We start from the raw sequence: 144,179 nt of genomic DNA on the forward strand, positions 1-144,179 counted from the left end.
AATAAGCTCATCAGTAGATCAGATACAGCTGAGAATCAGTGACCTTAAAGCTATATCAGTAGAAAATTTGCAAACTGAAAATTAAAGAGAAAAAAAGAATGAAATCAAGAAAACAAAATACAAACTGAGGAACAATTACAAGAGGAGTAGCATATGTATAATAGAAATATCAGAAGGAGGAGAAAGAAAAAAAATGTAGGAAATATTTGAATTAATAATGGCTGAAAATCATCCAAGAGCAATGACAGGCATTACACCACAGATCTAGGAAATTTAGAGAGCACCAAGCAGGATTTACACCTGGAAATATCATCTTCAAACTTTCAAAAAATCAAGGACAAAAAGAAAATCTTAAATGAATCTAGGGGGGGGATAATTCCAAACTCTAAAGAAACAAAGATGAGAATTACATTAGACTTCATTCAGAAACCATGCAAGCAAGAGGAGACAGAAGTTAAATATTCAAGGTGTTGGAAATATTCAAGGTGTTGGAAAATTCAAGGTGTTGGAACACAACTCTTGAGTTGTGTCTTCAAAAATATTATCCTTCAAAAATGAAAGAAAAATAAAGACTTTCACAAACAAACAAAAATAGAAGAAATTTGCCACCAGTAGAGCCAACTTGCAAGAAAAGTTAAAGTTCTTCATAGAGAAGGAAAATTATAAGGGTCAGAAACTTAGATATACATATATACAGAAAGAGAATTAGAGAAGGATTAAATGAAGGCTTCTATTTTTCTTGGCTTTGATTAATCTAACAAGTGTAGTGATTTGTTCAAAATAATAATAATAGCAACAATGTATCAAGTGATTACAGCTTATAGATGAATGAAATGAATGACACAATTGTCATACAGGATAGGAGACAGCAATTGAGAAGACTCAGCAATAAAGTACTTGCCCTAACTGTGAAGTGGTATATTGTTATTTGAAAGTGGATTTAGTTGTAAATGTATATAGCCCACTCTAGACAACCACTAACAATTTAAAAAAAGAACTATACTTGAAATGCAAAGAGAACAGAGAAAATGGAGTCAAATAAAATGCTCATTTAAAAATCAGACAGGGCAGGAAAACAGTGTAAGACAGAAGAAAAGAAGCAATTCTTTGAAAGACAAAATATACCAAATGAATCCAAGGGAAAATAAATCATCTAAAGAGGCCTGTATCTGTTAAAGAAATTAAATCAATAATTAATAACAACAAATGCCAGGCCAAGATGGGTTCACTGATGAATTCTAGGAAACATTAAGGAAAGAAAACGATATCAATCTGTTGCCCATAATTAGAGAGAGAAATCTTCCTAACTCATTCTATGTGACCATCATTATCCTCATACCAAAACCAGCCAAAGAAGTTACAAGAAAGGAAAACTACAGATCATGAACATGGATGCAAAAATCCTCAATGAAGCATGAGAAATGAAGCATGAGAAAATTGAAGTCAACAATGTATAAAACCAATTATGCCCCATAAATATAATTTATTCCAGGTATGGAAGCTGGCTTGGCATTTAAAAATCAATTAATGTAATCTATCATATAAATACATTAAAAGAGAAAAAACATAATTATACAAATAGAAAAACATTTGACAAAATCCAGCACACATTTATGATAAAAACCCTCAGCAAACCAGGAATAAAAGTGAATTTTCACAACTTGACAAGGTATATCAATGAAAAGTGTACTGGTAGCAATTTAGTGGTGATAAACTTTCTCCCAAAGATCAAGACTAAGGCAACGATATCCCCTTCTACCACTTCTTATTGAAAGTCCTAGCTAATGCAATCAGATAAGAAAAGAAAAAAATATATAAATTGAGAAGAATTAAGCTTTGTTCAGAGATAACATGATTGTTTTTGTAGAAAATCCCCGAGAACCACCACCAACAAAAAAATTCTTGGAACGAATGAGTTAGTATAGTGAAATTTCAGGATATAAAGTTAATATACAAAAGTCAATTGCTCATATACAAACAATAAATGATTGGAATTTAAAATTAAAAACACTTTGTCTCCTCGTGGCTGCAGGGCAGCTGGAGAAGGTCTGAGCATCTCATCTTCATATGGCAACATCCGAGGCCTGGGGAAAGAATGGTCCTTATTTGCATCACTTTTTAATAAAGAAGAAAACCTTTTTAGAGATGAGAACCCCTCCCTCCTCCACATCCCACTACCACAATGATGAATTCTGTTCAAACCTTTGACCCATTTTTTAATTGGATTCTCTGTTGTCTTATTATTGAATTTTTAAAGGTTTTTGAATATTTTAGATACCAATCCTTTATCAGATATGTTTTTGCAGAGACTTCTTCTTAGGTAGTGGATAACTTTATATTCTCTTTGCAGTATCTTTCTTTTCATGTTTCTTTATTTATTTTGAGAGGAAGGGGGCAGAGAGGAGCAGAGAGAGAGAGAGAGAAAGAGAAATCTCAAGCAGTCTCTGTGCTGTCGGTACAGAGCCTGATGTGGGGCTTGATCTCACGAACTGTGAGATCATAACCTGAGCCGAAATCAAGAGTTGGACATTTAACTGACTAAGCCTCCCAGGGACCCCTCTCTGCAGTATCTTTCACAGAGCTAAAGGTTTTCATTTTAATGTAGTCCAACTCATTTTTTTTTCTTTCGTAGATCATGCTTTTTTGGTGTTGTATGTACAAAGTAGATTATCAAACCCAAAGCCATCTAGAATTTTTGCAGTGTTATCCTTGAGAAATTTTATGATTTTGCATTTTAAAATTACTGTTATTCCATTCCTCTTACAAGTGATTGTTGTAGCAATAGGCAGAAACACATTTGCATTCTTACAGCAATCTGTGCTAAGAGGAATAGAATAACCATAATTGGTTTTGACTATTGGTTTTCAATCTTTTTCCACCATTGGAATCACCTGTATTTGTCACACCAGGATTCTCCAAAGAAACAAAATCAATAAGGGGTGTGTGTGTGTGTGTGTGTGTGTGTGTAATAAGGAATCGGGTCACACATTTATGGAGATAGGTGAGTGCAAAATCTGCAGTATGGGTCAGCAGGCTGGAGACCCAAGGTGGTACAGTTCCAGTCAAAAGGTCTTCTGATGGAGAATTTCCCCTTGCTTGGAGAGGCAGTTCTTTTTGTCTATTCAGGCCTTCAGCTGATTGGATGAGGCTCATCCACATTATGGGGAGCAATCTGCTTATCCAAAGTTCACTGATTTAAAAGTTAATCTCATCCAAAACACCCTCCAAGTTGACACATAAAATTAACCAACACAAGCTAACCCCCTGTCAATTTGGTTCTCCTTATACCATTGTTAGTCTCCAAAGAGAGACACTAACAAGGTCGTACTTCCACTTGACTTTCCTGCAACAACCAAAAACTCACTAAATTCTTTCCCCAGAGAGGACACAAAGTTCTTGAGTGATGTTTACTCTTCTCTCTGATATGCTATAACTTAAATACTATGATACGAAGTTAATAATACTTCAATAACATGATATAAAATCAATATAACGTGGTTATATAATAAAGGAGTAAGAGAAGCAAGAAAACAAAGGTACTTGTTGGACACACACACAAACACACATTTATAACAAAATAAGAAGTAAGAAACTCATGACAATTACATCTCTCCTTTCTGTAACTGGTCACATGGTCTTAGTTGGTATTTATAATTACCATCTTACTACTCATTCGGTATTCTCTTTACCTTCATCAAGAACTTCAGCCAGTTGTGGTTCTTTACATGGTGGGATGACCCAAACTTTTATCCTTGAAGAGTCTGGGCCATTATTAGTCCTGCCTGAATTGTGTTGTTGTAGTTGTCCATAACTTTAATTGCAGAGCACGGTGATACTTAGAGACGCCTAAAGGACCTCCTATATTCCAGACATATTCTTCCTTACCTTGATTGTGGCATAGCAGTCCAATTTCCCAAACACACTCAGTCACCACAGCCAGCTCCCTTATTTCCCTGTTAATTCAGAGGTATGAGGGTTTCCAAATGGCTAGGTAGCAGTCTTAACTTCTAGTTCAGTGTAATCATTACTGTGTCTCCTGGAGGAAACATTCCTTCCTTTAGAAAGAAGTTCTCTAGGCCAGCAGAACATAAGATCCCAGGGATAGGAGGCAAATAAGTTGTTAGTGGGTCAATAAAAGTAACAGTGAGTGATACTGCTCCCATTTCCACCCCTTGATTCCTGGATCCAGGAAGCCTGGCTATGGAAGAAACAACACCATCTATTAGATGCTGATTTAGAACATACATAGCTTCTGAGAGAACCTCGTCCTAGCTTTGCAAGGAATTTCCACCTAGCTGATGCTGTAAACAAATTTTCAAAAGGCCATTCCACCATTCCATCTATCCAGCTGTTTCAGGATGGTGAGAAGCATGGTAAGACCAGTGAATTTCATGAGCATGGGACCATCACCACACTTCATTTGCTGTGCAATGATGTTCTTGATCAGAAGTGATGCCATGTGGAAAAGCATGATGATGGATAGGGTATTCTGTAAGTCCACAGATAATAGTTTTGGCAGAAGCACTGCACATGGGAAAGAAAAATCCATACCCAGAGTAAATGTCAGTTCTAGTAAGAACAATGTGCTGCCCCTTCCATGATGGAAGTAGTCCAATGTAATCAGGTAGTTGGCTAGTCACTCTGGGAAATGTCGCCATATCTGGGACTCAGGACTGGTCTCTGCTGCTGGCAGACAGGGCACTGGGCAGTGGCCATAGCCAGGTTGGACTTGGTGAACGGAAGTCCATGTTGCTGATCCCATTTATAACCTCCACTCTACTACCATGGCCACTTTGTTCATGTGTCCATTGAGCAATAACAGGGGTAGCTGGGGAAAGGGGCTGAATATTAGCCACAGAATGGGTCATCCTGTCCATCCCATTATTAACATCCTTGTCTGTTGAAGTCACCTTTTGGTGAGCATTCTTATGTAACACAAATATTGTCATTTTTTTTCCCCATTCAGAGAGGTCTATCCATATACTTCATCCCCAAATTTCTTTGTAATCAATGTTTAAATCATGTTCCTTTTAAGTCCCTGACCATCAGTCAAACCATTGGCCACAGCCCATGCATCAGTATATAATCACATGCCCGGCCATTTCTTCCAAGCACAGTGAACCACCAGGTGCACTGCTCAAAGTTCTGCACACTGAAAGGATTTTCCTTCACCACTGTCCTATTGGGAGACCCCAGAAAGGGGCTGAAGTAGCTGTCCATTTTTAAACAGTGCCTGTATATCAGGCAGAGCCACTCATAAACCAGGTCTGAGTAATCTTGTCTTTGTTAACTGATCATAAGGAACTCCCCATGAGATCATAGACACAGGCTGGGAAAGAGAAGGCAGTGTGTGTGGAAAGGCAAGAGTGGGTGTCATGGGCATTTGGGCCACTTCTTCATGTAACTTACTTGGGCCTTAGGACCTACTTGGGCTTGATCATGTATATACCACGTCTGTTTGATGATGGAGTGCTGCCGTGCCCACTCAACGTTATAGTTTTGTGGTTCAGGTAACACTCACTTCCTATTGAGCAGCTCAGGCCACATGGTACCTTGGGGACCCGGGGTTAAGCGTTCAGTCTCTGCTAAGGCCCAGCAGCAGGCCAAGAGCTTTTTTCTCAAAAGAAAAGTAATTATGTGCAGAAAGTGACAGGACTTTGCCCCTAGATCCTAACGGGCCACTCTTCAATTCACCTGTAGTGACTGCCAAAGACTCCAAATGTACCCTTTTCTGCCACTGACACATCCAGCACCAGTGGATCGGCTGGATCAGATGGCCCAAGGGGCAGAGCAACTGGAAGTTAACCTCAACCGATTGCGGAGCCTTCTCTTGCTCTAGACTCCAGGTGAAAGCAAACACTTCTGGTGGTCTCCAAGGACAGGTATGGAGAAAAAAGCATCAGCATGGTCAATAGCTGCATACCAGGTACCAGGCGATGCGTTAATTTGCTCAAGCAAGGAGATCACATCTGATACGGTAGCTGCAATTACAGGTAATACTTGGTTTCCTCCTTGTTTATATGTGGCCATTTCAATTTATATTCACATTAATTAAGAATAAATAAAAAGCTTGGTTCTGTAATCACAGCAGCCATTGTCCAAATATTCAGCAGCCAACAATGTTTGGTATCTACTGTAGCAGGCAGCATAGATAAAGGGTATTTCCATCTTCACGGAGAGTTCTGTTGGGCAGCACTTACCTAGAATAACAAACTTAGCAAACTTAGTTGAGCTCTCCGTGTGCAGAAACTAAAACAGAGATTATTAAGGCACAATCCTGCCCTCAAAAAATGTACTTTGAAGCTGGAGAAGCATTTACATGAATATAGGATTATAATAAAATGTTATATTAACAATCATAACCTATTCATTGCACAAATATTTCAGAGTAAAAGGTATCATGAGCCACTGAATTTTTTTAATAATCCTTTTTAAGAAATATTTCAGGCCCATTTCTCTTTTTAGGTTATTAAAACAGTATTTTCATATACTTCTTTTGAAAAAGAAACATTTATAAGCATAGGAAAGAGGGATATTGGGTAAAATAGACACCTTTTAAGATACTTTCCCACCCCACAAAAAGTTATCCCCCTACTGTCAGTGTTACCAGGTATAGGAGTTGACCCGGAGCAGCTGTGTCTATAAAGTCTGACCCTAAACTCTTAGCCTTCTTTTATAGAACCAGGAAGGACTCAAATTAAATTGATCCTCAAGAATTGTAAATGGAAGGAGAGACATGCATGACTCCTGAAATCTGACAAGAACTGGGGTTGTTCGTTCTCCCTGGGAAAGCTCCCAAGTCATGAAAGTATGCAACCAGAAGGCCAGCTCTTACATTTACAGTCAAGCAGGCCAGAAAATGATTTCAGGCCTGCTGTTGAATTCTCTCCCAGTAGGCAAGCCACACGGGAGGCATGATCATCACAAGTTTGTTTGTGTGCATATCATCAGCATCAGTCCATTTGAGCATGAAGTGGTAGCAACCACGGGTGGCCTGAGATGTCTATGGTCATAAAAAAAGGAATTACTTGTCAGGCTGTCTAGACACACCAAGGAAACACATGGAAATGGGGAGAAGATCAATTTTGAAAGTTAGGTTTTGGATCAGCTATGGAAATTTTCTCTCTTTCTCTGGAAGTACCCCCTTTCCACTAGAATCCCTCACTGAGAACTATTTTCAGAAATTGTGGGAACGCCATGCTTTCCCCTGCTCAGCATTCTTGCTCACTCCATACCCCCATACAGAGGTTGAGAGAGGGCAGCACACATGACCCTGGCCTTGCTAATCAGAGTCCTTCCTCCTCACTGGTTTCTAACTTTTGAGATAAAGGAGATGACTGAAAGTGAAATGGTTCAATTCTTCTTTTTCTTTACTGTTTATCTATTTGAAAGAGAGAGAGAGAGAGAGAGAGAGCACTAGCTGGGAGAGGCAGAGAGAGAGGGAGAGAGAGAATCCAAAACAGGCTTGGAGCTGTCAGAGCAGAGCCCTGCTGGAGGCTCGAACTCACAAACCATGAGATGATGACCTGAGCTGAAACCAAGAGTCAGACACTTAGCCAACTGAGCCACCTAGGCACCCCAGAAATGGTTCAATTCATGAAGCCCTATCACCTTATGGAGAATCCTTCTTGAACTAACAGAGAATGGCAGGCATTTGGAGACCTTTAGAGAGATTTTTAAACCTTTAAGTGGATTTGTAAACCTTTAAATAATTTTGTCTTCTCAAAGAGCTGAAATGCTAGAGAGAGAAAATATGAATAAAGAATGAAAAGGAATTTGCTTTTCTGAGACAGCCATAATTTTACTACAATTTTAATCCCATGAAAAACATATTTAAAAAAAAGATACTAGGGCACCTGTCTGGCTCAGTCAGTAGAACATGTGACTATTGATCTCGGGGTCCTGAGTTCAAGCCCCACATTGAGCATAGAGTTTACTTTCAAAGAAAAATAAGTAAAAAAATTTGAAAAAGAAATACTGTAATGGATTAAATAGTGGCCCCTAATAAAATAAAATATGACTTTATTTAAGAGAAAGGTCTCTGCAGATATAACTAAGTTAAGGATCTCCAGATAAGGTCATCCTGGCTTCTCTGGGTGAAATTTAAATCCAATTACCAGTGTGATAGAGGAGACATACAGGGGATCAGGCCATGTAAAGACAGAAGCAGAGGTTGGGGTGATGGAACCACAAATCATGAATGGCCTGGAGCCTCCAGAAGCCCAAAGAGGTGAGGAAGGATTCTCCCCTCGAGCCTTCAGGGGGAAGACAAACCTACCCAAACCTTGATTCTTGACTTCCAGTCTCCAAAACCATGAAAGAATACATTTCTTTTGTTGTAACCCACCGTGCTTATCTTCATCTATTACCTTAAGAAACTAATACAAACACTAAATAAAAGAATAGTTTGCTGAATCATCCAATCATTCAAAACTTTGGCTATATGAGGTGTATACCTAAAACCAATTTCTTGTTCATGTTAATTCTTGGTCTGACATTAAAAGAATATTAATGGGGGGGGTTGGGGTTTATCCAAAAAGATTTTCTTTCAACCGAAGCCAGATTTGGGGAAAGTCCTGGACTGATTTCACAGACTGGTTTTGAGTCCTATTTCTTAAGTCAAAAGCGCTGTCATTTTTGGCTGCCACTAGAGATGGCAGAGAAAGATCATTCGGAGGGAATCTTTATCTTCACTAAATTTCACATTTCTTACAGCGGGTGGGATATTTCTAACCATGTGAGTATTTTACAGGTACATTGAAGGCATTTAAAAGGGTTTTCATTGTTTGATTCCATATTCTTCCATTCTGAGCCTAGACAAAACATAAAGAATGGATAATATTTCTATTTAGCCTTTAGGAAATAAGACACATTGTCTCCATACATGTAAATTGGGGTCTTCACATTTTTACATTTTTCTAAGGCTTGATGCAACCAAGGCACAGAAGCAACACTTCCTTCTTATAGTGTCTTAGGGTCCCAGCAAGGAAAGCATCCTATGTGATTATAGGGAAAATGAAACAACTGTACATTCAATTGATTCATGCAATCAATTCTTACAATCTGCCTCAGTGAGACAGTTCAATATTATTTCTAATCCCTTGACAGGTGAAGAACCAAAGTACTAAATTACTTTCCCCCAAAGCATTGAGTGGCTCAGGAAATGACCGACCTCTTCCTCCCAGGCATCTGCATTACAACACTGGGCCTACTATTAATTTACTGGGTCACGGGGTTCACTTGCCGGATGGAACCTTTAGAGGGGCGCGCTCTGTCCTTAAGCTGAAACCAGAGGTGGACTGGATCCAGAAGAGCGGTAGGTGGCCACCCATTTGCAGTTGCTGTTGTATGTTATCAAAGCCTGAGAAGAGCGAGGCTGGCATTCCCTTCCCACTTTACAACAGGCAGCCTCTCTTAGAGGCTCAGAGGCCTGAACCTGCCCGCAAGAAGTTCACTCATTCCCCTGTTAGAATGTAGCTCCACCTGCAATGGTAGCACACTCAGTTTTTAGCCTCTCATCCTTGATTTGCCCAAAACCACCTTAGAGAGAGGAGACTCGGGGTTGTTGGTGAACACTGAGGATGGCTTTGGAGAAGGCTGGAATAGGGAAAGTTCTTTAAAAAGACAGTGAAGATGGGAGGGGGCGCCTGGGTGCCTGGGTCAGTTAAGCGACCAACTCTTGATTTCCACTCAAGTCATAATTTCATGCTTCAAGAGTTCGAGCCCTGCATGGGGCTTGTGCTGACAGAGCGGAGACTGTTTGGGATTCTCTCTCTCCTCTCTCTGCGCCCTCCCTGCTCATGTGCCTGCTCTCTCTCTCTTTCTCAAAATAAATAATCTTAAAAAAAAAGACAGTGAATATGGCAAAGCAAGACAGAGGGCAGATAAGCTCCCCCAGTGAACAGTGTTCCTGCAACCTATAAAGAAACAATCATGGAGGGACGGATCCAGCTAATGACCACATTTTTTTTTCATCCAGGTACCAAAATATGCTAGTAAAGCATTGCAGGTAGCTTCTAGTTAACTACTCGGTTAGTGTTGCTAATACTGTTGGTGCTCTTCCATTCTCCATCAGGCCTTGTCACAGTAGTGCACCAGGCTGACTTCCAGCTGCCATCATTTAAGCTCTGCGCTGGGGACTTTCTGTGACAGCTGGAATCCTCTTAGCCAGCATCAAAAAATGAACACCCCCTCGCACCCACCCCCACATTCCAGGCAGCCCTTGAGCAGAAACTTTCTTGGCTGCCTCCACTTACACTCCTTCTTTCCCGGCTCCTCCTCTTTTGCTGTTTCCTGGGAGCACCTTCAAACGAATGCTTACTTACCTCAAGGTTTGCTTCTGGGGAAACCAAACTAAAACAATTGGCAGGGTTAGCCGTAACCAGAACTTTCCTCTGCCTAAATGACTGCTGGCTTTGCATTCACAAAGGCCTTTCCTGCCAGGAGTGCTATCTTACCCTCTCAAAAGGAACCAGCCAGAACAGTTACCAGATCTAAATACGTAGTTTCCTTGTTGGCTTATGATTTGATTGTTGATGGAGAAATACTTTTAGATCTATCATTTTAAATATGTGAAGAAAAGAAAGTATGCCAGGGTGCCAAGGTGGTATCATCAGAGGCCTAGGGGGCAACTAAACCCCCACCCTACCCATGCAGCAATACAAAGGAGTCCCACCTGTCCCCATAGAGATCAAATGGAGAACTGAGACTTTTATGGCCACTCAGGAGTAACAAAGCTGCACCCCCTTTCCCCTACTGGAGTAGTGTCAGAAAGGCCCTTCCCAAACACAAGCTTTAAACAATATCTTGACTCTTATAATATCCAAATATCTGGATCTGAAAAATAAAATCATTTGTCATATAAAACATTAGGGATATCTTAAACTAAATGAGAGAATATAATCAACAAACATCAACACCAAGATGACACAGATCTTGGAATTATCTGACAAGGATTTAAAGCAGCCATCATAAAAATACTTCAGTGATCAAATACAGAAACTTGAAACACATCGAAGACATAGAAAATCTTGGCAAATATATGGAAGATATAAGAAGAACCAAAGAAAGGATTTAGAACTAAAAACAATAGACAAAATGAAAAGTTCAGTGATGGGATCGATAGTAAAGTGGAGAGGAAAGAAGAAAAAATAAGTGAACTTAAAGACAGAACGATAAAGATGATCAAATCTGCAACACAGAGAAAAAATAGAGCAAAAAAGAAAAAAAAAATTGAACAGAGTCCCAGAGCCACGTGGGATTATAACAAAAGATCAAACATTTATGTCATTAAAATCCCAGAAGGAGATCAGAAAGGGGATGGGAATGAAAAAATATTTGAAGAAATAATGACTGAAAACTTGCTAAACCTGACAAAAGCATAACCTACAAATCAAGAGGTGAGCAATCTCCAAACAGAATAAAACCAAAGAAATCCATGCTAAGATACATAGGCAAACTTTTGAAAACTAAAAACAGAGAAAAAAACAAACAAACAAACCTTAAAAGCAGTCAGAAAGAAATAACACATACCAACAGAGGAAAAACAATTCAAATGACAGAAATTTTTTTTTCCAATGACAGAATTTCTGATCAGAAACCATGAAGGTCAAAAGGACATAGCACAACAGTTTTCAAATGCTTAAAAAAAAAAAAGAACTGACAACCTATAATTCTATATCTAGGGAAACTACTTTTCAGGGATGAAAGGGAAATCCAGACATTCTCAGATAAAGGAAGGTTAAGAAAGTTTGTCACCAACATATTTTCCTTAAAATAGAGAAGGCTAACAGAAGTTCTTCAAATGCAAAGGAAATTATTATCTTGAACATCAGGACACAGAAGAAACTGGTAAAAGCAAACGTGTGTAATTACAAAAAAATTTCTCTCTTCTCTTGAGTTTTCTAAACTATGTTCAGTAGTGGAAGTAAAAATTGTGACACTGTCTAGTGTGGTTTGCAATGGATGTAGAGGAAATATTTAGACAATTATAAATGGGGGAAATATATGGATGCAAAGGGAAGTACAGTTTCTACACTTCACTTAAACTAATGAAATATGAATACCAGTAGAATTTGATAAGTATGTACCTGTAATATAATATCCAAAGCAACCACTAAAAAAGTTATAAATGAGACACACTCAAAAACTCTATACACAAAAGAGAATAGAATTCTAAAAAAAAAAATGTTGTTAGTTCACAGAAAGTAGGAAAAGAGAACCAGAATTGAAAAACAGAGATAATCAACAGAAAACAAAATATAAAACATCCGCTTAAGTTTTAGCGTATAATAATTACATTAAATGTAAAGGACTTTTAAAAGAGACTATCAGAGTGGATTAAAACATGACCCAAAAATATGTTTTCTTCAAGAAATTCACTTCAAGTATAATGACATACATAGTTTGAAAGTAAAAAGATGAAATAGCATATACCATGCAAATATTCATCAAAAGAAAGGAAGGATGGCTATATTAATATCAGATAAGGTAGCTTTCAGAGCAAAGTAATCTATCAGAGACACAGAGGGATACACAAAATAATAACAAGGTCAATCCATCAAGTAGATACAACAATCCTAAATGTGTGTGAACCAAAAAGAAACAAACACGAAAAACAAAAAACAAACAAACAACAACAACAACAACAACAAAACCCAGAGCTACAAAATGTGTGTGAGCATAACTGAAAGAAGAAACAGAGAAATCCACACAGTTGGAAACTTCAATACTCCTTTCTCTTGAATTAATAAAACAGCTAAAGAGAAAGTCAGCAAGGACACTGAAGAACCTGACTACTTCATCAACAAACAGAACCTGATTGATACTTAAGAACATTTTACCTAGCAATAGCAGAAAACATTATTTTCAAATACCCAAGGAACATATACCAACCTAGACCACATCCTGGAATAAAACCAACTGCAACAAACTTACAAGAATAAAAATCCTAAAGACCAGGTTCTATGACTGCAATGGGATCAAACCAGAAGCCAATAATGGAAAGATAAAAGAGATATCATCAAAACATAAAAACCAAACAGAACTTTTCTAAATAATCCATTAGTCAAAGAGAAAGTCTCAAGAGAAATAAAAAATATGTGGAACTGAATGAAAATGAATCCTCAGCATACCAAAATTTATGACATGCAGCTAATGCAGTGGCAAGAATGAGATTTACAGCCCTGAATATATACATTAGCACAGACAAGATCAACATCCAAAAATCTGTTATGTTTCTATATAGCAATGAACACATGGAAACTGATACTTAAAAAATAATTTTCTGACGAATAAATCTAACAAAACTTGTACTGAAAACTACAAAATGTTTATTAAAGAAATCAAAAGAAGATAAAAATAAATGGAGAGACATACCAGAGTCATATAGTCATGGAAGTCTCAACATATTAGAGAAGTCAATTCCTCCCAAACTGATGCGCAGATTTAACAAAATTCCCATCAAAATTTCAGAAATAATTTTCACGATATAAGCAAGATTATTCTAAAATTTATGTGGAAGGGTAAAGTAATGAGATTAACTAAAATAATTCTGAAAATGAAGAATGAACTTGGAGGAATCACTCAGCCCAAGTTCAAGACTTATTATATAATACAGTAAGCAAAATCAAGTGGTACTGGAGTTGATTTGGATACATAGGTCAATGGTTCAGCTTTGACAGCCCAGAAATAGCCCTATAATGAGGACCAACTAGTATTTGACAGAGATGGGAAAACAAATTGATAGAGGAAGGGGGTAGTCTTTTCAACAAATGGTGCTGGAGTGATTGGGTATATATAGACAAAAACGTAAACCTAGACCTGCCTCATACTTTATACAAAAATCAAAATAGATTTAAATGTAAAACATAAGATTATTAAACTTTTAGAAGAAATGTAGGCAGAAATCTTCAGGACCTAGGGCTCAATAAAGAGTTCTAATATGTGGCCCTAAAAATATGATCCACAAAAGAGAAAAATAATAAATTTAAATAAATCAAAACTTCAAATTTTTGCTCTGCAAAGGACCCTGTTAAGGTAATGGAAAGAAAAGGTAATATTTGCAAATCACATGCACGACGAAGGACTCATCTACACTATGCAAAAACTCTCAACAAACAACACTGAAAACACAAACAATCTGGGTAGAAAATGGCTAAAGACATGAAGGAAAATATGGGTGGCGAATAAGCACACAAAAAGATGTTCAGTATTATTAGCCACTAGGGAAATGCAAATTAAGACCAAGGTGTGATATCCCTACACACATATTTTTAGGGTAACGAATTATAAGTATTTATCAGAGCAACTGAAATTAAACATTAGAAAATGGTGACAATAGCGAATGCTGGAAAGGGTATAGAGAAACTGAATCACTCATATATTGCTGGTGGGAATGTAATATGGGAGAGCAACTCTCAAAAACCATATGTCCTTTTGTTTCTGAACCATTTCACTCAAGCCGGTGTGTTTGTGGAACTCAGCCACGTTGTCGCACGTAGCTACAGTTTGTTCAATTCCATTATTGTATAATACTTCATGATGAATATACCATAATTTATGTATGTTTTATGGTTGAAGGACTTTGGGATGCTTCCAGATTGGAGGAATAGAAATGACACTGCTACAAAAATTTTTTTTTCTTATTGGTATTGTCAGTTTTTTATTAATTTTAGTTTTTCTGTTGTAGAGAATAATTAAAGATTTAATCTGCATTTCTCTGATTACTGAGAAAGCTGAACACGTTTTCAGATTCATTGGCCATTTATATATCCTGTTTTATGAAGCACCTGTTCAGTTCTCTTATTTATTTTCTACAGGGTGTCTATCTGTCTCTTGCTAATTTATAAGTGTTGCAAGTGTCTTCTCCCATTTTGTGAATTTACCTTTCATTCTCTTAACAATATCTTTGGATGAACCTCTTTTCAGACAGTACAGAGAAATTTCCTATCCCAAGGTGACAGAGAGGCCAATATGCTTGCTGTTCCCATGACAATGGCACCATCTGGGAAGGAGGATGAAGTCTGTAAGATAAGTAAGGGTGCTTCTGTGGCGCAACTTTGGCACTGGCTGCTTGAGAGGTAGATAGTGCTCAGCGAGGGCTGAAACACAGAAAAGACTGATTTTTGAGCACCAGTCAGATCCTATTCCTTCCTCTCTCCATTCCTTCAAATCTAGGGAAACTGAAAATAAAATAGGAAAGACTGTGAGACAATTCACGGTGTCCAGCAACAGGGAACTAGATCTGCTGAAATTCTTTTTGTTACTGGTGGCAGAACCAGGACATTGTAGCCTGAGGGGGGCAGAGGGAAGTGGGCAAAGAATGAAATACTTTTCCAGATTTCAGAGTTTCCAATCTCATGACAGAGATGCATCTTTGTATTGTGATAAGTGGTACTATGGTACCACTTACCACTTGCGACATCAGCGCCAAAGAGAAAGTGGCCGATGTTAACTGAAGAGAGGGAGAAGGGGCCAGATAAGAGGGAAGCATCAGTGGGGGGCGCCTGGGTGGCTAAGTCGGTTGAGCGTCCGACTTCGGCTCAGGTCATAATCTCACACCTCGTGGGCTCGAGTCCTGAGTCAGGCTCTGTGCTGACAGCTCGGAGCCTGGAGCCTGCTTCGGATTCTGTGTCTCCCTCTCTCTCTCCGTCAAAAATAAATAAACATTTTTAAAAATTAAAAAAAAAAAAAAGAAGAAGAAGAAGAAGGAAGCACCAGGGGCACCTGGGTGGCTCAGTGGGTGGAGCATCAGACTCTTGATTTCAGCTCAGGTCATGATCCCAGGGTCATGGGATCAAGCCCTGCACCAGAACCTGCTTGAGAGTCTCTCTTTCTCTCCTTCTGCTCATCTCCCCTGAACGCACTTTCTCTCCCCCCAACCCCCTTCTCTCTCTCTTTCTCTTTCAGTTTCTTAAAAAAAAAAAAAAATTTAAAGGGTGGGGGCGGAGCACCAAGTTGGTTTAAGAAAGAAGACCAAATGTCAACGACTTGGGGAGGAGAAAAGAAAAGTAGAAACCAAAGGTTCTCAAACTTTGGTAGTTTACAGTGCCCTCAGTGTCTCAGAAAATTTTCAAGATGCCTCTAGGCCAGAAGGAACGTCTAATAGTTTTGATTCATGTATTAATTAATTAGGACGAACAACTTTAAAAGTATATGCAGTCTGACATCTTCACACAGCTGATCCTCACTATTCGTGGCGTCTATATATTTGCAAATTCACCTACTTGCTCCATGTATCACTCATCCCCAAATCAATACTCACGACACTTCCATGGTCATTTGCAGACACACACGGAGCACTGAAAATCTTGAGTCAAATTTTGAGAACATGTTTCCAGTTGAGTCAAACAAGATGACGCTCTGCCTTCTTGTTTCAGCTCTCTGTAAACAAGGTCCTTAAGTGTTTATTAAGTGCCATATTTCTCACATTTCTGTGCTTTTTCACTGGTGACGTTGCCGTTTAAAACACCCCAAGTATAGCACTGAAGTTCCTAAGGGCTGGAAGGTTCTGAGGTGCCCTACAGAGAAAATACGTGTGTTAAACTTCCTTCAGCAATGCGTTACTCCCAGGAGCTGTGAGTTCAATGAATGTTAAAGACTCAACAATGTATACTACATAAGATGCCTTTAAACAAAACCACTAATAAACACGCTTAAAAATTGATCAGTTGATGAAAATGTTGTGGTCAGGACCTCCCAGGAACCAACCCTGTATTTCCTCTCAGAGCAATGATTCAGTATTTGTGAATTCACTGTTTGTGGGAACATTCTGGAACATAACTACTACAAACAACCCAAATCCACTGTAGCTATTTGGAAAACAATTCATATAAATTGAAGAAACAACATGTTTTCTCTTCCTTCTTAAATATCCAAAATTATTCAATAATGTGTGTTTCAGTTGGGCACTGCACAACTTCTCACACATGAAATCAGATCGAACACTGCTGCTTTCATTTCTGGTTTCACTTTAGCTTGTACATGATACTTAATTCAATCACAACAACTGCTGGAAACACAACTTCAAAAAGATGAGATATCACCAGTAACAATGTAGCACAATCTAGCATTGAGATTGCCTGAACTGCATTATCCTACAGGTATCAGGTACCACTGTGTTTCCCTTGAGAATCTAAAATATTCCTGCAGCATCTCGCTTAGTTTGCTGTGGCACCAACAACCCCTCTGCACACATTTTGAGAACCATGGATCTAATTAAAGAAAAAAGAAAGACACACTGAAATTGAATATTCTTTTCAGGAATAACCAATTTGGTTATTTTTCCAATATGGAGAAAAATTGCATATTTATGAGAAAAATGGTAGAAAATGAGGCCAGAAGATGAGGTTTGAACTAGCAGAGAAAGACTCTGAACATCACTTTAAAAGTGCTTTTATTCTCAAAGCATTAGAGAGCCAAAGAAGATTTTAAAGGAGGAAGGGCAGACTGGCAAATCTGTATGTAGATATGTTTCAATAATATGTAGACATAGCTATCATAGAAATAGATGAATTCAGGTATGTATTATACTTAATATATCTGAAAAATATATATTATACATATAAGTAAATCTAAAATTACAGTTATAAAAATGTATATGATATAAATGAATGAATAAATATATCATATATGATTTTATATAATATATAAAATTATAAATATAAATGAGTAGATATATTTATATGTAATAAAATATGCATATGTACATGTAATATGTAAAAGATATATATTATGTATACTTATATGTAATTATATATATATATATATATATATATATATATATATTTATATGGGACACAATATGGTGGCTATGAAGGATGGATTGAATCAGGGAGAACTGGAGGTGGAAAGACCAGACTGTAAGCTAATTTCAGCACAAGATGCTAAGAATCTGACCCAAAGCAATGGAAAAGGAAAGGAACATTTTAAGAGGCAAATACAGGAGCTTAAGAAGCTAACTAGTTATTAAGGATAGAGAGGGAGGGGTGTTGTTTCACTTTCAGCTTCCAGGGTGGACGATGATGCCATTAACCAAGCTATCTTCAGACTCGAGTTTAGAATTCTCTTCACCGGTGTTAGATGAGAAGGATGAATTAAAGTTCAGTTTTACTCCAGATGCCAGTAACCTTTAGTACTTCTGCTGGTATCCCTCACTGGTTTATTTCTCTGTCAATGTTAAATGACACGGGTGGAGAGAAGGACCCACAGAGATTCCAGGAAGAGCCGGTTTCAGGACCAAGGGTGAATCCGTGCCTTAGGGCGGGGCTGAAGGGTGGACAGAAGAGAGTTGGACGCAGCTAGCCCTGTTGATTGCACCTAGCAGACATTCTCAGAGCACTGAATGCAAGAGATGCCATCCTTGTTTTTATTGATTCAAACAGGGAAATGGGATGCCACAGAAATTAGATACTTGTGCTTTAAAAATATATACCTCCTTATAATATTTAACAAATGAATAGCATCCATTATCATTGCTATTTGCTGTTCCCTCTTCTACTGTTCTGGGGCCCTCTCCAGGGAGGTTTGCTCCTTTGCCTTCTCTGTGAGGCTTTCCCTGATCAACCTTTTAAAAATAGCAATTCTCCCACTGATAGGACCCTGTATATTCCTTCCCTGTTTTATTAATCTCTAGAGCTCTTATTATCATCTGGCATACTATATAATTTATCTGTTTATTTGCTTATTGTCTGTTTCCTACCCACCCTGCACCAGAACATTAGCTCCACAAGGCCTGGGATTATTGTTATGTTTTTCACTCATGTTTCTCAGCCCCTAGAACAGGCCCCAGCATATAGAAGACACTCAAAAAATATTACTTGACAAGTATTTTGAACGTGAATATAGTTTTGTTACACGCAACAGAAGAAAAGTACCATGTGCCATGAATTGCATTTTATTTCTTTAATGTTTCTTTATTTTTGAGAGGGAGAGAGAGAGTGTGCACACACGTGAGCAGGGGAGGGGCAGAGAGAGAAGGAGACAGAGTATCCCAAGCAAGGCCTATGCTGAGAGCAGCAAGCCAATGTAGGGCTTGGGGCTTGAACTCACAAACCGTGAGATCATGACCTGAGCCAAAGTCCAACGTTTAGCCGACTGAGCCACCCAGGTGCCCCATGAAGTTATATCTGAAAAGTACTTAACATGGTCTGGGGGCATTTTTTTTTCAGGAAAAATTTAGATTGAAACTGAGATGTAAAGGTTAGGAAGTGAGCAAGCAAAGGCCCAGTGACCAGAAGACCCCTAAGTGGAGGGAGCCAAAGAAGTGCTGTGCTAGGAGGAGGGAAGCGGCAGGAGAACCAGTTCACACAAGGCCTGGGGGACAAGCCGAGTCCACTAATCCAGGACCTCACCACATTTCAGGACATTTTCATGATCAAATGTGCTCTAATGCTGTAGCTTAGTGGTTCTCAAACTTTATTGCATATTTACCAAAATTAAGCCAAAATATTTTTAATATTTAATTAATTTAAAAATAACAATAACTGATAAAAAAGCACAAGAAATAACAAGTGCTGGTGAGGGTGTGGATAAAAAGGAACGCTTGTGCACTGTTGAATGGAATGCAAACTGGTACAGCCACTGTGGAAAACGGTAAGGACGTTTCTCAAAAAGCTAAATATAGAACTACCCTACCATCTAGCAATTGTACTGCCAGGTATTCACCCAAAGAATATGAAAATACTGATGTGAAAAAGTATATGCACGCCTATGTTTATTGCAGCATTATTTACAATAGCCAAATTATCGAAGCAGCTCAAGTATCCATTGATAGAGGAATGGATATCATCTGGTATATATACACAATGGAATATTACTCAGCCATAAAAAAGAATGAAATCTTGCCATTTGCAACAACATGGATGGGTGTAGAGAGTATAATGCTAAGCAAAATAAGTCAATCAGAGAAAGACAAGTACCATGTGATTTCACTCATATGTGGAATTTAAGAACCAAAACAAACAAAGAGACAAACAACAACAACAACAAAACCAGACTCTTAACTATGGAAAACAAACTGATGGTTACCAGAGGGGAGGTGGGTGGGGGGATGGGAGAAATAGGTGATGGGGATGAAGGAGTGCACTTGTGATGATGAGTATGGGTGTTGTCTGGAAGTGTTGAATCGCTACATTGTACACCTGAAACTAATATAACACTGTGTGTTTATAATGGAATTTTTTTGAAAGTTAAAAAAGTAACAATAATATAAAGCTATTGTATGTTAACATAAATCACATGTTTTTGTGACAAAGTAACTAGTTTTCAAAACAAAGCAAAACAAAATCTAGGAAGAAGAACCACATTGCTCGACACTTTTGCAAACTGCTTTAATGTCTGATTGAAAATACAGGTGAATTCACAGCTGCTTCTGCCATCAATCTGCTGCAATATCACATGTCACATGTCACCCTGCATCTAGAAAACCAGTGCACGCTCATGACAGAATGAGAATGAAAAAGGAAAATAATATCCAGTATTATTAGGAAAATAGTTTTGACTTCAAGAGCTCTTTTGGGGAGGGTCTTGAGGCCCCCAAACCCTGGCCACACATAGAGGGGGCTGCTCTCTCGTTCAGGAAGATGCCTGTGGAATGCAACCCATCTTGGACTCTTCCTTCAAAAGCGTTCTTTTTTTTTTTTTAAGTTTATTTTATTTATTTATTTATTTTGAAAGACAGAGAAAGGGCATGTGCAAGCAAGGGGGAGGAAGACAGAAAGGGAGACAGAGAATCTCAAGCAGGCTCCACACTGTCAGCGCAGAACCCGATGCGCTCGAACCCATGAACTGTGACATCATGACTGAGAAAAAACCAAGAGTCAGACCCTTAACCAACTAAGCCACCCAGGTGTCCTTCAAGAGTGTTAAGTTATTCTCAAAAAAAAAAAAAAAAAAAGAGAGTAAAATCATGAATATGTGTATTTTTCTTTTACCATATCTCAATGATTCCATAGATAACAGCATCTTCCAGAATCCATGTAAACTAGGAAGAAGGGAAGGGAGGAAGGGAGGGATGGAGGGAAGGAGGAAGGAAGGAAGGTAGAAAGAAACAAAGAGAAAAAGAGGTAAGATTTTAAAAGTGCTAACATTTTCAGAAGAATAAATTATTCACTGTGTCATCAATACTTGCACCATAAGATCCAGCTGAACAAATAAGGCAACAGACTTTGATTGTGTCCTTCTAATATTTTTACATGCCATGAGGTAATTGGTTCCCCTTAGCCAAGTCAGTCAAAAATCTACAAATTATTTCCTGCCTGTAACAGGATACAGTTTGCTTTGGTGATTCTTTTTCACTTTGGTTGATTTTCGAATTGAGAGAAGTATAGCTGTCTAAAAGCGTGCTATTTAGGGGTGCCTGCATGGTTCAGTAGGTTAAGCGTCTGACTCTTGGTTTTGGCTCAGGTCACGATCTCACAGGTTTGGTGAGTTTAAGCCCTGCATGGGGCTCTTTGCTGACAATGTGGAACCTGCTTGGGATTCTCTCTCCGCCCCCTCTCTCTGCCCCTGCCCCGCTCATGCAGTCTCTTTCTCTCCCAGAAAAATAATAAATAAATAAACTTTAAAAATAAATGAATAAATAGATAGATAGATAAATAAATAAAAATTGTAGTATTTAATATATACCTTACAATCAACCCCAGTCATGCAAGAATTGATTTTAGACGGTGTTAGATGAGAAACACGTTGGGGAGAATAACTTGAACCGAACAAGAGAAATATCAAGACGACTTAGCACTTCTTTTAAAAAGCTAACAGGTTGGTAGGTTTTCTTTCTTCTTTTTTTTTTTTTAAAGAAAACTTTGGTGCAAAGTTTCTACTTTGTATTCATGCTTCTGGTGGCTCTTAAATTAGTGCCATTATTATCCATTAGTTTCTATAGCTAAAGCTATTTTGTACCATTTCTAGTATTGACTGAGAAAAGTGTAAATTGCTGTAGGATTTAGACACTGAAATGGAACGGTGTTTTCACCTCTGTTGTAATTATATGTCGGGATAGGCTGCTTCACCTTAAAATGATTAGTGTTTTGTGAGGGATGTATAACAAATTGCAAGACCAATCAATGGGAAAATTACCCAGTAGTTGAGGTAGGGTTTTAATTAATTATATTGCTAGTTTGTTAGAAGAGAGGCCTTTGAACAGGTAATCAAAGAATCAGCACATATGGGCTGTTTGTTCCTGAATCACTGTGTTTAGAAAGGAAGTTTCTTGACTAGCCTTGGTCTGCCTCCATAGCCTGCCAAGGATTGGGGGTGGGATTAGGTATTTTTCAGGTAATGCGCTGATGGGTCTTCCCCCTTCCTGTGTGGAAATAAATGAAGCCCACCTAAATGAGAACCGACAAAGGCTATTTGCTGGGAGCTGGCTCAAGGGAGGGAGTCAGCCACCATCATAGGCATTTGGCAAGGACTCAAAGGCAGGCTGAGGAGGGGGAAAGCCTTAAAATGGAAAAAAGAGGTGGCTTCAGGGGTGCCCTGAGTGACACTGTCAGCCAGAGGAAGCTGTAGGCGGTGTGCAATCCTGCTAGGGCCACCAGAATAAGATACCACAGAGGGGGTGGTTTAAACAACAGAAATCCATTATCTCCCAGTTCTGAGGGCGGGAAATCCCAGATTGAGGAGTGGCAGGGGTGCGTCCCTTGAGGCCTCTCTTCCTGGCCTGCAGATGGCCAGCTTCTGGCTGTGTCATATGGTCTTTCCTCCGTGAGAGGGAACCCTCATGTCTCTCTGTGTATCCTACCCTCTCCTTCTCATAGGGACCCCAGTCAGACTGGATTAGGAGCCCACTTAATGACTTTATTTTAATCAATCACCTCTTGAAAGGCCCTGTCTCCAAACTGAGTCATATTCTGAGGTACAGGGTGTTAGGGCTTCAACACATGAATTTTGGGGGGACGTAATCTATAACCATGGAGTAACTAGACATGGGGCATCCCATGTGATTGGTTAGAGGAGCATATTTGGCTTTCTACATAAGGTCTTAAATTGAAAGTGGGGACAAAAATTGGAGAAGCCGGCAGTTATGAAGCCCTGACTGTTTGGGGTGGATCACACAAAGGTCTGGCTTCCTGGTTTGGTTGCTGCAGATTGTGAGTCAGAGTTTCATCATCACATACGATCTGGCTGTTGTTGGTTCGTATATTTAGTCTCACCTGGGAAAAAGAGGCAGCGAGAGCAAGCGCATGTTGTGTCGTTGACTTCTACAGCCACAGCTCCTAGAACCGAACCTGGTAGACAGCTAGCACTCAAATAATAGTTGCTGAAGGAAAGATTTCAAGGTCACAATGTCCCTTGATAACAAGTCTTACACACTTCTCTTACCCTCTATAACCAGATTTCCTCTTCCACAAAATGGGCATATTCCCATCATCTTAATGACCATTACTATATGTTCAATAGGGGTAGACACTTCGGAGTCACTATCTCATTTAATTCTCCAAACAGCCTCAAAACATGGATTATTGTTTTAATTTTATAGATGAGGAAAGATGGGACACCTGGGTGGCATTAAGCATTGGCTCAGGTCATGATCTCACAGTTTTGTGAGTTCAAGCCTGGCATTGGGCTCTGTGCTGACAGCGTAGAGCCTGCTTGGGATTCCCTCTCTCCCTCTCTCTCTCTTCCCCTGCCCCACTCTGTCTCTCACAAAAATAAATAAACTGGGATGCCTGGGTGGCTCAGTCGGTTAAGTGTCTGACTTCGGCTCAGGTCATGATCTCAGAGTACACGGGTTCGAGCTCCGTATCAGGCTGTGTGGTGCTGACAGCTCGGAGCCTGGACCCTGTTTCAGATTCTCTCTCTCTCTGTCTCTCCCCTGCTCTCTCTCTCTCTCTCTCTCTCTCTCTCTCTCTCAAAAATAAACATTAAAAAAATGGTTTTAATTAAATAAATAAACTGAAAGAGAGAAATCAGAGGCACTACCTTGCCCAAGTGACAGTTAATAGATGTGTGATCCAGGACAATCCGCATCCCCTCTCTGTGACCCTTCATTTCATCGTCTTTAGAAAGAGGGCAACAAAAAATGCTCATATCAAAATCCTGCTATAAAATCAATAAATGGGGGAAAGGGACAGCTCTTTCTGTGGCAACATGCCAACAACTAAGTGTAAAGAAAAAAAGGTGCCACCATTGCTTGTAGGAGTCATGAGTGGAGATTAAAGCTAGTGAATACAAATTTGAAGGGAACAGAATATGTACATGCCCTCAAAGTATTTCCACACAAATTACTTTTTAATTATAAAGGAAGGAATAGTAACTTCACTGTGGAGCAAGGTGGCAGGCACCACCTTCGCCAAGAACAGAAGTTAAGCCCACTGCTATTGGAACAAAGGCACAGAAAGCCTAACTTTGAAACGATGCTCTGAGTGATACATAACACTTTGGTATTCCCGGCCAAAAAGGAAAAAAGCATAACCTGAAACTAATCTGAATTTAATCGTGAGGAAACAGCAGACAAGCCTAATTTGAGGGCATCTAATGATATAAATAGTCTGAACTCTGCAAAAGTGTTGAGGTTAAAGAAACTGTAAGAAAATGTTCCAGATTAAAGAAACCAAAAAGACACCAAGTATAACAGATGATCCTGGATTGGATTCTGGGCATTATTATTATTATTATTCCTTAATGACCTGTGTCAGGGAGCAAGAGTGCCTCACCCCCTTCACAGGGAGTAAGAATTTCCTGTCCCCTTCAAGGTCCTTCTAGCTGGACGAAGAATCAAATCAAGGAGAGACAGATTAAGAGGAGAAAATAAAATGTAATAGGTGTATGTATGGGGAATCACATACACAGAGAAATTCCAAAGACAGTGGGGTAAAATGATGGATCTATGTCATCCAGAACCAAGCAGAAGGAGGCAGGGGTCTGGGGTTTCAGGGGAAATAAAGGCACTTCACAAGTGATAAGACAGCAGATGTTTGGTAATTAGATGTTTGCCCTGCCATACAGATGGGTCACTCAGATAAAATGTATCTTTGTTAATAACCCTTATTCTGGTAAGATCCTCCAATTTAGATTCTTCTGGATACTTAAGGGAGGGGCAAAAGTTTCTCTTGAGCCCACCGGGTCTCAATTATCTTGAGCTCCAAATAATCCACATGCCAAAGGGGCACATTCTTGGGGGGGGGGCTGTCCTGAACCCCTTCACCTGATATAAAGGACATTAGTGGACAATTGACATGTGCATACAGTCAGAGATTAGACAACAGTATAACCAATTTTATTTTCCTAAGTATGATAGTTGCACTTTGGTTATGTAAGAAAACGTCCCTGTTTTCAGAAAACTAAAGCAAAGTGTTTAGGGGTAAAAGAGGCATGATGTATGCAATGCACGCTTCGACTGCTGGGGGGGGTGGGGAGGACAGGGACATGAAGAGAAGGTAAAGGAATGGGAAAGCAAACACAGCAAAGTGTCAATATGTGGGGAGTGGTGGGGGGAGGTATTACTTACCCCATTTTTCTCTAAGTCTGAGGTTATTTCAAAAGAAAAGGTTAAAGATGGAAAAGGAGTTTTAAAACCCTTACTGTAAGGATTGAGTGAGTTCATGCTTATAAAGGACTTAGAACACAGGCCCTAAAATTTTAGTGACTAGGTATTCTTATTACCACACAATTAAGAAGTGATGGGGCCACCTCACTCTGCCCCTGCATACCTTCACTTCCTCATTCAGAGTTGTGGAAAATCCAGGAAAACAATTCACAGGAAAGCCTTTACAGAAACTGTGTACCCTGGCAAATGTTTCTAAGCTTGCGACGTGAGGTCAGATTCTTGTAGATAACTGTGAAGTGGGTTAATCTGTAGTGTTGGTGAGGTCATTGAGGTACAGAAAATTCAAACAAATTCACTAAGTGTGACAAGGTCAGAAGCAAAGCCCAGAGCTCCTGGCTTTCCATCTAGTCCTTCAGATAGGAAGGAAAAGTTTAGGAAAAGAAAACATTCACACCTGACCTGTTCTCATCTTGCTCTGTATGAAAGGTAGGGATGGCCTATGGGAGGTCAGGTTGTGACCTCCTGACCCCACCTTGAGGCCAGCTCAGTGACCTTGCCTGGAGTCCAAGGGCAGGCTAGAAGGGGTGCAAACTGTGGACGGGGCAAGCCTAAGGGCAACCAATTGCATTTCTCTGTCCTCTCCTCCATATCACATGCTGAAAAGCTATCTTTCTTATGCTAGCAAAGATTTTTTTTTTCTCCACCTGCAAATATTGAAGGAATGGGGGAGGGAACTCCTGTATGGCCAGGATTCCAGCTTCTACACACATCCACACACTCAAGGCTATTTCTTCTTAATACTGGTCTGTTTCCTTATTAACATTTCTAAAGAGTAAATTAATTAATCTTATTTTTAAAAATCTATGGGTTGGCTGGAAAACAAATGTTTCTTCCTGATCTTTGCATTGTATATGGGATCCAAACAAATGAGTATCTGAAATTCATTTTTTACACCGACCACATACAGAATTGTTTCGCTGATGAAGTATGAACACATCTATAGGTGATTTCCCTCCCTGAGGTACTAAATGCATTTGTAGAACAGCAATCACAAGTAAATCAGAACCAGAAGATGTCATGCTTGGAGAAGTGGAAAAAAACAAAAAAAAAACAAAACAAAACTTGCCACCCTCAGTTTCCTCATCTGTAAAAGAATCCCTGGGTTTACTGTGACAGCAGAATGGCAAAATAAATAGGAGAGAAATATTTTCTATGAACAGTACTTTAAGTGAAAACAAACCCCCAGATTCAGCAATGGTACAGTTAGGAAATATTGACTCTTCAGTTCCTACCCAAGCTCAAATACTTCTCTGCTGAGAGATTCACCCAGCCTCCCGATTTGACTGCTTACCAATAACAAGTTTCTGAAAACGGAATGTTTCCTGTGAAACACAGCCCACCATCGGTCAAGAGTGGATGTGAAAAAAAGGTCAGGGGAGGAGCCTGGAGTTTAAAAACAGAAAAAGAAATTGAAGTTTTTATAAGTAAGTGGATACTAGCAAGCAGGCTTCTGATGCAGGAATTTTCTTATTTGCAGGAGTAAGTTTATTCTGGCTCTTTGTTGGGTTTTGTTTTGTTTGAGGAAAGGGATATTAAAGTGTCAGATGAGCCCTGGAATTTCTTACAAATCAGTAGACTAACACAAAAATTAAATCATTTGTTCCTACTTGGTGTACCTTCTAGGCAATGAAACTAAAAGATACCAAATATGTTATTTATCGTTACACTTTAACAGAAATAATCATCAGTTGATAGTTTTATGTACATCAACTGGCTTTCTGATTTCTTCAGGAAGCAACAGATTAAGTTAGTTTAGCATCATTTCATTTACTACCCCCAATCATAAATAATAAATACAATCCACTTAAAATTTTACAACAATGATTTGCATATTTGCCTTCAGGTGGTAATTTTTCTACAAGCATCAAGTTAATTGTTATTGGGCCACTCTTTTTTTTTTTTAGTTTATTTATTTATTTTGAGAGAGAGAGAGAGAGAGAGAGAGACAGAGAGCAGTGGAGGGGCAAAGAAAGGAGAGAGAGAATCCCAAGCAAGCTTCATGCTGTCAGCACAGAGCCCAAAGCAGCGGAAGCAAGCTCCTTCCCCTGAACAGTGAGATCATGACGGAGCTGAAATCAAGAGTCGGAGGCTTAACCACCTGAGCCACCCAGGAGCCCCCATGGCTACTCTTATTTAACTTCTCATTAAGACTTCTTTTTTTTAAAAAATTTTTTTTCAACGTTTATTTATTTTTGGGACAGAGAGAGACAGAGCACGAACGGGGGAGGGGCAGAGAGAGAGGGAGACACAGAATCGGAAACAGGCTCCAGGCTCTGAGCCATCAGCCCAGAGCCCAACGCGGGGCTCGAACTCACGGACCGCGAGATCGTGACCTGGCTGAAGTCGGACGCTTAACCGACTGCGCCACCCAGGCGCCCCTCATTAAGACTTCTTTAAGGTAGTCAACATCAACTTTTGCAGCAAGAATGCAAAGAAACGGAAGTGTATAAAATACAAATACAGCACAAGAAGTGTATAAAAATTATTCCTTTACTTCACCAAAGTATTTAACACTATTGTTTATGAATTACTACTATTAAGTATCAGATTCCAGGCACTAGGGGAGACACTTTCAACACGTAATCTCTACTTCTTACAACAAATCTTGAAGGTAGGCACTATTATATGTGTTAGACAAAGGAGAAAACAAGACAGTGACTGGCTCAAGGCCTCTCAGCTGATAAGGGGTAGATTTTTCTGCATTACTTCCTTCCCCCACCAGCCAATGGCCTCTATCATGTCTCTCTTGTTTTAAAAGTTACTTTTAGCCACACTATAATATTTCACATTTGTGAAACAGAGTCGTTGTTGTTGCTGTTAAATCCGTGTGACACATTACCCCTTCGTGCAGTTCTGCAGAATTCCAAGTGTCAGAAACCATTAATGTAACTGGGGAAATACTGAGTAAGCTTTTTCGGCCCACGCTTTTGATTGAGTGCAACGCATTTTGCCCAGTTTTAGTCGAACCCTCGTGATGTTTTACATTTCTGCAAGCCTTTTGAGGGTAGGAAAGAGATTTTATTCACCTTAACAGGTCTACTGTTGAACCCAGTCCCCAACCCACAGTCACTCGGTAACACTGACTGAATTGGGTATCCAGGTAATTGTTTTACTCTAAAAAGCCTCAGTTAAACGAACGTACACGCAAATTTTAAAATGGTATATTTAGTGACGGATTTGTGTCTCCAAAATGTGAGCCCCTGCAGGGCCCTAGGATGGAGAGGACAGTGGGCAACCTGTCCCTCTGAGGTGGATGGGCGCTATCTGGTAATATCATCCGACTCAACCTAACTCCAGCTGGAGGCTCCCCCACACCGGTACAGCTCACGGTCAGCGAGAGGACCCCCGGGGAAAGACGGAGGCCCAAAGCCACACGCACGCACGCTGCGAGCCACGTTGAAGTTCAAAGGAGCGTGTTTAACCAGCAAACAAAGGGCGGCGCGGTCTCCGGTCCCGGGACCAGCTGCGGCCTCCCGGGAGGGGCAGGAGGGCCGCGGTGACAAATGGACATTCCGCACGCGAGCAGACGGACACCTGATCTGCGGCTCCCGGCGGCCCCACCCACCGCCTCCAGCTGCCTGGCCCACAGTCGCCGCCCGCTTCCTCGGCGGGTTCTCCACGCGCCCAGCTAGCAGCCTCTGGCGCCACCGTCCCGAGAACTTTCCAATCCTCCCAGGGCTAGGGGCGGGCGGTGGGGAGGGGGCGGCTAGGTGGGGGCCTCGACGAAATTCCTTCCTGGGACTTGGCGGGCGGCCCTTCGCAAGTGGAAAGTGGCTCGTCCCCAAGTCCAACCCCGACCCCAGGGCGCCCCGGAGAAGCTCCCCGGAGCGAGGAGCCGGCGGCCGCGCGGGCGGAACAAAGGGAGTCAGCGGGCCGGGGAGGATGCTGCGCTCCCCCGCGCCCCACCCGGCCGGCTCTCGGGCGCTGCCTCCTGCGCAGGTAGCCCGGCCTGCGGCGAGGCGGGAGGGTGTGTTCAAGCGGGGAACACAAAGACTCACTTCCGCGGGGCCACTCGCAGCCTGTTCACATTCCTGCATCCCTGACGCCCGCGGGACCTGCGTGCCCGCCGGGCGCCCAGGGCGGTGCGGGTGCAGGTAACCCTCGGAGGAACTAGGGCTGGCTGCAGGCGGCGGCCAGGGAGAGGCATGCCTTTTTAGACAGCCGCGCCGCCCGCACCGCCCCACGCAGCCCAAGTCTGCAGTCGCTCCTCTGCCAGAGGCAGGGCTCGGCGCGCAGCCGGGGACCGTCCCGCCGTGCACCCCGCCTGGCGGGCCAGGGGCGCGGGGAGCGGACGGTGCAACTTCCCGGCGCCCGGCCGCTAGGTGAGCCGAGGCCGGGAAGGGGGAGGAGTGGGGGACGGGCGGAGGGAGCGGGAGTGGGGGGGGCCCTGGGCGGGCGGGGGGGACGCGCGGAGCTCGGGGGCGGGGCGCGGCGCAAGCTCAGCGCGGGGGCCGGGAGCCTCCGCCTAGCCCCGGGGCTCGGGGCCGCGGTCCCTCCCGCCGTCCGCGCCGCCGCCGCCGCCGCGCTGCCGGGAACAATGAGGCGCGCGGCGCGGGGCTAAGCGCAGCGCCGCGCCGGCCCGAGGCCGAGCACCCGCCGCGCCCGCAGCTGCCGCCCGCCGCCGAGCAGCTCTGGCCCGGGGGAGGTGATCCCGCAGGCCGCCCGGGACGCGAGCGCGGGTCGCTCGGGGCTCCCGAGGTGGCGCGGGGAGGCTGCGCGGCAGAGGCGGGGGTGGCCACCGGCAGCAGGATCTGAGCCGCGCGCTCGGCGTTCGCAGCCCCCAAGTTCCGCGGCGCGCGTCGGGCGCCCCCGGCCCCGGGTCCCGGCTCCCGCGGGCGGCCGTGTGAGTGTGGGAGCGCGTGGCGCGCGCGCCCGAGCGGCTGCCGGAGAATAAAATGTGACACGCACGTCTCCGACTCCAGCGCCGCGCGGACGGGGGAGCGCGGAGCACCGCGGGGTCGGCCGGTGCGAGGCGCGGCGTCCGGAGAAGGTTGGTAGGGGAGGGCGCGGGGCTCGGGCGGTGGGGCGACGTCTGCCTTCGGGTCGCCGCAGCCTGTGCGCTGCTCGGCACGGAGTTAGACTCGGTGGCCGGGAGCCAGACCTGTGTAGGGGGGTGAGGGGACGCTGAGGGTTTTGGGGGAGAAGCAGGACATTCTTCGAGAGGGTGAGTGAACCTGAGGGCTTGAGCTTTGGGGACGGGCAGACACAGTTGTGCTCCTGCGGTTCAATCAATAAAACGGCGATCCTTTATTTTATTTAATTTGGCTCTGGGAGGAAATCGAGATTTTTAATTGCCTTTCTTGACCCCACCCCCATGCAAGACTGCGCTTCTTAAGGCTTAAAGTGTGTTCTATTGGTTTCTAGTTTGCTGTAGGTATAATGTTTAGGGACAGAAGGGATCCTTAGAATCCCAAATACCCGGGTGTTAATTCTTACGCGCTTGCTGGGGGAAAACTCTTGCTTTTAAGTTGTTACACTTTTCACCGTGTAGGGAGAAGATATTTGATGAATTCTTTTGAGTAAGCAACCTTAACACCCGTCTCTTTCGGATGTGACGGTGCTGCTGGGGCGGGGAGTGAAGTTCAACTTGTGGCTCGCAGCGAGTGATGCCTTCCAAAGCGAGCTGAATAGCTGTGTTTGGAGAAGCCCCGCTTTCCAGGAATTTAAATGAGACTTTTTGTGGTTGCCTTCCAGGTCTCTCCTCCTAGTACCATATTTGTTTTGTCAGGCTGAACTTTCAAAGCTGTTTTATAATCCGAGAAGCACTTTGGGAGAAAAGTAATGCTTGGCTGGTTTTTTGTGAACTTATTTTTACAGGGTCATATTGAAAATTGGAGGAGACGCAAACCATATTTGGTAGCAATCTTTGTTTTCTGTACCGTTTGTGTTCTAACAGCGAAGGGGCTTGCTGATCTCCCACGGGGACTGGCTGCTTGGGTGAGGGTATTGTTGGAGCGCTTGCAACACATTGTGAGTGAAGTGCTTTGTACGTATTTAAAAAGCCTCGTGCGGGTTACTAGATATTTACAGTTTTTTTTTTCTTTTTGAAATTTTGCTCAACATATTTTTGCAATTTTGAAATAATTGTGACTAACGACGAATTTCAAAACCTGAAATGCTGTGTGTGATCCCGTTGTTGCAAACTTAGGGCTAACACTTCCTTTAAATGGCCTTGAACTTATTTTTACCCACTTTCCTCCTCCATTATTTTTCTGAACTTGACCGCCAGACTTTTGCAACACTCCGGGGTTTGCATTTCCTACTAAAGGTTTAGAAAAGCTGATGACAATGGTGAATGAATATTATGATGAAAATGGAGAACAACCTAAAATAGTAGGGCAGTCGCCTTGAATTTTGTAGCCACAGTGAAAAATGGGGGCACTCAAACATGTTGGAATTCTTGATCCAGTTTTTATTGTGATTGATATGAATTTTAGCATTTTACCTTTTTGTAAAATGCAGCTGCCGCTTAGTTTTGAGGTAAGTCTCTTGACGAACGTGTGGTAGGAGCCTCAGCTCTTTGTGGAATCCTGAGCCCCAGAGTTCAAACAGAAGGTAGAGACTGTTGGAGAGTGTTCAGAGCAGAGACCAGCATTTGGGGGGTTTCTTATGTTGTGCACGCCATCTAGGAAGTAAAGATAAAGTGAGGATATGCAGGCAGGAGGATTCAAGCCTGAGATAACTTAATGTTTGAAAATATGTGAACAGATTTATTAGGCAGGGAAGGGGAGTCAATCAACTAGACTCAGTTACTGATGAGGACATGTAAGAAGGGGGTGAACAATTAAGTTGGTGTCGGGAAGGATTTCTGGTCAGCCAGTGAGATAGGTTAAATAGCGAAGGGGTTGCTGAGAAATTCTTCTAGGTGCTTGTTTCTCTAGAGCTTTTTTCCCCCTGAGATTCTCTTTCTGAGATGATTTACCTGTGTGAGTCTCTTATCTATTGCTTATACTAACTGCAATTGTGTACTGTGGGTCCAGAATGTATCCAAGCATTTGCCAAGCACTTAAATCTTCCCTAAATTGACAAACTAATTCTCAGTTTCCTGCATCTGCTGCTTAGATAGATACACGATGGGTTGCATTCCAAAAAACTTAGAAATATTTGCCCTTTGAGAAACTTAATTGATTTTCAGATTTCATGCCTCATTCCTGATACTTTTGAATAAAAATATCTTATGTGTTGATAATAGGGACAGTCTGTTAAATATTCACCTTCTCTTTCATTGTAATGTGTTTTACCCTCCTGGGTCTTCTGTTATATGATCATAAATTTTAATTGCTTAGATTAAATGAAATACTTAATTTGACTTGTTTACATGTCTAAGCAAAAAATAGTGCCCTCGTGCTAGGTGTATGTAAAGTTTTAAGTTTTTGAGCCTCCTCAAAGAAGAACTATAGGATGAAGTTCACAACTGACTGTCAGAGAAATAATTACATAGAATCAGATGCTAATTTTGGAATCCAGAAAGTGCAGGTGTACATTTACATAGCAATTTTCAGTATTCTCAACAGGTTGAGGTCAAGGGCAAGAACTGAGTGTGCTCTAGAAGTTGCCCAGCTGCTTGGTGTTAGTGGATAAACTTCAGACTTTCTGTTTAGCATTTTCTGTCATTTTTCTGAAAGCGCTCCTTCCTACTTTGGAGAGATTTGTTTGGAAGCATTATTAAGTACACAGAGCACAGACAGAAGAATCGGGGGGGTGGGGGGGAAGAAGCATCAGAGAAATATGGATTTATTATGCCCCTTATCAAATCCCATTCTGATCCGAAATTCGTGCCCCCCCACCCCCCGGGATGGATGCTTGGAACCCACCCAAGCTGTGGGTGAAATAGCGGCCGTGCAATTTAAAGGATGTGATATATGAACTGGCACTCCTGAGGCTTTGTCCTTATCAGTGGTTTGGTCCAGCACTAGCATGGGTCCTAGACCTGCTGCTTTGGTAAAAATGGGGTACCAGCAGCTGCTTGGCCGGTGTCTTCACTTGGCCACTTGCAGGTTCTTCTTGGCCATCCCACTGTGCCAAGACCCTTCTGATTTGGGGAAGAATTGCTCTCTGGATGGAAGTGGCATCAGAGAAATACTACCCACTCTCTCAGGGATTTTGGTCTGCACAGACATGGTCTGTGCCCCCTTCCAGGTTCTGCTGCCCCCTGTGGTCTTCTCTAGGAAAAAATTCTGAATTCCAGGCAGACATCAGCTCTAACAAGCTAGAAGGGTGTGAGGGTTGGGTTTGCAGTTTGCACTGGACTTCCTCAGTGAAGAAGCCGCAAAGGAAATTCTTGGCTGGCGCCCTCAAACCTGAATTCTAGGGAGTGCTGTCCCTGCACCACAGGTCACTAGAGCAAGTCTGAGCCTTCCCAGGGCCTGGTTTCCAGGGCTGGGAAATGGAGGCTTAGCTTAAATCCTCTCCAAGGTGTCTCCTCATGCTGAGATTCCGTGAAATTGAGAATTGTATATTCTGACATACTTAAAAGTGAATTCCCATGCTCAGAGGAGAATTCACCTTTAGTTACTGTGCTTCGTATCCCTTCAAACACCATGTAGCCCAGAAGGGAGTAGTAACTCAAAGAATAATAACAGCAATTGCTTCAGACTTACTATGGATTATACCCTGCCACCTGCTCTGCATAGGTTATCCCAGTATACCTTAGCCACAACCCTGGGGTGTATTGTTATCCCCATTTCATAGGTGAGGAGACTGAGCCTCAGAAAGATGAAGTGCCTTCCTCAAAAGTCCCACAGTGGGAAAGCAGCCCTGGGTTTGTGTGTTCCAAAGTCCATGCTGTTGAGACTATGCTCAGACTCTGTGGAGGAAAAGGTATGACTCCTCTCGTGGTCTGTATGCTGGGGTCAGAGAAGGGCTGTGACCTTGAGCTTGCTCGTCTCAAACCATGGCTGAGCTTGCTGGATCAGAAAGATTTTTATAACAGGATGGAAGGGGCTGGTGGGGCACTCATTACACAAAGCCAGCAGATTCACTGGAACCTGGAAGCAGAAAAAGGCAGGAAACGCAACCTAAAAATGACCCCTGCAGTTGAGAATATCCCAGGCAGTCAGTATTCTAATGAAAATCAGGCTCATATGAAGGGTTTCTCATCAAGTGAAATTTCTAAGGAAAAATTTAAGCAAAGACTTGAGAAAATGATCCCTACTGTCTAAGTTATTGGGTCAGTGAGGAGAGGAAGCTCAGAAAGTAGTCTCTTGGGACATTGAGAAATATATTGGCTAAAGCATTAGAGAAGACACTGTAAAGAAAAATCCTGCGATATCTTGATTATAACCTTCTGCTTTCAGAAGTTTATAATTCACACGTTATGTTCTGCTCTTGGCTGCTCCTAGTCTTTGAGCCCGAGAGGGAAACGCATTATTAAATTTAAAACAATTGGTTCTCCATGTTCAAATTATACAAATTTTTCAAGTAGAGGTTCTTGCATGTTGGTAATTGTGGTTTCTAAAATGACTTAGCTTTAAATTAAATTTGGAAGAGGGTAAATCTCTTAGATAATCCGGTAGCTTTCATTATTCAGAAAGAAATTTGAAAAGTAGCTTCCTTGAAAGTGTAGTGATGATTTTTTTTTTTTCTGGAGGATAAGTATATTACTAGGTGCTTAAAACCTGTCTTTGTGCCTCTGACCACAAACAGGTAGAAAAGGTACTGGTAAGATTGGTATATTTTCTGAATGATACAGTTAACCCAGTTATGCTGTGGAACTGTAAGTGCGTGATTGAATGAATGGATTTGGGTTTACTGTGAGAAGAGGGATCTTGCTCTGTAAATTCTATTTTAAAATTAGTAAAACTGTATCTCCCATACAGAAAAGAGGACTTCCTTCCTCCCTTCCTTCCTCCCTTCCTTCCTCCCTTCCTTCCTTCCTTCCTTCCTTCCTTCCTTCCTTCCCACTGTCATTAAAAAGAACATGCCTGGGAGGCTCATTCGGTTACATATCCAACTCTTGGTTTGGGCTCAGGACATGATCTCAGGGTTTGTGAGTTCAAGCCCTGTGTCAGGCTGTGTGCTGACAACATAGAGCCTGCTTGGGATTCTCTTTCTCTCTCCCTCTCTCTCTGCCCTTTGCCTTTGCTCTCTCTCTCTCCAAAAATAAATAAACTTAAAAAAATAAGTAAAAAATAAAAATATAACAAGAACACGCACACACACGTGCACAGACGTGTCCACACATAAACTTGCAAATACAGGGGGACTGCATCCCTGCATTAATATGGTTTACCATTAGTAATTTGGAGTGGGAACCTGAATTCAGATACTTATGCATGAATTGTTGGGATTCACAACTGTTGAGTGAGAAAATCAGGACCTAGAGCCTTGGCCTTCTGACGGAGAGAAGAACATTCTTTTTCCTGTATTACTTATCTCTGAGAGAATTGCATGTTCCAGATTGCCAGTGGCTTGTGTGAAGATAGAAATGTTTAAGGTCGTTTAAGCTTTACTTGGATTTATTATTAATAGGATAGGTATGGGAAAACACACTTTTACTTCTATGTGTATATGTGTGAGAGTGTGTGTATCTGTAAATATTCTTTAACAACAGTAGCGTCTTCAAGGTCCCTTTGGTGGTTTGCAGAATGTTTTTGACTGTTGACGTTCACGAGGGAGGCCTCTCGGGCAGGGCAGCCTGGAAAACCAATGCTGGGGTCCTATACATTAGTTAGCTACTTGCTGGGTGAAAGAAGTGGAGCCATTTTAGAGGGTTCGGGGTCAACCTGGTGTTGGCCCAATAGTGGGTGTGAGTTAGTCTTTCTCTGATAACCATTTGAAGTTGCCCCGATGTCGTCTCATCACTTTAAACTTTAGGTAAAATAATTAAAACAGCAGCAAGCTCAAGTGTTCAAAAAAAATTTTTTTTGAAACCGTCTGGTTCACAAGGTACTTTTTGGAGCAATTAATGAATACCAGGAAGCTGACAAGTGCAACATGGTTTACTTTATATTAGTATTTGTGTATCTGTATGTGTGTCATGTATATGTAGGTATTTGATTGACATTTTTCAAAGGGCAGTTTTCCTCCTTACAATAACAGTACAAACAGTATTCCTCTGCCTTATGTTCAAAATTAGTAGCTGGGAGAGTTGAAATAATTAAGTAATTTGTCTGACTAAATACTTGATACTTTATAATAACATTCAGAGAGAGCCATTAAATAGATTGCTTCATTAACTATTTGAGGTGGGAGGGTTTCAGAAACTGACTTGATAGTAACAGGAAAAAGTCTCTAATGTGACTCGAAAATAATGTGATTGCTTCCGTAAGTTAAACCCAAACATGTCTCTACTGGCCACACTCTGTAATTTTCACATAATTAAAACATGCCATTAATGTAATATAATCATAGCCCAGTAATACCCCTCGTATTACTGTTTGATATATATGCTGAAAGAGCAGAATTAATTTTTGGTTTGGGGGTTTTCCAGTATTTTCATGACTGGTAGGCATAGTATTAGATGTAAAACCAGAAGTGGGTAAAAGAAAAGCTTTAAATTGCATTAAACAATGTGCTTCACAAAGGAGAGTCAAAAGACTCCTGGAACACGGAAGCTTTGTTTTTTGTAGATGGTATATAAAACCCAATTATAGCATGGAACTCCAGGAGTATAATCACATACATGATGTGCATGTTTTACTGGCAAAACTAAACTCACCTGCCCCAAATCTCCCCCAGTGGGTCCCTGCCTCTCAGTTGCCCCACTTAGATCTATCTTGAATTCATTACACCATATTGAAAATGAATATGAGTTTGTAATATACTGAGTGACCCTGCATTATGGCCCACACATTTGGTCTGGGAATGACTGTGGTGCATAGTGGTGACCCTAAATGCTTAGTATGATTGGTGCAGTGCACAGCCAGGTTCCCCGGGCTTGTCGTCCATCAGGTCCGTGCTCAACCTCACCAGTTACAGGTTGGAAGGAGGGCCATTCCTTAGAATCATTCCTTGTTGAACTGAAAGGCATCCACAGATCAATTAATTCACTTTCCAGGGTACATATTTTCTATGAACCCACATAGTCTTTTCTCAAGAAAAAAATTCAAATTCTGTATGTGGGGAAAGGTAGACATAGAACAAAATTATAGGAGGAAGGTCATGTGCCTTTTGTTTGATATATATATATATATATATGTATATATATATATATATATATTTATGTTGAGGGTAGAAAACAAGGATTGATGATTGCAATGAGGTATTTAAATCTTCCCCTTGTTTGTTTTGCATAGTTGCTAAGCAAATCTTTTTTCGAGGTGAAGTCCCTTGGACTGTTCTTTCATCTGTGTGAAATTTCAAAATGAAATTCCTTGGGGCGTCTGGGTGGCTCAGTCCATTAAGCGTCTGACTTCAGCTCAGGTTATGATCTCATGGGTTCGAGCCCCGCTTTGGGTTCTGTGTCTTCCTCTCTCTGCTCCTCTCCCACTCATGCTCTGTCTCTCTCTCTCTCTCTCAAAAATAAATAAACATTATTATTATTTTTTTTAATGAAGCATCCTTCATTTGGTGCTGACAGTTTGTAGAGAGAGAAAAAGCAGTGACTGAGTCGTGGACTGCTTGCATTGGTAGAATGGGAGATACGTGTAGATACATTGGTAGAATGGGAGCTTGGAAGAGTGACATCATTGAACAAAACAGGTCTAGGGCATGTCTTTTCTTCTTTTTTATTTATTTATTTATTTTTAAGTTCACAAGACTACAGTTATTTTCATGTGACATTCTTCTTGTCAGCTACCTGTATGCTCAAGAAGCAGATGACATTAACCTCAAATACAAAAGACAGAGGTGGAGCAGTGCCCCTAAACCACCTTCTGGGGTCTCAGGAAGATACAGAGAATCCAGCTTAGCTATCCCTTGAAGATCAAATAGGCCATCAGAGATTTGCTAAAACATTCAGGGCTGTCAGACACTAATCAGTATGAAACTGGAAATGGATGGCATCAGATGCAGTCTGGGGGGAGAAATGAAGTACATAGAAACCTGTACCCCATGTCCCCACGTGACCCTTGTTTTTTCCTCCAGAGACTTCAGAGCTTTTATTTTCTTCCTCACTCTCGAAATGTGTCTGTGTGCGTCATGTGCTTCTTGTGTCCGTGGGACATGGGAGGGAAGCTGTATCATATCCCCAAAGTTCAGTTTTTTCTGGATTTTGGGCAACTGCCTTACCTGGCTTGTTTTCTTCAGCTGTGTTCCTAACCAGAGAAGTGTTGCATAGAAAAGGTAATTATTAAATCTTTAGCCAGTGCCAACTGTGCACAGATCATAAGTGAAAAGTTTGATGGATTTTCATAAACCAAATACACCCATATAACCAGCTAGATCAAGAATGAGATATTACCAGGGCACCTGGGTGGCTCAGTCCTTTTAGTATCCAACTCTTGGTTTGGGCTCAGGTCATGATCTCATGGTTCATGAGATCGAGCTCTATGCTGACAGCATGGAGTCTGCTTGGGATTCTGTCTCTATGTCTCTCTTTCTCTCTCTGCCTCTCCCTTACATGCACACGCATGCTCTCTCTCTCGCTCTCTCTCTCTCTCTCTCTCTCTCTCTCTCTTTCTCTCAAATAAATAAATAAATAAACTTAAAAAAAAAAAAAAGAGTAAAATATTGCCAACAGTCCCTGAAGCCTGACCGTTCTGGTCACTGTCCAGCGGAAGGTAGCCATTATCCTGATTTCTCACAGAACAGAGGAGTTTTGTGTCACCTGCTTGCATTCAGTTTTAAACAAAATGACGTTTTAACAGTATGGTATATATATTTTTAGAGTTAAAGCAGCGTTAACCAGCAATGAAATATAGGTTGTGCTGTTAAAGTTGAGAAGTTTGCTCTTGGTTCAGAAACTTCCATGCTGTGCATGGTACAAAAGTGCATTTTGTTATTAACAATTGTAGGTTGTTAGTAACATAAATGTCACTTAGTTTTGCTGTTTCTTGGATGCTACAGATCTTCCTTTCCATTCGCTACACAACAGGATCAAAATATTTTTTAAGTGTATTAAAAGCTAGTAACATTATGTTCTAAATCTTGAAGATATATTTTAATGTATTTCCCCTTATTAAAAATAAAACTGGAGCACCTAGGTGGCTAAGCCAGTTAAGCATCTGATTCGTGGTTTTGGCTCAGGTCATGATCTCACAGTTAGTGGGTTCAAGCCTTGCATTGGGCTCTGTGCCGACGGTGTGGAGCCTGCTTGGGATTCTCTCTCTCCCTCTCTCTTTGTCCTTCCCCTGCCTAAATAAACAAACAAACAAACAAACAAACAAACAAACTTAAATAAAATTGAACATAGGACAGTTCTATGGAAAAAAACTTCAAAATGAAGCTTTCTTTACTAACTGAATTTAGTTTCATTTGGCAACTTTTAGCCTTTGATTTGTGAATTTGGCATACTTTCATACTGTAAGTGGACACTGATAGATGGATAGTTCTATGAGATATTTTACATAATATGACTTTTTTAGATTTTTTAAGGGACTAGCTCAGAAAAATTCAGCAGGACATGGAAGATTAAAATCATATAGATTCTTTAGAGTTTTTGTCTGCCTAGAGATAGTCTACATTGCTATTTGGAAATAAATAAAAATCCATAAACTGAAAAAACTAAAAAAAAACCCTGAAAACTCAGTTCCAGGCCATCAGTTGCCTGGCCTGTACTTGGTACACTGACCAACTTGAAAAAAGGTTTTCACCGTACCAAAGAAAGTAAAGTTCAAAGGGATATAAAGAAAAGATAGAATGATATCTTAACGTTTACTAGAAAAGAATTAAAAATTGGAAATATGATTTAAAAAAGTAAAAAGGTTTGGGGCGCCTGGGTGGCGCAGTCGGTTAAGCGTCCGACTTCAGCCAGGTCACGATCTCGCGGTCTGTGAGTTCGAGCCCCGCGTCAGGCTCTGGGCTGATGGCTCAGAGCCTGGAGCCTGTTTCCGATTCTGTGTCTCCCTCTCTCTCTGCCCCTCCCCCGTTCATGCTCTGTCTCTCTCTGTCCCAAAAATAAAATAAAATGTTGAAAAAAAAAATGCTTAAAAAAAAGTAAAAAGGTTAACAGGCAGACTGCTTAATAATAGTCTGATGTACTTGGATTATATTGTATAAATTCAGGATTTGCCTAAAGCCAAAGAGATTGGCTTAAACCCAAAGCCAGATGCCATTGGAACCCAGTTGGTAGAGAGCAGGGCATTTGGCAGTCAAAGTTCACATGGCATTAAGAGTCTCATGATTTGGTTTCTGTCTCCTAAAGAGGAAACTGTATCTCTCACCTGCCTCTGAAAATGCTGGCTTTTGTACAGCATGCCCTTGGGCGTGTACTACTTAAGTGGTTCAGAAATATGTGATTATACTTCATGTGATTGTCCAGAGTTTCTTTCCTGACATTTACTGTTTCTGGAAGGCAAAATGTTTTTTGGGCTTCAGCTTCTATTGTTTATCATATTATTTACAGAAAAAATGGAGGGAAGCCCTGCTCTATTAGCAGAAGGAGCATTTAAATGAGGAATTCACTTTACAGATGGCTCTGTCCACTCTTGCTCACCTCCTGAACCCCCGTATGTTGTCCATATTGGCAAAGAGTCATCTTTCCAAACCCTAAGCCTGATCATGTGACCTTCTCCTCTCCTTAGTGCCGCGCCCTCCCCCACCCCCACCCCCACCCCATAGCATACAGGACCCAGCCTGGAATTTTTAGAATATCATGTGCTTCTGAATTGGGCCCCAGTTTTGTCTCCTCTTTACTACTTTAAGGGTGTCTCTAACTATATTAGGCTGAGTTTAAGGATGGACCTGCTTCTTCCTCCTGCTGTCTCTTTGTCTCTGTCTCTTTCACACACGCACACATACACACACGATGTGTGGTCCCCTCCTGTGCTATAGCACCATTTGTCTTTGTTGCACCTCCCAGTCTGTATTGTAATTAACCTTTTACTTTTTTTTCTCCCCTGCTTAACTGTAAGGTGCTTGCAGGCAGCCCTGTGAGGCTGTGTCCCCAGCTCCTTAGTACATCTCAAGATACTGAGCTCAGTAGATGGCTTGATCAATGTTAACTGAATGAACGGAGCTGAAAGTATTTCAGATTTGAAAGGACTACTGTCCACTCCATAAACATGACTTCTACAAATGAAGGGGAGAGGGTGAGATCCTTTCTGCCTTTTTTTTCAAGGCAAATCCCCACGTATATAGCTCCTCCAATTCTAGCCATCCATTTATAAACAGGCTATTCTAAAGACAAGGGACTATGGACTGAATGGACCATTCTGTACATACATTATCTTTAGAGTTGCAGTTAATCACTTTGGAGAAACACATTTACTAGTGATATTAGGAAATCAGAGTTAAACTGTTCAACCTTGTAATCTTTATGCCTCTTGTGAATCTCACCAAGAACACTGGAAATTCACATTTCTTTTCATAAGTGGTAGAAATGTGGTTGGGCGTCTTTGTTCCTCCTTTAACAAAGCATTCCCAAGTAAGGGACATGTGTAATTGGTAAGTGATTAGTAAATAAATTGGGGAGGATCTGCCCAGGGAGGTTTTATAAAAGCACTTTGTCTAGGATTCATAAATGTATCAAATTCTAACAATTAGAGCTACATACATTATCAGTACCTGGTGTGATAATAAAGGCTGCTCCAGAGCGAATGGGCTCAGCAGCATTTTGTTGTGGGCTTGCATTTTTTCTGGCTGCCCACAAATCATCTATGAATAGGTATTAAAACTGGGAAAGGTGCTGCTAGCCTGGGGACAGTATGAAATATGAGCTGTCTGTGAGGAATTATAAGTGCAATCCCTTTATCCTGAGATCAGTCCAACCAGGTGCAAGCGGAAAGGTGCACACCTTTAGCTGAAAGCCTGGAGAAGGCACTGTGCTGTGCCTTCTTCGTGTGTGTCTGATGGTGTGGCCTTGACCTCATTCTGTCAGTGCTCCCTGGAGGAGACAGCCCCCAGGGCTGAGGTGCCTTCCCCGACAGGGGGGTCAGTGTGTGTCTGGGGTCACTCATTCCACAAAAATTTATGTGGAATTTAGTGTATTTTCAACGTATCTTCCCAGATGCACATCCTCTAGAGTGCCAAATGCTGTGCATTTCTCTCCCCACTATTTAAATGAGTTTTGTTTTAAAGTTTGCAGTCTCCCAAAACACTGGGTTAGAGCTAGGGAATGCCTGGGATGAGTCATTTAATTAAGGGGACACTTTCCCTTACTCTGAACCCATTCTAGAATTAAAATAAAAAATGTTACCCGTGGTTGAAGTTAGGGACCTTTGGCGGTCCCCAGCAGTAAATAGAACATTGCAGGAATTTAACAAAAGCTGGAGGAATTTTAAAAAATGCTTGGAGCGTTTGAATAAACTATTTCCGTGCTCCATTTACATATGCTTAAGATCATGGAACCACTTGGGAGTAAAGAAAGAAGAACCTAAGTGTGGATTTCCTCTCACCCACGGAAATAGCTTTAAATCGCTTTCATAGTCAAGTTAAGTGGATTTTAATGATTTTATGTGTGCTGGCTATTAGCAGTTGTTATGCTGCTGACTGTGGCACTCAGACAGTTCCTTCTGGTGACCCCTCCTCCGCCGGTGGCTATGGGTACATCTCCACATCATCAGCACAGACTCACATCTGTCCCTGGATTCACACACCAGGCAAAGGAAGCTTTTAAAGTAAGAAAACTACGGGTAGAAGTCAGGGTTAGGCACCAGAGCATCAGGGCATGGCTGTTATTTAAAGTGATGTATTCAAATTTGAATATCTGTTTAAATTATTTCATTTTTCTTAATGACCTTAGATCCCTACACACCCCCAAGCCCTTTTAATTTTCCTTATGAGTCATGCTATGCCAGCTTAATAAGGCTTTCTATGCCAGTGGGTTTCTTGGTGCTTTTTAATTATGTTGTTGTCCCAGACATGGCTTTTGATAACTGGATGTGGTTAAAAGATTCTGTTACTGTGTTTTGGAAATCTGGTGCCAGCCAGGAAGGCCTACCCCTGCAACAAACCAACCCACCAACAATTGTTGAACCTTTCAGGAAACTCACAATCGTTGGATATTGGAACTCGTCTCAGATGGATTCCAGGCTGTGTGGGGAGGCACCAAATTTGGCCTGTGCTTTTAGTAATGGGTTTGGTGTTTTGCTTATTTATTGGTTTGGTTTTCTTTTCTTTGTTCTCCCCCCTCCGCCTCCAAATGCTTTAGACTCCTTCAGAAGATTTACTCTCAGGCAGTAAGCCTCAAAGTAAACACAATTTTGTGGCTTCCTAGAAACTAGTGATGAATAATATGGATCTAACAGGAAGTCCTGCATTTACCTTTCATGAATATCTGAAGTAATTCAAAGTTGTAACTTTGAAGGCCCTCTTAGTGAATTACTATTAAACATTCAGTTTGAACAGCAAAAAAATGTATTTAAAAAAATTTTTTTTGGACGTTTATTTTGAGAGAGGAAGAGAGACAGAGTGCGAGCAGGGGAGGGGCAGACAGAGAGGGAGGCACAGAGTCTGAAATAGGCTCCAGGCTCTGAGCTGTCAGCACAGAGCCTGACGCGGGGCTAGAACCCATGAACCGTGAGATCATGACCTGAGCCAAAGTCAGATACTTAACTGACTGAGCCACCCAGATACCCCCAAATAATTTATTTATTCTTTTTTTTGTTTTGTTTTGTTTTTTTTTTTGGAGGCAAAGGCTTCTCCCAGGAAGACTAGCATCCTGCAGGGTGATGTGAATTGTGCCTGCCACCCTCCCTGCCAAGGGAAAGATGGAGATGTGGCCATGCAGTGATTGGGAGAATTCCTTGTCCAAACAGTGGCTGAATGCAGGGATCTCCCAGGTGACTGTCTGTACAGAGCTGGCTCTCCCTGTGCTCCCCTCCCTGGCCGTTTTGCAGATGGGCTCCCTAGCAGTCACCACAGACACATCACATCAGCCACACCAGGTGAAGTGGAACGTGGCTCAACACAGAGGGGGTCAGCTCAATTATAGTCTTCACAAATATAACTAAAGGATAATCTTTCTCCCAGGCTCAAAGGTCAGGTGTCTTCCGGGATGGGCCCTCTGTTCAGTCCTGCTTTGAATCAGGAAGGGGTGAGGCGCAGATGTAAGGGGGAGCTGGGACCCCCTTGGAGCTGGGAGAGGGGCTTCAGCCCCAAATCCCCACATGGCTGGGCATGCAAGTGAGGCCTCAGCTATCAGTCAAATTAATGAGAAAGGCTTAAAAGCAAACAAATCCTTTCTTCCCTCCCCAGGGTTCTTCAGCTTTCTGGAAGGGTCTGAGTAACAGCTTTGAAGGCCCTGCTCCTGCCCAGAGAGCTTAAGCGGCCAGAGGGGGCTTCTGTACTGTGTAAACTGTCAGCCTCTCCCCTCCCTGACCTAGAAAACAGGCAGGAAAGGGGTCCCTTGGGCCCCATCTCAGGCAGGCTTCCTAGGACAGGAGCAGTTCCCATTGAGTTCAAAGGGCAGCTGTTGTTTTGGGGCTTCTAGAGGACAAGGTGAAAAGATGAGGCGAAATATGTTTTCTGTTTGCTGAAGGAAATTAACAGAGTTGCCTGGCTTTGGTATTTCCTGGAATATCTGCATGGAAGAGGTAAGCTCTGTATGCAAGGGAAGCTGCCAGAGACCCAGATGGCTTCCCCTCACTCTCTGGCTGCACCTGCCTGAGGGGAGCCCTTGCAGTCCCTGATTCTAGTGAGTCATGACTCCCTCCCTAGGACTTTCTCAGCGCGGCTTGTATCTCCTGGCCTGGCTGTCCTGGACTCCTGGGAATTCTGGTCACCACCCACAGATCTTCTCCACCCTTTGCCACCCCCAGAATTCTTAAATATGGGATCTTCTCTCACCTTCCATAGACAGTTGTTGAATAAAAGAAGCTGCTTTCATGCTGGACACAGCGATCTTACTACTAACTTAGCATGGAATGTGATGGCACTCCTACCACAAATAACGTATTTAATCATTTTTTTTTTTCTATTGCACTTTCTGATTCGTGCTCTTCAGCCATAATAAACAGAAGTGGGAACAGAAATTTGTAGAAGGTACCTTCTGAGATTAGAAATTTCCTTCTTAAAAAGAGGAACACGTAGGCTTGTATTGTCTCTTAAGCTCCCCGGCCCCAACACCGATGGTAGATGGTTGACAGTTTTTCGTCAACCCTCACCTTTCTTCAGTTTCTGGTCTCCCGTCTCTTTGGTGTGACACATGATGTCAGGACTTCAGCATTAACAGCAAGCACTATTGAACCACTGCTGGAGGTTTTCAGGACCGTTATCTTTGCTTTGGGACTTGTACACAGATATTTCGTTTATTATGGCAGGTTCTAAAAATTTATGACCTGTGAAAAGTTTATTTTCGGTGTAACTGAGGTCAGAATTGAACATTTAATCCAAAATCCATATGGCACTGAGTCGCACAGTGTATGAAAGCGCTTTGTAAGCCATGGAGGGGCTGCCTGAGGAGAGAGGCCTGGACTCAACAGACCCAGTCTCAGATTCCAGGGCCTCCACTTCGGGGTGATTTGTGTGTGAGTTTTTCTCTTCTGCTTTTATTTCTACATCTTTTAGCATTAAGACTTTCAGAGTAGCTTTAGGATTGCAGCAAAAATTGAGCAGAACACAGAGATTACCCACAGGCCCCTGCCCTCACAGATGCACGGCCTCCCCCACCATCAGCACCGCCCCCCCTCCCCCCAGAGCGGTACATTTGTTACAGCCAGTGAACCTATCCTGACACATCACTGTCACCCGGAGTCCGCAGTTCACATTGCGGTGCACTCCTGGGGTTGTACGTGCTGTGGGTTTGGACAAATGTTCACATGTATCCACCACTAGAGTGTCATACAGAGTATTTTCACTGCCTTAAAGATCCTCTGTGCTCAGTCTGTTCACCACCACCTCCTCCCCCCGCCACCAGCTCCCACAACCACTGAACTCTTACTGTTTCTATAGTTTTGCCTTTTCCAGAATGTCATATAATTGGAATCACAAAGTTTGTGATTGGCTTTTCAGATTGGCTTCTTTCACTTAGTACATTTTAAGATTCCTCCGTGTGTTTTCATGGCTTGACAGCTCGTTTCTTTTTAGTGCCAAATAACTTCCCATTATCTGGTTGCCACAGCTTATTTATCCATTCATATTTATCCAATGGATTATGTATCCATTTAGCCAGTTGAGGGATATCTTGGTGGGTTCCAGGTTTTGGCACTTGTGAATAAAGCTGCTGTCAACATCCATGTGCAGGTTTTTATGTGGATGTAAGTTTTCAGTGCCTTTTAACATGACTGGAACATGATGCCAGATCATAGGACAAGAGGGATGTTTAGCTTTCTGAGAAGCCGACAAAGTGGCTGTACCATTTTCTCATTCCCACCAGCTATGAGTGAGTGCTCCTCTCGGCCCCACATCCTTGCTGGTGTCAGTGTTCTGGATTTTGGCTACTCTAGCAGGTGTGTAGGGGTATCTCATGGTTGTTTTAACTTTCATTTCCTTGAGGACTTATGATGTGGAGCATCTTTTCATGCACTTACTTGCCATTGGTATATCTTCTTTGACACGTTGTCTGTTAAGGTCTTTAACCTATTTTTTAATCATGTTTATTTTCTCACTGTTGAGTTTTAAGAGTTCTTTGTATAATTTTGCTCACAGTTCTTTATCAGGTGTGTCTTTTGCAAGTATTTTCTCCCAGTCTGTAACTGGTCTTCTCACACTCTTGCAATTGTATTTCAGAGAGCAGAGGTTGTTTATTTCAAGGAAGTTCTGCTTATCAACTCATCCTTTTATAGATGGTGCCTTTGGTGTTGTATTTAACAAGTTCTGCCATACTGAAGGTCATCAAGATTCCCCCCTATATTATCTTTGAGGCATTTTATAGTTTTCTGTTTGGGGTTTAGGTCTGTGGTTTCTTCTACTTGTTCTTAAGTTTCTCCTTTGTAAAATGAGAGTAAATCCTCTGCGTCTTTTTTATGCTTAAGTACCAACCAGCACTCCTATCCCGGGCTCAAGGGTGGGCATTTGTGGCTGATATTAGTAGAACCACAACACAGTAGTCAAAGGCAATGAACTTGGCCACAGGTCTAGCACATTTTTTTGGCCTTTGCCTCATCAGCCCTCATAAAAGTTTTGGGGTTTTGTTTTGGTGGTGGTGGTTTTGCTATTGCATTGCCTTTTTATAGAATACCTTACTCTTTAAAGTGAGTTTTGGCTGATGTGACTTACAACACAATAAATGATTTGGGGGTCTTAAAGATGCAGACAGTTCCTAGGGTGGAAATTCCCTGACTTTGAGTTCACTGTGAGACTCAAGCACACAGAATTTTCATCTGCTGCTTCTCACCCACATTTGGTGTTCAACCAGACACACCCATTTAGCAACCAAATGCTCATTTCAGTCCCCCCCTCCTCCGTCTTAACCAGCCCAGTCCCCGGAAGGATTACACCTGCTGTAAAATGCAGCCTCTGGTTATGAAAGTAATTAGGTATTGGGGAAAATAAGCAGAAAGACTTTGAAGTTACATAAAACTCCTCATTTATTTGTTTTTATTAAGGTTCTTAGAAATGACTTTGCCATCTTCAACTCTAACATTCCACACTTGCTGAGACTCTTATATGTTCCTGGCTCAGAGTGAATACTTACTCAGTGAATAGAGAAAATACAGCCTTAAATGATCCAGAGAAAACAAGAAGAAAACAAGAAAAGCCAAAGGGAATAAACAATTAATTGTGTGCTGTCCAGATTGCTAACAGTGGAATAATGACAAAAATGTTCTGAAGCTGGGAGCACTGTTGCTTTTAACCGGACGCCGACTAAGATGATGTGAAAGTAGAGGAAGCTCTGTAGTCAGCCTGGGTTTGGATCCTGACTGCCGCTTACAGGCTGCGTGACACCCAGGGCTGGCTGAAGGACTCTATGCACGATGCGAGGGGGCAGGGGGAACCCTTGTTCAAAAAGCAGGGGGGGATAATGCCCTTAACAGCACCCAAACAAAACACTTTTTCCTTCCCTTTCCTTCCATTTTTTTTTTTGCGTGTCATGGTGTTTTTAATGTTCTAAGGAAAGAAAAATTAAAATTTAATTATTAACATCAATTTTACTGGTCATTTTTGTTGTGCAATGCCACTTTTAAATCCACATGTAGGATCATTTAACTCCTGTGCACAATCAGTGAGATTACACAATGTGTACTTCCTGGCGGGCACAGGCTTACATATTTCATTCTTACCAGAACAGTGGAGACATAACTCAAAACTAACTCAGCTCTTTTTATTTCACCTCGTGACACATGCGATTCTACCAACCTCAGCTTTCCCGTAAGGAAGGAATTCCAGGCTTTTCTTCTACATCATTATTTTCAGCATATGTGGACAGTTCATACAGGGCAATGAGAAAGGACACGATGAGAGCCCTTGGCCTATTGTGTTTCTTAGAACACCATTGCTTCTTTTTGCTTTTGAAGACAGTTCTGGCTCTAACAAAGCATGGCCCCTCGGGGCTGTCAGATCCCCCTACTTAGTCACAGAGGTAACATGCTTACTGTGTCTTCACTTTGAGTCTTGCTAAACTTCCAATGCACCGGATCCACAGGGCGTCAGGCATGCTGTCTGTGGAGGGGCTGGCAAGGAAAGGTGGACACACATACTGCACACACATTATACATGTCTGGTCTGCTCATGGGAATGCTTCATTGTCCCATTGCCCCATTTTCCCATTGGATTTTACTTGGAAAACACAAACTCAAAGGTGAAATTATTAATAACTTTAAGACAGTGGCAGGAGAAAATCAAAGCAAGCATGGTCCTTCTGAATGTGGGGTCCTGTGACACGACACAAGTCACATCCCATGAAGGTGGCCCTGCTGACATCTAATGGATTCTTAACTTCAAGGAACCTCTTTCCTCCTCATAAAATTGAGCAATAATATGACCAAACTCATTGGTTGTTTTAAGTTTAAATGAAGCCCTGTTTGTGGTGTATGAAGTACCACACTTGTTACATAGCATGCCTTTACTTAAAGTTCACTCTTTTTTAAAGTTTGTTTGTTTGTTTATTTATTTATTTATTTATTTATTTAGAGAGCATGCATGCACGTGTGACTGGGGGAGGGATACAGAGAGGGAGAGAAAGAATCCTAAGCAAGCTCCACACTGTCAGCGTGGAGCTTGACACGGGGCTCAAACTCGCTAACTGTAAGATCATGACCCGAGCCGTAATCAAGAGTTGGACACTTAACCAACTGAGCCACCAGGCACCCCATATATTCTGAAACCACTTCGGACTACAGGGTGAATCTTCAAATAAGATGGTTTTGTTGTTGGAAAGACTACCAAATGTGGAGGCAAGCCAGAGTCATGAAATGCAACTTCTAGAATTGAGCAGGGTGGAAAAAAAAAATTATAAGCCACAAATGCATTTTATTATCTCTGTTGAAACAATTCAGTGCCTGTTCAGATGCATAAGCAAATAAAATGTAGTGCCTTGAGGGCTTTGAAGAGCCAACTGGTTTTATAAAAATGTGAAACATGGCTTCCACTTCCACACCTCTTTTTACCTGTGGGCAGCTTGCTTCCTTGTGTCCAGGAGAGTGTCAGATGTCTGACATGGATACTAAAACTCGTTGCATCATGACATAGCATCTAGCAACTGGAAGGGGCCTAAGATAAAAAGCAAAGGCTTAACAAACGTATGTTATGAGGACCTGATGGAAAGAAGAGTGGCAATAAATCAGTTTTATTATTGCCATCATGTTGACTGGGTGCTGGCCGTGAGCTGTGCACTGTAGAAGCTTCCTCCTCTACAGCAAGGGCTTTGCCCGGCAGAGCTAATGCACAGGGAGCACTATCCCAGTACTGCACAGACGTGTACTGTTCTGTAGCCATATTTCACCCTTGTAGAAACTCGAAGCATATACTTTCTGCATCTGCTTAAAGGGTCCTGCATAAATAAAGCCCCCTATATAGTCTGCAAATCAGAACACCCCAGCTGTAGTCAGCATTTTCTTGATGAGGTGAGATACAGTGGTGTGCTTAGAGCCGGCCGGTGAATACTCGCTCGGGAATTTTGTGAGCCAGTTGTTAAACTACTTTAAAACAGTCCTTTCTCAACATTCATCATTTCCTAATTATTTTTGTTACATTTTACTATCATCTATGCTCTCGAAGGTGTCCACATCTGCCGTGGCTGATGGTGCAAATACTGTACGACAATAAGCTTCTGTGGATCTCTTCTCTGTGTTCAGTGGCCTCATCTTAGTAGTTTAAAACTGGCCATGACTGAAGGATGTACTCCAGGGAAATGGGACAATGCCAAAATCAGCCCTCCACTTCCCACTTCTCTTTCCCAAGAGCCAGTCGTCAAACATTTATCAGCACATTACTAAGGAGGAATGAAATTGGCATAGAAGTTTCTTTTGGAAGATTTGTTACAAGCTCTATAGGCTCCTGTAGACCATTACAGAGCCAATTAGAAAGTGTACAAAAGGAAAAGGGGAAGGGAACGAACATTCTTGAAGCATTCGTGCCTGGCAGTGCATTAATTGACTTTCATATAGAGGTCAGTTAAAATCCTCTTAAAGGCTGGCTAAGCTGTGTGATGTTACCTCAGTCTTGCAGTTGAAGAAACCGGTCTTTGGTTTAATAACTTACCCACGTTGCTATGGTTAATAAGGGAAGAAACTTACATGGACAAGTATTTGAATGTAGGTGTTTGTAACTCAACTCATTGTCTTTTCCCTATAGAATGGAAATTTGAATGTCTAGTGGAAATACTGTCATTAATGCTGTGGTAAGGTTTTTGCAAGTGTAATGAATGCTTTTTTTTTCCCCTTTCATTCATGTGCATACAAGCATTGGAAGGCAGGTGCCCATTGGTCATGCAGAGGTTCTGCCCCGAGGGAGGAGGGAGGAGTAGTGTGGACGAAGTCCTGGGGCAGTGCAGGAAATGATAAGGAATGTCTGAGAGGGATGCTGAAGCTGGCTCTTAAAAGGTGACAGGTCATTTCAAAGACATGCAGATGTGTGCCTGGCATCAGTCACATGTGGCCCTGGGGTGACCCCAGGGATTAACATGTTGTGGTGCAGGTTGGTTTTGTTAGCGGTGACAGGATTATGAGATTGTGGTCAGACAGGCGTCAGCGGGTAGTCTGGGGCAGATTCCTGCCCAACCGCCTTGGAGGAGCATTTAGAATGCAGTGGCCCATTCTTACCGGCCTCCCTGGCTTCAGGCTCATTCACTGGCCCTGGCAATGCCAAGGGCAAGGGCGAATGGCCCAAGGGGGAGTGTCTGCAATGCAGGCTCAGCGGCCCTCCTCCTCTGATTCTGATTCAGGAAGTCACAGTGGGACCCAGGAAGTTTTCTTTTTAACACGCAGCTCTAGAGATTCTGGGATGGTACCAGGCCCTTGTTCTATAACTTCTGTGCTGTCTCCACCAGCAAGAAGAAAGCACCGGCACCTAATAATGATAATAGCTCTTCCTAGCTTTGGCAGAGGTTTAATCCAGTACCACCAGGCTCCACCATTGGCAAACTGAGGACCCAGACTTCCGAATACTTGCCAGTATATTTCCCTCAGGTGCATGGTGCCCTTAAGGGATGCTGCCCCGGTGCCTGGGATGCCACCTTGTGGTGATCTGCTCTGCAGTCAGCTTCAGAAATACTGTGCCTTAAAGAGGGGACCACCTATGCTCCCCAGAATATTTGGGACTCCATTGGAATGATTCTACAGATGCTACAATGTAGTAATTTTATTCTTCAGATTTCTCCTTCCCAATTCCTGCAGGATTCTCTTGGGCTACAGAACTTTAAAATACTCCGGAAGTAAAATCTGTGATCCAATCTATTTGGTATCATTAGATGACAGGGAATGCATTGTGAGTATCTGCCTCCAGTTACCCTTGCAACACAGGTAACGTGCTTCATTTTCGTACACCGTGGGTTCCTCTTTGGTGGGAAAAAAAAAAAAAAAGTTGGAGTCCTTGAGTCCTTGTAAGGTCTGTCCTGGCTTTTGTGAAAACTCCCTAGTCTCCAGGATGGAGGGAGAAAATACAACCACTGATTTCATGTTCTTTGGCTTTTCTAAGACAAATGGCATTGACATTGTAAGCCATGAACTCATGATTCTATTACTGTATTCACTTATTTTGGGGTTGAGGGAAAACCAAAATGTATTTTATGCGTTGTATTAATTAGACTTAAAATAGCTCACTTACTTGTTTTCTTTAGTGTGAAGCCAGTTTTCTCAATTACCCTGTCTCCATCTAGAAAATGTGGTTTTCTTATATGACCTGCCTCCGTTTAGCGTCCACATCATAAAGCACAGTGAAATTACGTTCCTCCGGGTGCACAATTCTCAGTGGTTTCCACTGAGAGCTGATATTTTGTTTTCTTATAAAATGGGGACTGAAGTTTTTACTAAAATGAGGGGGGCAACCAAGTCAGAATGCTTTTCTAGCACATAATGCAGAGTAAACCCACAGTAGCCCACATGGCTTGACTTGAACTTTACATTCTGAAGGCAGCCAGAACATACTTGAGGGTGCATTCTTTTTTAAATTCAAAGTAATAACTCCACACTGTTGAGAGCTGAATTTGAGCTGTAGATTTTTATCAAAGTCATCTGACATTTTAAATAAATTTTAGATTGGTGAATTCAGTGTTTCTGTGACAGAGATCATAAACGTTTTCCTTGTTCCAAAAGCAATATGAGGACTGTATATTTGTACTGTAGTTAATGCTGTGTTAAGTCAGTGTAATGTAGCTGCTGCAAACATTTGTAGAGCAGAGGAGAAAAAGCCTTTATTTAAATCTTGCCAAGAGCAGAAATAAAGTGAGCAAATGCACAGTGGAGTGAGAGAAAACATAAATATCCATACGGTTTTATTACCGTGGTGCCCTGGTGGTAGCATCTCCTTTACGCTGCATGGAATATATGGTGCTGTTGCTGATAATTTTATGTCTGAGTGTGGGCCTCACAAGAGATGTTTGTTGAGTGAATCAATGTTGGATCAGTGCTCTCTTTTTCTGTTAACAGAACTTTCACTTACCCAGCATGGAAATTAGGTACAGATAGCCTAAATGTACTACTACTTGTAAATTTCCATAAGAGTAAGAAATAAAAATAAATGAACATAAATTCTCTTTAATAGTGAAATGTTCGTGGCTGACGCAGGTACCATGAAGACAACTTTAGAAGTTATTTTCACCGTAAGTCAGGCAGAGAAAGACAAATACCACATGTTTTCACTCATGTGTGGATCCTGAGAAACTGAACAAAAGACCATGGGGGAGGGGAAGGGGGAACAAAAAAAGTTACAGAGAGGGAGGGAGGCAAACCTTAAGAGACTCTTAAATACGGAGAACAAACTGAGGGTTGATGGGGGGTGGGGGAGAGGGGAAAGTGGGTGATGGGCATTGAGGAGGGCACTTGTTGGGATGAGCACTGGGTGTTGTATGGAAACCAGTTTGATAATAAATTGTATTTAGTAAAAAAAAAAAAAGTTATTTTCACTAAATTATAGACTCGTGAAGGATAAGACGGTGTTGTCTTGTCCTTTTGATCCCTACCACATAGCACAGTGCCTGGCATATAATAAAGGCGTAATGCGTGCATTGTGTGTATATGATGTGGTGTGTGTGTGTGTGCACGTGCGTGTGTGTGTCTCCATCAAGGGTAGGTGGGCAGCTTACATGCCATGGCTTATTACCAAATTGGATAAAAGAGCTTTTTGCAGCCCAGAGAAAAGTTACAGCTGGAAGGAAGAGGGGCTGGGGCAGGTGGGGTTAGATGACCAGAGCATTTGTTTAGCATAGATACTGGACCAGAATTCATCAGAACGATGTATGATGCCTGTTGTCGTCCCAGAGACACAGTCTTCAGACAGCATCTTTCATCTCCGTTGAGGTGCTATTTTCCGGTGTCATCCTGGTTGCTTTAAACTCCTATTCTGATAATTTTGCCATGACTCCGGTCTCACCCTACCCTCCCTCTGTACTTTTCTGTCCCTGCCATGTCGGGAGTGGGGCTGGTCGGTCCCTCTCCAGGGCAGATCTGGGTTTCCAGCGTCTGGCAGCGATGCCTTGTTTGTAAACTTCTGGTCCTGCTGGAGCCCTGCAGAAGTTTTGTGCCATCCGTCAAGGCTGGGTGCATGTGGACACGATATTATTTTCACATCTCTCCCTTTTTCCTCATTCCATCTATGACCAAATAAACTTCCAGAAGTCATAGTGCTAAGTTCCCATTTCCCAACTGTGTGTGGTTGACTTTTAGCTAAAACTGTCTACTGACTCTGATGGGGAGGCTGAAACCCACTGCATTTTATTTGTCATTAGATGTGATAAAGACATTAAAATTATAGTGTTTCTCCCAAGTTCTTGATAGTATATTTCATAGAGGCCAGCGTTTCCGTATCATGGTGTGTTTGGGGATTAAGTAACAAGGGGTTTGATCTTTGTGAAGAGGAGATATTGTGTATCTCTGCCCTTACCCAAACCACAATACAGGCATGCAGATTCCCACCTGCCCTACCCCTCACAGCTCCTATTTTTCCACTTGAAATGCACCTGGCCCCCAACTACATAATTCTTGCCACCCATTTGTTCTCAGTTTAAATTTTACTGCCACCGTATGATCCTCCCAGGCTCCCCAACCTAAGTTAGGCCCCAAAGTCTTTTGTCTTACAGTCCCTCCTTCATTTCCCCACCTTGTTCCTGGAGTGGCTGAGAACTTCCTATGTGCCAGGCACTGTCTAGGGAGTGAGGAAGGACAGGTCCCCCTCGTAGAGCTTACAGCCTGTTGGAGAAGGATAGCATTAAACAACAACATAGCAGGTGGTGAGCAGTACCAAAAGTGAAGACAGAGCCGGCTGAGAGAGGTCAGGAGGAGGAGTATTTCAGGGAAAGCCCTTCTGAGTAGAGCAGAGACTTACATAAAAACTGGGAGGAAGGCAGGTCAGCTTCTAGAGGATGGCCCCAGGCAGCAGGAAGGGCCCAGGCAGGGCCCCAGCCCTGCAACAGGTGGGAGCTGAGTGTGCAGGAAGCTGTAGGGGCCAGGAGGACGGAGGAAGGCAAAGGGAGCAGTGGTGTGAAATGAGGACAGCAAGGGGCACCTGTGTCAGTTACGCCTCTGACTCTTGATTTCGGCTCAGGTGATGATCTCATGGTTTGTGAGTTCGAGTCCCGCATCAGGTCCCATGCTGACAGTGTGCAGCCTGCCTGGGTTTCTCTCTCTCTCCCTCTCTCTCTGCCCTTCCCCCACTTGTGGTTGTGCTCTTTCTCTCCCCAAAATAAGTAAACTTAAAAAAAAAGTGAGGTTGGGGTGCCTGGGTGGCTCTGTCGGTTGGGTGTCCGACTTCAGCTCAGGTCATGATCTCACAGCTCATGGGTTCGAGCCCCGCATCGAGTTCTGTGCTGACAGCTCAGAGCCTGGAGCCTGCTTCGGATTCTGTGTCTCCTCTCTCTGCCCCTCCCCTGCTCACACTCTGTCTCTCTCTCTCTCTCTCTCTCTCTCTCTCTCTCTCTCTCTCTCTCTCTCAAAAATAAATAAATATTTTTAAAAAATTTTAAAAGATGAGGTCAGCAAAAGAAGTGGAGGCATACCACATACGGGAGGTAAGGGGGGAGGGGCGATTGACAGCAGGTAACTGGCTACATTAAATTTCCATCATAAGAGTTTCTTTCTGTGGCCTGGAGCACGCACAGAGGGAAGGCAGGGTGCCAGCCGGGACACCGGTTCCAGGGCTGTTGCACTGGTGCAGGCGAGAGGTGGTGTGGACCACTTTGGGGCGGCAGAGAAGGCAACCAGTTGTGCGAGTGCAGGTATGTTTTAGGATTGGGTATATCTAGGTCAGGTCAGGGCTGGTGGTTGGGATTGGACATAGGTTTAAGTGGAAAGAAGAAGCAAGAGTAACACCAAAGTCTTTGACCCAGGCAGCCCGGCGAATGGCTATGCTGGTTACTGGATGGGGAAAGGCTAAGGGAGGAGTAGAGAGTAACAGGTGTTTGGTTTGGACACATGAGGTTCGAGATTGCTAGGAAGCACAGAAGGGGGGTAGTTGGTTATATATAGGTTTGCAGTTCAGAGGAGAAACCAACACGGTGGATATAAATGTGGGCGGCACCAGGAGATAGAAAACGTAGCACAGTTGTATCCGTACACTTACGTAGCAGGTGTGTATGTTGAGTCCACATCCAGAAGTGTTCAAGAAATGCAAACTTATCTCAATGCAACTTAAGCTGTATTTTGAGACCCCATTCCACCCAGTGTTGGAAAATCAAACTACCAATTCAGCCAACCTTTTCTAGTTGAGTAAATTAACCAAAGTTGACATTAACGTGGGTGATTTAGGTTTTTTTTCCCTCTTCTAACTTAGATAGCTTCATGACTTCAGGGAAATTGTCTAGTCCTTAGCATGCAGGTGCATGCATTTTGGGCTGGCTGGGCTTGAACTACCTGCCTGGCCTTCTGCCTTGCAGTACATTATAGTACAGCTCCCTCTACTGTCCCCCTTCCATCTCGTGCCCGTGCCGCGCATCCCCTCTGGGTCTGTGGGTTCTGTCTACTTTGGAGGCCACAGTTGGTTGACATTAGAAACCATCTTCGGGGGCCCTGACCAGTGCCCAGTTGTTCTGTTTCAATTCCCACTCTCCTTTTCCATCAGTTCAGAGATCTTTCCAGTCTCCCTTTGGACAAGAGAAAACAGGCTCAGCAAGTATTCTTCCCAGTTTTTGTCCTGCCCTTTCCCACCCCTTGAAATACAGCTTTTGAACTTTATTTATTTCTTTAACATTTTTTAGTGTTTATTTCTTTTTCAAAGAGAGACAGACAGAGTGTGAGTCAGGGGTGGGGAGGGGAAGCAGAGAGAGAATCCGAAGCAGGCTCCAGGCTCAGAGCTGTCAGCACAGAGCCTGATGCAGGGCTCAGACTCATGAACCGTGAGTGAGATCATGACCTGAGCTGAAGTTGGATGCTTAACCAACTGAGCCACCCACGTGCCACTATTTATTTATTTTTTAATTTAAATTTTAGGGGGTGGCTCAGTTGGTTAAGCATCCACTTCTTGGTTTCGGCTCAGGTCATGATCTCATGGTTCCTGGGTTTGACCCCCACATTGGGCTCTTGTGCTGACAGTGTGGAGCCTGCTTGGGATTCTCTTTCCCTCTCTCTGCCCCTCCCCTGATCATGAAAAATAAATATATTAAATTTATTTAATTAATTTATTAATTTTAAAATAATAAATTAATACTAAAATAAATTAATTTTTAAAAACTTTAGTTAACATACAATGCAATTTTGGCTTCAGGAGTAGAATTCATTGATTCATTACTTACATATAACATGCAGGCTCATCCCAACAAGTGCCCTCCTTAGTACACCTCACCCATCTGTCCCATCCCCCACCCACCTCTCTCCATCTAATCAAAATAAGTCATTTAGCTTTTGGACTTTAAAGGCAAGAATTGACATCACCGCCTTCTGGTTCCTTTGTGACAATTTTCCTTTAGGCACTAGAGGTCTTATGTTAAAAATTTTTTTTAAATGTTATTTATTTTAGAGAGAGACAGAGACAGAGCACAAGTGGGGATCGGGCAGAGAGAGAGGGAGACACAAAATCCAAAGCAGGCTCCAGGCTCTGAGCTGTCAGCACAGAGCTTGACGCGGGGCTTGAACCCACAGACCTCGAGATCATGACCTGAGTTGAAGTTGGTTGGACACTTAACCAACTAAGCCACCCAAGCACCCCTGTTTTATGTTTAGCGTCCTCCCTCCCACTCAAAATCTCAGTCCTCCTCCTTTAGCAGTAGCTGCCAAGGTCACCAGGAAGGTCACAGGGTAAAAAGGAATGTGGTAAAAAAAAAAATCAGTTAAGACTACACAGTATCTTGCAAGATTTGTATACCTGATTTCTGCCTTTCCTGTCCTATAAGCTCAGGGGAGGGGACAGATTATATTTGATTTGCTCCACATGGTAGACACAGGACCCAGTGTGTAGGTGCCCAGTTACCTGTAGAACGAATGAATGAGTGAAGTAATGTTAAGACCAACACTGTGTTCGTAGGTACACGTGTGCTCAGATACAAAAAAACATTCGTGCTGCTGTTCCCAGGGGAACCATAACTCAGTTGACTGGTCATGCCTGGGTGTATTGGCACTTAGAAGATGTTATAAGGGTGAGCTAATCCTTAGAATTAGAAACTTCAGAAATTATTCCATAATCTGGAATTTTTTTACTGGCTTTGGAAATGGAACCTGGAGAAGCATACTAGAGAGGAAACATTTGAATCATACCTAGGTTATTTTTTCTTTAAGTTTATTAATTTTAGATTGAGAGCAAGCAAGTGGAGAAGGGGCAGAGAGAGAGAGAAACAGAGGATCCGAAGCGGACTCTGTGCTGACATCAGATAGCGCGATGCAGGGCTCGAACTCACAAACCTGGAGATGGTGACCTGAGCTGAAGTTGGATGCTTAACCCAGTGAGCAACCCAGGGGCCCCACCTAAGTTATTCTTAAGTGCACTGGGGACCTTCTTTGTTTGTCTGTTTGTTTGTTTGTTTTTAAGTAGGCTTAACCCAGCATGGAGCCCAACAATGGGGCCCAAACTCAGGACCTTGAGATCAAGACAGGAGCTGAGACCAAAAGTCAGACACTTCACTTCCTGAGCCACCCAGGTGCCCCTGGGGTCCCTACTCTGGAGTCTCATCCCAGCTTCTCAGACTTTTCCATTAGGGAGAAGAACACTGAGCTCTGGAAGGTCAGAGGGCAGAGTTGAAAGCTCTGTACCGAGAAGTTTCTTTGAAGTCTCATATTTTATGTTAAATTCAAGTTCATTTATATTTGACAACATAATATGTATATGTGTTTTAATATAAAAGTTAATGCATTTCGAAGATATGCTGCCTTCTTCTGCTACTTCTGTGGAAAATATTTCCTATCATAAGAACTTGGTGTTAGGGCATTCACAACTTGCATTTTCTCTTAATGTTTTAATAGTTTCATTCTTAAAACCAAACTTTAGGAGTGTTAAGACTACATTACTAAAGCCACTAAGTAGCCTTACAAAGCAAACTGTTGTCATTTTTACTTGCCCAGAAAAGTGTTCACCAGTCTACGATTTTCACTGGCAATTCTTCATCTGCCAAGGTGATTTTTATCTTTTTATTTACACATATATTATGGGACCAAAAAATCAACTAGGATAACTTTGACATAATAATGAAATCTAAGTATTTATGATTCCTTATATCATGGACACTGAATGAATTTGTAGGACATTGAGTTTTAAATGTTCCTACTAACACATTTTTCTTGGGCATTTTCAACAACCCTGGGAGGTAAGAAAGATACACATCATCATTGTCCTCATTTTGACTGCTTCCAGTTTTACCAGGTACTGTCCTGGCTCCCACACGGGTTAACAATGGGACTTTTAAGTCACCGCCCTGGGACTCATGTTTCTCACCCATAAAATGGGCTTCACCATAGTTCCCAGAGGGTAGGATTTGAGAGACACTGAAATAACTGTTCAGCATTTTACAAGATACCACAAATATCAGACAGATGGAGGTTAAATTATTATATGTGTTACAGATAGTCATGCATAACTTGTGGCCTGGGTGTGGGGAACAAATTGGATTGCCAGTCCCCCACATTGCTTCCCCCAACTGTCAGATCTAGACTTTGGGCCAGCTTAGTTTGGTGCTACCAAGATTCATGCCATTATCCTTGTCCCTCAGCGGACTGGGAACTCCTCTATAGGAGAATTAAGAGGTGGAGTAGAGAACACAGGACTCAGAGACTCAATCTTCTCAGGAAATTAGGAGTAAACAAGATGGCAGCCATAAGTGCTTAAGGCAGAGCCTGGGGCCACAGGGCATAGCTGTTTTTAGATACTTACAACCTATGGTAGCAACAATAGAAACTTTATTTGCATATTCTCATTAAAATCTGTTATTCTGTATCAGTCTGTTAAAGTCAGGATTATTTTCATCTTCATATGATGAAGCTGAGGCTCCAAGAGCTAAAGTAACTTGCCCCAAATCACATAGCTAGAAAGAGTGAGGGCCAAAATCTCATTGCTTTTGTATGCTTTCATAAATCATTACAGCTGTAAGTTATTCATTGCTGGATTGATGATGTTGTCACATGAGAGTCTTAACCAAAGCTGGAATCCAGGCTGGAATCTAAACGTTAGATTTATACTTTGTGCTAACAGAGGAAGCAGGGGTTATTAGCCAAAGAGATTAGGAAGTAGAGATGTAAATATAAACACAATTAGTGATTTCTCTTATTTTTACAACTCTTATTACAACTTTTATTTTTATAACTTTTGTTATGTGTAAAATTGTTATGTTTAAATATGTTCAAAACACAAAATACATAAGTTAGTTTATATACTCAGATTTAATACCTATTAATATTCTGCCTTACTACTTTGAATCTTTTCTTTATAAGAAAGGACATTTTTAAAAGTTTTTTTTTGTTTATTTTTTTAATTTTTTTTTAACGTTTATTTATTTTTTAGACACAGAGAAACAGAGCATGAACGGGGGAGGGTCAGAGAGAGAGGGAGACACAGAATCCGAAACAGGCTCCAGGCTCTGAGCTGTCAGCACAGAGCCCAACACGGGGCTCGAACCCACAAACCCCGAGATCATGACCTGAGCTGAAGTCAGACTCTTAACCGACTGAGCCACCCAGGCGCCCCCATTGTTTACTTATTTTTGAGAGAAAGACAGACAGAGAGTTGAGTGGGGGAAGGGCAGAGAGAGAGACACAGAATCTGAAGCAGGCTCCAGGCTACGAGCTGTCAGCACAGAGCCCGACCTGGGGCTCGAACCCACGAATGGTGAGACCATGACCTGAGCCTAAGTCAGACGCTTAACCAACTGAGCCACCCAGGTGCCTCAAGAAAGGACATTGTTGAGCAATGATGCAAGCACCCTCCCTCCCAGTCAAAATCTCAGTCCTCCTTCCTCAGCAGTCACTGCTGAGGTTTGTACTGGCATTTTATAACCCTCCAGAAATGATTAAGACTCTTGTGAGTTTGCTTCTGCAGCTTCTGTTTTCCCCCCAGGATTATTCTTGAGATCCACCTGTGTTGATCTATGGAGACGGATCTAAAGCAGTTGGCTTTTTTTTTTTTTTATGGTCCCTATTTGTTAAGATGTGGCTCTTGCCATAGAAAACACTCTCTTTCCCCTGATAGGCAAAACCAGTGCCCTGGTTTGAAGTTTTCTGAAAGGGAATTCTTCTAAGCACACTCTCTTCCTGGGCTCTGATGACAGCCCCAGTGTCTGGACTGAAGAGACATGTTGGAATTTGCACTCTTGGTGTTCAAGATTTTAAATCTTAATTTCCCCAAGAACTTCATTCAATTCCCCCAAAGGCAGAGTCTCCTGGGATACATATTCAGCCTGACATTAAGTTTAATAACTATTTGTTGAATTAGAGTAACATGAATTACAATAAGCTAACACGGTGAGCCCCAAAGAAGATACTTCTCGGGCATTCAGCCCCTGATGGGTTCTGCTTTTTGTGACGGAGACACCAGAGACAGGCCTTTATTTAGGCAGGGTCTGGGCCATGCTTATTAGCTGCTTGTGCTGATCTCAATGAGGGCATGTCCTTTTGGGGCCACTGAAAGAGAGGGATGCCTACTGGTGAGCCTTTATGTGTTTACGCATGGGACCAATATTCATACAGTGAAATCCATGCTGGTTATACCACTTTTTTGCTTTTACAGGATTTCAAAACCTGGACTGAAATCATATTTATGTAGCTTTCCCTTTGGGCCAGGCACTGTGCCAGTCACGTCACACGCAGCGCCTGACTCATTCATCTCACAGAGCAGTGGTGATCGAGGCAGTGTTATGACTCACACTGGATGAAGAAACTGAGGCTCAAAGGATTTATCCAAAATAACAGAGCCGGCAACGATCTGAACAGGCTGTCTGACCAACGAGCTTTCCACTCAACCATACGTTGCCTTTCCTTCTCAGTGTGGAATCATCAATGTCACTGTGCAACACTGTGTAGACCAGAGATGGTGGCCCTGATGTGCCCCTGATTGGTGCCGGCACCCTCTTGCCATCACACATGCATCCACTGCCAGTCCATATTGATGCTCTGACCCCTGTGGGGACAGGAAGGCATGCTTTTCCTATGAAAGAGTGGCTTCCACTGGTCCAGAGGCCTCCTTGGGAGAGCCACCTGCTGACCACCTACACTTTGACCCAGAAGCCCAGTTACATTGGAGGAAGCAGAGTGTAACCTTCAAGTCTCAGTGGCAGGTATGCAACATTTCATCTTCTTGACTACTAAACATCAGTGCTGAAGCTAATTTACAGCTTCAATCATGAGCCTTGGCATATTATTGGTATAAAGTGTAAATATTTGAATGCTAATTATCGTAAAACAAACAGGCCACTGTGTCCAAAGCAGATGAATGCTGTTTCAGGAAGCCAGCAGACCCTAGCTGGTAGGCAGCTTGTGTTGTCTCTGCACAACCAATAATAGACGTCTGGAATCATTTCCACCTCCCTCTGCCCCAACAGCACCTGCCACCTCATTGCAGAAAGTTCTGAAAGCTAAAAGCTGCCCAGAGTGGCTCACATATGGGAGTCCTTGCCTTTTAAACTATTTCCCATCTGCCCTGCCACTTGAGGAAAAATCTTGTATTGCTGAAATTATTTGCTCAGAAAGAGAATACCATCGTCTTAATAAGATTGGCCACCCTTGTTCAGCCGGAGCCCAACATTCCTGGTCACCTGTCTTTGCACCATGCAAATTCTCATCCCAGGTGCACTTAGCCCCGTTGTTCCACTGGCTGGAGGTGACTGACTCCCTTCCAAACCAATGTGTGCTTCAGTGTCCAAACCTACTCCCCCGCATCTTTAGTCCATTTCGCTCCTCTCTACATTCACTTATCCTGGGACAGAGACCCAAGCAGTCAGAATTGTGGTCTTCCTACCTAGATAACAAATTCCTTGAGATCTTAGACCTTCCCACCTGTAGCTGGAAATGTTAGTGAACTGGCAGCCTGTTCTGACTGGGCGAAATCCACGTGGTTGGCGTGCCCAGGCTAAGCTGTCTCTAGTAATGGCCAAGCAGGTGGATTGTGGGGAGGTGTTGATTCCAAGGCCTATACCTGGGAAGATCAGTTTCTCCAGCAGACAAAAGCATGTTAGGCAAGACGGGATGTCAGGTGGTCTGGTCAGTGTAGGGAGCTAACCTGAAATTTGGCATAATACTTTCTGGCCGAGAGAAAAAAAATCTCATTAAAATTTCAAGCATGGTGGGGGCGCCTGGGTGGCTCAGTCGGTTGAGTGTCCGACTTCGGCTCAGGTCATAATCTCACACCTCGTGGGCTCGAGTCCCGAGTCAGGCTCTGTGCTGACAGCTCAGAGCCTGGATCCTGCTTCAGATTCTGTGTCTCCTTCTCTGCCCCTCCCTGACGCGCGGGCACGCACTATCTCTCTCTCAAAAATAAATACACATTAAAAAATTAAAAAAAAAATAAATACAATACATTTTCAGGCATGGTGCAACATCCCCTGGTTTCATTGTACAGTTGGTACAAAAGGGGTTTGGAACAGTGTACATGATGGGGACCACTCAGAGCTTCAGTTTCTCCGTATGCTGAATGAGAATAACAATGTTGACTGTAGAGTTTGATACGAGGATTACACCGGGAATGAAGCATTTAACTGAGACAGTACAGATGAGGGGCTTTGCACAGGGCCCAGCACGTGGTAGGCATCTGCTGCATGGCAGCATCTGATACCGTCGCTGCTCGTTCATTCCATCTCCTGGACCACTCCTGTGACTGCTGTTCCTTACATTCTGTTCCTTACATGCTGTTCTTAAGCCAACCATACGACAACTGGTTAAATGTGTAGAGAGCCACCCACACACTCCCGATGGCCTAGGAAGGACAGCAAGCGGTGGGGCCCCTCCCGCCTGTCCCACCCAGGAGTCCGCCTCCGGGCAGTCCTGCTTATTTTATTTTATGAATTGCAGTCTTTCATTTCATTTATTTAAAACATTAATCGGGAACCTTCCATGGGGCCACCTACACTGGTTTCCTGGGAATATAAGACTGAATCTGATACGGTCCCACCCTCAGGCAGCTCCCACTGTCCCCCTCTGAGATTACTCAAGATACCACATTTTAAATCAACCAGAAGCCATGGCACTGGTTTTTTAAACTCAGGCCTTTGCCAAGAGAGCTCATTTGGGTCGGCTGGCCCTAGCATAACTGCGTCCTTCCTCCCACAGGAGATGGCGACATCTATCGTGGAGTCCAGCGGCTCCTGGTCACAAGGATACTTGGCCTGAGCCAAGCTGCCTCACCCCTCAGGGCGCCCAGTGCACCTGCAGGGCTGCCCTTGTAGGACAATGAATCAGCAGTTCGGCCGGGACCGTTAGAAAGGGGGCTGGCCCTCCCACCACCAGGCCCCACTGACCAGGCTGACCTCCTTCTTTCTGCTCTTCTGGGCATTAGCTTCAGAATGGGCTGAGACCAGAGTGAGAAAGAATGAAAGAGCGGGCCCTCCGTGTCGTGCATGTAGCAGTCTGGAGGCTTTCTTACATTTATAGAAAATGAAAAGAAAGAAAAGGGGTTATTTGTGAAAGGAGCCAATGGGGTTGTGAAGAGAGAGAAGGATTCCAGCTGGGGGTGGTACCTCCCTCTTTTCTGCAGACTTGAGTGTTTTCTTGGGTATGTGACAAGAGCTAATTTTGGAAAAACGAATCTTGAAAGCAAATGTCTCCTGACGGCTACTAAGATACATGAGTATCTCACTATAGCTCACATCCTAAATCTTCTTTATTATTTCAATGTTAAAATAAATACTTAGATTTAAGATTCTTCAGACAACTTCGACACACAAAAAAGACACGAGTGTTTCTCCGACCAACAGAAAACCCGGCCAGATGGCAGTTGTAACAGAGACCCATCCATCAAAGTGTGCTACAAAATACTCTCCATTCAAGGAAACGGGTGATCAAGCCTGTCAACCTGAGGGCTTATGAGAGGGACATCGTTGAAGTGGCAAAGGCCAGAATTAACTTCTCTCTACCCTTGAACAAAATGGGAAGCTAGCCCTCTTAACACTTAGCTGCACTGTAATGTTCATCTGCAGCTTGTGTTTCCTCACGTCATCTGACCACTTGTAATGAATTGTGCCTTTTGGAAAATGTGATTTCTCCCTCAACAATTTGAAGGAGGATTATTAACACTCTTTTGTATTATGTTTAACATCTTCCGTGCAGAAACGTGGCTCATTTCTTTGAGAATTAGTATCTGAGGGGCACCGAAATTCCTGAACAAGTGGAATAATCAAAATAATTTCTAGCAGCTGGTCATTTTGTTTTGTTTGTCTATGATCATTGCTTTAGTGTTATCCTGTTAAGTTTCCTAGAGGCCTGGCTAGAAAGGCAATAGGAATTGGGAGAAAAGTCGGAAGAGAGAAAAGTAGTTCAAGTGGGCAGAGAACGTCTACTTGGAATGTAGACCTTAGCACGGCTAAAGTAGTAGGTCATAATGTTATTACAATCGCTTTGGAGAGGGGGCACCTGGGTGGCCCAGTTGGTTAACCTTCTGACCCTTGATTTCAGCTCAGATCATGATCTCCTGGCTTTGTGGTTTCGAGCCCCACATCGGGCTCTGTGCTGACAGTGCAGAGCCTGCTTGAGATTCTCTCTCTCTCTCTCTCTCTCTCTCTCTCTCTCTCTCTCTCTCCATCTCTCTCTGCCCCTCCCCCACTTGCACTGTCTCTGTCTCTCACAAAATAAATAAATAAATAAACTTTAAAAAAAATCCCTATGGAGAGAGGGCCACGCCACACAAACGATGCTTATAATCTTGCCAGTTCTCTTCCCAGGGGACAACTGGCAGGGACTGAACTGCCGCAGTCACTAAAATCAGCCCCAACAAAGCACACGTGAACGTATGATTAGATAGCACTTTGTCATTGGCACCTGGGAACGGATGATTTGCCTGATGTAGCTCTTATAACTCCCCGATGTGATTTATATCACACCAGCTAATGATGGGAAATAGCAATGAGTATACGTTACTTTGTTTAAGCTACGTTATTATATTTTAAATATACCACGTTAGAGGAAAAAAAATGTGTTGTTTTTTTTCTTTTTCTGTTGCTTAGCTGAACATTTCTTCCTCTGGCTGAATGGTCATTTTGAGGAGAAGAATGAGCAATGGACAGAACATTGGTGATGTCCTCCACCTGTCTCTGACCTGGATTTTTATAAAGATGCTGGGGACTGGGCCCCATGATCCGTAAAATGATGTGTGTAGCGTTTTGCTGGCGGAGGATTTGCTGTTACCTTGAGATTTAATCATTTTGGAGAATGTTCCCTTAATTGGCAGCAGAAGGTTTGCAGCGACAGAGGTTGCGGGGAAGCTTTTGGATTATTAAAAGTTCAGCCTAATCATGAGTTGAGACCGTGATCCCCCTCCTTTCTATTATTACTGTGCATCCGAAGCCACGAAATCTTACCTAATGAAAAATCATCATTATTGCATTGGGCTTCCCAGTGCCTGCATGGTGCCCAGAGGGCTTCACAAATCCCACCTTTCTGCTTCCTGACAAAGTGGGCAGAGACAACAAGAGCTGCCCCAGGGTCCTGGCCCCATGGCAGTGCCTTCTCTCCTGCTTTTCTCTTTTAGGCTTGTCTTCTGACCAGAGAGCTCCTGTCATGATTCTGCCTCTCTTCCATGTCTGTCAGCTCCCCAAAGTTAAAAAACAAAATGTCTTGGCCTGCTTTGGTTGGGAACGAGGCGTTTTCTAAATAAGGAAGTCTGTATGCCTAATACCCTTCTTCCGCCCCCCCCCCCCCCCCCCCCCCCCCCCCCCCCCCCCCCCCGCCTCTGCTGCTCTGAAGCAGCTCAGGGTCACCTGGCATGGGGGTGGGGCCCTCAGCTCCAAACCCCACCCACGGCCAGAGGTTTCTAGGCCCTCCCCAAAGGATCAAGGCTTCCTCCTCATCATTTTACACACAGCAACCCTGTGCACAGCGCTCCCCTTCTGACTTGCTGTTTTAAAAACAGTCTCTCAAGCAAATGCTGGACAAAGACATCTCCACTTCCCCATTCTTCAGCAAGCCACCGACTGTGTGCCCAGAGCTGTTGTTCAACGAGAGGCAACCACGTAATGAGGACTTCTACAGCCTTGCTGTGGCAGAATAATCTCTCTGGTCTTTGTCCGGGGGTTCCTGGCATGGGGCTGCCAAAAGCCTTGCAATTTCCTGAGTGGCAGGAATATCTTTGTTATGTTCATGAGGTGACTCTTGGTGGGTCCCTGCCGAGCTTCAGGCTGGAGGCTGGTCACCAGAAAGATGAACTGTGTGTTCAGACGGTAGGGGGAAATCTCTGGATGCCAGGGCTTGGTGGAAGTTCATGGTTCATGAACATAGTGGAGTCCGGAGAGTGATGTTCTCTGACACCACAGAGAGAGGGATCCTCCCTGCAAGACCTCGAACCACGTGTATACCTTACAAAACCTCGGTAATTGTTGGTACAGGGCTCTCATAGTTCATTCTGGCAAATTATGGGACCCGAGGGGGTGCCATGGGAACCTCCCAGATGGCTAGCCAAAGAAAGGGTCCTAAGTGCATGTGGCCTGGGGTTCCCACTTCAGGCTGGTGTCCGAGGTGGAGGCAGTCTTGTGGGACTGAGTCCCTAACTGGCGGGGACCGTGCTAACTCCAGAGCTTAGTGTCAGAATGGTATTGCAGTGTGCTCATCTGGGGTAAGGGCGGAATAACCGGCATTAAGGGTGATTTTCTGATTTCCTAATAGAAATGTTGAAATACTGGAAATAGCATCTAGATCCTCAGCTTGGGCAGCACAGTTTGAAGCACAGGCTCCCGAGAAAACAGGTTTAGAGAGATCATATGGTAGACGCTACTCAAAGTGTGGTCCCCAGACTGTGTGTGCACATCTGCAAACTGTCCGTTACCAGCTCCTGATGAGATGTGTACAAAACTTGACAGTAAGCATTTAGAGTCTTTTACGGCAATTGGGCATTGCCAAGACATGCAGCAGTGGAAATATAAGAGCATCAGATTGTGACAGTTTGGAGAAAAAAAGCGATCCTTCACCAGAGAGAGCTTAAAAAGCCTTCTTTAGAAGATATAGCTTCAGTGTATATGATCAAATGGAGTCAGAACTTACTGTTAAACGTGTGAGCCCTGGAGTCACGCAGATGGGTTTTGTATGCAGTCGCTGCTGCTTGCTATCTCCCCGGCTTTGGGCAAGTTACTTAACCCCTCCGGGCTTTAGTTTCCTCATTTATAAAGTGTATTTCCTACCTTATGAGGTGCTGGGAAGACCAGATGAGCTAATCCGGGGGAAAGAGGAAGCCTAGGGTCTGGCACATAGGTTAACCATTAGTATTGTTTCTTCTGTGTTAATTTATTGGCATCAATGTTCCCAGCTTGGTGAAAGCATGTTCTGTACTCGTGTGCTTGAATTATGACCGTAAATGAAACCTGCAGCCTTGCCTTTAGGTGAATACAAGGTAAAGCGAACACGTTTTTAAAAGCCACAACTCCTCCATTGAAATGAATATTGCTTTTCATATAATCTCTGAGAGGCTGGGCTCTCCTTTCAAGGATGCCATGATGTTGGAAGCGTTTGGGGCACTTCTCATTCCACATTTCTGTTAGCACCGGCCCCCGTGATCTATTCTGAGGTAACAAAGTCCTCAAAACCTGTGTGGCTTATACCCACAACCTGTCATCATCACTGTGGCGGTAGGTAGACTGGGCTTTGGCTGGGTTCTCACTTGGGGTCGTCCATACAGTTGCAGTGAGAGGTTGGCCAGGGATGGATCATCTGAAAGCTCAACTTGACTGGACGCGCCGCAACGTGTCTTCGCTGTTCATGTTTGATGCTGGGGCTGGGACAGCCGGAAAAGCTTGGGGTTGGCGGGGCATCTTGCAGTCCATGTGGCCTTTCTACATGGCTAGCTTGGGTTTCCTGACTGCAGGGTGGACTGAGGTTAGAGAGACAGCCTTGTTGGTGGCTAGCTTTCCTCCGGATGAGCGTTTTAAGAAGTAGAAAATGGAAGCAGGGAGTGGAAACGGATCAAAGCAGTTACAGAACCCTCCTCTGAATGCAAGGACAGGATTAGACCCCACCTCTCAATGGGAAGGGGGTCAGTGAATCTGTGTCCATATTTAGTCGGCTACAGAGCCACAAAGAAAATGTGGTTTTCTTACATTGGCATATCGTTTTTTACCACCAAAGACAGAGGACAGCTTCCACAGTAACTGCGTTTATGTAGGTATCAGTCATTTTGATATGAGTTAGCTAAGTAAAAACCCAGCCATTGCATTATGGCCCCACCTCACATGCCTTTGAGTTTTAGTCACATCGATCAGCCTATGTTAGGGAGGGAAGTCCCCCTCTGAGTTCTTCATACTCTACTTTCTGAGTGTCCGATTTCTACCAATGACCCCCTCGAGCCCTGTATTGCCTCCTTACACCTCTCCTCCCTGTCCCCCCTACCTGCTATAGAGAAATCTGAAAGCAACCAGCATGGTACCCTCCCTCAGAGAACTTCACTTCTCCCCGTTTCTCACAGAGCCTGTGGCTCAAACATCCAAATACACCCTCCGGGTCCCCCATGGCTGGATGGGAGTCACTTTCCAGTTCAGTTTCCCCTACTTCTTCCAACCCCCTCACCCAAACACACAACCCCCACCCCCAACACACACATGCAGGCTCACGCCATTCTTTCAGCCAATATGTATTCAGTGTCTGCCTGTGTTGGGCACTGTGCTCATTGGTAGGTTCCAGAAAGCTCCAGTATTATTACACGTGCCTTGTATTTTTCCCTTTTGGGGGCTTTGCTTACATTCCCAAACATTAAGGGCGTTTCTTGTTACTGTTTTATTAGTATCAGGCACTGTACCTACACAGCAATGTAGCAGTAAACAGGGGCTTGAGTACTGTGTGAAGGGGAGGTTCCTTCTCCCTTACCTTTTATCTTGTCCATTTCATCTCTGCCTTCTTCGTCACCCTTTCTCTGTTGGAGGCTCATCTAGAATCAGGCAGCTTTTCCTTCATCTCCTCTCATGTTTGACATGTGAACATACTACCTTCCTGTTCCACGAGAGACTCATGATGGGGGTGAAGTCGGAGGCTACTTATTTGAGTGTATTTTTGAAGTCCACAGATAACCTGGCATCACATTCGCCCACAGTGGCTAACTGCAGACCTGGCTGAAGCATTGGTTGTTCAGGACCCTAGTGGACTTCTGGTATATTTCAGGCAGCCCCCAGGGCCTGGGGGAGACCGGGAAGAATCTGACACGGTTGTCACCCATTAAAAGCACACAGTACTACAGCTGTACAATATAGGAGCCTTTGTTGTCTGATAAAGCAGGGAAGAGAGGGCGGACGGACTCTGCTTCTTAACTCAGCTGCTTTGCTTTTCCAATGGAATTCTGTAAACCCAGTTTCAGGGAGAGGCTTTTGGGATGGGCCCCAATTCAGTAGCTGCCAGGGTGGGGGAAGTGGTTATACCTGCAGAGGTTTTCCATATATACAGCCACTCCTCCAGCTGTCTCCCAAGACTCTAGGCAGGACCTCTTGTCTGGCACGGATCCAGTGGAGGAAAGTGGGGTGGGGCTGGGGGGATATGACGCTTAAATTTAGTCAAACTTCCCAAATGATCCTGGTTTCTGATGCCCCTTCTAACCCTCCCCTGCAGAAATACTGCTCAAGCCAGATTGTCCCCAGGGGCCTCTGAGCAGGTGTCTTCCGGTGGCTAACTGCAGACCTGGCTGTTTTTCAGGTTCATTCGGCCTCCTACCGACACAAGGTGCTGACCCCAGAGACCTGCCATGAAACCACACTTGAAGCAATGGAGACAACGAATGCTTTGCGGGATCTTCGCCTGGGGGCTCCTCTTCGTGGTGATTTTCATTTACTTCACCGACAGCAACCCAGCTGAGCCTGCGCCCAGCTCCTTCTCCTTCCTGGAGACCAGGAGGCTCCTGCCCATGCAGGGGAAGCAGAGAGCCATCATGGGTGCCATGCAGGAGCCCTCCTTGCCCGAGAGCGTGGGTGCGAACAAGCGGCTGCTGGGCGGACGCCCGTCTGTCCCCTTCCGCGCTGGTCCAGGCGACCTGCCGCAATGGACCCAGGTGCAGGATGGGTTTGAAAATGACGAAGAGTTCTTTTCATCCCAGATCGGGAGAAAATCGCAAAGTGCTTTCTACCCGGAGGACGACGACTACTTCTTTGCCGCCGGGCAGCCAGGGTTGCACAGCCACACTCTGGGCACGCCGGGGGCCCTCTCCCCCGGGGACCCAGGCCGGCGGGAGGGGGCTGCACCGGTTCGCCTGGCTCAGAGAAGGCGGTCGAGGAAGCGGCAGCGGAAACCCGGCGGGAGCCCGGCGCTGGAGCACGGCGACGACGGGGACAGGCTATACTCGTCCATGTCCAGGGCCTTCCTCCACCGGCTCTGGAAGGGAAACGTCTCTTCCAAGATGCTCAACCCGCGGCTGCAGAAGGCCATGCAGGACTACCTGAGCGCCAACAAGCACGGCGTGCGCTTCCGCGGGCGGCGGGCGGCCGGGCTGAGCCGCGCCGAGCTGCTGTGTGCGCTGCGGAGCCGGGTGCGGGTGCGCACGCTGGACGGCAAGGAGGCGCCCTTCTCCGCGCTCGGTTGGCAGAAGCTGGTCCCCGCTGTGCCGCTGAGCCAGCTGCACCCGCGCGGCCTGCGGAGCTGCGCCGTGGTCATGTCTGCGGGCGCCATCCTCAACTCCTCCCTGGGCGAGGAGATAGGTGGGTCCCGCACGGTCGCCCACGGTGCGCACTCGGCCTTGTTCTTTGCGTCTGGCTGGCTGGGCAGAACGGGGGTTCTGCGCTGGATGTCTCTGACGCCAGCCGGAGAGTCTCCCGTGCTTCTCCCTCACTGGCGCAGAACGAGCCTGTTGGAGGTAGCAGCAAAGGTCTTTTTGGGGGTCGATTTGAAAGCAGTGGTGTTCCCCCTCTCCTGGCTGGCAGGGGAGTGGAAGGTCTGTGTCCTGCCCCTGGCAGCCGCTCCGAGTTCTTCTCCCAAAGAGACTGTGTTCTACGTGGCCAGGCTCCTGGCCTAGCCTGCAGAGACCTGATGAACCCCTAAGTTGTAGGCTCATGGGAGAGGAGCAAGAGGACCAGAAAAGAGCAGAACTGTCTGCAGGGCAGCGACAGTTAGAGAGGGCGCAACTGCAAAGAGAAGTATGCATGGTGGTAATTTTAGTTAGCCCAGGGACTAAATGGATGTTGTGGCTCAGAGAAGAGCCCTTCCTGTCCGCACAATGAGCTCTGACCTCACGCCAGCTAGTGCATGTCCAACCTTTGAGTCGTGGCCAGGACACCCATCAGGGACCTTCTCTCAAGATGGTAAATAACATGACCACACCTTGGGTATCCGTCTTTCCTTCTGAACTCTGCCTTCAGAGCCCTGTCAAGAGCCCAGGAGCACATCTGGGTCATAGTTCCTGTATTAGGCCTGTCCAGAGAAACAGATTGATGTAGAGAGAGAGGAGATTTTTTTAAGGACTTGCTCCTGCCGTTGTGGGGACAGACAAGTCTGAAATTTGTAGGGCAGGTGAGTAGGCTGGAAGTTTGGATAAGAGTTGAGATTGCTGTCTGGAGGCTGGAGTCTGCAGGGCAGGCCAGCAGGTGGGAAGTTGAGGCAGGGCTTCTCTTTTGCATCTGGAGGCAGAATTCCTTCTTTCTCAGCAAACTTCAGGCTTAGCTGTAAGGCCTTAGCCTTCCCTCTGTGCCCATGCTCATTCCATTGCCACACGGGCAAACAAGCAGTTTGAGTCTATAGAATCATCCATTCATTTAGTAAACATGTGTTTAGTCCTTACTATGCTCAGACTTCTGTACTAGGTGCCAAGAAAAAAATGTGAATCGGACACAGCCTTGGCCTGAAGTCAAGTTGTAAAACAACTGTGTCTAATACATTCTCACAGTAGACAGTGTTGTAGCTCATAGCTAATCTGGAAGTTTCAGTCAAGGGGCTTTTGCTCACTTGGTAGAAAGGAATAACCATTGTTTCTTGGGTCTGTCAGTGTTCTGTATTCCTGAGGAGGGGCTGACATGCCAGAGCTGCCTTGAAATGGGGCGATGCCATTGTAATTGGGTCCCACCACCCAGAACTCCTATCAGACATTCTTGGGAATGGAGCTGAATGTGAATTTTTAAAAAGTTGAAAAAAGTAAGCATGAGCACGGGCTTGAGGTGTAGGGTCCCAATGTCCCAGTGCTGACATTACAGCAGGCTCATAATAACACTGTCCATGTGTCATATGCAGCCAAAGCCGGAGCAGAGTAGTCTGCAATTGATTATGGAAGAACAGTGGTTTAAAGCTCCCTGGGGTGAAGTTCCTTCTCATTCCCGAGGACCATTATTAATAATGTAAGAAGGAATTTAAGTATTATGCTTTAAAGCAGGCAGTAACTTGCTTCCGGTTTTGTTTTGCTTTATTTTAAACACCTCTGCACAGTAGCTGCATATATGGATTGCTCTTGCGTGTCAGGGAGATTTCTCTTGCTCTTTATTCTGGCAAAAATATCCTTGACCAGAGTCTTATAAATTCTACTTGATTCAGAGTTTGGAAGAGAGTGTGAAAGACACTGGGAATTACACATTTCTGGGGAACGTGAAATGTCACTTACATCTTTGTTAGTTGCTAGCATCCAAATTTAACTTCTATTGTCTGCCCTTAGGTGAAGCTTCATGATTAGAACTATAGACTTCCAATTATGATATTGAAGAACGCAACTCAGAAATTTTAAGAAATTGTCTTTATTGTATTGCCCAGGTTCCTTTGAACCCAGTTTTTTACTACCATTTTAAGAATGTGGAATCAGCACAGTTCCGTGTGTAAAAGCAAAAAGTTTCATTTTTATAAGCGAGGGTGTCTCTTAGTCTCAGCACTTGTGCATGCCAGGTGCTTCTATGTCTCCTTCCTGCTCCCCTAACGTATATGTGCTTATAACACATATTTGTTAATGTCTCTCTTGATAAAAACAGATTCACTAAGCAGATTCCTTCAGGCAACTTTGAATGCTGGGGCGTGCCATGCTGGTTAGCTAAAATCATCTTGGCCCCTACATTTCTACTTGTGTAATTGGCTAAATGAAGATCAAAGAACTTACAGAAAGGTCATGGTCTCATGAAAGACTGAGGAAGAAGCTAAGAAAGTACCTACCTCCATGTCACCCCTGCCAGGAGGCCCCTCCAGGCTGTACTGGCCCAGAATGCTCCATCAATCTCCCCTCTCTGAGTGGGAGACCCCATGCGCCTCAGGTTTGCTTATCGGCCGCCCTGTAGCTCCCTCTGCTGGTTGCTCCGCTTCTCCCTCTTCTGTTAGGCTTGCTTCTCCCTCTTCTGTTAGGCTTGAGTCATGCCATGTAATTGTTTTTGAGAACAGTATAGCAGTTGTAAACACCTCCACTTTGAATATGTTATTGCAAAGCAAACTGAACTGTTTTGGAAACATGGGACATTCTTTCCTAGAACTAAGAGATGATTTTTTTTTCAGCCATACACATAAACAATAATAATTTGGTAGTGAAATCAGCTCCCAGCAGTCCTGTGCAAACACACTACAGAGGAGAAATGTCTTAACAGCCCTAGCCCTGATGTGGGAAATCAGGGACTGTGTGCTTGAAACTCAAATTCTGGGAAGGGTCTGGGGAAGTGGGAGGGTGTGGAGGGCTTTGTGTAGGAAGCAGGGCATACGGTACTTGGTGGTAATAGCTTAGGATTTGGCAGATCCTGATGCCTCAAAAGGGGAGAAAGAAGATCCTGTAGTTATTTAACAGGAATTGATTATTTATTGAGTCCCCAACCCACCGAGGCCTAATGCTATGCTAGGCACTAGCGATGCAAAGATAAATAAGACTGAGAGATAAATCTCAAGTCCTATGCAGTCTATTGGAGAAGACCAACTGGAACAGACATTTTCAGTATTGTGGTTAGAAGGACAGAGAGATATGCATACTGACGGGGAAGAAATGACAGCAGAATCCTAACCCACCGTGAGGGCTGATGACTGGGTAGAGAGAGGTTAGCAAGGACTGCCCAAAGAGGGAAATCCAGGCTGAAGTCTAGGGTAAGAGGTAGGTGAGACAAAGCATGAGAAGTGCTTGGCGGGGCGGGAGGTGGGGGGCACACAGAAGGGCACAGGGGTAGGGAGATGGGGGAGGTGGGTGGCATGAGATCTACAGGGAGCATGAGGGGCTGGGAGTGGGGAGAGACTTACATTGATAGGCAGGCAGGCCGCTTGCACATCATTCTCCAGAAATTAGATTTCACTTAATAATTGTAATAAAAGGTGCCACTTATAGGGTGTCTACTGCAAAGACCTGTTCTAAATGCTCTTGTGTAAACTGTTGCAAAGCCAAGAAAAGGAATCTTCCTGTTTTATGGGGGCACCTACAGGCACAGTGGGTGGAGCCTGGACTCCATTAAACCCCACTCTGGGTCTCCAGAAAGTCTAGCTCTGACCCCTGGGTCCATGGGGCCGAGAGAGGCATTACGATCTTTGAAGCAGGGAAGTGATGGGTCAGCTTTGCATTTCAGAGAGAGTTCCAGAGCCTGGAGTGGAGGGCACAAAGGAAGTCACACTGCAGCAGTCCCAGGGAGAGGCGAGGCACACAGGGGCGGCGGAGTCTTGAGAGGGATGAATCATCTCTTTGGCAGGCCATTCCCTATAGACCGGAGGCTTTTGCTCCCTTGCTGTTTCAGATTTTGTTTTCTGGAGGAGTGCGGGAAGGGAGGAGGGGGATGTGGGGCCCAGTGCCCAAGGCAGGGCACTGACTTAGTGCTGGTATGCCTCCTGGCTGGCTGCTTCTTGAAGGGTTTTTTAATCTTCCTTAGTGAATGCATGTAGCCTGGCCCTGTTCTCAAGGTCAACACGAAATGGCTCTACCCTGGAAATGCCTTCTCCAGAAATGAGGCTTTACTTTATTCCCCATGTGCTTGCTGTCTGATCCATTCCTTCTTTTCTAAATATGAATGGACAGCTTAGTTTTTCAAGAGCGTTATCAAGGAGATGCACAGCCAGGAATATGTTTACAAAACATGTCTGCGTGATTGACACGCTCTCAGCTCATCCTCCCCAAAACGCTCCCCCCTCCCATCCTGATCCCACTGACAGCTTTAAGGAGGTTCCTTCTCCATCCATAGCAGCCTCCTGCACAAAAATTGGCCTTTTAACTCTTTAGACTCCTACCACTTCCAAAGGAATTAAGCTAGTTTATGTTTTTGTGCCCTGTGCCTTGTGTGGTCGCTTGAAGGCTTAACACACACCTCAGTGTAGAATACTGGCATTTAAAAGCTGTGACATTTTCAAGGGTGATACCGTTAATTTGGAATTTCTACCTAATTAATTTGAAAAGCACCCACTGCTTGGAAGCCTTGGCTTGTTCACCTCTCCTTTAGACAGAGGCTGCGTCCAAGGGCAGCATGGTTTAGCAGGAGAACTAAGGTTCAGCAGCACTGGCCTCACACTTCTTGCCCTCATAGTGCCCTGATTACGTCTGTTCCTAAAGGTCACCTCACTGCCTGGAGCCTGCTCTCACTCTGGCTTGGGAGTGGGTTGCTCCAGATCAGCAGTTCACATCGTTGTGATGTGCTTACATTTGGGGTCCCAAGACCCCTTCAGGGGCTCATGAGGGGAAAACTTCTTACGAAAACACACAGGGGTCTTTTTAACCATTGACGTTTGCACTGGTGGTGCAGAGGCAGCGGTAGGTAAAACTGTTGCTTAGTGTAAATGAAGGCAGTGTTGCCCAATGGTACTAGTTGTGACTTCTGCAGCCAAGCTCTGCAGGAGAAGAATAGAGAGGCAGTTTCACTTATGGATGTCCTTGAGGAAGCAGGAAAACATTTAAAAATGTTGGCTTTATTAAATATCAGTCTTTGAGTACACGTGTTTTCAAGACCAAGAAGGCAATGACGTGAAAACGCTTCTGCACACCAGCACATAGTGGAAAAGCCCTTGTGTGGCTGAGTAGTGAGCAGAATTAGCCACTTGTATCATGCGACGCCATGTTTACTTGAAACAAATGGCTGATAGACATACTTTATTCAGTCACTGGATATTTGGTAGATATTTTCTCAAAGAGGAATTGAGTGAGCCTTTCCCTTTTAGGAAAATAGTGGACAGTATTTTTTTTTTTTTGCCAGTAATAAAATTCAAGCTTTTAACCAGGAACTTGTAACTGAACCCAAGATTGTCTGCCCTGTGTGCAGCAGCAAAGCCAATCACCGAGACGTCAGGTATGCAGCAAGGAAAGGGTTCATTTATGCAGCCAAACCTGAAGAAGGGAGGATAAGCCTCAAATCTGCTTCCTCCAAGGAGGAGGGAATGAGTTTTTTACAATCATAGGGGTTGAGAATGCATACATATTGATGCAAAGCGCAAGGAAACTTAACAACTACTCATAAGGAAAGATAGCATGTTCATTGAGCAAACATTTATTGTAACATATACCCCATGTTCCCTTGAGGTGGAGACTTAACTCTGGAAGGAGGCAGAATTCAGCCCCTGATGTCAGGAGGTTATCTTCAGATGAGGAGAGGGGTTATGGGCTTGCTCTGAGAGCCAGTATAAACTGGAGGGGGTCTTGGGCTTGTAATCTCGAGTAAGGAATGCCGGGCCTTGCTTGTTCCTAGGCTGGAACCATATCAGTTGACCTTGAGTCCAGGCTTCTGCAGAAATAGCTAAGTGAGTCTGTTAGTGGGGTCTGAAAAGACACAGCAGCTGATTAGGGGGGAACAGTTCTCAGAAAAACAAGCTTTAAACTTTCTGCTAGTTTCAACCTCATTAACCCCATGAGGCACTCTTTCAAACTTAGAAGTGTCCCAGCCTTAAAAACTGATGAGATGCATGGTAATATTAACTGCTGTGACTTGGGGGGATACCTTATAATGAAGTGCATCAATATTTGGAAGATCTGCATAACTTATTAAATTGGTAGTTCTAAATGACTGTTGCACAATGCTGCAAAATCATGCGTGGGTGAATCATCCATTTTAAGAGCAAGATGAACTATTTGAATGGATTTTAATGTAACAGAGCATGGCAAGTTCATTGATACGGTTTCACATTTCCACATTAGGAAAGCTTTTTTAAGAAACTAGCACCTGTCAAGTTTTGATGAAGTATCAAAGAAGAATATTCTCAGTAATGTGGAAAGACTTTAAGTACTCCTTACATTTTCAAAGATGTATCGGAGGGTTCATATACTTCAACTAAAGCAATATGTTGCAACAGAATGCAGAAGCAGTTAAGAGAAACCAACTGTCTTCTAAAAAGCCAGGCTTTAAAGAGATTTGCAGACATTTAAACCAGTGCAAGTCCTCTATTTTTTGAAAATATGGTTATTTTTCATAAAAATATTTTATTTGAAAATAAATTAGTAAGTAAGGGTGCCTGCGTGGCTTGGTTGGTTAAGCATCTGACTCTGGATCTCAGCTCAGGTGTTGGTCTCAGGGTGGTCAGTTCAAGGCCCACCTTGGGCTCCATGCTGGGCATGAAGCCTACTTTAAGAAAGTAATAATCAGTTAATTAATAAACATCTTTAAGTTTTCTTTTTTTTTTAATTTTTTTTTAACGTTTATTTATTTTTGAGACAGAGAGAGACAGAGAATGAACGGGGGAGGGTCAGAGAGAGAGGGAGACACAGAATCTGAAACAGGCTCCAGGCTCTGAGCGGTCAGCACAGAGCCCGACGCGGGGCTCGAACTCACGGACCGTGAGATCGTGACCTGAGCCGAAGTCGGACGCTTAACTGACTGAGCCACCCAGGCGCCCCAAAGCATCTTTAAGTTTTCTATTTTGCTTCCGAAGTAGGCATATATTGACAGATATAATCCAAATAAACAAAAGAACTTTGGGTTATCAATAATTTTCAAGAGTGTAAGAGGGTTCTAAGACCAAAACGTGAGAACCACTGCTTTGGGTAATCAAATTTTTCTGACTCCAATAGCATTTGAATTTGTATGAGAAAATACTATCCAATAAAAATAAATAACCAAACAGCTCATTACAAAAAAAAATGTATGAACAAGTGCCTATATTGTAAAGAAAATAGAAAGTGTTTAGGTTGTTAGGCATCATTTATTCAAAGCATGGATCACCTAGAATGTAAACATTGGCAAACCTCTTTATTTATTTCTTTAAGAACCAAGTAGTAAATATTTTAGTTTTTGTGAGCCATGGGGGTCACTGTCACAACTCACCTCTGCCATTACAGACAATAGATAAACAAATGACTATGTCTGTGTTGTGGTCCAGCTTTATTTACTAAAACAGGTGGTCACAGCTTGCTCCCCCCTGCACCATTTCCCCTAAACGAACACTGCAGAATTTTTTTAATGCTTATTTATTTTTGAGAGAGAAAGAGAGAACAAGCTGGGGAGAGGCAGAGAAAGAGGGGAACAGAGGATCTGAAGTGGGCTCTGTGATAACAGCAGAGAGCCTGGCATGTGGCTTGAACTCACAAACCTCGAGATCATGAGCTGAGTTGAAGTCAGACGCTTAACCCCCTGAGCCACCCAAGGCTCCCCTTTAGAATTTTTTCAATTATGTAGTCAAGTACCCGTTATTCCTTCTTTGTGTTCTGTTTAATTTTGGTGCTCAAAACTGGAATACAAATTCTTCTGAGTTCAGGGCCCGTCAAGAAAGGCACCTAAGATAACTGTGTTTTGTTTGTTTTTCTTTTTAATGTTTGTTTATTTTTGAGAGAGAGACAGAGTGCGAGCAGGGGAGGGGCAGAGAGAGAGGGAGACACAGAATCTGAAGCAGGCTCCAGGCTCTGAGCTGTCAGCACAGAGCCGGACACAGGGTTCAAATCCACAGGGTTCAAATCCATGTGAGATCATGACCTGAGCTGAAGTCAGATGCTTAACTGACTGAGACACCCAGGCCCCCCCTAAGGTAACGTTGTTTCAATGGTGGCGTGTGTGCCCAGTCTCTGATACTTAGGGAGTAGGAAAGTCTCTCCTAGGAAGACTGCTCAGGAGGGAGCAGCACACTCAAGGAGGTGGCCTGCTTTAAGGACTTGTGTGGGGTATGGTCACGGTAAACATAGGGCACATCTACAGGCTCTTTGGTGAATCAGAAATACATAACCTTACCTCTCTCTCACGCAGACAGAGGCATTGTCATTGCTCCAAGGTAAGCTTGAAATGTGCATAGAATTTTTGAAGCTAAAGATAGCCCGTAGCGATTCCCTTATTGCTGATTAACTCTGGTTTCTGGGCAACACAGTAGCTGGCTTGGGAGATTTCAAGACATATGCATGCATCTAGACTGCTTTGTGGAAAGGGAACGTGTCCCCATTCCCATCTAGCCTACCTCTAGCTCTTCGTGTCCTCGTCAGCCTCCAGGATGTGGGAGGTGTGTTTTCACCCGGGACCCCTGAGAACTTGAGGAAGTCTGTCAAGTTGAACGAAGAGAGACACAGATTTATGTTGTAGTCGAGGCTCGGTGAACCAAGGTGTGCCCTTAAAGAGTGTAAAGAGCCTCGGCAGCCAGTACCACTGGTGGTGTCTCCCGCCCTCCAGTCCTGTGGCAGTTGGTCATACCATTGCTGGAAATGCAGAATGCTCTCGATTGCTCTCACATGGGCCTTCTGGGAATCAGCAGCAATTTGTAAAGCACAGAAATCAGCTGATTTTCTTTCTTTCTTTCTTTTTCAACTTTTAAATTTCAATTCCAGTATAGTTAACGTACAATGTTCTATAGGGCTGGTGTTCTTTTTAAGCACAAACCAGTACCCCAAGATATAAAAGTTTCACTGAAGGTTGTGGCTCTCACTGTGTGGGAGATGTCCTTGTCCTGGCACAAGTGGCCTCTTTAGCGACACCATGAGCAGCCTTCGTGCTCTAAAGCAATAAGAGGCCACAAACAAGCAGGCTCTGTCTGCAGCCTTTGTCTGCTCCCATAGATTCCATCTTGGAAATACCCTGGAATCTCTGAGAATGCCCACATAAAGCATGCCCCTTTAAAGAATATGAACACATAACAAGTACCTACATATATCTGAGATGACATTGGACCACATGTAATGGATTCATATGTTCCCATGTTGATTTGTCCCCTAGCGAAGACCTCATTTGAAATAAACACTACAGACACTGAAAATGACATGTATGGGTATCTTAACTATATTGGTTGTTTCCAGTTAGCTTCAGGTATTAAAAAATTTGCTTTAAAACTTTTTCTAAATTATGTTGATTCTACAGCAAAAAATTAAGTAACTTTGTCACTCATGTGTTCTTAGATTCTCATGATGCAGTTTTGAGATTTAACTCGGCACCTACACGTGGCTATGAGAAAGATGTTGGAAATAAAACCACCGTGCGCATCATTAATTCCCAGGTAAGATGTATGGAGTGTTTTCATGCATGTACATTTTATAGGTAAATAGTTTAACTGGGTGAATGAAGAGAAATTACCCAGTTGTACACGACCATGGTCTTGCTTATTTGTAGGTTCTTGTAATCATAAAAGAATTGATGAGAAAAAATGCAGATAAATAGGCATTTATGTGTGACATGACTAGGAAGAAATGAGTAAATAAGATTAAAAGGAAAAATCAGAGAAGATATAGAAACATGTATGGATATCCATATATGCATATGTATGTGCATATATATATATAATCATAGTCTTAGTGTGTTGTATATTACAGATGGAGCAAAGGACAGTTAAATTTCGAAAAAAAATCATGGTGGTGTGAAAGGCAAGGGATGAAGGGGAGAAAAAGCAAAGGCTACAAAATCCAAGGGTCAGTAGGGTGGCTTGGAAACTTTAGTCCATTATCTGAAAATTTTAAAAATGAAATTGTTGAAAATGGAAGTATTTCTCTTTTTGGTGTTCTTCATACAAATGTTTTCCAAATTCAAAGCAAAATTATTCTCAAAACCATGGCAGTTTCTAGAGTTTCAAACTATATAGAAAGAACATGAGGTGATGGATGATTTATGACAAGTTGCTTGCAGAAGAAAAGATTAGCTTTCTGCCTGGGACCCTGAGCCAGGCAGCCTGCAGCAAGGGAAGAAACAATCGCCATGTTTCCTTGCTTCATAGACAGCATGGATTGTAAGAGTCGCCATTCATTTATGAACACTTCCAGCTTTTTAGCTAATCATCCCCACAAATTAAAATACATGCCACCTGTAAAATATGTCCTGACTTGAGAAATCTGTATGAAGAAAGAGAGTGCATCTTAAAAACTGTGAAAAGTTGCGCCTCAACACTGAGGAAAACTAAATTTTTTTTTCTCCTCCAAAGCTATAGTTTAAAAAAGATGATTGGCAGGTGAGCTCGAAGGACTCCTCTAGGACCACAGAGGGAGGAAGTCACATGTGGGCTGTCACCAGTCTGCTGGCTGTCCCTGTTCCATTTGTCCTGAGGCTGGCACTCTGAAGGCACCTTAATAACGTGGGTCATTCATATCTGTGCCTCCTTCTCCAGTTGTCTGTGAAGGCAGTTAGAGAGGAGGTCGGGGGTGCCAAATTAGCTAAGGCATCGCATCTTTCAGGAGCTGATTCGATACCACCGGCTATGGGTATAATGCTGATGAAAATGTAAGAACTCGTGAATTTTATTTTATTTTGTTTTTTAAATTTTTTTAATGTTTATTTATATTTGAGAGAGAGAGAGAGAGAGAGAGACAGAACAAGAATGGGGGAGGGGCAGAGAGACAGAGGGAGACACAGAATCCCAGGGAGACTCCAGGCTTTGGGCTGTGAACACAGAGCCCGACTGGGGACTGGAACTCATGAACCATGAGATCATGCCCTGAGCTGAGGTCAAGACGGGTAACTGACAGAGCCACCCACGCACCCCTCCTAAATTTTATTTTTAACCCTAGTTTCCCCAGACATTTCTTCAGGTTCATTAGCATGCAATGCCTGCCTCTCTCACTCCCCCAGAGGAAAATAGTAAAGTCTGAGTAACTTTGTTTTTCTTGCTCTGATTCATTTTTTTAAACTTTCCTCTTTTTAAAAATATAATTTTGAAGAGCCACTCGCTTTGAAATGATTTCTGTATGTATTTGCAGATTCTGACCAACCCCAATCATCACTTCATTGACAGTTCATTGTATAAAAACGTCATTTTGGTGGCCTGGGATCCTGCTCCTTACTCTGCAAATCTTAACCTGGTAAGTGTTCCCTTTGGTGGCCTTACCCTACTGATCAGACAGTGCCTTTGACTGGTTAATAATGGGAGCAAGTCAAGGATTAAGCTTTCACAGAATGAAACCAATCATGGGCACTACTGAAATACATGGGCGTTCATACCATTTTGATACCCAGTTCCGGTAGCGTACTTGGTGAATGTGACCTACCTAATGAAAAAAGGGCTTTTGCTCTGGAAGATTTAAAAACAAAAACAAATCACAGTGCCCTAAATGTTCAGAAATTCCTAGTTACACTGGAAGTTGAGCCAAGTAAACTCTGAGTTTTCCATTGTGATAGGGTTACATCACCTTCCATGTAGTTACGAGACCTTCTGAAGTAAATTCAAAGTGCTTGATAAGAGAATCTAAACTTTGTGAATCAACAGCTCACTGCCCTTTAAGTGGAACCTGTTACAGACTTTTTTTGAGTGTGCAACTCTGGCTTTTTCCTCTAAACCTTTCTTACCTTATGTGATATAGTGTAAACAAGATTACTGCTAGCCATCAAAATATAAGCAAGTTACATTCATGGCATTCTGGCAAATCATTGCCTATCTAAACAAGCAGCTAGTTACTTCTGGTGAGAACTTGGATGAAAAGCCGATGCACTTGTCTTTTAAGGAGGGCTGGGAAAGAAGTGTGATAGTTTTAGCCTCATGAAAGATAATGTCTGCTGTGCCACTGAGCGTCTTTCAACTTGTTCTGTCATGACCCAAGAGAATGCATCCTTCTTAAGATGATGGAAATGAGGGAACAGGCCTTGGCTTTACCAAGAGGACTTCCCAAGAGAGCAGCGGCCCAAGGTCAGATGGGTCCTTCTGGGGCTGTTGTGTCACTGGTCATCTTGAGACCAAGGCTGGACATTTAACTAGCATGATTCCTAACTGGTTCTTTTTTAAAAAAAATTTAAAAATTGTACTTAAATCCAAGTTAGTTAACATATAGTGTAGTAATGATTTCAGGAGTAGAAGACCCAACAAGTGCCCTCCTTAATGCCCCTCACCCACTTAGCCCCTCCCCCCACCATCACCCCTCTGGAGACCCTCAATTTGTTCTCTGCATTTGAGTCCTTTATGGTTTGCCTCCCTCTCTCTTTTAATCCTAACTGGTTCTTAACCAGGAGCGCAAACCAGAATCACCTGGAGAGTATTTTTTCAAATGTATCTGTCAGAGCCTCATTTCCTGACATATCACTTACAGCCCCAGTGTGTAGTTTCTGAGAAAGCTCTCTGGCTGATTTTCACAGGTACCGTCTACCGAGAATCCGGCACGAAATGCATGTTGGAACTCTTCAGCTTCCTTTCCGGTCTGAAGTTCTCTGGTTTTAAGTTCTGACAGCTTTCTCACTATCTGTGGACAGACTGAGAGCTCTAGCTATTGGACCTTGTTTCTTCCTCCTTGGGAAGCATCCAAGCCCAGGGCACAGAGCTGTCCAACCCGATGGAGGGGACAGCAACAGTGCTGAAACCCAGGCAACCGGGCTGCTTTCTGGGTGGCCTGTGCTCTGGGGAGCAGGAGGAGGGGTGAAGAAACTGAGGCCCACACTCCTCTTGCTTCCCTTCTGCTGCCTCTTGGCTTGGGTCAAAGTTTACAAAAGATGATTGGCCCCGGTCCTTCTCAAAATTGTTAAAGCCACAGAACCCATTCAACCATGGAATATTACTTGGGATCTCAGTGCGTATCTACTGTTTCCCGAAGGTGTCTGTTTGAAGGCATAACAGGGCCCTCAGAGCCTTATGAACTAAGTCTCTCCCCCACATACCTCCAAATCCCATTTTTTCATGGTGGCACCTCGGATGTTCTGAAGACATTTAAAAGTAAACCTAGGGGCGCCTGGGTGGCTCAGTCAGTTGGGCGACTAACTTCACTCAGGTCATGATCTCACAGATTGTGAGTTCGAGTCCCATGTATGGCTCTGTGCTGATAGCTCAGAGCCTGGAGCCTGCTTCGGATTCTGTGTCTCCCTCTCTCTCTGCCCCTCTCCTGCTCACGTTCTGTCTCTCTCCTTCAAAAATAAACATCAAAAAAAAATTTTAAGTAAATCAACCTTATTGTACATTTTTTCATACAGTAACATGTACAGTCAGTGGAAGGATACATGTTGATGAGTATTAGCAAATTTATATAGTCATGTATCCACCACCACAGTTAAGAATTGGAATATTTTCAGCACTCCCAAGAGTTCCTTGTGCCCCACCTATCAGTCTGCCCAGCACTGCCCCAGACCTAGGCAATAACTGATATGCTTTCTGTCACTGTGTATTACATATGAAAAATATGTTTTGAAATACACTGATTGAAGCCCCAGGGTCAGCACACTGTAGCCGTGGACCAAATCTGGCCCCATTTCGTAAATAAAGTTTTATTGGAACACAGCCATGCTCATTCATGATGTATCTTCTGTGACTTTCTCAGTACAATAGAAGCATCGACTAGTTGCAGCAGAGACTGTCTGGCCCACAAAGCCTCAAGGGTTTGCTACCTGGCCCTTTACAGAAAAGTCTGGGGCCCCTGCCCTAGCTCATCTCCCATATTGTCCCTCAGGGCTGGGACCCTATCTCTTTTTGTTCTGGTTCCCTCATCCATGAGGCAGTGCCTGTACTTCACCTCCTTCTCCCAGGCCCTTAGCCTCTAAATAGTCTCCAACCCCACCCCGGTGCTGCCCTGTTTCCTTTTCACAGTGTGGTTCTCTGTACTTGATTGCGTTGATTTTTTTTTGTTTGTTTCTTAGTGGTACAAGAAGCCAGATTACAACCTGTTCACTCCATATGTTCAGCACCGGCAGAGAAACCCAAATCAGCCATTTTACATTCTTCATCCTAAATTTATATGGCAGCTTTGGGACATTATCCAGGAGAACACCAAGGAGAAGATTCAGCCCAACCCACCATCTTCTGGCTTCATTGGTAGGTATATATAAAAATGGATGATCAGGCAGGCACTCAGGGTTAGGGTTAGGCTTAGTATTTAGCAAATGTACAGTTATGTTATTTAATCAGAACAATTAAAAGGTGGTTTTAGAGGAAGCATAGATAAGCTGAAGATAGTAGAAACACTCTGTTTTTTCCAGTTTTCTATTGGTACGTGATAACTGCCCCCAGAATTGCAAGATGTACAGCAAAAACTGTTTCATTTTCTGTCGGTTTTGTGGGTCAGGACAGGCTGGGCTGGGTTTTCTTCTGTTCCACAGGCTTCAGTGGGAATCACTTCATGGTATTCACCTGCTTCATGGGATGGCTACACTCTCGTGGTTGGCCCCTTTGGCGGGGATGGCTGGGAGGGCGGGCTCAGCCAGGACTATTGACTTTGTGCCTGCACGTGGTCTCTTGCATGGTGGTCTCAGGGCACTCAGGCTTCTTACATGGGAGCTCATGGCCCCTGGCAAGTGTGCCAAAAGGCAGGAAATAGAAGCTGCCTGTTTCTTAAGGTTGAGGCCTAGAGACCTGCACAATGTCACTTGCACTCTTCTGCGGGTCAGAGTAGTCAAGGCCCCACTGGATTCAAGGGGGAAGACACACAGACCCCACCTGGGTCATCTGTGATCCACTAGCCACTCACCCATTCACATTGTTTACGTGATACCAGATTGAGGAGCTGAATTTGTGACCGTAGGATAGTGTCATGTGCTGCAAGATAGCAAGTGCAGGCTTTGATGAGACTAATTCTAAGACCTTGTACAGCTCTTGCTGCCAGAGTCCACTAGCTCTAATCTAAAAAATGGATTTTTTCCATATAACAGAATCATCACACTTAGCTTATTATATATATATATATATATATATATATATATATATATATATATATATTTTTTTTTTTTTTCAGCCAGGCTTTGATCCTCCAAAATTTGTGGTTTTACTCTACTTCTTTACCCATGATTCAGCTAATCATCCCATTATCTCTTTGATTTTACCCGAGTAGGGTAATATTAAGGAATATCCTCGATCCCCTTGGCAATATGAAAGCTGTAGTGGAACCAAAGGATGTTAGTTGTGTCCACAAAAAACTGTGATGTTCTCCCCGCCTAATTTCAACGAATTAGCCACCCTGCGTCTTAATTTGGGCTGCAAACTGGGTCCCTCTGAATAAAGGAGAGATTTATGGAGATAGCACTGTTTTCATTATGGATACGGGACACACAAGTATCTGAATGGAGGCCTGTGGATTTTGGAGTGAGTTTCTGGCATTGCAATAATGTGAACTATTTTACCTAGAGTTCAAGACAGAATTTACGATATGACTCTGTAGATTAGCTGCCTTAAGTATAGCTAACCCCCTTTTAAAGTCATACCTTTGACACTCTGTGTCCAAATCAGTTTTTTGAAATCGTAGTGTCTTTACCTTTTGCACAGTTTCGTGAGATCCTGTTGCTTTAGGAAAGAAAGTATAATCCAGTTTGTCAGCAAAGGGTAAGTAGGAGAGTATAATGCTTAGACAGCGTAACGGGATGTGGCAGAAGTTTAACAAAATCATTTTCATATTGTTGCCTTCTCACGAATTCATGGGGCTTCTGCTTGCTTGGAGCAGAAGTTTTAGAGCACAGTGGGGGCTGTCAGATATACTTACAGCAATGTGCAGTTGAAAGACTCACATAGATAGTCATAGCTGGAGAGAAATATTTTCCCATGTGTTTTTGTTGGAAGGAATCCTGCCACACATGGCCAGCTTCCTTTCATAGCTATTTACTGAGAATTTGGAGTTTTCAGAAGCTGATACTTGCCTTAGAGGCTGCTTTTACACGAATATGGAGGAATGCAGTTTGATGTCATTGCAGGAGTGGAGGCTGGGTCTGGCAGGTTAAGTGTAAATTCTTCTCTGCCCTTTACCAGCTTTTTGATCATGGGCATGTCACTTACCCCCGTGAGCCTTAAATATGCTCATATGAGAAATGAGACTCATAAAATCTTTCTAAAGATGAGTTGGTGTGCCGATGGGCAATGGTTCCTGTTTTCTACCACTGTCCTGCCCAGAGTGACAACTATTAGCCACATGTGGCTATGCAAATTTAAATTAATTAGGATTAAAGGAGAGAAAAGCTTCAGTTCCTCTTGCACTTGCCTTATTTCAGGTTCTTAGTATCCACGTGCACTGGCGGCCACTGTCTTGACAGTGCAGGAGAACATCTCCATCATCACACAAAGTTGCATAGGACAGTGCTGTTAAGTTTTGCTAATCACAGAAGAATGAAAAAAGAGCAAGCAGATAAGGAAGCCTTAAGTTCCCAGTGGGCGGGCTGTGCTCTGTGACTGGGGATACAGATGTCACAGAAGACATGACCTGCCGTCCCTGGCCGGATTTAAGAGTGAGCTCTCACTAAGGATGGACGGGAGATGCAGTCGGGGTGGGCTGTGCCCAGCAGAGCCCCAGTCGCCCTCTGAATACTCTGCTGATTTTGCAATCTGTCTGCCTCCTCTTTGATCCTGCTCAGAAATATGCTGAGAGCCAGTCTGTTTTATAACTTATCTGATGTTCCTAAATATTAGCAGAATGATGTCGCTCACATCTCAATCTGTCGGGCATAAGAATTTCTAAAAATCAATGAGTTATTTTCTGTTACTGAGAAGTGTTCTCCAAATATGTGTTCTAAGGTCACGTAGAAAAAAAAAAACTATTGACTTCTTGTCTCACCACCTCATCATGTCCAGACACTAACCTCTCATGTTCATTACTGGACAAAAAGAACCCATTGCAGAGCTGGTGTGTGAGATCAAGATGTTTCTGTGTGCACAGCGCTGGGCTCTGTCCAGGTACAGCGATCAGCAGGGTGCTTTCTATCAGAGGAGAGCAGTATTCTGACACCCTGCTTTCCTCATTAGCACAGGGCTCCACCTGTGGGGAAGACATTGCAGGTGAAGCAAGATGAGGCCCTTTGCTTTATGGATGTGCTCTTCTGGAAAGGAAAATGGTGTCACATTTAATTACTGATGTTTCTAAACCTGCTGCATACGTTTTCCTTATACGTGTTGTGAATCTGCACGTGTGAAATAGAGGGACTCTAAAAGTTGACTGTTTTGAACACAAAAGACATGTCTTTCTATGGAAATAAATGGTAGTTAGATTCCCAGGGGAACACACCTTGAACCCTTTAAATGTCATGTCATTGGTGGTATTAGGAGACTTGTTCCTGGTGCCTGAATTCATCATACAGGAGAAAGGTGGAGAAAATGGAAGGGGAAAGTCATCCAATAAGTAGGTATTAATTAAGCCCCTCTATGTGCCAAGCATGATGCTGAGCCCAGGCTCAGCCCAGTGGTGAGGAAACCAGGCAAAGAACTCATGGTGCACCGAGTGACAGACATTACATAGGTGTGCCTTCCCTAAATAAAATAAAATTACAAACTGGGCAATGAAGGAAGAGAACAGGATGCATCAAGGGCTGGGAAGTGTGTGCTTTTCCCATTGTGTTCCTGCTCTTAGCCTAGCGCATAGGAGGTACAAGAAGTAATTATTTGGAGAATGAATGTTTTAGCTTAGAACTTGAGAAGTTCTCAAGTTTAACATGTGTCAGAATCACCCAGAGAGGGCTTATGTATTAGATATCTAATGATGTGAGGCAAATTACCCCAAAACTTAGCTACTGGACAGAACAATAAGCATTTGTTATCTTGTACAGTTTCTGTGTTCAATATTGTAGGAGCAGATTGTCTGGCTGGCTTACCTTGGTATCTTTCATGAGATTGCATTGAGCTGTCTGGACTTGGCTTGGCTGATCTGTTTTCTAGATGGTTCACTCACAAGATGGCTGTTGACTGGAGGCCTCAGTTCCTTACCACACCTCTCTATAGGTCTACTTGAATGCTCTTACAACATGGCAGCCAGCTTCCCTATAGCAGGCAATCCAAGGAAGAGAGCAAGAAGGAGGTCTCAGTACTTTTTATGGTGTCATAAACTATCTATCCCCTTGGCTACATTCTATTTGTTACACAAGTCAGTCCCATTGTTGTGGGATGGAACTACCCAAAGATGGGGATACCAGGTAGGGATCATTGGGGGCCATGCTGGAGGCTGGCTACCATACCTTTCTAAAACACAGACAAGTGGGCCCACCCCTAGAGTTTCTGGGAAGGTGGAAGGGGCAAGAATTTGCATTTCTAACAGGTTTTTAAGTGATGCTTCTGCTGTGGTCCTTGTTCTGTACTTTGAGAACCACCCTTCTGGCATTTTAGAATCCTGAAATTAGAAGGAAATTCAGAAATCAAGTCTGTGGGTCCTGTATTGATAGACATGCCATCAAGGTGATAAGCATTTAGCTCAGCAGGAGAACACAGGATGCTACCAATAATACATTATTCCTTTGTTTCTTTGAAGACATAGCTAAAAAATTTACTCTTATCATTACTGATGGATTTCTTTCATGCCCTAAAACTTGTGAAATGATATATATAACAGCTACCTGTCAACGTCCTTCTTAAAAGTAGATTTTTGTTCATTTGGTTGGTTGGTTTATCATCTTGGGACCCAGATTCTCAGATGTACTGATTAGTCAGGTATAAGTTCGGGCACCAATAAGCAACGTCCCAACTCTCATTGATTTCAGGAAACCGCCCTCAGTAATATTCAGGCAGATAGTTCAGCCAACATCTCCCATTCCAGAAGCATTTGTACCTTCATTAGCAACACCTAGTCCTGCACCAGCAGTCTCCTTGATGGCACACAAATCATGTGGGCTTGCCTGGTAGATAGGAGCTGTGGTAGGTATGTGTGTGTTCTTCTGGGTTATAACAATATATTATGATAAAAGTTATGTGAATACAGTCTTTCTCTAAAACTGGTATTGCAATGTGCTTACCCTTCTTCTGATGGTGTGAGGTGATAAAATGCCCATTTGATGAGATGACATAAGGTGAATGACATGGGCATTGGGATGTGGCATTTGGCCACCACTGACCTTCTGATGACCTATCAGAAGGAGAATCATCTGCTTTCTGACTGCAGGTGACCATGGGTAACTGAACCTAAAGATAAAGGGAAAACTACCATGTTGAAGGGAAGAAGGGTCTAGAAGTAACTTCTGTCCACTGCACCATTCTGAATGTTCCTTAGAACAGGGTTGGGAATATTGCTGCATCAATGTCAACTCTGATCACAATACCCAAATAGGCACTGTACTTTTTCCTGGGTTCTGTGGGATCTGTGTATTATCAGCTCCTATGGAGAAGTTTCCTTTTGGGCAAGATGTCCTAGTAACATCAGATTCAGTCACAAATATTTAACTTGCATCTGAATAAATTCTTCTTGTTCTGTCTACAGTAATAGGAACTGCCTTTTCTGATTATAACGAAAGAGCAGGGAGTTGTAGGATTTAAGGAACACATTGACCTAGCATTGAAGAAAACAAACTCTGAGAGCCTCTTCACTGGAAAAACATTCCAGAAGTTTCTCTTTAAAATTTTTTTTAAATATTTATTTATTTTTGAGAGACGGAGCACGAGCAGGGGAGGGGCAGAGGAGACACAGGTCTGAACTGTCAGCACAGGGCCTGAATCAGGGCTCGAACCCATGAAACATGACATCACTACCTGAGCCGAGGTTGGACGCTTAACCAACTGAGCCACCCAGGCGCCCCCAAAACATTCCAGAAGTTTCTAATTCACATACATAAAGGACTTATCAAAGCTAATAACTTCAGTTTGCTTTCTTTGTAATAAAACTGACTTAAAGAACATATGTGAACAATTTTTATAATATTGACAAAATGTAAATGCATACTAATATCAAGTGAATTAAACTATACTTTCATTACAAATTTTAATATTACTAAGATACTTATTAAAGATTTAATATCTATAATGTGTACTGAAGGTGGTCCTCTCAGATTTCTAAATGAACATTTTTGAACTATGTTTTCTCCCTTTTTTTATAACAATCGAACCCATGTTATTACCAAACTACTCTACCAACCAAAATATTTTGAAGAATCACTCCTAAAGAGATGAATATTCACTGCAATTAAATATGAAACCTAATTCAAAGTTGTACATTGATTAGTGATAATTGTCTTTCAAAATATTTTAAAAATTTTTTAATTTTTTTAATTTATTTTTGAGAGAGAGAGAGAGACAGAGAGACAGGGTGCAAGCGGGGGAAGGGCAGAGAGAGAGGGAGACACAGAATCCGAAACAGGCTCCAGGCTCTGAGCTGTCAGCACAGAGCCCGACATGGGGCTCGAACTCACAAACCATGAGGTCATGACCTGAGCCGAAGCCAGACACTCAACCGACTGAGCCATCCAGGTGCCCCTATCTTTCAAAATACTGTAATATAATTGTGCGAATATATTCTGACTTTTGTTAACAAGGTCATTAGGTGAAAATTAATGAAAACCTGACTTTTTAAGAGAGCTCATTATTAACATATGTAAGTCGAAGGAGATTGAGAAATTATTTATCCCAACATGGATACTGGTCCAAAGCTTTGACCAAACCTTAAGGGAGAGACTGATTCTATTGCTTTATAAGATTTTTCTTTGTAACATTTTTTTTTGAGTTTCAATAATTAAAACATGGTTTAATTGTTATTAGAATAGTTAGTTGGATTAATAAAGTAAATAAGTACATTCAGAAAAAGTCAGGAGAATATTTCTAAAAATTAACTTCAAATAATAAATAATAAAAATAAGATTTTTCAAGAATAAGAATAATGTCTATTTCATTTTTTTTTTTAACTTCTTGGTTTCTTTTTTTTTTTAATTATTTTTTTTAACTTACATCCAAATTAGTTAACATATAGTGCAACAGTGGTTTCAGGAGTAGATTCCTTAATGCCCCTTACCCATTTAGCCCATCTCCCCTCCCACAACCCCTCCGGTAACCCTCTGTTTGTTCTCCATATTTAAGAGTCTCTTATGTTTTGTCCCCTTCCCTGTTTTTATATTATTTTTGCTTCCCTTCCCTTATGTTTATCTGTTTTGTCTCTTAAAGTCCTCATATGAGTGAAGTCATATGATATTTGTCTTTTTCTGACTGATTAACTTCACTTAGCATAATACCCTCCAGTTCCACATAGTTGCAAAGGGCAAGATTTTGTTCTTTTTGATTGCCAAGTAATATTCCATTGTGTGTATGTGTGTGTGTGTGTGTACACATATATATACATACACACACACACACACACACACACACACATATATATACATATATACTGCATCTTCTTTATCCATTCATCTATCGATGGACATTTGGGCTCTTTCCATACTTTGGCTATTGTTGATAGTGCTGCTATAAACATGGGGGTGCAGGTGTCCCTTCGAAACAGCACACCTGTATCCCTTGGATAAATGCCTAGTAGTGCAGTTGCTGGGTCATAGGGTAGTTCTATTTTTAGTTTTTTGAGGAACCTCCATACCGTTTTCCAGAGTGGCTGCACCAGCTTGCATTGCCACCAACAATGCAAAAGAGATCCTCTTTCTCCGCATCCTCGCCAACACCTGTTGTTGCCTGAGTTGTTAATGTTAGCCATTCTGACAGGTGTAAGGTGCTATCTCATTGTGGCTTTGATTTGTATTTCCCTGATGATGAGTGCTGTTGGTCATTCTTTCATGTGTCAGTTGGCCGTCTGGATGTCTTCTTTGGAGAAATGTCTATTCTTGTCTTTTGCCCATTTCTTCACTGGATTATTTGTTTTTTGAGTGTTGAGTTTGATAAGTTCTTTATAGATTTTGGATACTAACCCTTTATCTGATATGTCATTTGCAAATATCTTCTCCCATTCTGTCGGCTGCCTTTTAGTTTTGCTGATTGTTTCCTTCTCTGTGCAGAAGCTTTTTATTTTGATGAGGTCCCAGTAGTTCATTTTTGCTTTTGTTTCCTTTGCCTCCGGAGACGTGTTGAGTAAGAAGCTGCTGCGGCCAAGACGAGATTTTTGCCTGCTTTCTCCTCGAGAATTTGATGACTTTCTGTCTTATGTTTAGGTCTTTCATTCATTTTGAGTTTATTTTTGTGTATGGTGTAAGAAAGTGGTCCAGGTTCATTCTTCTGAATGTCACTTCTGAATGTCACCTTCTGAATGTCTTCTGAATGTCCAGTTTTCCCAGCACCCCTTGCTGAAGAGCCTGTCTTTATTCCATTGGGTATTCTTTCCTGCTTTGTCAAAGATTAGTTGGCCATAAGTTTGTGGGTCCATTTCTGGGTTCGCTATTCTGTTCCATTGATCTGAATGTCTGTTCTTGTGCCAGTACCATACTGTCTTGATTATCAGTCTTGATGATCAGAGCTTTGTAGTATAGCTTGATGTCCGGGATTGTGATGCCTCCTGCTTTGGTTTTCTTTTTCAAAATTGCTTTGGCTATTCGGGGTCTTCTCTGGCTCCATACAAATTTTAGGATTATTTGTTCTAGCTCTGTGAAGAATGCTGGTGTTATTTTGATAGGGATTGCATTGAATATGTAGATTGCTTTGGGTAGTATCGACATTTTAACAATATTTGTTTGTCCTATCCAGGAGCATGGAATCTTTTTCCATTTTTTGTGTATTCTTCAATTTCTTTCATAAGCTTTCTATAGTTTTCAGCGTATAGATTTTTCACCTCTTTAGTTAGATTTATTCCTAGGTATTTTATGGATGTTGGTGCAATTGTAAATGGGATCGATTCCTTGATTTCTCTTTCTGTTGCTTCATTGTTGGTGTATAGGAATGCAACTGATTTCTGTGCATTGATTTTACATCCTGTGACTGCTGAATTCATGAATCAGTTCTAGCTGTTTTTTGGTGGAATCTTTTGGGTTTTCCATATAGAGTATCATGTCATCTGCGAAGAGTGAAAGTTTGACCTCCTCCTGGCCAATTTGGATGCCTTTTATTTCTTTGTCTGATTGCAGAGGCTAAGACTTCCAGTACTATGTTGAATAACAGTGGCGAGAGTGGACATCCCTGCCTTATTCCTGACCTTAGGGGGAAAGCTCTCAGTTTTTCCCCACTGAGGATGATATTAGTGTTGGGTCTTTCGTATATGGCTTTTATGATCTTGAGGTATGATCCTTTTATCCTGACTTTGAGGGTTTTTATCAAGAAAGGATGCTGTATTTTGTTAAATGCATTCTCTGCATCTATTGAGAGGATCATATGGTTCTTGTCCCTTCTTTATTGATGTGATGAATCACATTGATTGTTTTCTGGATATTGAAGCAGCCCTGCATCCCAGGTATAAATCTCACTTGGTCATGGTGAATAATTTTTTTAATGTATTGCTGGAGCCAGTTGGTTAATATCTTGTTGAGGATTTTTGCATCCATGTTTATCAGGGAAATTGGTCTATAGTTCTCCTTTTTAGTGGGGTCTCTGTCTAGTTTTGGAATCAAGGTAATGCTGGCTTCATAGAAAGGGTTTAGAAGTTTTCCTTCCATTTCTATTTTTTGGAACAGCTTCAAGAGAATAGGTGGTAACTCTTCCTTAAATGTTTGGTACAATTCCTCTGGAAAGCCATCTGGCCCTGGACTCTTGTTTTTGGGGAGATTTTTGATTACTTATTCGATATCTTTATTGGTTATGGGTCTGTTCAAATCTTCTATTTCTTCTTGTTTCAGTTTTGGTAGTGTATATGTGTCTAGGAATTAGTCCATTTCTTCCAGATTGCCCATTTTATTGACATATAATTGCTCATAATATTCTCTTATTATTGTTTTTATTTCTGCTGTGTTGGTTGTGGTCTCTCCTCTTTCATTCTTGATTTTCTTTATTTGGGTCCTTTTTTTTCTTTTTGATCAATCTGGCTAGTGGTTTATCAATTTTGTTAATTCTTTCGAAGAAACAGCTTCTGGTTTCATTGATCTATTCTACTGTTTTTTTGTTTTGTTTTGTTTTTTGTTTTTTGTTTTGGTTCTGATAGCATTAATTTCAGCTCTAATCTTTATTGTTTCTTGTCTTCTGCTGGTTTGGAATTTTATTTGCTGTTCTTTTTCCAGCTCTTTAAGGTGTAAGGTTAGGTTGTGTATCTGAGATCTTTCTTCCTTCTTTAGGAAGGCTTAGATTTCTATTTACTTTCCTCTTATGACTGCCTTTCCTATGTCCCAGAGGTTTTGGGTTATGGTGTTACCACTTTCATTGGCTTCCATGAACTTTTTAATTTCCTCTTTAACTTCTTGGTTAGCCCATTCATTCTTTAGTAGGATGTTCTTTAGTCTCCAAGTATTTGTTACCTTTCCAAATGTTTTCTTGTGGCTGATTTCAAGTTTCATGGCCTTGAAAATATGCACAATAGGATCTCGATCTTTTTGTATTTGTTGAGGACTCCTTGTAACATTTTTGAAGAGTCTCCTTTGCAAAGGGGAAAATAACATGATAACTAAATATTTAAACATTTTTTAAAGCACCCAGTAACCCCACCACCACCTCGCATACTGCCATCTGATTGTTTTAGTCTGTGCTCTTCCAAATGGCAACCACATCTAGGGTTGGGTTTTCTTAACGTGGTTGTAATGAAGGGGCTTCCCTCAATGTATGGCACCACACAACAGGTGCATGGTAAATGTTTGCTGAATGAGTGAAGGCATGAAAAAATGAATTGGAAGTTCTGATTCTTGTCTCCTTCTAGACTCTCCCCTCTGATAGAGCTGCTCTCACATCTAGAAGGATGCCCACTTCCTCCCATAACACAGTATATGTGTGTGCTGTGGTTAAGACCTTGGGTTTTGCAGAGACCAGAATCAAACTTTGGTTCTACCTGTCAACTAGATATGTGATCTTGAGAGCAAGTTACTCTAAACCTCCAAACCTCAGTTCTTTAAACTGGAAAATGAAGATACCAGTACTACCATAATGTTTGAATCATCATATGCTTAGCACAATAGCCAATATTTGCTCTTTACTATTATTGTGATGTTTCCATCTAAAACTTTATGCTTAGTCAAATAAGACCATATTGGCAAATATAAAAACATAATAAAAAATAGACTTGTTCCCTTTGAAATTACAGAGGCCGTATCAGTCCATCAAATAGGAATATCATAATTTAGGCCTTTCTTTAGCTGTTGAGTATTTAAGTTGTTTCAAAGTATTTGAGATCATCAATTTATTGATGAGTCATTACTATCTCTGTATGAATAGTACTATAGTTTATTCGGTATGTGCATACATAAACTTTTTTTTCTTGTAAACCATTTCCTTAAGATAAATTCCCAAGGGTATTAGTGCCAGGCAAAGGCTGTGTATGACATGTCATGTAGGTGACTGTTGGTAAGTGTTGACATAATGCTTTTTCTTTGAATTTCTAATAGGACCATATTTGTCCTTACAGTTCCCAGAAAGAGGCACACTAGTAGATACACTGGAAATGTATTACATGTACCATCCCCTTCTCCAGAGAAGCAGTAAAGGGATTCCTACACCTCTTGGATGGCACATGCATTTTTTAAGTTAAAAGAAAGTAACGTGGATCAAGGTAATTTTGATGATCCATAAAGACTTGTTTCTTTGGAGCAACTTTTTTATTTTATTAGATTCCTTACCCTGAGCCCACTGGGGAGTGATTTGTGCACATATGAGTAGCATTTGTCTCTTTCATCACTAGTTGGATACTAGAGATTTATCATGTTATTTGGTACTTTGAAGTCGTTTTGACTGTACCATAGCCTGACTGAGGATAAGGAATAATTTACTTGGAGTCTCACGGCTTCCATTTTGTTCTCATAAAGACCGATATTTTTATACAAGGTCAGTGAACTCACCTGGGGTCATAAAGCATGTCTGGATTGGTTTGTCATCTACATGCAGTAGGGCATCCAGCCAGGCCGGGAGGCACCAGCTTCACCATCCATGGCGCATAGCCTAAGTACCAGCAGGCAGACAGGCCTGGTAGCACACATCCCAACCAGCAGCACAGAGATAAGACTCTCTACTTTAATCCGGAATTGAGCAACTGACGGTATTTTTATTGTAGAAACCAGCAACACCTCCTGCCACTTTTTAAAAGGCAGTAGCCAGTACTGACTGTATTATAACTAATATTTCTGGAATTCATAAATGCAGACACTATAATTTCAGGCAGTTTAACTATGCACAAGAATAATAGGCTTAAAAACAAGTCATAACTTTCTTTTCCATGTTGTATTGTTTTTGAGGGGGGAGGATTCTAATTTTCCAATACATCATCCAAACTCAGATGTTTAACACAAAATAAGAAGCCACTTAGCATCCATATTTATGATTATGTAAAACATGTCAGAATTATATTGATTAGGAATACCTTTGCATTTCCCTGTAAATAATGAATTCTGAATGTGTGTTATGATGAAATAAATACAATAAAAATCAGCTAATAATTGGCCTTTCAGGTATCATTCTTGCATTATATGATTTTATCTAATGAGGTGGATGCTTCTTAAACTATTATTTTGCTACATCAAGTTCAGATCTCCAAACCACCTTTTAATTACAAATATTTTCTGGAAGTCTTACTTGAAGACTCACTTTTGCTCCCAAATAATCTTAAGCATAGGGGCACCTGGATGGCTCAGTCGGTTAAGCATCCAACTTCAGCTCAAGTCATAATCTCATGGTTTGTGAGTTCGAGCCCCGTGTTGGGCCCTGTGCTGATAGCTCAGAGGCTGGAACCTGCTTCAGATTCTGTGTCATCCTCTCTCTCTGCACCTTCCCTGCTTGCGTGCCCCCCCCCCCTCAAGAATAAATAAACATTAATTTTTTAAAATAATCTTAAGTATGATTTTCATAATTTTCTATTTTATGATGAATTTATGGGGAAACCTGACAGGGGTGCTAGATTCCTATGAGATTGGCCTATTCCATACACTTAGATTTTCTTGCACTCAGACCACTTATTCAGAAATCTGGTTTGCAGTGTTGTGTTGGTCATGCTCAGAAATTCCTAATTTACCTCACATATGAATTATGTTCAAGTGTTAACTGGAACTGATGTAAGCCAGCGTTTTTTTCTGTCACTTGCATTGTGTTGTTTATATCCATAGTTTATTTTGCCACGTGCTGAATTTTCTCCATTCAGCAAGGAGAAAATTCTGTCATCCTGAACAATTTTGGACGTTACTTTGAATACTTCAGGTGAAAGCAAGATAATTTTAATCACAATTAAAATACACGAACACACTATACCTGATCTGAAAACACATCAACTACAGCTAGACACGCAAAGTAGAATTTTACAGAGGAAGCCTCACTGATTTAGAATTTATGGTACTCTGAACATGGGTTGTACTTTGCTCTGTATCCTGGCTTTGGAGCAAATAAATAAGTGTATCTACTGTTAGTATGCTGAGTCAGATAATGTGACATTTTATTAAGACCAGTTGAAATGCTTTTTAATTGGTTTGATAATTACATTGCATTATACAGTACTTAAAGACATGTAATTTGGCAAATGAATGCTTCTTGAGTCATGATTGCCCAGAAAAATGTGCACTTTTTTTTCCCCTTTAAATGAATCCCTAGTATGGACTTGTTTGTAAAAACTGGCCAAAGAAACTGAATGTTAATTGAATTATATTTACAGATTTTAAAAAGCTGGCCACGTGCCCATCTGATTGGCTTAGGAAAATACATTAAAATGTGTCTAAATATTGATCTGCCTATCTAAAAGTCTGGCTTCGTGTCAGGAGCAGGAAATTTTCATTGAGGCTTAATTGATGTACAATATTATATTAGTTTCAGATGTACAGCATGATGATTTGATATTTGTGTCTGTTGCCAAATGATCACCACAATAAGTTTAATTAACATCTGTCACCATATGTGGTTTACAGAGTTTTCTTTCTTGTGATGAGAACTTTTAAGATGGACTCTCTTAGCAACTTTCCAATATGCAATACAGTGTTGTTAACTATAGTCTCAATGCCATATGTCATATCCCATGACATACTTACTTTATAGCTGGAAGTTTGTACCTTTTGAGCCCCTTCACCTGTTTTGCCCACCCCTCACCACTGGCAGCCACCAATCTGTTTTCTGTATCTATAGGGGTATTTTTTTGTTCCTTGGGCTTTTTTTTTATCCCACATATAAATGATATCATAAGGCATTTGTCTTTCTCTGTCTAACTTACTTCACTTAGCATAACACCTTCTAACTTACTTCACTTATCAATGCCTTCAAGAATTCTTTGTTAAGAGAAACAGAGTCCAGCAATGGACTCAGGTTGTATCTGTATCTTAGCTATTGTGAACATTGTGCTTCAGTAACATAAGGGTGCAGATATCTTTCCAGGTGGCTTTGTTTTCTTTGGATAAATACTGAGAAGTGGTATTACTGAGTGATACGGTAATTTCTATTTTTAATTTTCTGAGGAACCTCCATACTGTTTTCCACAGTGGCTGTACCAATTTACAATACTGCCAACACTGCACTAGGGTTTCTTTTCCTCCACATCCTTGCCAAAACTTGTTATTTCTTATTGTTTTCATGATAGCCATTCTGAGAGGTGTGATGTAATATCTCCTTGTGGTTTTGATTTCCATTTCCCTGATAATTAGTGATTTTGTGCATCTTTTCATTTACCTGTTGGTCATCTTTATGTTTTCTTTGGAAATCTATCCATTCAGTCTTCCGCCCATTTTTTAAATTGGATTGTTGGGTTTTTTTTGTTGTTGTTGTTTTGTTTTGGGGTTTTTTTTTGCCTGTGTTCTTTATATGTTTTGGATATTCACCCTTTTTCATATATATGATTTGCAAATATTTTCTATTCAGTAGGCTATCTTTTCATTTTGTTGATGGTTTCCTTTGCTTTGAAGTTTTTAGTTTGACGTAGTCCTACTTGTTTCTTTTTGTGTTTTTTTTTTCTTTTCATTTTTCTTTTTGCCTTTGTGTTTGTGGCAAATCCAAAAACTCATTGCCAAGATCCATGTTTAGGAGCTTAATATCTATGTGTTCTTCTAGGAGTTTCATGGTTACAGTTCAATTATTTAATCTATTTTGAGTTATTTTTTGTGTATGGTATAAGATAGCAGTCCGATTTCATTTTTTGTGTGTTGCTGTCCAGTTTTCCCAGTGCCATTTATTGAAGAGACTGTCCTTTCCCCATTGTATGCTCTTGGCTCTTTTGTTGGAAATTAATTGACCATATATGTGTGTGGGTTTATTTCTGGGCTCTCTATTCTGTTCCATTGAGCTATGTGTCTGTTTTTATGCCAGTACCATACTGTCCTGATTACTGTACCTTTGTAACATAGTTTGAAATCAGGGATGGTAATGCCTTCAGCTCTGTTATTTTTCAAGATTGCTTTGACTATTTGGGTTTTTTTTTTGTGGTTCCATGCAGATTTCAAAATTGTTCTATTTCTGTGGGGGGAAAATGCCATTGGGATTCTGATAGGGACTGCAATGAATTTGTAGATTGCTGTGGATAATATGGATATTTTAACAATATTAATTCTTCCAGTCCATGAGCATGGAATATCTTTCCATTTATTTGTGTTTTCTTCAGTTTCTTTCATCAGTATCCTACAGTTTTCAGTGTGCAGATCTTTCACCTCCTTAGTTAAGTTTATTCCTAGATATTGTATTCTTTATAGTGCAATTGTAAATGGGATTGTTACCTTAATTTTTCTTTCTGATAGTTTGTTATTAGTGTAGAAAAGCAAAACAGATTTTTGTACATTGATTTTCTATCCTTCAGCTTTGCTGAATCCATTTATTAGTTCTAATAGCTTTTGGGCTAGTTTTCAGAGTTTTCTATATGTAGTGTCATGTCATCTGTAGAGTGACAGTTTCACTTCTTCCTTTTCTCTCCTTCTATCCTTCTAACTTTGAATCCTTTTTTTTTCTTTGTCTTGCCTAATTGTTCTGGCTAGGAATTTCAATACTATGTTGGATAAAGTGGCACAAGTGGATATCCTTGTCTTGTTCTTGATCTGAGAGGGAAAACTTTCAGCTTTTCATCATTGGGTATGATGTTAGCTGAGGGCTGTTCAGGTATGGCCTTTATTATGTTGGGGTACAGTTCCTCTAAACCCACTTTGTCGAGAACTTTTATCATAAATGAGTGTTGAGTTTTGTCAAATGCTTTTCAGCCTCTACTGATATGATCATATGATTTTTCTCCTTCATTTTGTTAATGTGGGTCTATCACATTGATTGATTTACAGAAGCTGGACCATCCTTACATCCCTGGAACAGATCCCACTTGATTGTGGTGTATGATCCTTTTAATGTGTTGCTGAATTTGGTTTGTTGATATTTTGTTGAGTATGTTTGCATCTGTGCTCATCAGGGATATTGGCTGGTAATTTTCTTTTTTTGTGGTATCCTTTTCTGTTTTTAGTATCTGTGTAATGCTGGCCTCATAAAATGAATTTGGAAATGTTCCCATCTCCTCTGTGTTTTTTGAAGAGTTTGAGAAGGATTGGTATTAATTCTTCTTTGAATGCTGGGTGAAAGCAGTAAAATTTTATTAGTGATGAAAGCAGTTACTTTTTGGTAGTCCATAAACAAAATACTTGACATAAAAGTTTAAGTGATTTTTAAAAAATTCTTTACTGAATAGCCTAGTATTAAATTATTTGTATCCTTTTTGATTTTTAGGTGATCCTGAGCAGTCCTAAGAAAGGAAATGAAACAAAATACTAAAAACATTTTTAGCATAACCAGATGTGAATTTGCCATGTGAATTCTGGCATGGGGAATTGATTATGAAGTAACATGATACTGTGAATTTATCCATGTATGGTATCTTTGCAGAAAAGATTTAACCTGACAGGCCTGACTGCTGATATTTAGGAAGGCATGCCTGCAAAGCTGGCCCTTGGCTGGCATCTGGGATCTTTGATTTGGGAAGGTTCCCAACCTCGAAACTAATAAGAGTAATTCACCTTGCCTAGACTGTTCACGCAAGCACTATGGTTTATGCTGAACACCTGCTTTCATTCTGGGAGTCTGGAATTTTGCTATGTGCCAGGCAGAGACTGCCTGCATGACCAGTTCCCAGTTAAAACCTTGAGCATCAACTCTCTCAATAGCTTCCCTGATTGGCAGCATTTCACATGTGTTGCTAGGGGTATGAAGCAAACCCTGTGTGACTCCACTGGGAGTGGAAACTTGGCCTTAGTTTTTCCTGGAGTTTGGCCCATGTAAATTCTACTTTTGCTGTTTTTACCTTGTATTCTTTTGCTTTAATACATCATAGCAGAGTAGCACTATATACTGGGTCCTGTGGGTCCTCCTAGTGAATCAGCAAACCTGGGGAGGGGGTGAGTTGGGGGCTCTCAATGTGGCACTTTATTGGTGGTAATTCAGAGGAGAACCACGTGTTGTTGGTATTTACATTGTTTGTGAACAGTAGGGCTCAGCGTCACAACACTTGAGAAGCAATGCTGGTGGTAGTACTCAAACATTCTTTCTCAGTGCATCACATAAGACTCTTTCTCCAAGTCATCCAAAGAATTGCCAGTTATGGGCTTGCTACCTGTTTTTATATTTAAAGGTTAGTTCTTTAACTTTCTTTTCTTAAAGAAACTTTCTCTTAATCCCCAATGATTAGCACTGTGCCCAGTTTAATAAATGTTGGATTTAACTGAAGAGGCCTCCGGCAGAATGTGAAGCCTTTGATCTTTCCTAGCCCCGTCCCAGCCCTGCCTCCCTGCAGTGTCTACACCCACATCCCACAGTTCCCTAACACGCGTACTGAGAACTGTGCCAGGGCTATTATATAACTCCAAATATTGATGTCTACCTAGCTTCTTTTTGCAAAACAAGAAGAAATTTCATCTTTAGGATTTTATTTATGGCTAAGTATTCTTAACTGTTAGCATAACTATTGTATATATTTGACCACATTTAACAGTAATGATTTTTAGTATTTATTATATGAGAGAGTCAGAATCTAAACTCCCATCTGTGTGTAATCATGGCCCTAATAAATCGAAAAGTGGAGTATGCATATGCCAAATGAATTGACCATGCTGTCTGAAAAAAACTTTTGAATAATAAAAATATTCTCCAGCTTTGGTGCCATAAATCTTGTCCACCTTTCACGTGTAGCCAACAAATTGTAAATTGCTTTTCCCCTTCCTTTTGAAGGTGTCGCCATACCAGTTGTGATGTCAGTGCTATAGCTGGCTGACATTTAAACACTTAGGGCAGATTCTGCTATTGTTTAAGTTTTACGATGCTCTCAGCTCATGGTTCTAGAAAGCCACAAGTTCGTATGAGTACACATTGGGCTGGATAATTGCTCCTGTAAGTCTGTATCAGGTAAGGAAAGATCAGGAGGAATTGTGTAGGTAACTCAGGCAAGAACCCACACTTTCTTAATCTCCACTCGCCTTCATTTTGTCTAAAATGAAGAACCAAGTTTCTGCATTTCTGAAGCTCTAGAAGTCATTTAATTATTTTTAATTTTTTTAAATTTATTTTTGAGAGGGGTGGGACGGGCAGAAAGAGAGGGAGACAGAGGATCCAAAGTGGGCTCTGGGCTTACAACAGAGAACCCTATGTGGGGCTCAAACTCATGAACCATGAGATCATGACCTGAGCTGAAACTGAACACTTAACTGACTGAGCCATCCAGGTACCCCTAGAAGTTATTTATTTTTTTTTTAATTTTTTTTTCAATGTTTATTTATTTTTGGGACAGAGAGAGACAGAGCATGAGCAGGGGAGGGGCAGAGAGAGAGGGAGACACAGAATCGGAAACAGGCTCCAGGCTCCGAGCCATCAGCCCAGAGCCCGACGCGGGGCTCGAACTCACGGACCGCGAGATCGTGACCTGGCTGAAGTCGGACGCTTAACCGACTGCGCCACCCAGGCGCCCCCCTAGAAGTTATTTTTAAATATAAAGTATTTTTATATGAAAGTGCTAAAACGTACCTATTTACTTGCAGGGAAACCAAAACTTCTTGCCCAGTCTTCTGACAAAATCTATATTGTATACCCAGCAAATGCATGATTTAAAATGTAATAACTAGCAGCAAGAGTAAAAATTTTCTCTGGGAAACTTCCTAGAGAAAAAAAAGAATCTGATTCAAACATGTTAGTAGATGCTCTTTGAGCTGAAGACAATAGGAAGTACTTGAGAAACCACCCAAGGATCTTCTTACTTGGGTGTGGGTAGCAAACTCAACTCTAGATTTAATCTAATATGTGGAATGTCTAGCTACTAATGAGACAGGATGGGCATCCCTGACTGAAGACCTTTTCAAAGAATATGTGTGTTAGACCAACATAATCCTCAAAGAATGGCCATCAATGCATTGTAGGCAGACCGGCATTGGTCCAGAAACTTTAGTCATTGGTCTACAAGTAGATCATCATAGAAATTGACAGTATTTAGAAACTTCTGTAGTAACTTGACATAGCATGGCATCCAAATATGTGATAATTTTTCTAGTAAATCATTGTACTGTATTTTGTAGAAGTAATGGTCTATGATAGATTGGACTTTTTTTTAACAGCCTTTTGCCACACATAGTTTAGGAATGTTTATTAAAAATGCAGTTTCCTGGAGCTCCTGGGTGGCTCAGTTGGTTAAGTGTCTGACTTCATCTCAGGTCATGATCTTACAGTTCATGAGTTTGAGCCCCACCTCAGACTCTCTACTGTCAGTGCAGAGCCTGCTTCAGATCCTCTGTCTCCCTCTCTCTGCCCCTCCACGTGTTCCCCCCCTGCTCTCAAAAATAAATGAACTTTAAAGAAATTTTTTTTAATTTAATTTTATTTTAATTTACATCCAAGTTAGTTAGCATATAGTGCAATAGTGGTTTCAGGAGTAGATTCCTTAATGCCCGTTACCCATTTAGCCCATTCCCCCCTCCCACAACCCCTCTATTTGTTCTCCATATTTAAGAGTCTTTTATGTTTTGTCCCCCTCCCTGTTTTTATATTATTTTTCTTTCCCTTCCCTTATGTTCATCTGTTTTGCCTCTTAAAGTCCTCATATGAGTGAAGTCATATGATATTTGTCTTTCTCTGACTAGTTTTGCTTAGCATAATACCCTCCAGTTCCATCCACATAATTGCAAATGGCAAGATTTCATTCTTTTTGATTGCTGAGTATACTCCATTGTGTGTGTGTGTGTGTGTGTGTGTGTGTATATATATATACATATATATATATATATATATATATATATATATACACACATATATATATACATACCACATCTTCTTTATCCATTCATCCATCAATGGACATTTGGGCTCTTTCCATACTTTGGCTGTTGTTGATAGTGCTGCTATAAACATGGGGGTGCATGTGTCCCTTTGAAACAGCACACCTGTATCCCTTGGATAAATACCTAGTAGTGCAATTACTGGGTCGTAGGGTAGTTCTGTTTTTAGTTTTTTGAGGAACCTCCATACCGTTTTCCAGAGTGGCTGCACCAGCTCGCATTGCCACCAGCAATGCAAAAGAGATCCTCTTTCTCCGCATCCTTGCCAACACCTGTTGTTGCCTGAGTTGTTAATGTTAGCCATTCTGACAGGTGTAAGGTGGTATCTCATTGTGGTTTTGATTTGTATTTCCCTGATGATGAGTGCTGTTGGGCATTCTTTCATGTGTCAGTTGGCCGTCTGGATGTCTTCTGTGGAGAAGTGTCTATTCATGTCTTCTGCCCATTTCTTCACTGGATTATTTGTTTTTTGAGTGTTGAGTTTGATAAGTTCTTTATAGATTTTGGATACTAACCCTTTATCTGATATGTCATTTGCAAATATCTTCTCCCATTCTGTCGGCTGCCTTTTAGTTTTGCTGATTGTTTCCTTCTCTGTGCAGAAGCTTTTTTATTTTGATGAGGTCCCAGTAGTTCATTTTTGCTTTTGTTTCCTTTGCCTCCGGAGACATGTTGAGTAAGAAGCTGCTGCAGCCAAGATCAAGGAGATCTTTGCCTGCTTTCTCCTCAGGAATTTGATGACTTTCTGTCTTATGTTTAGGTCTTTCATCCATTTTGAGTTTATTTTTGTGTATGGTGTAAGAAAATGGTCCAGGTTCATTCTTCTGCATGTTGCTGTCCAGTTTTCCAGCACCCCTTGCTGAAGAGACTGTCTTTATTCCATTAGATATTCTTTCCTGCTTTGTCAAAGATTAGTTGGCCATAAGTTTGTGGGTCCATTTCTGGGTTCGCTATTCTGTTCCATTGATCTGAGTGTCTGTTTTTGTGCCATGAGGAAATTTTTTTAAAAATGCAGTTTCCTGGATCCCAACATACACTAGTGGCACCCAGATCTCTGGAAATGGGAACAAGTCTCAGGAACTGACATTTAGCATGCTGCCCTGGTCATTCTTTTTCATGCTGAAGTTTGAGAACTGCTTTAGGAGAAGAGCCAATAACGTGGCTAAGACATTTAACTATGAGATTAACTTCTGAAAGCCATCCACTCTAACACTCTAATGACCAGAGTTGCAAAAGTGGCAACTCGTACACATTTGACTACAGCCCTCAGGGAGGAGTTTCTTTTACTGGCTGACAACACAACCCAGGTAAACGGAGACTGGTCCAGTTCCATTGCTAGTTTTCGAGATGCCTTTGTGCATGACACCCTCAAAGGCTCTTCACTGCCATCTGCAGGAAAGTAGTTGTCATAATTGTATTAATGAAAGGCATCTAGGTATGCGAGGGATGCCAGGACCCTTCAATGCGGTTCCTTGTGCAAAGCTGGCATAGCCATGTACCATGCCCAGGGGAGGGAGAGCAGCCAGCTTCCAGGTGTTGTGGTTCAAGAACTTGTTCCATAGCTCCTGATTAAAACACTGAAGCTGGAGCACCTGGGTGGTCAGTCAGTTAAGCATCTAACTTCTGCTCAGGTCACGGTCTTGTGGTTCGTGAGTTTGAGCCCCACATCTGGCTCTGTGCTCTCGTGTAGAGCCCACTTCAGATCCTGTCTCTCTCTCTCTCAATCTCTCTCTCTCTCTCTCTCTCTCTCTCTCTCTCTCTCTCTCTCAAAAGCAAACATTAAAAAAATATATTTTTTTGAAAAATGAAAACACTGAAGCCATTCTCAACTCCATAGACACAGGTCCTGTGACACTCCCTGATGAAGAACATACACATTGTTTGTTGCAGGTGTAAAGTAACCAGAAAAAAGGTGGGGGATTTAGTTCGCCCTGGGCACATGGCTTTCTCATTTGCAATGTGAGTTCCTCACAGATGATTTTATGAGGAGGGGGACAAAATGTTCCTAGAGCAGTAATTATCAGAAGGAGGGAGACTCCATTATCGCCTGTGCTGTATCTTCAGGTACTGATACCCGCTCTCCTCGGTGACTTCAGGAGGAAGGTTCTTGCCCTTAGCTCCACCTGAATCGCTGTCACCTTCGGCCTTCCCGAGGAAGGGGTCACAACCTGGCAGCAAGTCAGCCATGGGAGAGGAGGAAGAAGAAGTGGGTTGTGGGAGGAAAAGGGGAGAAACAGACCAGTAGCTTGAAGTTTTGACATAGCTCTTGAGAACAGTTTTGCTTTTGAGACTGTGAACAGAAGCACCTCCTTCTCTCTGTTAGGAATATCTTTTACTCTCAGCCACACCACTACATCATGGCTCTCAAGTCATACCTTTACTGGCTTCTAAACAGGATGCCATTGTCACCTCTGGACCAGCATCCCTTTCTCCTGCTTCCCTGTCTCCCCTTGTCTTCCAGGCTGCCCCATAGGTGCAGACCTCACCTCCCTGAGCAACTCCTCTGAACCCCCAGACAACATTTGGCCCCTGCTCTCTTCTCTCCCAGTGGCCCTTATGCGTGAATTTCTCTGGCTGTAAGGGTTTTCATGGTTGATTAATTAGAAATATAACTGTCCTCTGCAGATAGATATTGCCTCTAACAGGACCTAACTGTTGCCACCATCTTGTTTTCATAAAGGATACCTCTTTCCTAAAAGGCATAAGCATATATATTTGCTTAAAGTTTAAAGAATGGGAACAAAGGTGGTGGTGGTGCTGGGAAAAGAAAGCCCCCTAGCCTAGGATGAGGTTTGATAGCACTCTATTTGCAACATAGGGAGATAATTTTGATATTATGAATATTAAACTCTCTTTCCCAATTCCATCTCTTTCCATTCATATATTTTATAATCAAGAAGCTATTTTATAGCCCTTGTTTTTTTTTTTTTTTTAACATGTGTTTGTTTGGAACGTAAGAGCCCTACTCTTGCAAATGAGAACAGAACCTGTCTGTGGACTGCAACACGTGAACTTGGAGAATGCAAACCTCACTCACTAGATTATGTCTTGTTAAGTACAGTAACTGCGCCTCCCACAATAATCCTATGAATCCTATGAATGTATAACAGTACCACATCTCAGGCCCCCACAGCCCCTGAGCCACAGACAGGCCACTTGCTGGAGGTTCTGACACTGCCACGGTAAAAGTAACAGGAAAACGAGCCCAGGGCAAGTGCCTGTTGCTACAGTCATTCCGTCCACCACGGCTCCAGAACATTCTCGCTCCCGCTCGGAGTTGTTCATTGGCTTCTAACTTTCTTTCCGCGGCAGGAATCCTCATCATGATGTCCATGTGCAGCGAAGTGCACGTGTATGAATACATCCCGTCCATCCGGCAGACGGAGCTGTGCCACTACCACGAGCTGTACTACGACGCGGCCTGCACGCTCGGCGCGTACCACCCGCTGCTCTACGAGAAGCTGCTGGTGCAGCGGCTGAACACGGGCGCCCAGGGGGACCTGCACCGCAAGGGGAAGGTGGTCCTGCCGGGGCTCCGGGCGGTGCGCTGCCCTGCGCCCAGGCACGTCGGTCCGCACTCTTGAAGAGGGGCTCTTGAGAGCCCATGTGCAATAAGGTACTACTGTCGTACTCTGAGTCCCAGAAGAATACTTGAAGATATATTTTAGGCAATGTAGTCTTCAGTCTTTAGACTGTAATTTAGTGGTGGCCGCGAGAATTCCTCTTTTTCTAAGCCATTGAGTATTTATTACTACTTTGAATACAGAAATGGAGTTTAAAAGGAAAAAGCTCAAGAAAGATGCAAAAAAAAAAAAAAAAGAAAGAAAAGAAAAGAAAAGAAAAGAAAAGAAAAGAAAAGAAAAGAAAAGAAAAAAGCAAATGTGTGATGAATGGGTACTATACCTCCAGAAATGTTAGCCTTTTCTTATGCCGTGGGCACCCCTTATCAAGGTTGGTTTCAGCTACAGGTTTCTTTCCATGATATACCTGATACTATGAAATGGTTTATACACCCTTGTCAAGGTATGGTATCTATAGCACCTAATGTGTCCCTTGTACATTCATTCGTTATTAAATACCCTAGAGTTTATGACGACCATCTGAATTATCACTCAGATGTGTTTAACAGCAGAATCCCCAGTATATGTTGAGAGATGCACATGTTCCCCAACTGTTGCATATTCCCCAGCTCCATTTCCCATTGCCCACTGAATTTTTGCTTTGTTTCTAAAACCATAAAGCATCCATCTCAAGCAGTCCAAGAAAAAGCCACTCCTGGAATAGCACTGCAAAGGAGACACTTTGTTTTCCTGCAGTATTTTCTTACTCTGGCAAGTAGACACAGAATCACTGGGCTGGCTGCAGGGTGGCCCGGGACCAGGATGTTCCCAGCTCCAGCCTTTGCGCACTGTACCTCCTCGGCTGCCAGTTCTCACAGCCCTTACGCTGTTACACTCAAGACACTTGTGACCCCCTTGTCCGTGAGGAAGGGCTCCTTCCAATCTAAAAGGAGAATTTCAGAGCCTTCATTCTGTGCTTATGGGGATGCACACCTGTCTCTTTCATGGGGATTTCTTTCAGGTCAATATCAGCTGCTGGAAACCTAGCAGTGATGTTCTGGATTTTCACTAATTCTCCCTACAGACAGACAGTGAGGAACCCTGCCCCTGTTTTCACAGATATATTTTATGTCAGCAACACACAAGCCACATAATTAAGTAAAATTGTGTGAAAAGGTTGCTCTTTAACAAGAAGGAAAATACCTACATGCTTGAGAGGCAACAGCTCATAGAGGGGAGGAAGGTGTCACCCCAGTGCATTAACTGTATTCGGTTCTGTTTTCTTTTGGTTTTAATCTCAGCTTTTGTCACTGATACATTGAAAAACAGGTTTTTTTGCTATGAATGTAGTGAAACAGAAACATTTTGGAATACCTTAATTAAACATGCTATCTCTCTATATAACCGAAACATTTTTCAGCAGTACACATAAGACTTCTTTTCATTAAAAATCTGTTCTCCCTTGCAAGCGTGTAGATGTCAAGAGAGTTTTGTGGGAAAGTTTTTTTTTTTCTTTCTTCTTTTTTGTTCCAGGATTGGTTTTTTCCTGAGTGCTTTCAAAACTACTTTCTTGAGCAAGAATGGTTTATAGAAATTGACAGCTTCTGTTTGGTTAGGCTAACTCCCCAGAAATCAGGTTAGGTAATAGACATCTCCTATGGCTTATTATGATAGTGAAGTGTAGGAATAACTGAAAAGTTTTAATCATGACGTTATCCACTAAAAGCCTATTTTTAGAACTTTCTTTCTTGAACTATGAAAATAGATTCATAATTTTATCCTACACATTAGCTTATGTGTGAGCAGACATGGTCAAGCCACTTTTCTCTCTGGTTTCCTGAAAGAGCTTAGTTTTGTCCCCATGTGGAATAAGGAGTTCAGTGACTGGATGCTGGTGAGGTAACTCTGATCACGGTGAGTGAGCAGTCCTCCTGTGGCCTTGGTTCTCCCTGGACCTTCCAGGCTCTGCCTTCAAATGCCCATGACATTGAAGTTCCTTTGATAGCCTTCCTGGTGGATTTCCTTCTGACCTTTTTTTTTATCCAGGACAACCCCCTTCAGTGACATAAGAGCTTGGCTAAAGGAAAATTTGTCTGGGTCAATATAAGTATTCAAGTTCAGAAGCCCCAGAAAACACTTCAAAGATTTTTAAATAGCATTTTGTTGTAACGCGTGTACTTTAAAAAGTCCTTTCAGTCTCACTGAGGTTACAAGAAAGACTGAAGAGCATAAAGGAAATTTAATTAAAATTTTTGAATTTATTATGGCCTTAAAGACTCTTGGGAATCAGGGTCTGTTAAACATTCAGAAAATGTGGTACACATATTAATATAGCATGGCTGGGCATTCTTCTGTTTGAAAGTTTAAATTGTTTAGCCTCTCAAAAATATCAGGCAGTTACAGTTAACATGATGACTGCATCTGGTATTAGCTAAATTGGTCCTAAGTGGTAGTATTTTGCCAGACATTGATTAAGTCCTTCTAGGCTACATTTACTGAACTGCAATAAACACACAGCTCTTCTGTGGAGTAGTTAACAATAAATGCTGTCCTATTACATTTCTCCCAGGCTCTGTCCCTTCTAAAATGCTCCATCCACTTCTGGAAGGGACACTGATAAAATCCTTAAGGTGCAACCTGAAGCCATTATCTTCAATTGAAGATAATTTCAGGAGATCTTTGGTGGTGATGGTTGTTATCACAAAGAGACAAATGTTGACCAAGAATGACAAGGCACCTTTATCTAGATTTTCCCTGACTAGTTTCCCCAGTTCCTCTACCAGGTATGAGGATGGGGTTTAATAGGTGTTGAAAGCTCACTGTCCCCAGGGAATACCAGTGCCAGCCCTGCATACCTGACCATCCTTCCAGCCCAAGTCCTTAACAAGGCTGCTTTTATTGGGAACTTTGTGCATAGGCCAAGAGGTGGTCAATTAAAAGTTGCATATATGCACCATGCAATATCAAGGGCATGTATTAAAATGAATATAAAATGTATTAAAAGTGAGGGACTTTTGCACATCTTCCAATTATTGGGTCTTTCCTTGTCTGCCTGTATGTAGAACTCCAGGAGCCCTGCGTCAGTCACAACTCTTCCAGTGTGTCCTGCCCTAGGTCTCTGAGCCAGACATTTAATCAATCCTGAACTCACCAGTAATAATCTGTCATTGTAGCCATAGTGTCTGGACAACGCAATGCTGAAATAATCGTTAGCATTTTCAAAATTGGGAAATAAAAGTAACAGTTTGAAACTACCATGGGATTGCTCTGTTACGTGTTTATGAGCCAGTTCCTTCCAGGGGAACAGATTAATACCTTATGTTGTTAGCTGACCCTTCCGGGCAGGAACACGTACATCCACTAAATTAATTAGGTCTAGGTCCTGTTAGGCTGCATTAAGTGGGATCAGTCTCACGTGAGTAATGGCATATGATGGAAGCATTTTTTATGCACAAGTGGCATGATTCAAGTTCTCTCTCCAGCCTGTCTTAGAGATCAACACACAGTGCATGTTCAAGGCTGATAGGTAGAGTGACCTGGTCTCATTTCTGCTCAACTATGAGAAGAGGCAGAGAGGGAGGTAGGGAATTATCGAGAAATCCATGACAGGCCAAATAGTCTCTGAATATATTCTGATACTCTGTCACATTATCCGATTCGACTTCCCACTTTCTGATAGGTTAGAACTCTTTCTCAGTTGTGACAGCCGACGAAGGCAGCTACATTTAGAAGTTAACTGCTTAGGTAAAATGTGCCTGCGTTCAAACTTGTTTCTTTTTATACTCTGGACATTTCCATTGTGAAAATATTCTGCATGTTCTTGTCACTTGGGCATTATTTACACAATTGGTAAATGAAAGGTATCTCTCTGTGAATTCAAGGATAAAATGTAAGTTCTGATTCTTGTTTTCTTAAATAAATGAAGCCTTTTAGTAAGACGTAATAATCCAGCATACTCCTCTACAAGCTTGGAATGATAGAATTTAAAGAATTAAAGACATTGCTATAGTTCTTACTTTTGTTACAAAAGTGTGCATGTAGATATAGTTATATAATTGTATATATACGTATCTACACACATGTTGGTTTTATATTGTCTTTTTTCATCAAACTTTTCCTAAAACCTTTACAACCAATTTTATTTTAATTATGCAAACGCCAGTGTTTTAATAGAAAAACGTAAATGTTATATGTCCTTCTATTAAAAAAAAAAATTCAGTCTTCCCACACACTGATATTTTACACACCCTGGGTATGTTAAAAAGTATGGCAGAAATATTTAAAAGGCACTATGCAGGTAGAACCCTGAACACTGTGGCCTCATCAGAATGTGATGCTGAACATTCATGAGAAGGTTATTTATTATATAGCTCATGGCTTTTACAAGGTTAGGGGCAAAAGTGAATATTGGCTTCGTGGAAAATAGTCTTCTTACCAGGTAGGTTTCACACAAATTAACTGCACTGATAGTGCTAACACCTAACATTTCTGATGCCGCACATCTTGTTCTACTCCAGATAAAACATGTATGACATTTTTCCGGTGGGAACCAGTGAACTTTTTTAACAGCTTTGGGAATTTTTTTGTATGATAATTTTTAAACTGGAATGTGTACCCTTCAAACTAATGAAGGCCTGAGGTTTTTCCAGGAGTCACATTTTAAAAGTGTTTGTATACATTTTAACACCTTTGATATTTTCTATTTTGGTTTTGTATATTTTTATGTATACACAGTGTACAGACTTTTTTCTTGTAAATAAAACATGTTTTCATTTGTCTAGAAGTTTCTGTGTTTTAATTTGTAAAAGTCGCGGATACAAATGAGCGACCGGCAGAATCCCGAGCCATCCCTAGGAGATGGCGGCACAAAGCCGAAATCTCATTAGAAATTTGTACACAAGGTAACAACAGCATGCCCTGGAACTGAGAGTAGGGCCACCCCTGGGGCCTCAGACCGGAAGCAGGGGCCGTCTTCATCCGAGGGGTAATTGTCAAATGCAAAGAACCACAGTGGCAAAAACAAGCAGGAAAGGTGTATTAGGCTCACGTATCTTTAGGTGGAGTTAGTAGCCCAGCGTTTTGGTTAATTTATCGCCTTGGGAGACTCTTCCTTAGCTTGACAGGGTTTCGGGTCTTAGAAAAAATATGTAAGTTATTAGTTATATATATGTAAAATACATGTAAGTTATTAGAGGGAAGGCCTAGGGACAGTGAAGTCACCTTAACCCACTGCAATGTCACATCAGCCTTGGTATTTTTGTGCTTGCTGTGTGAAGGGAAAATCGGTTAATCAGGCTCCTAGAAAGAAATTCCCAGTCCTTTGTGCTTTCTGGGTGGAATGTAAAGGAAGCCTTGAAGGGAGGCATTCGGGGTGTTTGATGTGAGGACTGACAGGAGCAGCTGGGGAATTCGGGAGACATCACCTCTGACTGTTGTGCTGAATCAGAGAGGGCTCCCACTACCTTTGTGTTACTGTCATTTTTCTTTTCCCACAACATGACTGCCTGCTTCCAGATCATTAAAACACAGGTCTTGCCCCGAGGGCCCTGATTAGAAAGATGCTCAGAGAGCAGCCAGTGATGAGCTGGCCCCTCCCCTGACGTGGAGGTGCCTCCTCGGGGGACTGGCTGGTGGTCTCTGCCGTCTGGATGCTCTTGGGAGGACTGAGCGGGGAGGACAGGACCAACTTCGGGTAGGCTGCACAGAGATGAGGGAGGAACAAGGGGAAGGAGACAGGGATGAAGAACAGGGTAGGGAAAGGGAAGGCTGAAGTGAGGGGGAGTGAACTACAAGTGCCAGGGATCTTTGACACCACTTGCATAGCAAAGGCATCCGATCAGAGACAAAACTGCCTCCTGGCTAAAAGCTCAGCGGGCAGACTGAGCTCTGTGCACTTAAATGTTGTGTTCAAGAGACCCTGGAGCACAGAGCCCTGCAGGCCAAACGCCCTCCTGCACTAAACCTCTACTGGCACCTCATTGCCTGGAACAGGGGTTGGCAAACGGCAGCCCACAGCCTATTTTTGTAAATAAAGTTTTATTGGCACACAGCCCTGTTCACTTGTTTACATGCTGTCTATGCTGCCGCATACAAAGAGCTTAGTTGCGACAGAGACCTCACAGTCCACCTGCCAAACCTAAAACGTTAATTATCTGGCCCTTTACAAAAAGGTTTGCCACCTCCCACTACAAATACAGAGGTCCCCACCCTTATTCATGGTTTTGCCTACCATGGTTCAGTTACCCAAGGTCAGCTGTGGTCCAGAATCAGATGATCTTCCTGACCTATCACCAGGAGGTCAGCAGCAGTCTAATGCTATGTCACAATGCCTACATCGTTCACCTCACTTCATCTCATCATGTAGGCATATTATCATTTCACATCATCACAAGAAGGATGAGTGTGGCACAATCATATACTTAAAGACCACATTCATATAACTTTTATTGCAATGTATTGTTACAATTGTTCTATTTTATTATTAGTTATTGTTCATCTCTTACCATGCCTAATTTGTAAATTAAGCTTTATCATAGGTACATATGTATTAAAAATATATAATATATATAGCACTGAGTACTATCTTTGGCTTCAGGAATCAATCAGGGTCTTTGAATATATCCCCTAGAGATAAGGTCGGGGGTTGGGGGCACTGTACAATTTACCAAGAACTATTTAAGCAAGACTTGTAGTAGATGGTTGCACATAGATCTCACAAAATCACCTTCTAAGGTAGATATTATATTAGCCCCAGGAAAGTTGGGACTCAGAGAGGTTAATTCATCAGTGTATGATCACACAGCCAGGAAATGACAGAGGTTGGCTTGCAACCCTTGTCTGATTTCAGAGCCCACAGTTGGAACCATTATGTTAGGCTTTTTAAAGCAGTCTCTAGTACCTAGAGGTACTGCCTTAGTATTCAAGTATCCCATACCCCAATAGTCCAAGGGCTCAGCTTTTCAGGATAATTATATTTTGAATATTTTGAGAAACCGTGCCATGAAATGTATGGAGATTAACAAAGGTTTCAGGCTTTTCAAGTTCTCTGAATACCCAGAACACTAAAATGCATCTAAACTACATGTGTCAGGCAAGTATAACTTTCATTTTGTTATTAGAAGCCAGTGTCTCTGTTCGTCACACCTAGTGAGTAGAGTACCTCTTATGTGGAGTAGAGAAAGCACACGCACGGAGGCCTGGCATTCCATCAACTAACTGTATTCCCAGCTACTGTCCTAAATAAATTGCATCATGCTGGAGAAACAAGCAGTACTTAACCTGAAAACAATGAGATGCCAGCTGAGAAACTGAATAAATAAAAGAAAAATCAATGACTTTGAGAAATGTCTTCCTGTCATTACTGACTTCCTGATCCTCACAAGGAGGGAGAAGAAAAGAGGATTAGAACAACAGCATGCCCCTTGGCTGTCTTAAAAACAATGCTGGCCTAAAGTCACTGCAGAAGGTACTTTGGAACTGCTCTTCTCCTCTATGAAACCTGTTTGAGTGAGGTCTGGCACAGAGCATCTAGGGGAAGACACACAGCCACCTTGGAAGCCATGTTGGGTGGCAGTAAATGAAGAACCAGCGGCCATGGTACTGTGGCTGCCTCACCATAGGCGCTCCAAGAGGTTGACTCAGAGCTAACCTAGGAATCCTGAGCAAGCAATGGTGTTCTGGACAGCTGTCATCTACACAGCGGGTGTATACAAGAAGCATAGCTAGTTTTTTTCATAACTAAACATTTCTATCTTAATTTCCTTTCCCAACACAAGGTAAAAGCTACCATATTTCATCTCATCTAAGACATCACTAAGTATGAGATACATCTTTCTTTTGTGTACCACTAGGGGAGAAAATGCTGTAATTAGTGAGAATTTGTGTGCTGTCAAACACAGTAGCTACGAGCCACACAAGTCTATTGAACAGCTGAAGTGTGGCTCATCAGATTTGAGATGTGAAATGTAAAATACACCCTGAATTTCCAAGACTATGAAAAACGAATGTAAAATATCCTAATCATTGTGTTATACTGATGACATTGAAGTGGCATTTTAGACATTTTGGGTTAAATAAAAATACATGAAAATTAATTTTACTTGTTCCTTTTTACATTTTTAACATGTTTACCAGAAGATCTGCAGTAGCTACACTCACGTTATATCTCCAGTAAACAGTAGTTACTTTGAACTTGTATATTTGCTGAAAAGACTTTTAGGCTTACTGACAAATTTTTATTACATTAGCATGCTTGTATATATAGAAAAGCAAAATACAAGTGAAACACGTTACTTGAGGTATTCTTAAAACATTTGTATTCACAGGCTCTCTCTTCTGAATCACTTTTTGGATAAGAGTCATTAATTTTCCATGATTTTTCAACCCACAGTTGTCCTCTACACCATCAGAAGCAATGATGATACACCACTTTCTAAAGGGTGTACTACTATCATCTTCAGGATTTTCTTCGGAGCCACTGATATAGTCTGCAATTTTTTTTTCAACGTTTATTTATTTTTGGGACACAGAGAGACAGAGCATGAACGGGGGAGGGGCAGAGAGAGAGGGAGACACAGAATCGGAAACAGGCTCCAGGCTCCGACCATCAGCCCAGAGCCCGATGCGGGGCTCAAACTCACGGACCGCGAGATCGTGACCTGGCTGAAGTCGGACACTTAACCGACTGCGCCACCCAGGTGCCCCTATAGTCTGCAATTTTAATGGCCACAAGGATATAAGAACAAATTCTTAAGACTGCTGACTGGCAAATAGTGATGGCAAATTGCATTTCAACTTCATGGATGTTAAAATATGAGGGGAAAAAATCTTGGTGTTAATGAAAAAACATATTTCTAATCTAGCTTGGATTTAATCCCATTCTTTCCCAGAGTTGTATTTAAATTCTGGACTGCAAAAAAGTACTTCTGAGGTGGCAGGGTAAGGCCTTCCAGAAATCCCCTCTCTCCATAAAAGCAACAAGAACACTGGAAGAAATTGTTGCAATCAAAATTTTCAGACATTAGGACATTAACTAAGGGATTAAAACAATCCAAGGAGAGTGTATTCAAGAAAAGTGGCTAAATCACAGTAAGACAAGTGAGCTTTGTAGTATTTTTAACTTGCCTTATTCTCTTCCCTTTCTCTCCAGTTCCATGAAAATCTTGATAGCTATCAACCATACCAGCCACTGGAGGGCCAGAACAGCTTCTGAGCTTCCTGAAAGCCTCAGAGAACCATCCTTGTTTGACGTTTCTTGCAGCTCACTGCAAAAAGCCTTTCTCAGAGAGTGTAGGTCTTTTACCTAACTCAGAGCCATCTGGGGCTAACAGCCTTATCACTAGGATGTTTTTTGAAAACAACAAGCAGCAATTCTTTAACATCACAGCTGTCTGACAGCTGAATGCTAACCAGTTGATGCTAACGAGAGGCTGACCAAAAACCTTAGAACAAAATAAACTAGGAAAGAGATGTCTGTAGCAGGCTTTGAAAAAGCTTTGATGTCTTCCTGTGAATCTGGAAGGCTATGCACATATGCAGGGATGTGTGCATGCCCAGAAAAGACCCAATATTCAAATGTTGAAGACATGCTTCAACACATATTAGACCCCTAGGCAAAGGCTAGGTGGCTTAATGGCTCAAGGCATTGAAAAAAAACCAATCACTAGTTGAACACTAAAGTAACTGAGCAGAGACCACAATGGCTGCAAACACAAGGAATACAGACAGTATTTACATAAGTATTTCAAACAAATCACTAAATAGACAAAGAGCAAAAAAAAAAAATAACCATTGAGAAGGGAGGAGAATCTGATTTCCAGAATTATCATATAATTCTAAATGTCTAGTTTTTAACAAAAAATTTATGAGACATAAGACAAATAAGAAAGTACAGTCCAAAGACAGGAAAAAAAAATCTGTAAGGAAGACAGATGTTGGACTTACTGGACAAAGACTTTAAATCAGCTATTATAAATATGTTCAAAGAACTAAAGATAACCACGTCTAAATAATTAAAGTGTAAGAACAATGATTCACAAAATTAAATATCAGTAAATATATAGATATAGATATTATAAAAGTAATGAAATAGAAATTTTAGAGTTGTAAAAGATGATACCTGAAATTAAAATTTAGCTAAAGAGACCCAAAGCCGATTTTAACAGGCAGAAGAAATAACTAATGTATTTGAAGATATATAAACTGGACTTCATGAAAGTAAAAACCTTTATGTTTCAAAGGACACCATCAAAAAAGTGAAAAGGCAAGTCATAAAATGGGAGAAAATATTTGCAAATCACACATCTTATAAAGGTCTAGTATCTAGAATATACAAAGAACCTTTACAAATGTATGATAAAAAACATAGAAGCCCAATTTAAATGAAGTGATAATTCTATGCAGAAGATGTACCAATGGCCTTGAATCCCATGAAAAAATGCTCAACATCATGAGTCATTAGGGAAATGTAAATCACAATCACATAATACACTTGGCACACACAAGAATGTTGATAATCAAAAACCAGACATGACAAGTATTGCTGAGAATGTGGAGAAATTGGAACACTCTTACTCTTCTTCTGGGGTGCAAAATGGTATGTCTGCTTAGGAAAACAGTTTGGTGGTTCATCAAAAAATTAGAGATATGATGACCAAATGCCCCAGCAATTCCGTCCTAATTTCTGGAACCTGTGATTATAATGTGTTACATGACAAAGGTATTGTAGTGCCTGGCTGGCTCAGTCAGTAGAACATGCAACTCTTAATCTCAGGGTTGTGAGTTCAAGCCCCACATCGAGCATAGAGCTTATTAATTAATTAATTATTAATTAAAGCAAAGAATTCACACATCGCAAAGGATAGTAAGATTGCAGATAAGATTAATCAGCTGACCTCAAAATAAGTAGATCTATTCTGGATGATGAAGGTGGGCCCAATGTAATCTTTAAAGTAATAAAAGAATTAGAGAAAGATACAAATAAGGAGATCCAGAGAGGTGGCAATGTGTAAAGATCATTCCCAGAGTTTCTGTCTTTGGTGATGAAAGAAGAAAACTATGAGCCAAAGACTATGGGCAGCCTCTCCAAGCTGGGAAGGGCAAGGAAGGGAGAGCCTCTGGAAGGGAATGAAGCTCTGCTGGCACCTTGATTTTAGTCCAGTGAAATGAATTTCAGACTTCTAAAATACGGAACTATAGGATAAGAAATTTTTGTCATAAGCCAGTATTCATGGTAATTTGTTACAGTGACCATAGAAAATGAATACAATGCTCAAAATAATTCTAAACATATCCAAAGAAAAATTCATACCTGAATATCCATAGAAGCCTATTCATAACAGCCAAAAAGTAGAAATAACTCAAACATCCATACTGATGAATGGATAAGGAAAATGTGGTATATGCATTCAATGGAATTTTTTTCGCCATAAAAAAGAATGAAGTAGTGATATATGCTACAATGTGGATTAACCCGAAAACATTATATTTAGTGAACAAAGTCACAGAACAAGTATTTTATGTTTCCATTTATATTGAAATGTCTGAAATTAGGCAAATCCATAGAGACCTAAAGTAGATTAGTGGTTCCTGGAGACTGGGGCAAGGGGGGGAATAGGAAATGACTACAGATGGGTATGGGGTTTCTTTTTGGGGTGACGGAATGTTCTGTAAATAGACACTGGTGATAGTTGCATGAGCCTGTGAATATGCTCAAAAGTACTGAGTTGTACCCTTTAAAGGGTGAACTGTGCGGTATGTTAATTTTATCTTAACAAAGGAAAAATAAGTAAGTCTTATTTATTTATACTCAAATGTATTTGTACTTAAAATAAAACTAAAGTTTCATTGAAGTAAAATTCATGACCACATGAGGGAGCAGCTTTCATGGTCTGAGGCCCTACAGGAAGTGTCTGGTCTCTAGCCACCATTCATCCATGAATGCTGAAATGTCCTCATTGCTGTCTAATGTCCAACCACAGGCCCATCCAAGATCTGCCACCACACCCCTCCCTGCAGTCTCAAAGTCTCTGAAGTCTGGTCCTCTTGCCAGCTATTTTTTTCCACTTTTCAGGCAGGCTCACAAGTCACAGCTGTGTCTTGCTGGAGTGAGGGGACAGCCTGGAGTCTCTCTGGTTCATGGCTTGTACAGTTCCATTTGCTACTTTACACCTTCCTGGATGTGGGGTACTACGTATCTCGCTGCCTCCCATGGTTCCCAGGAAAAGCAAGTCATGTGTTCTCTCTTTTTGGGGAGAGAATCCCACCCTGGGATTGTTTCAATACCCTGACCTTGGAGTCAGCCTAGGGTGGGGAGAGCGGGGGAAATGGCTCCTAGTTCTGGGCAACCAGTGTCTCCTTCTCTTGGTTCCACTCTAGATTTTTCTCCCACCTACAGTTTGGAGAATCTTTAGCCAGCCTGGATATAGATGAAACTAGCTCTTCATAATGGCACAATCTTCCAAATTTTCTGTCTTAAAACCCACTGTAGCTAAAGAAAATCAGAAGCTAAATATCTGACTCTTTATTTCTCTTTATTTTACAGATACATTCATTATTTGAGGATTGATGGCAACATGCCTTCACCCCCTGAGCTGGAGAAAGAGCCAGGAGTACTAGGGATTACCAGGAAAGAACCTTAAATTACTGTTTCATGCTATTATCGCCATATACCAAAGTTGCAAAATGGCAAAATTCTGAATGAAACACAAATCAGAAGCAGTCATGGTTCAGGGATGTGGTCCCTATTCATGGTGTGCTTTAACTGAATGATTCTATAACACCTGAAGATGTTCGTGAAACTTTCAAATATCAATATGCTGCATTCGTCTTATACACTAGAAATAGTATATATTGATATACTAGAAATAGCTTTCTTTCTGCGAAATATCTGTCTCTCCTATGTGGTCAATACAAAATTATAACCGTGGACATACCTGAAGAACAATAAAACAAATTGCTGAGCTACAAATTAAAATGTATTCCTTAAGTTTACAATGTATCTTCCTTTGCTACTTGTTTATTTGTTTGCTTATCTGCTGGCGTCATTAGCTGATAAGCAATGCTCCATGCCAAAGATTCAAGAGAAGAATTGGATGATGCAATTTTGTACAGGAAAGTACCAACAATGATAGTTTCCCCCTGTAAATAAGGGATGACTGCTGTATTTGGTGCTGAAATCAATCCCAATATCAGATGTGAATTTTGCTTAGGTGGCAGTTCAATAGGGTGTTTGGCTGACACCCTTCCTTGTGGTGAAAAGGACATAGGCTCCTCTGACCTGAGGCTCTTCCAATCCCCTGACAGCTTTGGATTCCTCCACACATTCTCTCCATGTCCCCACAGGATGAGAGAAGAGAGGGCTGGCAGGATGCCATGGGACATTTTAGGGGCCTTGACGCGGTATGTACTACTTCTGCCTACAGTCCCCATGCCTGAATCAGTCACGTACCCCTTGCCTGACTGCCATTGGGAATGTAGTCTAGCCATGGGCCAGCAGGAAGAGAGCAACCTTGTAATATTGCTGGCTCAACAGCTGTTAATTTAAACTGGTATCAGTATTTGGGGGAATGTTACTCGAGAAACTATGTATACCAAAAATGCTAACCAGACCAGACAGAAAAGAAACTATGAAGACTCATTGGACCTATGGGAGCCAGCTAAATGGACACCAAATAGGAACTTCTGAATCAAAGGAAGATTCTGGAAACACCTTAAGTGGAGATACTGTATACTGGCATTGAAAATGCAGCAACATGAGCTAGCCAAACACAGGCCAATGAATGGTTGTCATGGTGACCAACACCACGGCTGTGGGGGCCTAAGGGCAGTATTTCTTACATTTTTCACACCGAGAAGGTACAAAGCACTCACAAGAAAAAAAATTTCTCCTGGTCCCCCACAGTCGACTCAATTTATCTTTAGTATAATAATGCTGTGATGTGTTTCAATATAAAACTAGGTAAAAGTTCTGTATGTTTGTAGTTTTCACACAACTATACATCAAAAACATTTTCAAATTAAACAGGAATTAGCAACCGAATAAATTAAGTATCCATTAGCAACACGGATGTGACCTAATATTGCTTTGTTAAAGCTGAATCACACAAAGTGGGTATGGACTGCAATAGGGCAACTCCCTTTAAATTCCTTTATCTATCCTATCATAGACCAAGTCTCCTGACACTTTCTCTTATGTAAAATGTATTTACAGAGTGTGTTTTTACATCATTCAGCATTAAATTTGCATTCCTGTCTCGATAACCCACATTTAAAGTAGTACTACATGAGGCCAACTTGAATATTAAAAGGAAAAAAAAAAAGCAAATACCAAAATATGACAGTGATTGGCCAGCAAACCATCTTCTGCAGCTAAATCCAGCTTACTGTCCATTTTTGTAAATAAAGTTTTATTGATAATAGCCAGGCTCATTCATTACACATTGTCTATGGCTGCTTTAATGATACAACAGCAGAATTGAATAATTGTGTCAGATGCTGTCTCTATATCTCTCAAAGTCTAAAATATTTACTATCTTGTTGCTTACCAAAAACATTTGTAGATCCAGATTGAGATGTTTTGGAATAGATGTACATTATTGGACTAGTTGTCTATCGCTGCCTAAGAATTAACTTTCAGAGAGCTAAATAGCAGCCATTTTATTAAATCTTGTAATTGCATCATTCACATATTCATGCAGCACTTGGCTGATGATTCTTCTGCCTTGTGTACTCAGCTTGTGGATGGGCTGCTCCAAGGGCTCCAAGGTGGCTTCATTCACACATCTGGCATTTTGCAGGGATGGTTAGAAGGCTTAGCACAGCGGGGACCATTGGCCGGAGGTGTCTCCAGTATAGCAGTCTCAGGATTGTCAGACTTCATCAGAGGCCGCCTATAGTCCCCAGCGAGAATACACCAAGATGGCAGAGTTAGAAGGTGGAGACCTCTTATGCTCTATCTTCAGAAGACTTTTAATGTCATTTCTACTACATTCTACTGGTCAAGCAAGTCACCGAAGTCAGCCCAGGTTCAAGGGGAGGAGAAATAGACACCACCTCTTAAAGGCAGGAACAGTAAAGGATTTGCAACCACTTTCTATCTACCCCACCTGTTTCTTGACTATACAACTTAAAATACACATACAGCAAACACAAAACCCTGAAAATACATCTGAGGAGGCTGATGGATCTGTGATCCCAGTGTGAGAAAAACTTCACAAGAAAGTTACAGGCAAGAGACAAGAACATAAGCAATTAATTGCTTTAATTTTCAATCCAGGGGGTCTGTACATACATTATGTGTATATCTGTATATATGTGTGTATAGGTATACATATGTATGTGTATATATATATATATATATATTACACTGTGTGTGTGTTTGTGTGTGTGTGTGTGTTCTAGCAGAAAGAGCATAGGTTTTGATGATATGGGCAGTCAGAGAGGAAAATCTACACACTGCTTTTTGCTTATTCATTTATATGATCCAAGTGTGATGGAAATCAGAGCCCCAAATATCCTCAGCCACACAGGCTAGGATAGTACCCAGCTCTGCGGCAATGTAACCAGCAACAAAAACCATGCCTTATGACAAGCACCTGGAATCACATTATTGATTAGAAAGGCAAGGTTCAGTCCCTGCCTCTTACACTAGGTAGATGACCTTGTGTAAATTACTTACTCTCTTTCAAGTTCAGTTCCCTCACATGTAAAATAAAGTTAATAACAGTACCTACTCATTGAATTATTGCAGTTATTAATTTAGATGGTGCGTGTAAATTATTTAGCACAGAGCCTAACACCTAGTGAATATGAATTGTTGGTGGTGGTATTATTATTATCATATTTTGATCTCTTCAGTCTAATACATCTAAATAATTAATAGAAGAGAACACTGATGGATGCTAGACTTTGAAGATGGATGCTTTTTCAGAGAGGTTTCATCTGTTTACATTTGAAAAGTAAAGTAAAACTAGGTCTTTGTGATGATGATTTGTTTTCAAGGTGATCTAAACAAAACTCTGCAGCAATACTCTTTCACAAAATGAGAAAACACAGAGAAATATGTTTTTGAACTGTTTTCATTGTTTCTGCCACCTGGTTGGATGCATTGGACCCCACCTTCATCATGTAGAAGAAAGGGATGTAGAATTCTTCATTGAGATCCTCACTTACACTGAATATGGATTTGGATTCCCTATTGCCATAGTTCTGCCACAGCCTGTGTCAGTGAACTTTTAAAGACCTCATCTGCTGTCATACTGATATAGGCTTACTGGGTGTGAGAACCCAGAAGGGTATCCCAAAGGACGAGCCAAGAGTGTCCTTGGCTTCTTGCAGGATAGAAATCAAACACTAGTGGGGAAGAAGTGAAAGCAGAATTTATAAAAGATACAGAGAAGAGTGTAGGTATGGACTGAGCATCACGAGAAGACTCGGAAAGGAAAGGAGAGTGAGTCTCCTCTTTGGGGCCCGGGTTTTTACTGAGGATGATGGTCTGGTGCACATGTCTTCTCAGTAATCTGCGAACAAAGATGAGTTTTTAGGTGTTCTCTGTAAGTCCCTTCTGCCGCGGAACCAGGGGTCTTGATGAGTCAGCAGTCTTGAAAAATATTCATGATGACCCCACCCGATCACTCCTGAGATGTTATCTATTGTGCTGGAAGACTCCAAAGAAATCATTAAATCCACCTTTACAAAGAGGACATACATTATCTATTCTATAAGGTGTGTGTAAGGCAGGGATGCGGATTCTGGCAAGAACAGAAGCAAGGAAAGGAGCAAAAAAGTTTTTCATGGGTCCTTTTAGTTTCCCTGTCTCAATACCACTTCACAGGGCAAGGCTTCTGACCAGGTAACTAATTTTATGTGCAGAAAGTGTGGTGACAGCTTACACTCAGAATCTACTGGTTTCACTGGATTCCCTGTGACTACAGAAGGCAGCATCAGCAAGGTAACAACAACCTGGCATATCTGACCCATAACTACCACACATGGGTCGAGGAACCTTTTGTAAACTACTACAAAATACTGGTTCCCCTTTCCATCTCATTAACTGTGGGCTTTGGTCATGCAACTCAGATCAATGGAACATGAATGAATGTATATGCACCTGCCCAAGATATGCATTTTCCCAACCTCATTTCTTTGGTGATGAAAGCAATTCTGCTTTTAAAGGACAGGCCAGAATTTAAATTCTTATTACTGAAAAGTAACTCTTCTATCTAAAAGAAGCCTACATGCTTTACCAGCATGCATTTGGATTTGATGTTCTCTCCTTAGATTGGGCTCTTGGCAGTGGTCCTAGCACATCACTGAGGAATGTCTGCAAATCCTTCAAGGCTGGTGACCACAACCTTTGCCTTGTCCATGTTCCTTCCCTTCCCAGATGTCTTCCAGGAGTCCCCGAGTGCATAGTCTGCCCTGATTCAGTGCTAAAACATTTATTGTACTCCATTAAATGCTTATCAAGAATGATGGAGATGTTAATGGGATATGCATGCAGGATAAAACCTTGACATTTTGATTTAGCTCTTGCTGGCTTGGGGCAGTGGAGGAGAACTCTAGAGAAGTTTAAGAGTTCAGTGTGCTACCACAGCACCCAGTGAGGTCAATGGGACAGTGACATTCCAACTGACCAAGAGTTTCTAAAAGGCAGCACTTGGGATTTAAAGAGTTTTTGAACCCAAATGTCAAGTGTATCATTCCTTTCCCAATGGAGTGGGTCGATAGTTTATGAAGTCCCCCCAGGTGGGGTGCAGGTAGGGCAGAGGCATGTGAGGAGCTTTTGGCAGGGAAAAAAAAACCAACTCCTCTTCCTAGCCCTCATCTTACAATACCAAAACCAATAACAACACCAAAACTCTAGGGAGATGAATCATGTCGATCTGATGACTTGAAGCCTGTCTAAAGGTGGTGAGAACAAGCTTCTTTTTCAGAGTTGTAGCAGACTTCGTTAGATGTTCTCCAAAAGCCACATTCTTCTCTTCTTCAGGCATTTAGGAAATGTACTCTGAGATGAAAACATGAGTTTCAGTCTTCATTTGTCAAGTGCTGCATCCTAGAGACAGGAGCTACTCTCGTCTCTGCAGTGCAGAGGGGAATACACAGAACCCAGGCACTCAGGGCTGGGGAAGGCAGAGCCAGCAGGCAGTTTCCCACGTCTGTGGCCACCACTCCATCATACACCCATTAGGGAGAGGCAACGTTGGCCGGACTTCTGCACCAGAAAATAGATGTGCTCCTGAGGCTAAAAGGTGGCCAGAGTCAGACTTTAGTGGAGTGAGTGGGAAGTCACTGGCCATGAGTCATTTTTTCCAGAGGACTTGATACAGAGTGCTCGGCTACCCTTCATCATCCAGCCTCCCTGGCAGTTGTGTGTGGCCACAGGAATGAGTGTAACCAATAGCCAATGGGGTGTGAGTGGTGGCAGTGCTCACCACATCACAGCCTCCTCCCCTCTTTACAACTAGATGGAGAAGGCCTTTGATCTTGGGAAGCTACATGTTGAAAACAGCTCCACAATGATACAGATCCTGTTAGGTCAAAACAAAACATGTGGTAAAATTATTGCCTAGCATGACTTGGTAAGCTGGCTGAGGACTTCTAGAGCCTGTGACCTTATAGAAAGTGGTGGAAGAGAGCTAGATACACTTGTATATGCTGCTTGCCCTTCACTGCATTTAGCAATATGTTGTAAGAAAGAGAATAATTTAGAAAAGTTTGACCAGTTTGCAAGCAAAAATAAAAGAGAGCAGAAAATGTGAATAAATATAGGGTCTCACAGGGTTAAAAACAGCAGATAACATCTAGACTCCAAACTTTTAGAAGAAGGACTGAGGAAAGGTTTGAGCAGTAAGAATTCATCAGGCCTTAGTTAAATAAAGTGGCCCATCCCTATGGCAAATATCAGATCAAGGATGTGGCCTTGCCCCAAGCAATTGCTTCAATGGCTTTGCCATTACATGAAGGAAGCATGCCATTACATGAAGGAGTCCAGGAAGAAAACAGAAACAATGCAGTCTTGAGAGTTAATCTAGAAAATGTCCTTGGGTTCCTGACATGTGGAATAGAGAGTGGGCTCACACAGATCATAAGAATTGGAGGAATTACCCTGCCAACGAGAATAGACAGAATAACAAAACTCCCTAGCCAAAAGCCTTTGAATCTTAAAGAAACCTTAGCCTTCCAACCTGTAGAAAGTGGCCATGGAAGCTCACAGCCCTACTGAAAGGGACCAGAACATGTCACCCCAAGATATGCCATTGTGACATAAGAAACATTCGAGCTGAAGGCAATTAAGAAGCAGTGAAAGCAGGGGCATCTGGGTGACTCTCAGACCAGTTGAGTGTCTGACTTTTGAGTTTGGCTCAGGTCATGATTCCAGGGTGGTGGCAGCAAGCCCTGTGTCGTGCTCTGCACTGAATGTGGAGCCTGCTTCAGATTCTCTTTCTTAAATAAATAAATAAATAAATACATAAATAAATAAATAAATACATAAATACATAAATAAATAAATATTTTAAAAAAACAGCTTATACAGAAAAAAAGTCTCTGTCTTCTGTCTGCTTAAAAGCAGGGCATAAATTTTCATTCCTGAAGGGGTTTCCCCTCCCCTCTCCCATACCAGGAGGCAAATAACCACCATTCCAGAAAAATGGGCACAAAGTTGGATCTGCATAGCAAACTTTCCTAAAATAATCTTCATCTTCCATTAGTTTTACCCATGTATCCACCTTCCCACAGTTTTAAGCCCAAACCTCTTCCTTTTGTCTTGTCACTTTTCCAGAACTTATCACTCTTTGTTAGAATGGCATATAAACCCCTGGGTCTAACCGCTTCTTTGAGTCTACACTCTTTTTCTACGAAAGCCTCGATATGCGTGCAGAGTATACCTTTTCTCCTGTTAATCTGGCTCTTGTCGGTTTAATTTGTGGGCCCCAGTCACTGGTAGATAAGAGAGGAGAGGAGAAATGGTTGTTTTCCTCCCCTTCACTGTCAAATGTCCTGCAGTTCCCTTCCATAGTGAACACATGAAATAAGGAACCAGAAAGAACCTTCCGGAGGCAGACTCACAGGACTCAGTGGGCAGGGCACTTCCTTCTAGACTGGAGAGGAGAAATGGCGTTGAATCAAGGAACTTTGCCCCATGCGAGGGCAGAGGGACCTTGCAAATTCTGTCCGACAGGATCATCATTGCAGCAATTGCTGTGTGTGTCACATTCTTCCCTTTTCCACATAGAACGTTTTTATTGTGGTTATTTTGTCCCTCCTTCAGAGTTAGGAATGAGTATGGTGGCAGTGAGGAGGGGTAGAAAAACAACTTTAACTTGTCTTTAAGTTTGTTAAAGCGCATGGAACTACATTCAGATCAGCTGGAGGGGCCGCATGCACCCTGAGAACTTGGACTTTAAGCTTGACACACTGGCAGGATAAGACATAGATTGTCTCCATCAGAGAAGGGAGCTGGTGCATTCTATAGAAGGATGAGCCATGTATGAATGCTCTCTGGAGGGTAGGAAGAGGCACCAGGCCAGGGACGGCTGGCTTCACACCAACCGGTTCTGTCCTGCCTTTTGGATATTCGGTCAGACAACCTTGGCCAGTTTCCTTTACAATTAGGTAGGGCAACTTGCCTAGTTCCAGCCAATGAAAGGGGACCACAGGTGGTGGACCCACTTCCTGGCCAGGCCCAACACTTCTCTTGTGTGATGCTCCAGATTCTCTCCTCTTCCCACAATTTGATAGAGGTGACCAGAGCAATTGTGAAAGTTGAGGGCAGCAGAACCTCGCTCAGCCTGGGCCTCTGAGAGGCTGCTTAGAGCCAAACTCTCCGGTGACCTGAACTACTTAGAACTGGAGCATGAGCAAGAAATAAACACAAGTTGTTATGTATCTGGGGGGTTGACTTTTTATCCCAGTTAACGCTACCTGAAATAATACACTGATTGTCTCCTTACATTTTCCTGATGTCGTGGGCCACTTGATCAAGGTTGTACTTAAGGTTATGAGTGAGCTGTCAGTGACAGTTTTGTAAACACTTGGAAAGTTTCCTCTGCCTCTGGATAGTGCCCTTGTGTTCCAGTGCCTAAAACTGCTCTGCTGGAGATACTTTCTTCAGTTGGCTCCCTCCTTGACGTTGGGCAAAGCAACAAAAATCTCTGAGCCCCAGAGCCCTCAACTGTAATGTGGGGACAGCAACAGACCTACTTCACATGGCCGTGTGAAGAAGGAACAAGGTGACGTCACAGTGCCTAACACATAGTGCATCTTCAGTAAATGCTCACACTAATGTTGTTATATATTTGTGGTATTAGATGATGATGATGATGATTATTTTAAAGAGACCCATGTTCATGTGAAAATCTTTTTGATCTGAATTCTTCAAATACCTTCCAAGGGAGAAACGAGAGTGTGATCCCCCTGGCCTGAATGGAGTGGCTTAGTACTACCTGAGATGCTGGCTGGGTTGGGAGCTTTGGGTGAGGGAATAGGCCAGGAGCTGAAACTGTGACCCCCAAGGGGGCCAGGGGACACATTAAATGAGGGCATCTGTGTCAGGAATCCGGGCCAGCTGTGAGGCTGTGGTCACTCCCGACAGCTTGGTTTCACATAATGCCAACTGCTGGCAGCTGAGGGAATGAGGAAACTAGGTTTTGAAATAAAAGGAGTCTTACAGGAGTAGGTAAGGAGCACCAGTTTGAGAAGTAGAAATCGAAAGCTGAGGGCACCTCAAGAATCAGGAGCCAGTCTCTTGGGACAAAGCCAGAGTCAGTTCAGTTAATGGCTGTAGAGGGACAAAGTGTTTTTCATAATGTTTTAAGGGCACTCAATCTCAGCCCAGCTTTCTGGGCCTCCTGAGTCACAATCTCTGGTGGCAGAGCCCAAGAATATGCATTGTTTAAAAGTCTGTATGTGATCCTTATCACTAACATTTGTGAGCTAGTAGTTCCTCAATAAATGTTGGTTTTCTTTCTCTATGCTGATAAAGGGTGTTGAAAAGATCCTTGCATCTGAAAAATTATCTCCCAGCTCCAACAAAGCTGCATATCAGAAAGAAATTAAAATTGATTCTTTTATTTGCATAGAAATACTTCTGCACTGGTTGTGTTTCAAAAGATCAAACAGTTCAAACAATAAGTTCAAACAGTTACTTCTCTTCTTTTATGTAACCCTGATTATAGATAATTTTGGAAAGTGTCAGGTCTAGGCATCCTGAGGGTTTTAGTCATGTATGTGTATTATTGACCAGATCTTCAGTGCCTAGCATACAAAAGGTCTATAATGAGTACTTATTATGGTGTATTGAGTTTTAAAATAAGACTCAAACGAGAATCTCGGCTTCGTTTATTGGTAAAATTCTATACACATCATTTATCAGAAATTCCACAGAGAAAGTTAAGCAGATTTATTCTCTATTATGAAATGGTATTGTTCTTGGTGTTCTTTCCATGAATTTCATTAACCATGATGACTCAGTAATATGTAATTATAAGGCCAAGCTTTGTATTCATAAAAGCACTAACTACATATATGCATACCTATTAAGAAATGCTAAAATTTATAACAATAAGTGATAAAATATTAAAATCATTGGGGAGACATTACTGTTGTTTATGAAATGTGTCCCAATTAAAACCACTGGTCTTGAGTTCATTTTTGATCCTTTTATTCTTATTACATTCTTTAAAAAATTTCTTGAATAGAATACTGGCTTTCATGACTCCCCATGGAGAGGGAACATACCAGAAAAGAAAAAGAAAAGAATCATCAGCATTGAACAGACCAAAAAATTTCAAGTGCATTTTTGTGTGATGTATTCGTACAAAAAAAAAGTATTAAGCAGGTACTGGGGACCAGGTATTATTCTAGCTGATGGGGCATTCAAAGAAGAGAAACATAAAGTCTTGTTTGGAGATCTTACAGGAGAGGTATACACGTGTGTACACAAAAAGTTATTCAGCAGACGCCATCTCTCATTTTCTCACCCTCTCCAGTGAACCCTGCATTAGTCAATAAGTGAATCCAGGACGGGTAAGAGGACGTTGTACATACAGCACTCTGCAGAGTGACTTACTCTGTTAGCTACACTGGGCAGTTAGGAGAAGAGGCATGCTGGTAGATAGAAAGCTATATAGATCCTGTTCTCGGGGAACATACTCTCTAGAAGGGCAGGGATAGCAGCACCATAAAAGTTTCCATAGGAAAGTAGAGTCCATGCATGTTGCAATGCCAAGAGGCCACAGGGCAGAATGCCTGGCCAATGCCTGCTCAACATCCTGCTGTCTGGCTCAGCTTTCACAGAGGTGGCTTCCCCCAACCCCAGAATGAGTGCTGTGAAGGGGTCCCTGACCTCTAGAAGCTTACTGTCCAATTGAACAACAAAACAAATAAAATATCCAATTAGAGAGCATGAGGGCACCAACCTGCTGTGATTCTGAGTTTATGTCTGGATCCTGCAGCCCTGTCTTCTCCCACACTAACACTAGCAGCCCATCAGCTGGCAATTTGCTTAAGCCCTCTCCCTCTCTTTTTCTGCAGTCAGGCTATACCATAGTAATGACTTTTCGGCTTGCTGTGTTCAATGATCGCCTCTGGGTAGGGTGCTCAGAAGGTGCTCAGCACACAGTACATGCTCAACAAGCAAGAGTTGTCCTGGCCAGAGCCCGTGGTGAATCTGCCCTGGCCAACATGAAGTAAAAAGTTTTCTGAACAGTGTTCACTTCACATTGCATAAGAGAGATGATGGTTTTCAGGAGGAAACAGAAGTGAGTGGTGACTCTACACAGAAGCATCCTCACCTTTCTCCTTGAAGCAGGGTGGTAAGGTGGGAGGGCTGTCCCCCCACCCCCTAACAGGTGCAAGCTGGCCGACACTATGCCATCCTTGTTGAGATCAGTGACAAAGCTATAACCCCCAAGAAGGTTTATTTTTTCTCAGATGAAAGACTCCCAGTTCATTCCCCTGAAGGCTGCACTTTAGTAGCAGCCCAGTTGAATTAAGGGCATTGCAGGGCTTGATTTAAAGAGAAAATAAGGTTTGCCACAGTAATTAACCAAAAAAGAGACAAGACATCTTAGAAGGAGATTCAAATTATTCCACTGCTGAAGTTAATAGGAATGCTTTTTTGCTTTTCTCCCTAGAGGTTATGTTGATCTGGCAATTAGCAGCGTGCCTCAGCTCATTGGTATTCCTCGCCGTGAACTGTGGCTGCAAAATAAAAGGTGACTATAGAAATAAGAGCCTACAGTCCTGCTTCCCCAGAGCTGTTGTGGGGGTTCTCTGGCTTATTTACCCTTCTCTCTCTCAGCCTGGTGATTCCTGAGCGTTCATCCATGAGTTCCTATTATGAGAGGAAAGAAGACAGTAGGGTTAATTTTCACACCATGAATTAGACAGGGATTTCACATCCTAAGACTTGGTCGTAAATAGCTAAGAAAAAGGGCAGTAGGGAAGTGTGAGGCACCTGAAACTAATATAACATTGTATGTCAACTATACTTCAATAATAAAATAAAATAAAATTAAATTAAATAAAATTAAATTAAATTAAATTAAATTAAAAAGTGTAAGACCCAGGGACACCCAAGCCCTACAATCATGGTTCCCTGTCTCTGGGAAGCCTGACTGCATCTCCATCAAGCTTCATTCATTGATCCATCCATTCACTTATCAGATATTGAATGGGCGTCATCTATATTTTAGGTGCTCTGTGACACTTTGGGGACAGGCATAAATGATACAATCGCTGTGTGTCTTTGGGGTTACATAGTTTTCAGATCCAGTCTTCTAGGGATCTGTCCACCTCTCTCAGGAGACCAATTATAAGTTCTATCTTTATGATTCCTTGGATAATGATTTTTTAAGTTAATATGTCCTTTCATTTTAATCGGATCTACTTAACAGCTATTTAAATACTAAGCTGAGTAACTTTTTAGGGCATCTTATCCAGTCTCATAGCTTGAAATACTATTTAAATAACAACAACCCCCAAAGTGATCCTCAGCACTTGGGTTCTAGACTTGTATCCCCAAATGCTTTCTTGACATCTCTATTTAGATGTCTAATGGAGTTGTCAAAGTTCACATGTTCAAAATGAGCTCTCCATTTTTCCCCAGTACCTCCCACAGACCCTCCATCTTGATAAATACAATCTCCTTTCTTCTATTTGCCCACCATAAGAACAGCAGGTTCCTCCTTGACTCCTCTCCTCCCATACGCCATATCCATTCCATGAGCAAATGCTGAAGTTCTCCCTTTGTGAGACCCTGAACGTCATCCTCTCTTCTGAGGAATATCTCAGGAGACTTCTACCTGGTCTTCCTGCTGCTTGCTTTCTTGCCTCCCTTCTGTTTAACAACTTGGACAAAAAAATATCCTAAATCTGGCACAAGATAAGTATGCAATCAATGTTGGTTTATGGAATAAAGAATGTTGGAAATCTCTCATAATTCAGCAGGGAAGATGCACTTCACGTGGCTTGCATACACTAGTGCTACATCAACTGGGTGGTTTCTTCCCTGGACTTCAATATATGATAGTTCAGCAACAAACATCATACCATGGTTTGTACTTAAATTTTGCAGAGGTCCACTACGACATCTATTAACTCTATCTACAGTGTTCCTTCCTTAAATGAGTGGGACCACTCCCTCAAAAAGAGACTGTACCAAGTAGTGACAGCACCCACTTCCCAGAATGGAGGCTGCTCCATCCTGTCTCATCTGTCACTCACTCACTCTGGCACAGACATCTGCCCAGCTGAGACCCCCACTCTGTGGATGCTCATTCCTGCTGCTGCTACAGACTGTCAAGCAGCCTCCCCTATCTGTTTTCTGGCTCATTGGTTCCATCTAATTTTAAATCCCAATTGAACGTCTTGTATGTCTTTCCTGGGATTCTCTTGCCCCCCGCCTGCATGCTGTATGTTTTTGATTGCTATCATTATCAGCTGATCCAGTGGAGGAACTTCAGAAGAGACTGAAGACAAAACAAACAATTCCTAATGATGCTATAATGTATATTTTTATTGCTACCATTACCTTCAGATCAAGAGGGAACTGTTTTTAAGGGATTAGCAAGCGATGTTAAGAATTCAGGAAAGTTAGGGGCGCCTGGGTGGCTCAGTAGGTTGGGCGGCCAATGACAGCTCAGGTCATGATCTCGTGGTCTGTGAGTTCAAGCCCCGCATCGGACTCTGTCCTGAGCGCTCAGAGCCTGGAGCCTGCTTCCGATTCTGTGTCTCCCTCTCTCTTTGCCCCTTCCCTGCTTGCTTTCTGTCTCTCTCTCTCTCTCTCTCTCTCTCTCTCTCTCAAAAATAATAAACAGCAAAAAAGCTAAAAAAAAAAAAAAGAATTCCATAAAGTTAATAAATACATGTGATTTGCTTTCTGTTAGAATTGATAGCTTACAGGAATAATGCTTGGCTACTTTATGGAAGGACACAAAAGAAAAAGAAAGAAATTGTTTACAAACTTCCCAGGAGCCAGTCCACAAGATTTTTTTTTTTTACAACATTCTTTCTTCAACTAAGGGATTGAAGTTTAGTAAAGGCTTTGGTACCTTTGGTAAAATGTATATCCTTAAAATCTACTGCATTCCATTGTTTTTTTGATGAGGCTTCTAGAGTGAGAAAAAGCATTATAGATCTCTAAGAAGGCATATTTTCAATATATGCATAAGTTACTGCTCATCCATATTTATTCACATTCAGATTAGCGGCTCGTGGATGTGAAAAATAGCATTTTTTTATTTTTGCAACTATAAGAGCATTCAAAGTCGTTTAATAAATACACTCCCAATATGTTCCAAGAGAAATATTAAGAATTGGGAATCAATGACCACCAAACCGGAGTGGCAAAGAATTTTGGCAGCCAAAAACTCAGTGGGCTGATTCACGCCATGTGGTCAATTGTGAGCTAGGTGCTTGCCCCCCACTTCTGCAACTGTGGGAGCCGACTTCTGGAAGCCTGATGGATGCTTGCATTGACTACCTAACTTTGATCATCCTCGACCCTGCTTGATGCCTCTTCTCAGGAAGACTAAGTTAGGGCCCTTGCTTTACATTTTCATAGCATCTGAACTATTCTTGCATACCTTCTTGCTCACTTAAAATCAATCAATCAAGATTTACTTAGGCAGGGACCATATCTGTCTTATTCACCAGTTCCATAACACGTTAATCATAGGAGGCCCATGATAAGTAACCATTAACTGATTGCCATATTAATTAAAAGCATGATAAAACTTTAGCAAATCTGAAATACGTCCATTCTGAAAGATGGAAGCTGAGAGAGGATAATGGACCTACATCACACATATAGCTTGGGAGGGTTTGGGCAAAGTATATTTCCAGTTTGAGAATATTAGATGAAGGGGCAGCTTTTGAAAAAGTTCTACTCAGTGTAGAGGGTAGCAAGCTTCTGACATGATATAAAGATATGATAAAAATTGAAATACATAGATTAAAGAAGTATTACAGTATGTTTATGGTTGATGAATTTTTAAGTATGTCCTCAACAGGAATATATGATGTTTGGGTATTCTTATATTTTATGTACCTTTTGAAGTGAGATTATTGAGGACACAGATATTTCTTAGAACTATAGAGCATAAAACCTCTTCTCTCAGGTTCTGTGGCTGGCCTAAGAATCACAGTGACAAAAGACAGGTAGTCAGGAGAAAAGCACACAGTTCATATTTGATGTTAATATTTTTACAGGAACATGGAGGCCTCCATATATAAAAAACGAAAAACCAAAAAGAGCAGGTAGTCTTGAGAGTTCATATACCTTTTCACAAAGAGTGAGAACTTATGCAAATGTGCCAGGACAGAGGGAAAAAGGGCCTGAGGTAGGGGTGGCTACTTATGGGAAAGGGACTAGGAAGTATACAGAGAAACAATGGAAGATACTGTTATTTTTAGTAATTTGTTTGTATAGATTCCCCTCCATGTCGACTTCTAGTACCCAGTGTTAAGGATGTTCTCCTTTACCTAGTGTGGGGAGGGCACCTTTTTCCAGGTAAAACATATGCTCTGCTTTTAGATCAAAAGGAGAAGTTCTGAGGGCCATCCCTGTAATCTGCTTTTTCTTAATTTCCTTCAGCTTAAATTAGTATTATGCCAAAGTAGTGTATTTTGGAGTGTAGCTACTATTATCAACATCAGGAGCATAATATTGGATGTGAAGGACTATGGTGATGTCCACGTCTTTATGTTAAATTCCAGAGTGTATGCTTAGTCTGGTAGAAATAAAATTGTTTGGGCTCATTTTAGAGTGACAGAAGATGCTTTAGAATGTTGTGTTTAATAACAATATGGAAGAATGTCAAAAAAAATTGCTGGGTAAAAGAAGTCTTACCCAAATAGTATGCACTGTAGGATTCCATTTACAAGAAGTCCCAGAAAGGACAAAACTAATCTATGGTCAGGAAAAATCTGAAAGGTAGTTGCTTCTAGTGGATGGAGATGAGGATTGAGGGAAAGGGCATAAGGGACATTCTGGGAGGATGAAATTTGCCATATATTGACAGGGCTTTGTGTTACACAGGTATATACTTTCGTCAAAATTACACACCCATTGTACATAAGTTTTACCTTATATATTGAACTCCAATTAATGATATTTGTGAAGGAAGAAAAACTTTTCTTCTACCCTCTTATGTTTGAGGACTGGAGCCAGAAAATTAAACTGACAAAAGACACATTAACAGGGGAAAAAAATACACATTTTATTAACATGTTACACATGAGAGCTCACAAAAAATAAGTGAAACTCGAAGAAGCACTTAGACTCCGGTACATCTATACCTTTTTAAAAAAGAAAGAGAGTTTAGGTTTGAGAGATCATAGATTGTAAGAAAGTGATTAGGAAATGCTTGGAGGAAACTAATGAAAATTAAGGAATTTTTTTAGTACGGTCTGTTTACACAGATTCATCTCCGTGCTGACTCTTCATCTCCAATGATAAACATTATTCTTTTCTTCTTGGTATAGAAGAGAGGGTCACCATGCAAAAAGGAAATTTATGCCCTGCTTTTAGGCAGAAAAATTCTTTACACATTTCTTGATTCTCAATTGCCTTCTGCTCAAAATAATCCTTATTCCAAAGTGGCTGGGGTGCCTGGGTGGCTCAGTGGGTTGAGTGACTGACTTCGGCTCAGGTCATGATCTCACGGTGTGTGAGTTTGAGCCCCATGTCAGGCTCTGTGCTGACAGCTCAGAGCCTGGAGCCTGCTTCAGATTCTGTGTCTCCCTCTCTCTCTGCCCCTCACCCCACTCATGCTCTGTCTCTCACTGTCCCAGAAATAAATAACCATTAAAAAATTTTCAAACAAACAAACAAACAAAAAACCAAAGTGGCATATTTGGGGGTGGCATACCCTGATGCTAAAATTTATAAAGGGAAGTATACCGATAAGTGTAATTTACTTTGAAATGCATCAAAAATGAGATGGATTGGGGCGCCTGGGTGGCGCAGTCGGTTAAGCGTCCGACTTCAGCCAGGTCACGATCTCGCGCTCCGTGAGTTCGAGCCCCGCGTCAGGCTCCGGGCTGATGGCTCGGAGCCTGGAGCCTGCTTCCGATTCTGTGTCTCCCTCTCTCTCTGCCCCTCCCCCGTTCATGCTCTGTTTCTCTCTGTCCCCAAAATAAATAAAAACGTTGAAAAAAAAATTAAAAAAAAAAATGAGATGGATTGATAAATATATGGAGCATTAGATAGTCAAATGGATATGTAATTTTTTAAAGTATAATAAAATGTTAATGGTAGCGTCTAAGCAGGGGGATATATATAGGTGTTCATTTGTACAATTATTTCAACTTTGCCAAATATCTGCAAACTTCCATAATAAAGTGTCAGAAACCATGCTGTGTCCACTAGTAGAGCCTGCACTATTCAGAAAGTGACGTCTGACTGGGCCCCCTTTGTAAGGCTGCACTGCTGGTGAGACCCACAAGCCCATCCCATGACTTCTCCGAGTCCAGTCGTCTCTCCAGGGATTATGCATTTTTCTGGACACTCACATGGTCCTTGGTGCTCTCTGACTTGGATTTGCTGCTTCTCGGTTCCCATCTCTATTTTATAACCTGTGGCTTTGTACCTTCACGTCACACCCACGGATTGCCCTTGATTTTCCTTGAAAACACTCTGAGCAGAAACTTTACCGAAAGTCAGGAGGGTCAGAGAAAGTTTGCATCGCTAACTTGCAAACAGCATCACTGAATATTCAGAATTCCTGCTCTTAAAAAAATTTTCCTCTGCTCTTTCTGCCCTGTCAGTCCCCTGTGCCCAGCCCTGCTGTTTGCTCACCCTGTCCCTCTTCAGACCTATCATCTCACTGCCATGGGTCATCAAAATAATTTGATTAACAAAAAACCTGTTCATTCCCCAGAGTAGCTCTGTCCAGTGGAAAGAGTATGTGAGCCACATCTGTAATTCTAAATTTTCTGTTGGCCACATGCCAAAATGTAAAGGGAAACTCTGCCATTTGTGACAACATGGATGAACTTGGAGGACATCGTGCTGAGCGAGATAAGCAGACACAGAAGAACGAGTACTACCTGATCCCATCTGCTTGAGGAAAGGAACATGAGTAGAAGCAGAGTACGAAGGCAGTTATCAGAGGCTGGGGAAGGGGGAAATGGGGCAGTGCTATCGAAGGGTACCAAGTTCCGGTTATGGAAGACAAACAAGTCCTGGAATCCACTGTTGAGTGCTGTGCCTGGATTTATAGTAACCCCCCTTAGCCGTCATCTTGCTTCCCACATTACCTGCAGTCAGCTGCCGTCCAGAAGCAAACAATCCTCTTTCTGGGGTGTTGACAGGTCAGTAGTAGCCTAATACTACATCACAATGCCTACATCATTCACCTCACTTCATCTCATCACGTGGGCATCTTATCACTCATCATCACAATAAGAAAGATGATAACAGCACAATAAAGTATTTTGTGAGAGAGAGACCATATTCGCATAACGTTGGCTACAGGATAATGTTAAAATTGTTCTATTTTATTATTGGTTATTGTTGTGAATCTCTTACTGTGGCTAATTTGAAAATTAAACCTTATTACATGTATGTATGTCTCAGAAAAAAGCACAGTATGTATAAGGTTTGGTATTATCCATGGTTTCTGTCACCCACTGGGGGGCTTGGAACGTATCCCAGAAAAGGGGTGGCTGATGCATACTTAAAAATTTGCTAGAAGGTAGTTCTTATGTTAAGTGTTATCATCATTACATAAATAAATAAATAAAATAGGAAGAAACTTTTGGAGCTGAAGGGTATGTTTATGACATTGATTATGATGTAATGGTTTCACGGGTGTATACTTGTCTACAAATTCATCAAATTGTGCATATAATATATGTACAGCTTTTTTCATGTTGATCAAATGTCACCTCAATAAAGTAGTTTTATTTTTTAAACTTAAAAAAAAATTTTAATGTTTATTTGTTTTTGAGAGAGAGTTGTGAGTAGGGGAGGGGCAGAGAGCGAGGGAGACACAGAATCCAAAGCAGGCTCCAGACTCCCAGCTGTCAGCACAGAGCCCAATGCAGGGCTTGAACTCGTGAACTGCAAGATCATGACCTAAGCTGAAGTCAGATGCTTAACCAAGTGAGCCACCCAGGTGCCCCTATTTTTTTAATGTTTATTTATGCATTTTGAAAGAGAGAAAGAGAAAGGGAGAGAAAGTGCGTGAGTGGAAGGAGGGGCAGAGAGAGAGAGAGAGAGAGAGAGAATCCCGGGTAGGCTTCATGCTGTCAGCAGAGAGCCCCACGAGGGGCTCAGTCCCATGAACTGTGAGATCATGACCTGAGCCGAGATAAAGAATCAAACACTTAACTGACAGAGCCACCCAGGTACCCCAATAAAGTGGTTTTAAATTTAAAAATAGAGAAATAGGGGAAATAATATTTCATAATATTTTATTTAACCTGAAGTATCAGAAATTTCCACATGTAAACAATAAATAATATAAATGTTATTAATAAGGTATTCCACAATGTTTTAAAAATTCTTTTTACTGTCTTAATAAGTCTTTAAGCCAGCATAGATTTTACAGTTACAGTTCATCTCAATTCCAAGTGGCCACATTTCAAGTGCTTGTTAGCACATGACAGCGGCTACCGAATTATACAACACAAATCTAGGGGAATTCTGCCTCTGGCTCTTAGAGAGAGAGACAGAAAGAAAGCATCTGCTTCCTGTGACATTACTTATAGAATAAGTTGACACCTATTGTCTGGGGGAAAAAGTAATCAGGCTTCCTTTCAGTTTTAGGAAGGATTCCATTCTTCATGCTTCAGTTCACAGCCTTCTGGGAGGGGCAGACAAATCCACACAGAAGCCTCCTTGAGGGGGACCAATATTTAAGTTCAAGATTATCATCAGGCATCTGATGAATTGAGATGAATTGGTGTAAGAAATCTGGCCTACAAGGACACCAGGAACCCTCAAAATCTCCTATAGCACAGGAGAAAGAAAAATCTAGAATGAAGGATGGACAGAATAGAGAGTGAAGAGTGGAAGAAGGTGAAACATGGAGGTGAAGAGAGGAAAGACCGAAGGCCCTGGATTACAGACAGGACCTTCAGCTGACTGCAGCCACCTGCCCCAAGGACTCTGTGTCTGTCCCTATGGACACCCTGGAACCTGTACCTGCTGAAGGATGAGCTGTCGGGGGCAAAGGAAGCATCAGGCATTGGTTCACACAAAAGGGAAATAGAAATGCCTCCACTCAGTTCTCCATTCAAAACACGTGTATTCAGGACCTACTGTGAGCAGAGAGCAGGGAGAGGCGTTGGCTGGGCGAGCAGGAGCTGGTAAGTGCTAGACCCCATCTGTCCTGTGTGAGCTCGCAACCAAGTGCTGAGGTCAAACTACAGGAAAAGCAACACTGAAACAAGTGTGAAAGGGCCCGCATCCGTGATGGAGGTACTGCCCCGGTACTCCAAAATGTTTCCGGAGAGATCCACAAGGCACATCATTAGAATCGAGACCCACCTTCTATATCCAAGAGAAAAAGAAATGTAATCGTCTTTATTCATATATTCAGTGTTTCTTCCTCAGGCATGCCATTACCCATGCTAGCAGATGCGTGATTATCATTGCTATCAACACCGAGCACATATTAAATGTCAAGTGCAGATTGATTAAGAAAAAGGATCACAAGGCTGTCAAACTGTGTCTCTCTCAAAAGACAGAAATGAAACCAATCTCTCCCTTTTGGTTCTCTTTCCTTGAGAAGCCTGTCACCAGCAGTGCGGCTTGGTAGTTTGACCCAGAGGGGACTCTAAAACTGGCATGGTCATCCTAAGCCCGGGTTCCAGGTCAAGCCCACGTACCATGTTTAGGAAGAAAGGTTTATCAGTAGCACACTACCAAGTGGTGTCATTTTGTCTAATATCCTGTCAAAGGTTCCACCTTAAGTGATTTCAGTGACCAGTAGTTTAGATACCAAAACCCTCAGAAGGGAGCTGGTGACCAGAGATGATTCTCAGGTCAGAGTTCTCTCTTTTAGCTTAACATGTCTCTGGACATGGGACAAGGCTGCACTCTCCATAAACAAGGGGACATTTTCATTGTCACCCACCCAAGCTTGGGAGCCCCTATCCTCCCAGGAAGGGAGACTAAGCCCCTCAGTCACAGGACCAGTGCAGCTCTGCCCAGGTTACTTTGTGCTGTTCTGTGCATGTGTGGAAGCATCATATCTACCCATACTTCCTCTCACCTCCCCGCCAGCCACATCCCAAGGAAGTTCTTGTGCTTCCTTCCTCCCACAGAAATCACATGAGCTCAGGATGCAGACAGGGG

The 144,179-nt window shown here is 42.2% G+C and overlaps 1 protein-coding gene and 1 long non-coding RNA gene across 4 annotated transcripts; one reads left to right on the plus strand and one right to left on the minus strand.

Annotated features, from left to right (window-relative positions):
- Window positions 1-29,768: 29,768 nt before the first annotated feature.
- On the plus strand, window positions 29,769-115,102 carry ST6GAL2 (ST6 beta-galactoside alpha-2,6-sialyltransferase 2). 3 transcript variants are annotated; one of them, XM_047854374.1, is made up of 6 exons: window positions 29,769-29,871; window positions 71,341-72,335; window positions 81,845-81,942; window positions 83,630-83,731; window positions 86,481-86,655; window positions 110,121-115,102. In XM_047854374.1, exons 2-6 carry the CDS (start codon window positions 71,390-71,392, stop codon window positions 110,390-110,392), a joined length of 1,593 nt encoding a protein of 530 aa, XP_047710330.1. In that variant the 5' UTR covers window positions 29,769-29,871; window positions 71,341-71,389; the 3' UTR covers window positions 110,393-115,102. The 3 variants fall into 3 exon arrangements, with proteins under 3 accessions (XP_047710330.1, XP_047710329.1, XP_047710331.1); XM_047854373.1 differs by lacking the exon at window positions 29,769-29,871 and adding an exon at window positions 30,173-30,539; XM_047854375.1 differs by lacking the exon at window positions 29,769-29,871 and adding an exon at window positions 62,708-62,807.
- On the minus strand, window positions 78,017-90,573 carry LOC125162870 (uncharacterized). The gene is made up of 4 exons (XR_007151205.1): window positions 90,405-90,573; window positions 89,400-89,575; window positions 80,917-80,997; window positions 78,017-78,301 (listed from the first exon to the last, which is right to left on the minus strand). It is a non-coding gene; the product is annotated as an uncharacterized LOC125162870 (long non-coding RNA).
- Window positions 115,103-144,179: the final 29,077 nt, after the last annotated feature.

The sequence above is a fragment of the Prionailurus viverrinus genome, chromosome A3, assembly GCF_022837055.1.
Source record: "Prionailurus viverrinus isolate Anna chromosome A3, UM_Priviv_1.0, whole genome shotgun sequence".
Taxonomy (NCBI): Eukaryota; Metazoa; Chordata; class Mammalia; order Carnivora; family Felidae; genus Prionailurus; species Prionailurus viverrinus.

Coding starts and splice junctions, on each gene's coding strand:
- ST6GAL2 (XM_047854374.1), top strand. CDS start 71,390: ATGAAACCACACTTGAAGCAATGGAGACAACGAATGCTTTGCGGGATC. Junction 83,732..86,480: donor ACTCTGCAAATCTTAACCTG/GTAAGTGTTCCC, acceptor TTTGTTTCTTAG/TGGTACAAGAAGCCAGATTA. Junction 86,656..110,120: donor ACCATCTTCTGGCTTCATTG/GTAGGTATATAT, acceptor TTTCCGCGGCAG/GAATCCTCATCATGATGTCC.